Below are 144,179 nucleotides of genomic sequence, written 5' to 3' on the forward strand. Positions count from 1 at the left end.
ATGCAACAGTCAACAGTTAAGCAAACTGGATTAAAAAGTCTATTTATTTTAGTTACTCTAAGTTTTGCTTTTGAGGTAATACATTTTGAAGAATGTTATGTTACAGCCTTGTGGTGAGCACCTATATTTCTTAAGGAAAAAACTGGCAAATGCTTTTATACAGACTCCCCAGTTTATTTTCAGAGACTGAAATACGTTGCTAAGCCTTTTGTTGCTTATTGAGGTATACTGAACAGCTACATTTTTCTTTTTAGTGAATTTACTTCCATATCTTAAAGTTGGCCTTTCTATTTTAGGATTGTGTTTATAAAAAAAACCCCTCTTCTATTTGTAGTTTTGTGTTTAGTAATAGGTCAAAACCTCTGGGGTTTCACACTTGAATGAATTACATCCTGGGGAATCCTGTGTACGGAGGAAGCCAGATTAACTAATATAATCAAACATGTCTCAGTAAAACTGGGATCTAAAAGTACAGTGATGTCATATCCCATCACAACAGCCTCTTAAAATGCTGGACTGTTCAAACTGGTAATACAAGTGTGGTAAAGACCACGTACGTGAGATCTTTATTCCTTACCATTATGATATATGTGGTTTTCAACTCTGTCAGCTTGGAAGCCAATAAAAAGTTTGTAAGGTCAATTTATTGCTTTTCTAAGAAAGTAAGTAACTTTAACTTTGTAGCTGAATATATCATGACAAAACATAGTGGGTTTATAGATTCACATGCTTTAACACTGGAGCCATTGTTGATGTGAACTTCTGAATCTCAAGGCTCATCAAATTTTACCCAACGGCTTCTGGATCAAACCCAGAATATACAGCTGACCTAGATTTAGATAATTTAAATGGTGATCAGTTCTGCTCCCTCTTTAGTTGTTTCAATCTTTTAATTGCTTCAAAGTAGGATTTTTTTTTCTGTTCTGAATTCATCTTTTATCAGGTTCCAGTCTTGTTAATTTAATACCTCTACTTATTTAAATAATTACCTTCACTTCACAATTTTTTTTCCATCATGAAGGTGTCTAAAGACACCTCTAAACTTTTCTGTTTTTTACAAGCTAAACTGCTTTAATCTTGTGTTAGAAAAGTATTCCAAACTGAAATGTTCTTGTAGCTCTTTTAAGAAACCTTTCAAATTTGTCAGCAGCCTTCTTACAGAATGATTATTTAAACATATTGAACCATAACATGTTCCAGGATTGGGCATACTAAAATAATAATAACAATTTCTCACGACTACCACTAGGATTAGTTTGTCTTAATATTCCACAAGGACTCTGTCACATCAAAAAGTACATTCAGTAATCCTTCAATCCATATCTGCACATTGGCTTCTCTGTATGAATACTGTTGAGTAGCTGCATGATCTTGCATTCAGTTGTATAAATTGTGTGTTATTAAAGTGAGCTACCCTATAAAATTGACCTGTGCTTATCTCTTGCTGAGTGCAAATACACAAAGTTTTTCAAGTATTCCCATTTTTTGGGACAAAAAAAAAGTAATCTACTGTTATGTTAGGATCATCTCCTTCCAGTAACCTTAAAGTATTTTTGACTCCCAGGCTACTCCTGCTGAACATCTCTCAAGCTCATAAATACAAGTGGTTTACTTTCAAATATACTGAAATACTGGTTGGACCAGAGAAAGAGTAGCTATACAGCCTACTGGTTATTACAAGAATTAGAGATTGACATTGACATATTTTGGTGAAAACTTTTCATTTCAACATACTAGTGTTTTCCATTTGTAAAGAATATGCTTCAGTTAACCTCCAGTGCTACTGAAAGTAAGTTATAAAGCTCAGCTTTGTACACATATGGTATACACATACCAGCTATCATGTTTTGAATGATGAGCAGTATTTTATGATGTTGTTACCCAGGTAGATGAGGCATACCTAAATGAACAACATTAATATTTGAGACAGATTCATACCATGGTGACACTCTATGGATTTCATTTTTTAAATGAATGTTCAAACAAGTCTCACCTTTCAATTTACTGTATCTACCAGAAGTATCAAGAGATACCATAAAGATCTTCTAAAGATTGGACATAGCCATGTGTTCAGCTTTGTATAATAGCAGGTAAGTCTACCAGTAGTGGTATGGAAAGAATAAAAAGATGGTAATTAAAACAATAGTGAATTAAAACACTTAAAACAATTAGGGAATATTTTATCAAAGCTTGTGATTAAAAACTAAGTATGCCTCTATGCTTCTAATCTCATTGAAGTCAACAGTATGTGCTTGAGTGCTTTGTTGAACTGGAACGTTTCATAAATCAAGGCGAGTTGTTTGAATCCACTCAGAAGAGAGTATTTTAATATTCAACACTACCCATATGAAAATTTTCAAAAGCTTGAAAACAACATTCGTATTTAGCAGAACAAAATGATGCAACAGCAAAGTTGCTACTTAAAGCACAAGCAAGTGCATGTTTTTCCCACAGGGATTTTGAGAAGTTTGAACTCTGCATATCTAAAGTATAGCCTACATTTATAATTAATAGAACTGTTCCTATTGGAGAACTGGAGAGATCGTGCTGGTAGTTTTAACTAATAGCATCATAAGAAAAATGCACTTGCCTCGGTGCAAATAAATGAAATATTAGACCAATTCACTGTTGAATTACATAACGCACAAAGATAAACAGCTCCTGGAGAAGCAGCCTCACTAAATACTTACTTTAAGGGGAAAGACAAGAATCAACTCTTCTGAATATACAAAGGAAGTACTCTATACTGATTCTGTAGAGTACCTGCATTGACAGACTGTCCTTGATCAAATAGAGGGATTCTTTAGTTTGTTTGCTGTTATGTTTTCAGTTAAGGGTTTAAACAGTTTCTTTTCATGACCATTGTTGCCATCCAGGGTGACGGGGAGAACAAGAACAAAAGGATAAACTTTTTGCAATGTGGACCAAGAAACTTAGAGTACTGAATACAAAGCATCCCTGAATTTATGTAACCACTACTAATAAGAAAAAGTTCAGGGAACAGAGGAAGTTAGTGATATTCTAGTACATTATTTTGCCGTACACTTGATAGGTATCAACAAAGATATCCAAACTGGATCTTAAATGTGTGGTAGGCATTATTATTTAGTGATACCTGCTGGAACAACCTTGAAGAAAAGCTAAAAAAAAGGATAAGGATATGGTAAAAATGGAAAACAGAAGTTAAGAACTGAGGTGAAAGCTACATGTGGGATATCTCTGAAACAAAAAAGACAATATACCTGGAGGTGGAACATGTGATTGCCTCTAAAGATTTCTAATGAAATACCCTATTTCTAACACACACCCTATTCTTGGATATAAGGAATGCATAAAATCACTGTTTATTATTCCTTTCCTGCACGTCCTCTACTCAATGATCTTTTAATCTCTTTTTTTCTATTTTGTGTAAAAAATTGTTCTATATTTCACTCTCTGTCTTTCCGTCTTCCTTTTTCTGTAATGCGTTTATTATACTTCCCTCAAATTTCAGTTTCTTTTACTCTGCTTCACGTGCCTAATCTTGCTGAACATTTGCCTTTTCCACACCTGCTTCCTTCTTCAGCACTTGAGCTTTCTATAGCTTTTTAATAGTTTAATAAGACTCTAGCCCGAGTAATCATGTGGGCTGTGTAACTAGTGGAGCTGCACAAGTAGTGGGGCTGCTGTCTGATGCAAATTAGTGGCTATAGGAAAAAGCAAACTAGCAGATTATACCCAGGCAAAAACTGAGGCAAAAACCGAGAGGGGGATACGCCCAGCCAGATACATTTCACATATGCAGAGATCTGTCCCTGAACTGCTCCCAGATTTCTACTTCCATTGGCTCTCCCGGACATGAAGTACGTGTCCAAAGGCCATTGCCTTCTACGCTCACAGAGAGTATCCCTACACTACAATCTCATACTTTCCTCCTCTGTCCCTCTCCAGGTATAGCCCTTCCTCACATATCTCTCATTTTACTTCATTCACAAACCATACAGATTCCCACAAGAATTTCTCAAAAAATATTTCTCAATATCAACTCATAAATCCTTACCCTTTTCTAATGCAAGCAGCTCCTGGCTTGCATGAAATGTTGTTTGGTTTCTCTAGCAATAACTGTAATCATCTCACTGTCCTACTGTCACCTGTACTTGTAAACTGGTTCTCTGTTCCTCCCTCTTCTCATGAATAACTTTCCTGTTTCCCTCTTACAGTGTTCTCTCCTGTGTTCCTTCCCATAACGCTTTCGACTCTGCTCCCCAGCCAAACTTTCAAACTCTTTGGATTTCCCTATTAGTCCGCCTTATGGCACTAGAGATCCCTCTATTCTAAAAAGTGGAATAGAACAAGATACATATTTCCTGTGTCTACCAGCACTGTACTTTCAAAGAAGAAGAGGCTGAAATACAGAGGTGGGGGTTTTGCCCCCACTTCCTAAGAAAAAGCATACCACCAGCCCTACAGGCGAAGCAGAACAACTCCCACCCCTCTTTTACCAATCCTTTCCGAGACCCAAGGTTCAGTGAATTCACCCCAGCTCTTGAACGACAGCTGCTCTGTGCAGGCATCACCCCCTCCCGCAGGAGGGAAGGCACGCAGGCAGGGGCTATGCCGAGCACAAACGACAACCACCAGCCCCAGCTGAGCCCTCCCCCGCGCCCCGGCGGGGCCAGCTTCCCGTCCAGGGGCAGCCCCTCCAGGGCGCCCCCTCGCCGCCGCCGTCCCCGGTCCCGCCCCGCCGGCCTTCGCGGCGGCAGAGCGCTCCGGGGGGGCGCGGGCCGCCCCCCCCGCCTCCCCGCCCGCCCCGCCGCCGCCGGGGCCGCGGCGCCCCCCGCGCCCGGGGTGCGGCCGGCGGCGGGGCGCCGGCTGCTGGCAGGAGCCGGGGGCAGGCGGGCGGGGAGGTGGGCTCCCGCCGCCGCCGCGGCTCGGCGCCGCCGCCGCGGCTGGGATTAGGCTCCCGCTCGGCGGCGATGCGGAGCGGCGGGGCCGGCGCGGCGGGGCCCAGCGGGAGAGCGCGGGACGCCGCCGGGCGCTAGGCAGGCGGCCGGCGCGGAGCCGCCGGAGCTCTCCAGGGTGCTGGGGCGCCGCCCGCCCGCGGGGAGCCGCGCCACCGCCCTCGCCCGCCACGCCACGCCGCGCCGCGCCGAGCCGCGCCGAGCCGCGGAGCCGCGCCGATGCCGCGGACACGACCGCTCCAGGGCTCCGCGGCGCCTCCGAGCAGCATGGCCCGGGTCAGGTACCTCCGCGCGGCTGTCTCGGGATTTTATCTCTGGGAAGCCGCCGTGCTGCTCAGGTGAGTTGTTTTCTTTGGGGAAGCAAAGGTCCCCCCGCCGGTTCTCTCGGGAGGCTGAAATGCCTGGGACTCGCGCAAAGAGTGGCCGCGGTCACTGCCTTTCCTCACCACCAACGCCCGGCTACCTTCGGCAGCCAGACTGCGGGCACGGAAACTAAATGCGTGGGGTCCCCGCTTCGCGAACGACTTTGTAACATTGCATTGCCTCGAATCTGATTTTTCATTTTGCAAGCTTCACCTGTTCACAGTTAGGGTTTCCCTATCTGATCTGTGAATTTTGTCACTGTTTTTAGCAGGAAATTGTTTCAAGCATTAATGATCTTGAAAATTCCTCAGGTGCAAAGTGTCTATATGTAAAAGTTACAGAAGGTAATCTGAGTTGGGAATAGATAGACTTATTTATTACTATCAGGTGTCTCCAGTAAAAGGAAAATCAGGGATTGCATTAGGTCAGAGAATTCTTACACAGAAAGAGAAAAAATGATAGCTGAGTGAACAGAGGATATGGTCTACAGAATTTCCCTCAAGAGGGAAAGCGTTTGCTGTACCACTGGCAGTCTAGGATTTGTATTACGAAAGATAGCAACATATCTATAAATTATGACCTGAGTAGAAGACTGCAGTTCATACGGCTTTTTCTACTTTCTGCCCAGCACACTTTTTCTAGCTAAAGTCATGTTATGATATCAATGCAAGCATTCTTTTAATGCATAGCTCTAGAAGTGTGGTGATAGCAGGCTAAAATAAACTTGAATCCTCTGTTTAAAGGTGAGAGGGAAACTTAAAAAGAAAAATCAGACATGTAAAGAAGCAGACTTCAATGTCATCATGTATTCACTGCTGATGCAGAGTTAACCATGCTTGTTATCAACAAGCGTTCTAGCTCTGTATCACAATAAACAGACTATGGCATATAACATGACAATGCCAGACTATTTTAAGAATCACATTGTTACTTGACAAAGATAAAAAAGGAAACTTAAATTTGAAAAGTGGTTCTCCAGAGAGAGTTTGGGGATTATACATGTAAGGGATTTATAACCACAAGGTTAAAACAGTAGCGTGTAGTGCCCCACAATGATGGCACACTTCACAGGTGCTCACAGGTTCGTAACAAATCTTTCCTTCTTGAAGTTAGTTTAATGACCTGTTTTATATCAACATATGTAATGTAAATAATTTATAACGTGATTTTTATTGTAATTGTGCCAAAAGAAAGAGATTTTAAGAAAGTGGATCACATGGTATGGGATTAATTGACACTGGGAGGAAAGGGTAAATGCATGTATATTACAGTTTAAATTTTCCAGTTGCATTGAGTATTTAATGTTCAGAGTAGATGATCGAACCCCTGTGTAGTGTAGGCAACACAAGCAGTACTGTGCTATTATTATTCTATTCCAGTGTACTTACAGAACTTATTTTTCCTCTGCATATTATAAATGCCATCCTACTGTTGAATGATTCATCGTTTGTTTTAATGATATAAAAACACATATTATATTCCAAGGGAAAAAAAAAGTTAAAAAGTCAGTTTTGGAAAGCATACACGTATTTTGCACCACATAATTCTGGACTAACATTTAATTGTTTCAAAATGTATACAGGCATCTTATTTTGCATAAATTCAAATTAATCTGTTCAATGTCCAAATAACTGTTGTATTGCAATAGCCTTCTGCTGTTAAATTGTCATCTTATCACAATGAACATGGTTAATGTGCACAGGGACTATATATTCTGAGAAAGACATCAGAAAGCTGCTCATAATCTATACATATCTTTGATATATATCTCAATATAGAGACTGCTGGTGACTTTAGGTCTAGCAATAATACCTGAAAAACTTGAGTCTTTTCGAGACACACAGGAGTCCTCTCCATGCTTTAAAATGGAAAAAGTGTAAAAAAAAAAAAAAGGGGGTTAAAATATTAAAACCTGTAAAATTCCCAAGCTTCCTGGAGCCCTTAATTCTAGTTCTTTTCCAACTTAAGCCTTGTGAAATGATTTACATTAGAGCAAAGGGAACAGGGAAGAGTAGGACGCTGCTTCCACTCTCTGTAGGACACACAGACTCCAGCCTTAGCACCTGTGTAACAATCTCAGTGAGAAGATGGATGTGCTATGAATTTCTAGGAACAACCAAACCTTAAGTGTTTCACTTGCTCAAAAATTATGGAAAAAATAATGTACCTTCTCTTACATTGTGCAACATTAAAACTTTTCTGCTCTTCATTAACAAGCACTCAAGGCTGTATGAGAAGACTGAAGGAACCTAACAGGAAGAACCTTCAATTCTTGTCCAACAGCCCTAAGGCTGTTTAAAGTGATTTTTTAAATTATATGCCTGCGAAGATAGACATTTAGTTTTATTTTCAGTGCAGGTCAAATGAAAACAAAAAGGACATTTTTCAGTATAAAGTTACAGGCTTGCTACTTTAATAAGCAAAGTCTCTGGATCGGCATGCTTCACAAGAGGAAACTACATCTGATTATTTTTTTTTAAATAATATTTTTTCATCCCACATCTAAAGGCTCTTCAAATTGAAATGACTGAAACAAGATGTATATTGGTCGTAGTAGGATCTAATTATTAATTTGATTTCTGAAAGACATTGTAGAGAGAATAAAACTTTGTTGATAGTCTTTCATAATATTGTTCATGTTTGTACTACTGTCTTAGATTAATAACATACTTATTGGTAATATATTAATAGATTTTAGGCATGAAAAACAAGGGTTTAAGCACATAGCACTCTATTATGTTTTCAGTGATATACTTGAGGACTGAGAGAAAAGCTATAATCAGACCCAAAATAAAAAATTATTATTTATTAATGACTGTCAGGCCAAGCCCCAGTGTCATATTAAGAAGAGGGTAGAGATGTAAAAAATAAGGGTAAAAGCTTGGGAAAATAATTTAATGGAACCTAAAGATAACTGTAATTCACTACCCAAGAAGGAAAATAAACACTTCTAAGACATGGTTTGACGTTATAATAATCTCTAAGACTGAGTATTCCTCTGTTTTCATTAAAGTAATAGTGTTAACAATAATTCCTCTGGATTTGCCTGGATTCCAAGAGGTCACGCTGAAAGCAAGATCATATTTGTAGAGTCAAAGCGAAGATCATGTTTGTGAGTCAAACAGTTTTGTGACAGCTCTTGAACCTTCAAGGGCACCAGAACAGCTCTAATAGAACTACACTGTCAGGGACTTGCCAGGGACTTTGCTTTCTCCTTAAAGAGTGTCGTATAGGTATTTTATATGTAGACCTGTGTATGGGGAAAGCACAGGATGAAGAGGTAGGTGGCACTGTGGAAATGCAAAATAGATTGTCCTTATATGATATTTCTTTAGGTATCCATATTAGCATAGACCAAGAATCATGCTATAGTTAGGTTATTGCCACTTTCCTTGTTCGATTCACTGCCCCATTGGCCTTATATTGAAGGAAACTATCACAGACACAGCTAATTGCACTTAGAGACCAGATTCTTATGGAAAAAACCTCCATGCAACCTAACTCTGGGGCATGTCTGAGCTCACAGTTAACTGATTTTGAAATTATTCTTGCATTGCATTGCAAGTTGATTTCAGATTAATAGCTTTAAGAAGCAGAAGTCAATATCCTTTAAGCCAGCATTAGTTCCTCCAAATAATGAAGGAGAAAAAAACAACAGCTAAAAAATATTATATCTGACATATCATCATAAACATCTTTGAAAATAAAGATTTTCAGATGTTCTGATGAGACTTCAGTAGCTTATTAACATGTTAAGAATTATACCTACAATACAATTCAAGAAATAAAAGTGTCTGCTAAAATCAGGATGTGAATAAAATAGTGTGTGAAAGAAAATATAGTAATTCAAGATGATAGCACTGAGGCACAGTACCTTTCCTTGGCAGCCCAGACCCAATTTGAAAAGATAGTTTCTGTGGGATAAATCAGTCGACAGACTCCAGGTCTTAATGAAAAAGATTTCATATGTCTCAGGGAGCAGCAAGGGAAGGGAAGGTGAGCTGGGAGTTCAGACGCACAGTAAAGCAGGCAGGAACATGGTCCTACCAACAAAGTTTGCAGTCCCACAGAACCTTTGCAGGAGCAGAGCAGATCCAGTCCAAACAACAGTTCAGACTGCCAGGCAAAGTTGGTAGTGATGAGGCAGGTCCAAGGTCAAGCCAAAAAGTCAGGTCAGCAGATCAGGCTCAGGATCAGAATTAGGAAGGTACAAGGCTGGGTGAAGGTGTACTTGCACAGTAGCTCACACAGAGACCAGGAGCATCTCCCCAGCACTCCTGAGGAAGGAAAAAAAGAAAGAAAAAAAAAGGAAAAAAAAAAGAAGCAAACAAACTAAAAATAAAATAACAGCTCCTGAGAGAAGAGGGGTGAACTCCTACTGAGGCTTCTACAGCTTTTTATCAAACAGCTTTGCTGCATTATCAGAGCTGGCACTGAGCCTGGGTAGCCAAACCCCTGGGATAAAGGAAATGTGCTCACAGTCCTTATAAAATGTCAGGCGGAGAGCATTGGGGTTCCCTTGCAGGATGTACCCATAGGCAGGCATTGTACCTTCCAAAACTCAGACAAAAAGGAAGTGGGTTTTTTTGTGACCAAGAATATGCAATTCAAATTATCTTATATTTCAACTATACCAGTGAAAACACTGAAATTCCTTTGAATGAAATATGAGTTTTCTCATGAATATAAATTTGATTAGAACTTTTACTATCCATTCTTTATTCTATATAAAAACAATTGGTTTTGTGACTACCATGTTTATAATTTTGAGAAAGAATTATGTGTAGATTTTTGAGTTTATAATGTTATAAACTGTAAGAAAATTAAATAACAAAGAAATTTCAATTAAAAACATGAATCTTTCAATTCTTACTGTGCTAGTGACATTTTCTTACTTTTCAACCTCTCCTAATTCATTCCGAGCCAATTGATGCTAACAACAACTGAAAGCAAGTAATACTGTGAGATAAGTGCTGTGCTTCTGTATGATGAGAAATGTAATAGCTCCTCTATCAGATTAGTCTTGTCCAGATATCCTAGGAATCATGACAATTAGAGAAAATGAAAATTTTTATAAGATTAGAGCTTCTTATTTTAAAAGTTTTAGAATACAAGCTTCAAATGACCTTACTGAATATTATGTAATAATACCTATAGGGAATGATTCCTGCAAAGCAACTTTTCTCAAGTAATGAACAATGAAGAGCCCTTCTGTGTGGTGTTGCATCTTCTCCTTTTTATTCCTTTTTCTACTGATCTTCATGATGTTTATTGGAAGAATCAGTAAAAGGAGATAGGAACTAAAAAGGAGTAGTTTTTCTTTCACTGATAGGTAGACATTGTGAACAGATCGAGTAAAAGGCACCGTTTTGAGGATGAGTATCAACTACCAGCAGAAAGCAAACATCTCAGAAAGCAGGAAACGACACAGCTAGAAACTATGTGTAACAAGAATGCAGGACCAAAGCAGGAGAATGAGAAGAGCATCAGGAAGCAGAACATTCTGCACTGTAAAGTCAAGAGAAAAGAAGGCGAGAATCTTTGAGACTGTACTTTTTTCTAGCACAGACTATAATCCATTATTTTTTATGGCTTCTGAAGCAATATCATCCTTCCTGACTGATGTCTTTAGATGCTGTGTCAATACAAATGCTAAGTAGTGTGAGTAAAAAGAAAGAATGAAGGAAAAAAGCACAAAAATAGTCAACAAGTGGTTATAAAAGTACAAAAGAATGCATTTTCTTATTACTTTTCCAGTCAGCTGTCTAATGAATTACCCCAGCAAACGGGGTAATAATACTTGGTGTACATTGCAGTGGACTTTCTACATAATGAACGCTTCCTATATAATTTTCCTATACCACATACCATCCTGTTATTCCTCTAGCCCCACCACAGATGTACAAAATGAACAGGGACAGGAGGGAGAGTCAGGGCTATTTCCAGGTAGGAACTTGCCTAGGGAAGATCAGTCCTCTTCAATATTGTTGTTACCAAAGTTTCTATTTGGTGACAGGAAATATTTGAGAAATGCAGTTTCCAAGGGAAACACTTTGAGACCACAGAAAATGTAGAAAAGTTCAAGAAGACTCTGGCCTGAGATAATCATGTGGTCACCAATGGGGCAGTTGAAAGAGTGGAGCTGCACAAGTAGTGCGGCTGCTGTCTAATACAAATCAATGGCTATAGGAAAAAGCAAGCCAGCAGATTATCCTGAGACTGTTTCAGTGAAACAATAAAGTGAGTAGAAAGCAAACACAGGAGTACTAAATTATCTCAAACTGTGAGGTTGAGTTAATTGCTATTAACCTGTATGTGATGCTTACAGCTAAGACTAATTTAGGAAGGGTATCATAAGCAAAATCAGTACAGCTATGACATTTAAAAAAGCAGACTAGTTTTTTTCCTCTTCCTTATTAAAATTCAAGCTGCAGTTATAGCTACATAACCTGCTGTCTTAAGATTTTGCCCTTTGTTGCATTCCATCTTTGATATAAAATATATATAAAAATAGCTTTGATATATTAAAAAAATGGGAATATGCTACCCATCTCACTATGGCACAAGGCTTCAAATACTATGTACAGTTTGCATAAGACTCCACTATGTCTAGAACTTATCTCCAGTTTCTTATAAAATAAATTTTTCTCCCTTTCAGAATTTTGAAAGGTAAAATATGAGCCTAATGTAATCCTGAATAGCATCTCTGAGGATCCACAGGTACCAGCATTTATCATTTCCAAGATGGCTTTCCATAAAATTGGCTGTTTACAAATTTGTATAATTTTTACCAACAATTAACTTTAATTAACTTTAATTTCACAACTACACACTCAGCAGAAATGCCTAGTAAACACAGCATGGTTCTTCAGAAGGTTAGTTTTTTTTTAAAATTATTACTTTACATCTTAGTGGGTGACTGCATAGCTTAGGGACTTTTTTGTGAAAAGTTGGTTTATAATGTTCTGGGATACAGTGGGACTTGATTATTAAAAAGATCCTTAGATTTTGTCCCACTAAGGCTTTTAATTTTGTAAAGTTTTCAAAACGGTACTGTCATCTGTTAGATTCAGTACTGCACAAGAGCGTCCATGCTGTGGGCATATGTAAGCTTAGACATATTCATCTGCAGGGACCAACTAAACTTCCAATTTTGTGAGCAACGTATCTGCTGGCTAAGGGTGCCCTACTAGATAAATAAAATAAATGTCACAAAGTGGTCACTTGCTGACAAAAGTAGGATAAAACTTTCCATTTTTTGAAGGGAAAAATAAAAATTTTGAAATCAGTCATGACTAAAGCACTGACTTCACACAGCTAAATTATGACTAACTACAGTATTCTAAGGTAAATGTTAATTCTGTGCCTAAGCATCTATATAATGCCTCCATGAAGGGATGTGCATCTCGTCGATGTTTTCCCTGATGCTATTGGGTCAGATCCATTACCTCTGACTCAGCAGTATTAGAACTAAAATCAAAGTGGGAAGATTTCAGCTGGACTACGTCCCATAAAAGACTTTTTTTGAAATCCATAGAGGGTTTTTTCATTGCTTTATTCTATCAGAAAGAATGCTTTATGCAAACCTTTTTTTTTTTTTTTTGGAAAAAAAAAAAGGAAGCAGATCTATCAGAGTTTGCAAGATTTATCAGAGTTTAGTTTAACTCTTCATTTGCAAGAGTTAAAGTAAAATAAACTATCCTCTGTTTTGCTTCAGTTCTTGTACACTGAAGATTGGATACTCCATTGTTTTGAACATGATGTTGCAATCTTTTACTAGACAAAGTGAATATGAAATGCACCCACTTGAGACAGTAATCCATGATTACAAAAAGTACAATACAGTAGAGAACTGGAATTAAAAATGCTATTTGCAAGCAGTTTCTCCTTATATGCATTAAAATCTTACCTCCGAATCATCCCAAAATTCTAATACTGTGCAAATGAACTCTAAGAACATATCTATGTCTTTAACTATTTTTCTTGTTCCTATACAGAGATCTTTGGATGTAAGAGTACTCAAATTTTCATCTGTAATCAAAATGTGAGCACAAATGCACTTGTTCAAATTCCCTGAGTAATGGTTAACAGAATGTCCTTTTTCATCCTTTTTAACAGTGATGACTCCTTCAGGAGATGAAGTGCCTTGCACATAATAAAGACCAGAACGCATTTGGTCATGGTCTTTCCTTCACCCAGTATATTTCCATTTGTTTATACGAAGCTTATAAGACTCAGATGCTAATTAAGGGGGTGTTGGATACATGGCATAAGCAAGACTAGTATAGCAAAGACAAAGCATGTATCTGAGAGGAAGTTTAAATACCACTTTCTGAGTGTGAAAGAGAATGCGTGTATGTGTAGTGGACCAGGATAATTTTGGTGGAAACATGAAAGGCTAGCAGCACTGTTTTTTAACCTTCACATCATTTTCTCTTGACTTACTCAGGAAGAAATATACTTTAGTGCATGCATTAGGCATACTGGGTTCTGTCATTATGTGGCATGAAACCTGCCACTCTCATCATCACCTTGAAACTCAATTATTATAGTGTTGATTCTGGCTAAAATTAATAAAAAGGAAAAAAATTACTTAATCCATGTATCTCATGTAAACTAACACAGCTGGTTGAACATCACCATTCCTGTCTCACAGAAAATTCCAAAGCTCTGAAAAGATTTTGTTGCTTTTTCAATGCATAAAAAGAAGTTTAAGTTGCAGAAAGCAGGAAAAAAGCTTTGTAAGTTCTGTGGAGGAGATGTTCAGAGAAGTTTTTGAAAATTAGAACCCAAGACCCCACCTTCAGTTCCCATTGACATTAGAAAACTGATTGTGGCTGACAGAATAGAAAGGACACTGGACAATATTCCACCCAGGCCTGCCAGCATTTCATTAAAACAGCATTGAAACAGATATGTTTCTGTAAAACTCTATTTCAATAAATCAGTATTTTTCCAACTAGAAATATTTTGTGTTAATTGAAAATTCTTAATCAATAGTAATAACACAGTATCTACACTATAATTAGCTGACTAATCAAAATAAACAATTTCATGAGAAGTGTTTTGGGAAAGAACTTTATATAGCACTGAATTCTATTTACTGGTAAGTTTTGACTTGACTGGGCTGTAGTCCTGCTTGTTGAAATACTTTATTTTAAGGTGAGTGACTCTTCAGGCTATATTCAGCTTTTCTCTAACTGAACTTATATCTTATCAAATTTATTTTGGAGAAAAAGTCTCATCTTGTAAACAGCCATCTGACATGCTCACTGAAGATACAGGACAACACTGTTGTACTGATAAAAGCAGATCTTCCCTAAGGCAAATGGAATAGTGTTTAATTGAACTGTGCTTCAGTCTTCACAAACCCTCGGGTTTTAATTCAAAATCAAATTTTTATCTAGTTTTGATAAACCCAACCATTTCATTCTATTATAAGATTTTCTGTGAAGATTTTTATGAATAGTAAAAGAATGGTTTGAGAACAAACATATCAAAGAACCCCAGTTTTCAATTTTGGTTATGGTTTTCAACTCATAAAAGTGGATTTTTAAAGCAAAACAAGGTGAAGGAGGAACAGACGACTTATGACTTTCTAAATGGTCATTAATTATTATTATGGTAAATATATTTTTTCTACAGATGCACACTTCAGTGGACACTGTTCCTGTTTATATTGAGTGAGAGTACAGCAACCTAGTGGATGCAAAGTAAGCTGATGGGGCAATACCACAACAACAGTAAATTATCTAGGCGGTGAATTAGAACTAGAAAACACAGTAATATTCAGCTCTACAATTTAAAGGACATTTTGGGATGCATTCAAAATACAGGATCAACCAAGCAGCTATAATCTGTTGAATTCTGTTTTCAGTATTCACAGGTTGCTCCTAGATTTGGGAAGAGTTTGCCTTGGGAAACAATAGTTTGCAGTTTTTAGCCAGGCAAAAGTCTCATTTTAATTAATTCTCCTTTCAGTCTAGCATTGCGTCATTGACATCAGTTGAATTACTATTCATTATGGTGGTGAAAGACACCAGTCAGTTCCTGCACAAGTTCAATTGGTTAGAAGAATCATTCATTAATCACAAAAATAAATGTAATTGTTCAGCTCTAACATGCTTTTATGGAAGGATATCTGGTGTTATAAAAGATAATATTCTGAAATTATTTTACTTGGTCATTTTGCAATCTATCCATTATGCCAGTAACTTTTCTCCATTATTCAGTTAATATGCAAATTAGTCTTTATAGTGAGATAGAAATGCAAGTTCAGACTACTGTAAATTAGTGATTTACAGTTTCTATTTTCAAAGATAATCCATTCATTCTAACCAAGTATTATCTGTCTAAAAAAACCCTCAAAACCAGTTAATTGAATTTTGGGGAGATTTGACTATCTTTAATTCAAAGTTAAAGTTGTCAAAAACTTAACCTATGCAGTAGGCCTTTGGAATAGTGAGACATTTATCAGAATCTGAATATTTAAAACATTCTCTGCTCTTGTATAGCTGTTTGAGTCAGCTTTTCCCCCAAAAATATAGTTTGAATAAATTAAGAAACAGCAAGAAACTAAGACCTGAGTTTAGAGCATTTATAAAAATAAGGTATATAACAGGTACAAAAGACTACTAAAGAAGTAGGTCCTTCTGGAAAAACAATGAGCAAATACTCAGATTAGAGTCATAATTCATAAAATGTCTTAAGAAAATTCACATGCTGCATGGCTGAAATGGACAACAATAAACTTGTCTTAAACAAGAAAGAAAAATCAGAGGGGCAACCTGTAGTTTATTGAATCCATATCTTAATTAACATAGAAAGCCATGCTCATAGGATTATGAAGAATGCTGACAAATTAGTTTTCTTCCTTTACCCTAAGAGAGAATTATTTTTTTTTTTCCAAAGGGGGGGTAGTAAAGCATTGTGCTTATATGTATATGTACTGAGTCACAAACAAAAACAAGTATATACAAATTTAGCCTCATCTAGAATATAAAGCTCTTTGACCCATAGAATGATGATCAGGTCAGAGTGACTTAATCAGAAGACTTAAAACCCCATTATTATCTATTTTTTCTCTCTGTTAAGAAAGCTGCAAAACTGCACAGCAATCCAAAGCTTTTTTAAACTATAGTACATAAAGTAAATAAGCTATAAACATTATACCATTTTACTTCCATGACAAACAGGACTGGAGAAAGACTGTAGGGCTGGAGGAATTCTCAACTGTATTAATAAAAGGGAAAAAAATATGACACCATAAAGGTATCAGGAAGATTATAACAAAATGCTTGTAACCATTGCCTAACCTATAAAGAGAACTAAAATGCGATGTTACTGCAGTCACTGAAACAGAAAAATGAAATTTTTCCAAATCTGAAAGAAAATACATTTTTAATAGTTGCATTGAAATGCAATCTCATATATTTTTCACGTAGTTTTCATTTCTAACCACTAAAATAATAAAGAATGGATAATTAGTGATCTTAAAATGGAAATTTATTGTTTGTTGCCCATAAAAATTGTTGCTATGGCTGAAAATGTGTCCTGATGTAACTCTACTTATCTCTGCAGCATTATATCGAAAAATTAATCTGACCAGTTGAATTTATTCAAAATAAGAGGATAAAAGGGCAATTGAAAAATCTAAAACTGTGAAAAATCAGTAGAAAATCTAACTTGTCACAGAAATATTTAAAATTCTCCTGAGGATTTTTCTTAGAAAATACCTCTTTAAAATCTTGGTGATACAATGCTTCTGCTCCTGTTATTTTAAGTGACAGTCTTTTCTCTGGCAAATGTGATTTAAGAGTTCTGTGCTTCTCTCTGATCTGATAAAATTATTATTATCTAAAACATTTCAGGATATGAAAATCGCCATTTTTATTGCATTAGGAACTGACAACTTCATGACCTACAACAAATAAAAGAAATTTCATCTTTAATTAGTAAGCAACACATTATTGTCAGTTTTAACAGAAATAATAGGAAATGCATTTGGAATCTGAGTCTTTTTTGAGACATTGCAAACTTAATTCTTTCTCCTTTATTTGCTGTCTTTGGGTTTAGTACATGTCACCCTCTTCCACTACTCTTTCACAATTGGAGCCTCACTTTCCTTTTTTGGGTTTGTTTTTTTTTTTTTTTGTGCCTCAGAATGAAATTAATTTATTCACCAATAAAGCTCAAGTAGAATTATTTTCATGCTGGAATAGAAAGACATTGGAAGGAAATTATCTCCTTGCATTAACCTTGAATTGCAGTAGAAGGTAATGTTACCTAATTCAGGAATCTAAACTAGGAGTTCAGTTACCCTGGGTTCACAATGTAGATAATGGAAAGAGACTGAGTCTTCCAAAAGACAATTCAGAGAAAGAGCCAAATTTTGAGTCTTGTTTTGCTCCTCAGAAGAAACTCTTTCTGTCTGAGAGAATGGGACAGCAGTGACAGCTGATTCTGTATGTCACTTTCAGAACTGAATCCATGCAGCTGTGATCTTCTGACACAGCTGCTGGCTTTCCAGAATGGCCCTGGCTTTTCATGAATCAATATTGCTGATGAATGGCCTCCAATAAGAGAAGTCTATTTGTATTCTGTTTTCTGTGAAGGATTTTAATTTCCAGTAGAGTGAAGAGATTGCTTTAAAATTTTATTGCAATTTTCAAAAATATTTGCTTTAAACATATTTATCCCCCCTTTGGAGCTCCCATTCCACAATATTTGCCTCGTCTATCCTGGTCTCCTTCTATGACAAGGTGACCCGCTTAGTGGATGAGGGAAAGGCTGTGGATTTTGTCTACCTAGACTTTAGTAAAGCCTTTGACACCATTTCCCACGGCATTTTCCTGGAGAAACTGGCTGCTCGTGGCTTGAACAAGCGTACTCTTCACTTGGTAAAAAACTGGCTGGATGGCCGGGCCCAAAGAGTTGTGAATGGAGTTTACTCCAGTTGGTGATCAGTCACAAGTGGTGTTCCCCAGGGCTCAGTACTGGGGCCAGATGTGTTTAATATCTTTATCAACGATCTGGATGAGGGGATCGAGTGCACCCTCAGTAAGTTTGCAGATGACACCAAGATGTGCAAGAGTGTTGATCTGCTTGAGAGTAGGAAGGCTCTACAGAGGGACCTGGACAGGCTGGATATGGCCAAGGCCAACGATATGAGGTTCAACAAGGCTAAGTGCAAGGTCCTGCACTTGGGTCCCAACAAACCCATGCAACGCTACAGGCTTGGGGAAGAGTGGCTGGAAAGCTGCCTGGCAGAAAAGGACCTGAGAATGTTGGTTGACAGCTGGCTGAATATGAGCCAGCAGTGTGCCCAGGTGGCCAAGAAGGCCAATAGCATCCTGGATTGTATGAGAAATAGTGTGGCCAGCAGGAGTAGGAAGTGATTGTCCTCCTGTACTCGGCACTGGTGAGGCCGCACCTTGAATACTGTGTTCAGTTTTGGGCCCCTCACTACAAGAGAGACATTGAGGTGCTGGAGGGTGTCCAGAGAAGGGCAACGAAGCTGGTGAAGGGTCTAGAGCAGAAGTCTTATGAGGAGCGGCTGAGGGAACTGGGGTTGTTTAGCCTGGAGAAAAGGAGGCTGAGGGGAGACCTTATTGCTCTCTACAACTACCTGAAAGGAGGTTGTAGAGAGGTGGGGGTCGGTCTCTTCTCCCAGGTAACAAGTGATAGGACGAGAGGAAATGGCCTCAAGTTGCGCCAAGGGAGGTTTAGACTGGATATTAGGAAATTTTACTTCACTGAAAGGGTTATCAAGCATTGGAACAGGCTGCCCAGGGAAGTGGTTGAGTCACCATCGCTGGAGGTATTTAAAAAACATGTAGACATGGCACTTAGGGACATGGTTTAGTGGTAGACTTGGCAGTGTTAGGTTAACGGTTGGACTCGATGATCTTAAAGGTCTTTTCCAACCTAAGTAATTTATAATTCTATGATTCTATCTTCAAGGCTTTCAAAAGTTAAAATTGTTTATTGAAATAAAACACAGAGAATTGCATTTCTCTTCTGACACAGCTATCTCAGGTAGCCAGTTGAAACACATCACACCTCAAAAGAACATCTGTGTCATGCTACTTAACTGAACAAATGCATTTTAATGACAAACTGTGCAAAAATTTGGAAAAACCTTAGTTTTATCCACAAACATCAAACAAATTAGTATTGTTTATGCTTTACATTGACATACTATTTTGTCTAAAATGGAAAGCAGTTTTTTTTCTTTCTTGAAGAGCAAGATTTATTATTTTTGTACAAACAAGGAAAACACTTTAATTTGCATTAACATTTGTTACTTCTTATTTTAAGCTGTCACATTCTGGAACATTCTTCTGTCAAAAAAAGGTATTTTTGTCAGGTTTATGTTCACTCTTGGAATAATGTGTGCAAATTCTATATACTATAAACTCTGATCTTACTCCTTTACCTACTTTAATTAATAGATCAGATAATTAGAGACACTCCCTTTACAAAAAAAAAAAAATCCTATGCTTCTGACCTCTTCAAACATAATGTTTGTTTTTCCCATTAATCCTACCAAATATATTTTATGAAGAGATCTATATCTCACAGAAGAGAGTTTAAAGACTGTCTTCATACCACAAAATCTTACTGCCAGAATTTTCAAAATGCAATTATCAAGGCACTGTCAGATGATCAGACACCACCAATTTGAGGATCGTTTCATTTTAGTGGATCTTGTTAATTACATGGTTACACTGAATATTTTTTGTTTTAAATTTGATGAATTTTATCACCGTTACTTACAGTTACAGAATCAAGGGAAGTAGTCATGAGATTAATTCACTTAACCATTATTGATGAACCAGTGAATAAGTACCAGTTCAGATTAATTTACTGAAATGCTTTTGTGTATTGCTGTTTGTGAGATGCAACTGAGTGCATATTGTCTGGCTGCTGTTTTTACTTTCCTTATAAGTGTGTACTTAATTTCCTTGAGCTTCTCTGCAAAGCTTTTTAATGTAAAGTACATTAAAAGCATTCAAACATCAGCTGGAGAGATGTTGGCCACACTTGTCACTGAGAGAACAAGCTGAGTAATGAAATGAAAGAGCTATTGGACCATCATAATGTATGCAAAGCATCGTATAACAGCTCTGTATATGCATTGTAAGATGAAATACAAAACTTCTGCCTCTCTGAATGGCTAAGCTGGATTGTGTTTGAGACAAAAGAAATAATTTACGATCAGATGAGAAAAAACAGCAAACCAAATATGGCAGTAACTTGATGTTAATATAAGATTTTCAAGATAAAATACATAGATAGTTTATGGAAGGAAGAAAATGAACATACCATCTAATTCAAAGATAATTTGTATCAATTAGTGTGTTCACTAATTGATCAATTGTGTTCAAAAGTAAGTTAGTGAGACTTTGGAGACTGCTCTCAGAATAACTTGGATAAATTAGGGGACTGCTCTAACTTGGACTTGGAAACTTCTCTCTGGGAAGTTTCCAGTGGAAGGTATCATTACAGCACGTCATACTCTTTCTTTATCTGTGTCATCCACTTGTAGAAGCAATAAACCAGGAAAAGTCAGCAAATGGTGTAAGATGTAATTTCTTCCTTCACCTCTTCTCTATACTATTCTTATTAAGCCCTTCTGGAGGGCTACAACCTTTCTTACACAAAAGCCCATTACTTCTTTTCTTCAATATTTTCAAATAAATAGATATACTTTTAAGGCTGAAACAACACACTGAAGGTGATTTTTAAGAACCCACCCTGAAGATGAAAAGTTTAAAAGAGAGAAGAGAAATCAGTGAAAAACAATACTTTCTATAGCACACAAATGATACCAAAGTCTCAAAGGCAGTACAATTGAAATTACTTTTGAAAATATACCTTTTAAAATAAAGCATATATAAAGCACTTTCATTTGTAAGGTTCCTTTCCTTTATTTGTGCTTTGGTAAAAATGTGCAGAAGTTTGGGGCAGACAAAAAAGAGACAGGAGTAGGAATACATGGTTCTTCAAAAAACATGGGAAAGCAATCTGGGTTTTGTAGCTTTAAATGTTTTAGACAAGGAAACATTTGTGGAGATTGTAAAATTCCCTTTGAAGAGTTTTTCTCAATCATTTTATTTTGGAGGAAGGGAAGAGAGTGAGGTTTTCTCTCACATACATGCCTCCTTTAAATAGACATTTCAGGAGCACAGATTCATGACCCATGCTTTCTCTTGCTAGCTAAATTGCCAGCTGCAAGATGAGATCTCCCATTTAAATTCTGTAGATGTTGGTGCTCTGGCTGTATAGCTATGTTAACTATATATTTTTTTCAGAGTTCTGTAGTAGTAGTCATTTTAAACACATAAAAGAATCAATAATAATGCAAATATATCCTCAGCAGAGAGGTTAGAAAAGAACTGTGTTGCATCACCTGCAATCACAGTCATACATACCACAGCATCCTAATATCTAGCTCCATCTTGAAACACACGGGGCTTTTCTATCTCTACTCAAGTGCTAACCTATTCCTGAACTGAAGTGGTTCAGTGGTTGAAAGCCTTTTAATTTATGATCTAAATTTATCTCTGACCTCTTCATATCAATTTGCTTTCACGACAGTATTATCATTTAGCTTAAAATTCTTTCCTCTTTGCAGGTGCATGTCATAGACAGAACATTAGCTCATTTTTTCCTAGTAGTGGTCAATCTCTGATTTTTTAAGCTGTCTGCAGTTTATGGGCAGCTCAAGTGCAGTTTCCATTCTGGAGCTTAATTCCATACTGTGCTAAGACCTGATGCTCATACAGCTGCTAGGTAAGTCAAATACACAGCTGTGAAAGCAATTGAGTAAAATGGGCCAACATTACCACACGTAACCTGCAACCCAGATTACAGGTTACAGTACAGGCAACTGCAAGTCTGCAACCCATCCCCAGCGTAGAAGGACACTGAGAAGACACCATTTTCCACTTTGAACTACACCCAGTGCTTCCCTTCCTTAACCTCTTCAAGTCCATAAAGTGTCTTTTGGCAATCCGAAGATTTCTGCATGAGATTTGTAATGTCTATTCTGAATTTAGCCTGCTTTTCTATATATCATAGGTCATTCCTTTTCACCAAGCTAGCCATATATGAAACACAATACCTTATATTTTGCTAAATGGTTTCTTCCAGAAAGCTGTACTGTCTTGGCTAGTACAGTTTGATCTTCTGTTAAGTTACCTTTATTGTTAAAGTGTGTGCCTAGATTCCCATTTGAATTTGTCTGTCTCTCATTGATTTTTCTTCTGCCTTTCTTCTTTAGATAAATGTCCAGCATCTTCTGCCCCTTTGAGGTATTTATGCACCTCAATCATGTTATTTTTCAATCTTCTTTTTGATAAACTAAGCAGATTGAGCTCTTGAAGTTTCTTACTTTGAGAAAATTTCCGTAACTCTCAGATATGGTTTATTGGCTTTGTTCAGTACCTTTTCCAATGCTTTAATGTCCTTTTAAAACTTGGACATGGAATTTGATGCAATGTCCCAGAACTGGTCTCATTAATATCATATAAAATAAGTGACCTTCATGCTTCTAACTCACTCTTTCAATCTTTCCACACCACTGGATGACACAGTAGTGCAGTGAGAACTTTACCACAACAGTGCTGAGTTGTTCAACATGAATTCTGAATCCTGCTTCAGACTAACAACTGCTTCCTCCAACTCTGCCCACATTCCCAATTCATATATCTCTTAATATCCTTCCTCTGTTTCTTTTAAACTGTTCTACTTAAATGGACTCAACTTAAGAAATGGGTTATTTTCTTGCTCTCATCAATATTTATACCTCTGTCCATTTTTTTTTGCAATTCTTAATTTTAAACCATCAATGATTTTGTATTTTCTTTCCAGATCATAGGTGGCAGTGCTGAACACCATTCTTACTACAGCTCCCTACAGTAGCTTTTTGTCTACAATTTAGGATATGGGTGCTGATCTAGAGAAGCTACATCTTGGCTGTGCTGGGCTGCTTCTTACTCTCTAACATTTATATCCCACTGTAAATGTCTTCAGCTTGACCTAACAGTTTCTGACTCAAATATGACTTTTGGTAGGTCATGCATGGTCACAGACCTGTGATTCAGGATGTTTTCCTATCTCAGTCCACGAAATTCCAACTTGACAGTCTTCAAGGCATGATGCAAAGCTCATCTCTCCTCAGGTTTTAGGTGAACATTGATTTAACAGCCAGAATAGAACAAAGACAGGAGTAATTATAGTCCTGGTTATTCTAATTTTCTGTTCATGCCTGGTTTTGTATAAGAGGTTATTTGGAAAAAAAATTCTTACCCTAACTTCTGATGGTGTAAATTCAGCCAGTCACAAATGATGTTTTGAATTCATTGTTTGACAACATTTTCCATTCTTTTCTTGATTTTTGTCCACTACTTTAGTTAATATTTAATTGTTTAGCAGGGCTTAATTTATGTTGTAAAGATGTTCAGGACACATTCAGGAAAGTGAAATAAAGTACTGCTTTAAGTCTGAAATTGGAAAATATTTTAAATCCTTATAACTGTTAGTAATATTTACTGATAACCCACAGGAAAAACACAGAATCACTACCAGGGATAGCATTGTTGTTGGTAACTTTTCCTGGTAAAATATGAATAGACCAGAAGACTGGGAGGTTATAATCTCTCTCCAGTAAAAGACTTCAGCAATGGGAAGCCTTCGCTGCCTCTACCTGTGAACAAAAATGTACAACTTTCCTTCTCAGTAATTTAAAGTTGCATAATGACTTTATGCTAATCACAAGTCTATTGTAGCTTACTTTTGAATGCACCACAGGATAAAAGTTTTGCTGATATTAAATTCTTATAATTCTGCCTGTAAGAAAACGCATGCACAAATTCTTTAAAAAATGCAACAGGTCAGAGTAAATTCCCTCTAGAGTTGCTCAAAGCCATTCCTGGAATTATGAAAGAGTTGTGCATCGAGGAAGAAGCTATCTGCATTAACACTAAAAGGAGCTAAATTCATACTTCATGAAAGGAGTGTAACTTTCTCTAACCACTTAGCCAGAGGCTTATTTTTCAGAGGCAATGTACAATAAAACTGGAGACTTCTTACCATGCAGAATTTTTATTTTAATTTGTAAACAGAAAACCCATACTTTGCCAGGTAGGCCTTCCTAAAATCCACTGCCTTACTCAGGTTTACTATATTACCAAGTCTTGGTCCTTTTTAACTAGAAGAGTATTCCATAAGTCAGCTCGGGTAGATGAAAGTATTATTTGTCCAACAGTATTCTTGAAATATGTGTTTTCGATTAAAGGTAATTTGAAAAGGCAGAATTCTGCAGCGCTCAACCAGCTTTTACACAGTAATAAACCAAGGTGAGAAAAGGGGAAAACATTCCTTGAAGAAATATTTAGTTACAAATTACAGCTGATTTCTAAAATAAAACTTGCTTATACAAAATATATTACTTTTGCTGAATATATTGTTTTCAGAAGCAGGCAATAAAATTATTCAAGATATTTTGAGACTTCTAACTGACTAATGAAAGCAAATATTAATGATGGTATCATACAAAAAGGTAAATGTCACTTTGAGAAAATCCATTTTCACAGCAATTACTATGTTTCCTATTCACCATTAGTTACCTTAATTTCAAAGTACTCTACTCCATAGCAGCCTTTAAAAGCAACAACTACAAGTACAACAAAGAAAGATTTAGAAAAAGTTCAGAGAAGTGAAAAAAAGACAAACAAATTCCTATTCAGAGAAAGCGATCAATATTGAAGCTAACAATGAGCCTTTCTATATTTGTGTTCTGGAGAATTTATTTATATCCAGAATAAAAATATAGGATATATATATTGTGTAGTGTAGGAATTCTATATACCCTGTAGAACAGAAATGTAACTTCATTATACAAGAGTATAGGAAAGAAATCTAAGTGTTATATATATGTATATACACAGTATCTGGAGTCTCCTGCCTTACAAATAGATAAAATCCAGCAAAGTGTAATTGGACACTCATATTTTATTTGCTTTATAACCATGTATGATGTTTGCAGAAATATAAATGACTATGAGTTGCAATAATGTGATGAATCAGATACGTTCAGAATGATTGATAATGAAAATGATGTCAGAGACAAATAAGATAATTTCAAATTGAACTAGAAAAATAATATATTGAGTACTTACTTTCTCAGAAAGGGAAATACATTGTCCAGCTACAGGAAGAAATAAAGAACTAGGTTAGCTACTGAAGGAGATTAAAGAAACATTTTTACTGAAAGGTAATACTGAAAGAGATACCAAATTATTCGGAACAATTTAGAAATATCCAACAATTTAGAAATTTATGAACAATCTAGAAATATGCAAATCAAATTATGCATAGAATAGAATAAACACTAGATAAGGAAATAAGCAGAATGATTAATTTTTAACTCTCTGATTTCAGTTAATATTACAACTAAAAGACTTAATTGGTGGTTTAAATTAAAATATGAGTAAACCACAGCATTCTAGAGGTTTCTATGTTCATATTCTGTGTGTGTCCAAATTTGTAATGCTCAAGACTTAATATGAATTATTTTTTTATTTAAGATATTAAATCCAAATTTCAAATTTGAAAACAGAATTTTTAGTAGACCTTCTAAATGGAAATTGCCATAAAAGTGTAACTTTTGATGACCTGAATAACACGGTCTTGGGAGGAAAAAAAAAGACATTTGCAGTCTGCACTTAACATGGCATCTGCATGCACACACACCTGTATGGAATTTTTCCATTTCGGAACATCCATTGTTAACAGGCAAAGTTCAGCATAGGTTTTTTATGAGTTAGAAAATTCCTAAGAGTTTTACGTTATTCCCTGTGTTTACTTCTAAACAAAGGCATGTTTAAGCACTTCTAAGAGAGTGAATTGGCATTAATAGGAGGCAATGAAGTGAGTAAGTAAAAGAGATTCACATCCTTCTGCAATAGATTTTTTACTAGAAGTTGGCACAAACAAGAAAAGCTCTTTATCTTTTTTGAGAATCCATAAGCCACAAATGGTTTTAGTTGCACTGTGTGTCACAATGTTACTCACAATTTTATTTATATATATACCTTTACTTACTGTGTTGTTTTTTCAATGTGATGGCCAGCACTTGAGTAAGAGTTCCACAACAATAAAGATCTTTTCTTCGGCTCTACATGGCTGATCACAGTGCTCATACTTTTCTCTATTGGCATGTGCAGAGCACACTTTAGAATGTCAGTGAGAGTTCTGCGTACGTATAGAGAGGAGGCTATAGGAGATGACATTTGCCATGTGGCCCTGGGATGAAAATTTTGCCCTAAGATAGTTCCTTCAGTAAGTTGTGGGGTTTTTTCCACCGTAGCAGTCACTTTTGTTTTAACAGAAAACGAACATCTAAGACAACGTTAAAGAATACCATTTGCTAAGAGACTGTTTGATATGTTGTATTATGTTTAAATATCAACATAAAACATTGGGCAAACAAAAATTGGTGGTAGTAGTACTATTCTATGAAAGTTCCTTACTACTTTTTTTTTTCCTGATCTAGGCTTCTATTACACCACACCCAGTTAAACAGACCAATCCCAGAGTAGACTCCAAATTATGACATTCCAAATGCACAGCTATTCGTGTAGATTACATTATTTAACTGTGATAATGGATTGATTACTGTTGACTGGCAGTGTTATTAATCTCCAGAAGTCCTGAGAAAGAGGTAACAGCAACCTATAATGATGCAGCTTAGGAAAATAAAGTTTTCATATAAAATGACAGATATAAAAAGAACTTACTCTTTCCATTTCTTTACTACAACTATTTTTGAAGCATAAACTAGCTTGAAAAGCAATCTTAGCTTTGCTATTTTCCTGTTCATACAAGAATGAACTAAGTGATTGACTGTGTAAAATCAAAGTTTCCCTAACAAAATCTCTAACAAAATGTTTTGTTCTGTTTTTTTGTTTGTTTGTTTTTCCTTGCTGTTAGCTTGGTAGCCACAAAGGAAACAGACAGTGCAAGATCTCGTAGCATGCCAATGTCGCCATCTGATTTCCTGGATAAGCTAATGGGTAGGATGTCAGGCTACGATGCAAGGATCAGACCAAATTTCAAAGGTAATTTCAAAACTAAATGTTCAGGTTTTCAGTATTTCAGTATTTCGTCTCACACAGATGCAGTTTCTGGAACAAATATGAAAACGAAGTAGTACACTCACTGAAAAAAAAGTGCCTTCTTTTGCCTTTCTTTGCTATGACAGTTCATTTCAGTAGCAATATGTTCTATTCCTGTCACTTTCACAGCTGCCCAAATGCAGACCTTTTGAAAACTGAGCTTATCATTAGATTTGAATTGTCATAATGGGAATTGGGTTGTTTTGCTTTCTGAAATGCTTGTTAATGGATTCAAATTTCCACCTTGGACTACCGTAGCCTGAAGCACTCCAGAAAGCAAGTTCTGTGAAAGACAAGCCAAACCCTCATACCTGTCTGTTCCTAACTAAAAGGAAGAGTGTGTTAATGACATGACCATCAGAGTCAAACTCAAGAGAGCTTATCTCAGTTACCGAATCTATCACCAAATTCTCCTGTGACATTAGATTCCTCACTCCTGTGCCCCAGTTTTACTTTGAAATGGCAAAAGGGACCATCTTTCCTCTTGTTCCTTTCTCTGTTCTCAGTTCTCCACTGAAACTGCAGGTTCTCAATACCTGGAATTGTCTCTTGGTGTGTGCTTTTTATGCACTTATCACAAAGGAGATTCAAACAAGACAAAGGAGATTCAAAGAATATTGGAAGTCCAAAATTTGGAAATGCAATGATTACATCTTCCAAGGGTCTTAGCACAAACCATATTATCCAGACTCAGGCATGCTAAAGTAGAGTATTTAATGAAGGATTATACAAACTATATTATTATACAAATATACAAACTATTATACAGACAATTACCACCCCTTCTAACTTCTGCCATCTTGGAAGTTCAGGTAAATTTGACTCTTCTATTTTTAGAATGCAAAGAGTTCAAATAATATAGTGGAATTATATTTAGCTCTATTTCTGAATCTTTAAATCAAGTTATCAGTCTTTAAATTCTCCAGTATATAAATATTTTTTAAAATAATAAATCTATTGTGATTAAAAATGATATTATTCTTACTTTGCCTTAGCTGTCCCCTCCTATGCCTATCTTCTTGGGTCCAAGAGTTTGTCTTAGGTCTAACATTTCACTATAAGACAGGTTTTACTCCATGTTTACTACAAAACTTTTCCTTCAAGCAGACAGGCCTTCCTCCTCTAAGTCATCTGTCACTGCCTTTCCATCTTAATTCTTACTCAGCACTAAATTTTATAATTTTTTGACATCTCCAAGTCCCAGAAACTTAAATGGTTTTGACTCTGAAGCCATTGCTATTTGCTGTTTTTGCCAGAATTTGCCCAGACTGATTCAGAAGGACCAAGTAACTAGTTTGTCAAATTACTTCCTCACCAGTAAGCCATAAACAGTTGGTGCTGTATATATAAACTTATTACCCAGGATTTACTGCAGCTGGAAACTCTTTGCTTTTAATAAGTTGGCAGTGCTGATATTAGCCAGAAAATGATAAACCTGCACCATAAATTCAAACACATTGCTAAAAGATTTATCACCGTGATCAATATCCCTGATGACCATACAGAATAAGTCCTTTGGACTTTCCTTGCCAGAACTACTCTGAAGAAAGTTCCAGTGCCTGGCTTCCTGGAGGGTTAACGTATCAAACAATATTTGCAAAGAAGTAATGCAAAACCTTGTATTTCTAAAATTACTTTCTTATATGAATGATAGCTCTTAAATTATTTTTGCTCCTTATTAAAGTTATCTTGACTTGTTACCACAGTATACTCTTTAGCATGTAAACTACAGTTTCAACCTAAGGTAAAGCTGTGCTGGGCAAAAGAAGACCTCAGGCAAAGTCTAAGCACTGCAGTTTTTCTTCTTTCTTCTTTGAGTCTCCTGAAGTCCTACAAACAAGCATTTAAAAATTAGGAGCTTACATCTTAGCAGCTGATTCGAGGATTGGATTTTGGAGCTTGTCATGGACACCATGCAATCACAATCTTCTGATGGGGCTACAGTGAAGAATAGGCAGATGGTTTAGAGATTAGTGAATTCAATACAGTACTTCTTGAAAGTATAATTCAAAAGACTTAGAGCCTTGTTTTGTAACTATTGAAATTTAAAGAGACAAAACCTAATTTGACATTGTTCTTTTCCAAAAAGTGCACATTCTAAATCTTCTAGACAGCTATGCAGTTTGAACAAATCTGCCCAGAATGATTCAGATCTATCATTAAGAATAAGTATCTCCTTAAGTGACTTTGCCACTCTCTGGTTAGTTTTATTAGTCCTAGAACAAGCACTGGGGCTTAATGCCTTTTTGAGTTTTAATCTGGCAACAGTTTTAAAGGAACAGAATGAGTACTAATAAGAGAACTCAATCATTTTAAATAATTTGTTCTTCCAATAGAATTCCTACGTAGACAAGATTTTTAACTACTATCTTTTATTCATCATTAATCTTGGTCAATAACACATAATTATGTATTTTGTCTGAATGCTCTGCTTTTGGATAAGGAATTCTGCATATCTGTTGTTGTTCAACAGAAATAGTAGAGAAGACTGTTGATATTTATTTAGCCATGGAATAAAACAGAAAACTAAGAGCTCTTGTAGAGTCTTTGTTCCGGTTGCAAAATATTTTTATTTCCAGTACATCAAACTTATAGCAAGGTGCTTCTCTTACTCAGTTGTTCCACATCCCAGACTATATATCTTCCTGCAAATATGGGAAATACTTCACTGTCTTTCAAATTTGGACATAATTATGTTATCCATATGTAAAAATTGTCATGGCTTCAAGATGCTCAGAATTAACCTGATACAGAAGAGGTGTTATATTTTTAAATCTATATAGTCCAGATTGTACCCTTTGATAACAATCTATTAAGGCGGAAATTTGGGGATTTACATAGGAAAGCGTAAAGTGTTCCTTGCCCTGGTATTACCAAACAGTATTCGGCAATCATTAGTTTAGGAACTTCTTAAGCCAGGACTTAACTGAAAAATTAATTTAGATAAATATGTTCTTCTGATGACTTCTGGAAGCTGTTTATACTTTTGGCCTTTCCAGTATTTTATGGCAATAAAATCTTCATGTTTTGGAATAGTTAAAAGTATAATTTTTTGTTTGCTTTGAATTTGGTGACTATTTTGCTGATTTTATTGCCATATTATGTATTGAGATATGGAGGAAAAGGATTACCTCCTTTTGATCTTTACAGATTTGTATACATACATATTGCTCCCTACCGTATCCCTTTTCCAGTGTGTTCTACATAAGCTCCTGTTCTACATAAGCTTTTTTTGTGTGGCAGCCTTTCATAGAATTTGTGATCCTTGTTTGCCTTCTTGACATCGCTTTTCTCCCTAATATATCCTTTTGAGGCAGACAGAAGAGACATTTTGAGGCATTCAAGACAGAAGTTCATGATCTACTTGTATGGTAGTCCTTTTTTTTAATGTATTTCTTTGCATTCTCCTATGTTTATTGATTACATAGCATGCTTCCAGAGAACCATCCATAATTCATTTAGCCTCTCTTTCCTACATGGAAATCATTAATTTGGAGCCCGTCAGTAGGAATGCATGGTAAGGATTATTTGGCATTTGACTGACACTGAATTTCATCAAACATTTTATTGCTTGATAGCTCAGTATTTTTGTGATTTTTCTGCACCTCCTTGCAGTCAGCTTTATATAACCACCCTAAATAATCTTATACCAGAAGCAAAATTATATTGCTATATATTCTTTTCTATGTCATTAATATTGAACTACAAAGATTCGGTGCAGATCCATGGGGAAACTCACCAGCAATCACCTTGCACTTTTAAAAATGGCTATTTATTCCTAACATTAAATAACTTTAAAGCAAAAGACCTATAAGAGGACTGTCTCTAACTTCATCAAGACTAATACCCTTTAAAAGTCTTTGACAAAAGATCATGTTGAAAAGTTGTTGAAACTCCAAATAAACTATTTTAGTTAGTTTAATTATATATTACAGTTAAAATTAATATTTATTTAATTAGATTACCTTTGTCCACATGTTCATCAGCTCTTTCAGAGAGCTTCAGTAGATCTGAGAGATGTTATTTCAGCAAAAATAATATTAATGCATATCTCTTAATCGTAAGAGTTCTCATCATTTCTACCAGCGTGGCTGGTACAGAGGTAAGGCTTACAGGGATAAAGTTCATTGTCAACGTCATCCACCGTCATACCTGGAGTCTGTTTTTTAAGTCAAGTTATACTTGCTGGACATGGTACACACTTCCACTGATAAAAAAACTGGCACAGGTGATACCTGACTCCCAGTGACTCATATTTCCACAGTTTTGCAAAGATTTTTAGAGTGTCTGGCTTGATATCACCTCAGCCTGTCAGTTTGTTCCTGTTCACTTAGTCTGAAATGTCTACTACAGTCCCCATACAAATCTTCCACCAGAATGGCTCCAGTATTTGACACAGCTAGCAATATCGGAGACAAATGCTGCTACAAAGACTTAATTTAGTTTTTCTGCTCCGACCTTCTTCACTCTCATGGATACGTTTATATCTTAATCATCTTCTCTTTACTTCACCTTCCAGGTCTTGGCAGGATTCTATTTTTAACGCCTTGCAGATAGTTATCTTTGTTAGCTTTTCTGTCTCTAGTGAGTTTCAGCTCTATTTTTCTCCCCTGTCTTTATGTTCAACTTGTCTGAGTTCCTGTGTTTGAATATAACTTCCAGTTTTAAGAGCTTCATTTATGCTTCTTTTTGACCATATTTTGGGAAGTTCATTTTTACTTTCAGCACAGTATCTTTAAGTAATCTCTCAACCATTTGCAAGCTGCTTTTAGCTTCTCCTTTTATGCTCTTTTTAACTAGCTGTTAACTGTATTTTTGTAATGTTGCTTTTGAAATTAAGCATCAGCATTGTAGTGGCTTTTTCTTTATAAAAGCAACTATGTTTGTTGATACAGCAAAATTACACTTTAAAGCATAGTACTGTTTTAAACAAGATAGTATCATACCAAATTTGAAATGATGACAAGTACTACAACATGAAAGTGTTTGAAAGGAAAGCTGCCTTGCAAACAAATTATCCAACATAGCCAGGAAGTACAATTTTCTCCCTGACAGTTTTTAGTGACTCTGCCTTTGTTCATCTCCCCTGCTTTTTTTTTTCCCTTGTCAATGTCAAGGGAAGTTGTCAATGTCAAGCTTTTACTGGATTCTAGAAATATTGGATATTTCGACAGCTCTAAATAATTAACCAAGTAGCAACATGAAAACAGTGTCAAAGTGACTGCAGAGTGATACCTCCTTACCTGAGAATTCTGCTCCATAGGTGTAGTCTTGTGTATTACAATGACTGAAGTACACGTAGTGATGTTTTGTTGCAATTGCCATACAGTACTTCAAAACAATTATTGCCTTGAGGAAAGGAAGCTGGACGTTCCAAGTTGTGTCCTGTTTGCAGAATTTTAATGGATGTTCTGATTCTTCAAGTATTTAATATCAAGTTCATTGGTCACATTAGATTTTGCTAGTTGCAAACCACCAGCAGTGGCAGAGCAGCTTCCTACTTCAGCGACCCTAAAAAAGAAATATTACATAAGGGTTTGTAAGACTAGTCCTCAAATTCCAGATATAGATCTTTCATTATTAATGACTGCTTACACCTGCAAAAATAAATCACATCCTCCAGTGCTGAACTGGATTATTGATATAAGAATATCAAGGTGCAGGAGGGGGACAGAAAAACCTTGTGATGGAAAAGCCTTGTTTCTGCTGTACACAGACTGAAATTGATAAGAAATAATGGAGAAATTAGCATGCTCTACCACAATGCCATTTTTACAGACACTTTCAGAGAAATAATTTAAAACCTTTTCCATGAAGAGAGGATTCATTGTTCAGTTATCATAATGACTACTCTGCCACTACTGATGCTTTACAAATGCAAGATAAGACAGAACAACAGTTGACTGAAGACCCATGGTAACAGAAAATTCAGTTTAAATGGATTCTTAACCATTTTGTGGATTTAAGAGAAATGAGAATAGAATCTAAGTCATTCTTTCTTATCCACATTTGTTCCTGTAAGCAGTAGAGATAAGAGCAGCCATAATGTATTTCTGTTACCAGTGATGACAGATAACATTAAAGGTAGCAGCTACCTTCAGTGAAAAAGGTCATTTTTTTCCTCTAATTGTTGTAAGAAGTAGCATACATTGTTCACTGAAATGCACATAAAAATATTTTTTACTGTATATTTCAAATGGGATGTTGATTTTTTTGCATAGAATCATCTGCGCAAGTTTATAATGAAGTTTCTCTCTTTTTTTATTGGTAGAACTGGCCAGTCAAGTAGTGTACCTTTGAGAAAAATCAAAAGGAAAATTATTAGAAATCATTCAATTTAATTTTGCATTAAATGAGTTGTGAATGTAGTATTGTTTCCTCCTAAGTCGATAAACATTGTTTCATAATGGTTTATATTTTACAGTCACTCAATAAGCAATGATTCTGGAACAGGGACTGGTGGTTTTTTTCTTTTGCAGGCCCTCCAGTTAATGTCACATGCAACATATTTATAAACAGCTTTGGATCCATTGCAGAGACAACCATGGTAAGATATTTTACCTCAAACAATATTTAAAGTTCAAGTTAAGTATGTTCAATGAGCTCAAAAGCTAGCTAGGGCTTCTCTTCACCTGGAACTAAATGAAGAAGGAAATCCACTTCTGAGAACAGAAAGTGAGAACATTTAATTTGGCAATTGATTTTTTCTAACAGAAAATCCATCATTATACCATCAAACACACAAGTAAAAGTAAAGCCAAAGGTTGTTTATTTTATTTCTCCATAAGTTTTATTTGACAGTTGTAATGAACTCATTATTTTCAGTTAGGTAAATATTAGTTTCTAGAGTGTTCCACCTTTCTAACCTCAAAAATGTCAATTCATTAAGTTGTTTTGTTAATAATATTTTATAATTTCATTATATCGAGTGCATATGGGGATTTATACTTTATTTAAAAAGTCCTTCTTCCATAGAGATTCTGCATTATTGCACAGAGATAATAGAATAACTAAGATGGTGATCTGGTATATCAAAATTCATTATGAATTCGAAGAGTGGGGTAAATATAAGTGGATCGCACATTTTTTGTACATACACTTATAATTTGTCTATTAAAGAAAGGCAGAATGTAGAGTACAAAAAGACATGAGATTTTAAGGAAATAAGGGGAAAGAGAGGTCAAAGTCTAAAGATAGTAAAACTAGATCTTGAACTGTGAACTGACAAAAATAACTTGGATAATCTTATTTAACCGGTGAAACATATTGCTAATAACTTGGAGCACAAATTTACTCACTAAAATTTGATGAGAGAGGAGATATAGGCACTCTTTCGCCATACAAGTGCCTCACATATTTTGAAGAAAGGCAAATAAACACCTTCGAAAACAGTTACATAGTCATTTGGGGACAGAGAGGGTTAAAATATAGAGAGATGAAGGAAGAACTGTGGGAGTTTGTAAGATCCAAATATAGTAAATATGCTGAAATCCCAACAATTTCAGGGGTCAGGATATGTACTTGGAATGACAGAACACAGAGTAAAAATAATTGGTATAGCCAAAAAAAAAGGAAGATAGAGGAATAATACTAAGCAAAAGCCATCCTTCTGAATCACCGGTAAGGGCAAAAATGAGACCTTTGATGTAGCCGAGGACCTGTAGTTAGGAAATCAATAGCATAAATTCATAAAGTCAAATATTTATGCCCCCTATCTCCAAAGTGATATTCACAGCTGCCTGATCTTTACGCGCCTAGGAACATAGTGGTAGATGTTACTAAGAGAGGCAGATGATTTTTTTCAGGTAGAAAATTACTTTAATTTGTATTTGGATGCCTTGCCAGATTGCAAATCCCAAACAGATTGACATGGCATCCAAGGAGATTTATTCAGGTTTCATCAGAGGATTAAGCAATGCCTTAGAATTGCTTAGATTGCACATGAATAGAATAGTGCTCCACGGCTACTTTTTAACAGCTGTGTGGGTGAATCTGGTGCAAAGCAGGAGACAGACTACAGAGTCAGTAAAGTGCAAAGATCCAGCAATTAGATCACTATAAAAAAGAATATTTAGAAAGCTGAAGTTGCTACCATGTAAAAAAATTGTCCTGAATTTGGGAAGAGGATGCCTGAGTTCACATCTCAAGTGTACTTTCTCTCAAAAAAATGAGAATTATAAATATTTCCTTCCAGTACAACATAGTAAGTTCCTACAATACTTCTATCTTATAATGAAATTACATTCTGTTCTGTGTTGCCCTGAAAGCCAATTAAAACAGTCGAGATAGACTACAACCCGATCCGTAACAAACAGTTCCAGGTAGTATGTTATAGAAAATACCAAACCTGGTCAGAACCACGGGGTTTTTCATTCTATCGATTATATGCATTCAAAAACTGGACAATCAAGCACAACCTTGACCTTAGGACAAATGCTGCCTTCATGATGCCGGTATTCTGGTTATAATGTATTCACTGATACAGTTCAAAACAGACTTTTGCTTATGGTCAGCAGCTGTTGACCTCTCAGAGACTCAAATCTTCCTTTGCAGAAGAAGAAATGCTTTCATGTAGGTAGGACTTTTCTTTGTGTATTTTATTAGCTTTACTTCTCCCCAACACTGAAGATGAACATCTTCTGAAAAACATGAAAATCTTTCTATCTTAAAATTACAATTAAAAACATCTTGCATTATTTTACAAACTGATTTTCTGCATTGTTGAACAAAAGTAAATTCACTGCAATTCAGCATTTTCCCAATCATCCCTATTTTACCAATGTTATTTACTGTAGTCCTTAAAATTCAGGTACCTGTGTCTTAATATTTATTCTAAATCTTTACACATAGAAGGGCTCATTAGAACAATTTATTAGACTCAAAAAGGACTTTTATATTCTTGATAAATACTTTTTTCCAAACTGTAAACAAAAGAGCTTAAGTAAGCAGCAAGTGCAAAATAAAACCTGGCCACTAAGTGGTACCTTGAAGTCTCACTGGTACTGAAAACTACCAGCTGAATAATGGGATACGCATATAATCTATTAGCTTTAAAGAAGTCCGAGTACATCAACCCCCATCCTTCACTGTCGTTGTAATGGTTCTTGGCACTGTCGGGCTCTCTCTTCTCCCTGTCTCTCTGGTTCTCTAGTTCTCTCACTGATGACCAAAATCTTTGAGCTCCCTCTGCTGCCTCGGTTATGTATAACACAGTAAACAGTTGCAGAAAAACAATGGGTTTAAAAAAAAAACCAAGATCAACTGCAAAATAGCCCGGTGCCAACTTTATGTTACCAGACTTTATAGCTCTCTATAAGGCAGAGAAGTTTGTCAGTGTGCAATGGGAACTTACAGCAAGCAGCAGGAATCAGCGTTCGGGCAAGCGGATTCTCTTAAACTCATCCAGGCCTGTTTACTGTTGTACAGTGGGGTCTAACAGGTCGGGAGAGACAGCCAAACCAAAAAAGCAGCTTAATTTGACTTACAGCTTGTCAACTCTTTAAACTGGTTCGTTCTTTCTTTCTTTTTTTCTTGTTTTTTTACATGACATTCAACTTCTTTAGAGTATGGGTTACAGTTATGTCCTATTCCCTTTCTTTGTCTCAGAAGACAGGTCAGATGGTTCATAGTAGGGAAAAGGCATGCCACCTCTTGCTAGGAAGTTGTGATTCTAGTTAAACCTAGGTAACTTTAAGTGATCATATAAGGAACTTAATTTATGTCATGTATGCTCTGAGGAGGCAGAAAAAAAAGTAAACCACATAATTAAAAACTCCCTTAAACAAACTTTCATCATTGGCACCACTTAGGGTCCAGCCTTGCCAATCTTTCTATGTTACTGAGCCGAAAGGTAGTACCAGATCTGTATATGTCTCAATGATATTCACAAAGGGAGGATTTCACAGTCATCCTCTAGCCAAGTAAAACTCTTACTGCTTTGCACACATAAAGGAAAACCTAGGTCCAGTCTTTCATTTTTCACATGTTGCTACTATTCTTTTTTTCATATAAGGATTTAGAAATATTAAAGAATAGCAGGAGATTAAAAAAATAGGAAAGCCCAGAATAAAATGGTTATTTCATTATATGAAATTAACATAACATAATTAACATAAATTAACATCTGAAGTTTTTTATTTGAGATAAATAGCGATGTACCTAAGCACACTTAACCTTAAAAATCTGAGAAATCAATCAGATTGCTTGGTCATGTAAGGTTAAATGTATATTGGCAATATAGGAACCATATCCTACAGGAAACCAAATAATTTTCTTATTGGTGCACTGGAACTTAAATTTCAGGTTTTATCACAACATTCTCAAAAGTTTATTTTTGTAGCTCAAGCTGTGCTCAGCTTGTATTTGCACTGTGTGTCCTAATGCTAAGAGATTTCCTGATTGTTAAGAGCAGTGTCATATATATTGTTGTCAGTTACCAACAAAAGAGAAGAAGACATTATTCAGTCTTACAGGGTGAGAATAACATCAGTGCCAACATTTTCAGCTACAAATGTTCAGAGACAAAATACTGAATACATGAAGCAAAAGCTACAGAATACTTAGGTTATAGGGCAGATAGCAGGCCATACCAAAAAACCTCCTTTTATTCTAGTAAATTCGAGACCAACTTCCTTAAGTTTTTCTGAGTTTTAAAGGTCAGGAACAACACTTTGATCTTAATGCAAATTTACAGCAATATTTACTAAGTATGTATTAATATGCTTAGCATAATACATGTGCTAAAAGTGCATTGAAAGGGACACTCACTGAGAGACCTAATGGCAAATGACAATAGTGCACACAGTTAACACATTAAAAAGCATATGTCTGTTATTTGTTTCTGCCACATTTTTGCTGATGGGTATTTTTGGACTCAGTCTGAAAAGAACTTTTTATCCTGAATGTTCTTAGGAAGCAGGTGATAGATCTTGCTGTGCTCCCAGCACTAATGAGATTATCTTACATCTACAAATAAAATATGCTTTTAACATACATCAACCCATTTTTAAGCCATTGTAATTACCCTCCTTTCACAAGTCATAGCTCTTTAATTTTATTAGCTTCATCTTTCTTCAAGTGAGCATTTCTGTTTATGTTCTATTCTACCTATTCTAGGTAGTCTTTAAATAGAGTACTTGAAAGGAGTGTTCACTTGTATACATTGCAAAGCTTAATGCTAAAGAGTTTCACCAAATATTTTTCCTAAATGAATCATTTAGTTGATTGTCTCAAATACAAGGAAATATATGCCTGCCTTTGGTGAAAATATGCTGAAAAATTCTGTGTAATGAATATAGCAATGTGTTAATACTGAAGCGAGGGGCAGAAATATCTACATTGAACAATTTTTATCTCAGATGAGTGAACATGCAGTCAAGGCCACTTTACACTTCCAAAATTACAAAAAAAATATTTATTTTTCCCTATTTGACAATCAACTCCCTTCTATCAAGGCACAGAGAAGTCAACAGATTGTTCTTGTATGAGTTTGGAAGGCGGATTATTTAACAACCTTTATTTTATAATAAACTTGCCTCTGCCACCCTGAGCCTGGGTCACAGAGTCAGGAGTAGACAGAGGTTTTTCAAATTCTAGTGGGTCTGCAGCTGTCCAGTTTGTTACGTGACCAGATTAATCCATGCAAATCCCCCTGCTGAACCTGCATTCTAAGCAGACGGCATCATATCACCCTCCTCAGATACAGCAGCTCTTTTCCATATTGTGCAGAAATTCTACAGGATGCAACCAAAGTGTGCTTGAAAAAGCACATTGTGATGCATACAGCATATGAATTAGCAAACAAATAGCATCATTTGTTTTCAAATTAAAAAAAAAAAAAAAGACCTATATCAGTTTGGTTTATAAGCAGTAATGGAAAATATTGTTTTGTGCAGTTCTGCTCTGAAACTTTTAGTCTAGGATAACTTTTTAGAAGGGAATCTTGGAATTCAGATACTGCGTGGTGGAAGATATCAGGTAAGACGCTGGCTGGTATGGTAACAGCACAACGGCATGATGAAGCAGAGAGGGGCAAGGAAATGTTAGGTAAAGGTAACACAGCCAACTCCCGTCTGTCTCACTGAGTTACAAGGTGTGGCATGATACCAACTGCTTGCAACAGCTGTGTCGTGGTTTAGCTTCAGTCGGCAACTAAGCACCACAGAGCCGCTCGCTCACCCTCCCCCCCCCAGTGGGATGGGGGAGAGAATCTGAAGAGCAAAAGTAAGAAAACTCATGGGTCGAGATAAGAACAGTTTAATAATTGGAAAAAAAAATAAATTGTCATGAAAAGGAAAACAACAAGAGAGCGAGAGAGGAACAAAACCCAGGAAAAAGACAAGTGATGCAACATTCACCACCCGCCAACCAATGCCCAGCCCGTCCCCGAGCAGTGATCGCTGCCCCCGGCCAACTCCCCCCAGTTTCTATACTGAGCGTGATGGCATATGGTATGGAATAGCCCTTTGGCCAGTTGGGGTCAGCTGTCCTGGCTGTGCCCCCTCCCAGCTTCTTGTGCACCTGGCAGAGCATGGGAAGCTGAAAAGTCCTTGACTGGTGTAAGCACTACTTAGCAACAACTCAAACATCAGTGTGTTATCAGCATTATTTTCATCCTAAATCCAAAACACAGCACTATAGCAGCTACTAGGAAGAAAATTAGCTCTATCCCAGCTGAAACCAAGAGAAGCTGATCCAGGGTGCATATTGCGTATCACTAATGGGTGTTGAGGAGAAGAGGTGTTTTCAGGTGTCTATTAAGAATGAGACCAATTGGAGCTGTGCATAAAAACATGAGGGTCAAGTATCTGGTTTGCTGATAAACTGTAATAGATGGTGCAGCAGATGGATAGGTTGGGTGACGCTATGCATAGAAGAGGCTAGTACAGATGATACTGCACATAATGGTCATCAGGTACCAATAGCTGAATTTCCAAATCTGGGGAAATCTGGTTCTCTACTAACACTGAAAATCATCGTTACACAAGTCAGAAATGAGGAGAAATGATCTCACTGTGTTTATCTCCTGGCCTCTGGGGAGCTTATAAGGATGATTGTACTATTCTATACTTCTTCTTAACCTTCTCTTTCTGTGTTACAAAATGAGAATATTCCTGTATTCTTTCCTGGCATCTATACTGGAGTTTTTTCTCAGGAAATCACTCCAGCCTTTTGGACTTCTTTTATGACTCTGAAAAAGTAAAGGAAGTGTAATTTTTTCCTTTTTGATTCCTTTGATGATTTATAAATGATTTAGCAAAAAATAATAGACAGTGTTTGAATTGGATCATTCCAGAATTAAATTCCAGGAATTTGGGCAGCAAATGGACTTTGCACTGAAAAAAATAGTTTTGACTATTATGTTTGGTTTAGGTTTGGACTAGCAAAAATAGCTGATTAAATTGATTTTTAAAAAACACCAGAAGCTTTGCCTTTGCTGGATTTGATGGCCTTTGCGGAAGCTGGTGGCAGGCTGCTTTTCCTGGCCCCTCAAGCCAGTGTTTTTTAAACTTTTTTCAGAAGCAACTCTCCAGTGAGTTATTAGGGAGCAGTAGTGTTCATTCCTTGGTTAAGAGCATGTGATTATGTTATTTGAAAAAGAGGCTCAGTTACAGGGAAGGTTTCCACACATTTCATATGTTTGAAAGACAGTATATTCAACACGGATATACAGAAAAACAGAAATATAAACTATGAATAGAGACATGTTAGTAAAAAATGAACAAATAATTAAACTTTAGGTTAATCTTGTTTGTCAATGTAAAACAGCAACAAGCCAACTCAGGTTTAAGACCAACTCAAGACCAAGTCTCAGGTTTATTTTAGATAGCATCCTGAGGCCCAACTCTGCTGAAAGCTCTGGAGATATAGTGCCATCTTACCTAATAGAGTGCATTTGTCTGAGAAAATACTGTAAAAACAACAAGGTCTTGTTTTCATGTCTCAAAACCTGCCATTTCTAGATATCCTTTCAATGATTTATGAAGAATTGAAACTTCCTTTATGAAAGGAAATTATTTCATGCAGTCTACATCTCTAGATTGACCATGAAGTTACAGTCTAGAAAAAGTGATAATGTAATGATGAAAAGCGGCTTGAAAAAGTTTCGGACATTTTTGATAGCTTTAGATGAAAGTACTGTCATAGAGGATCCAACTCAGTTGTTAGTGTGCATTTGCAGTATTAATGGAAATTTAAAAGGGATGCAAGAGCCAAAAAGGACTATATTCTGTGCATGAACAAGTCATAGGTCTGAAAATATAACAAGTATCTACAGTAAACCAGAAGTTCAAACTGACAGTTTTCACTGACAGCAGCCATGTAATGGGCACAAACAGAATAAAGGTGTGGTCTCCTTACAAAAGGAGATGCCTTTAAAGCAGAATCTAGAAATATAATATACCAGAAGGCTTCCACAATGAAATACTAAGATTCCATTTCAGTTGTTCTGATTTGTAAACTGGATTCATTTTTATGGTTGTGGCCCATAATTTATTTCAAAATTTTTTGGAAGAAGGTAAATTGGAATAGGTTTTGTATTTATCCCAGTAAGGCTTGGTAGCTGAGTCACAGCCAAGTTCTGTAATGTATTCTGGAACTTGGAGCTGAAATTCAATGGGATCTTTATGCAATATGGAGAATAAATATCTAAGTCAGAAATAAAGACTGCTGGTTTCATTTAACTTTCCCTACAGATATAAACAGATCATCTGGATCTTAATACACATCTATAAGGGTCACTTATGACTAATTTCAGACCTGTGTGGTGCTGTCAAGGTTTCCAGACATAACTTTTATTACAGATTGCCAACAGACAAGAGGTAATCCCTCAAGCTTCCCAACATGCAAGAACATGGTTTCTAGACTATGGCACATGCAGAAGACAGGAACTCTGCACTCATGTAGAAAAGCTGCAGCGGAGGCTGACAACAGGTTTTCTCATTTCAAAGCAGACTGCTCTTTGCTGATCCTGTTTTTGTGGTGCCTGAAGATGCAATTCCATACCTACAAATTAAATTAAAGAGAACTGCATATGGATTTTTAAAAAGCAAACACTGACAGCCTTCACTTCCTAATTTTTAGCAGATTTTTGTAATTCAGTTTAACAAAAGACTAAGACATGATGCTTAAACACTTTAGTACTCTTTGTCAATACATAAATCCACAAACATTTTCATTAATGAACAACAGCAACAACAAAATGTTAAATGTTGAATAAGATCTCCAAGATTCTTCATGAAAAACAACTAGTAGTTTATAGTCCCAGCTGTCACACGAAACATGGAAAATACTCTACTACCTCAGGCCTAGTGCTGAAAGCTGAGTGGCTGTATCCACTTGTTTGAGCTGGGCATCCACAAAATCTCTCTGCAGCTACCACCAGATGTGTACAGTATCTTCTGCTTTGACTTCGTAGTCCTGGGAGAAATGTCAAGTCAGGTATACAACTATCTATACCAACTTCAGGTCCCAATTCTGTAAACATTGTAGAACACGTCAGTCAGAGATTGTTTCATAGGTCTAGGGAACAGGCAGCAGTGGTAGTCTTACACTTGTATGCTGGGCAATGTTTTCTTAAATTCTTACAATAAGGGAAACCTAGTTTCAAATATTTTTTACCTCATTTGAAGAAAAGACTGAATCCAGGCCTGCAGTGGCCTTAGTACTCTAAGCCTAGGAGTAACTGTTCTATCTAAAGTAGACAAATATGTACTAGGATAGGTGTTATAATTAGCTCTTCCAGACATCCTGTAGAAAATAGTTTTCTCATTCTCTCTGGTCTGTTTTAACAAACATTCTTAAAGATTTTACAAAACACTTTGTACAGTACAGAAAGCCGAACAGCTCAATTTAAAGACACCAAATTTTTCATTCCTTCATAGCCACATATTGCAGTTATTAGGAATAGAAGACTGGAAGGGACCTCTTACATCATCAGTGCAAGCCCTTGCTACTGCAGACAATTTTCCATTATAATCTTATTCATCAGCTGTTCTAATGCTGTCTAAAACCCAAATGGTTTCTTTACATGCCAGCCCTTACGAAAGGTTCTTCCAGAATCTTTATCTCCTCATTCCAAGGGAGACATAGCCTTTAGCCAAATTTTTGCATCCTGTGTTTACCTACATCCATCTGATCTTGCTCTAGAAAAGCTGAAGGAAAGTTCATGCTTCTTATTACCTCTTACCTATGCTTGCTTCCATTGAATCTTCTTTCTCTGACTGCTCTTTTTCACTTACAGGAAAAGCCATGACTTATAGAGCACAGCACTATGAAAGCCTATGGCATTACTCCCATATCCTCCAGCATTTTCTTACTTACTTTTACATTTTTATATTAGTCTTTTCAATCTGTCTGAATAGCAGCTACCAGGTTAGCTGTTGCTAAAAGTCTATCCTGCTACAGCAATTACAGCATTACCCAGAAAAAGCTGTGAAGATATCTAATTTGCAAGCTGAGATCTACTCAGTCACTATTATAGAAAATCTGAGGATCTGTGAAAATAAGATTGTGGCATCACTACACAGCTCTGTTCACATTGTATGAGGTATACTGTTTATAAAGTTTCATATTTTGTTGCAATCCTACAAGAAGATTAATTCCATTGAGGTTATGATTATGTAACACTCATGATATTTCTTTAATTTAAAAGGACACAGACACCAATGTAAAGACATTGTAAAAAAAAATTAAATTACTAGGCCAAAAGAAATAATTTTTCAAATATCTTTAGTGTAGCTGCCTCATGATGTGTATTTAAGCAAAGGAAATTAATCTCATCATTATATACGGGGATTTTGTTCTTAACTCCCATTAACACTAATAGGAGTTAAGTCCATAAAACCCCACCTATCACTGTAAGAATATAGCCTTTCTCCCTCATTTTTGCAGGAACCTGCAATTTACTAACACTTCATTTAAAGAAACAACAGCTACAGTCAACTTCAGAATAACTATTAAATGAACCTGAATTAAGAAAATATTTTCAGTTTAGCAACAAAGGTGACGAGCACTAACCTTTAAATTCTTTCCTTGCATAAGTTTGAGTTATTTTGGCATCATTTAAAAATTTAGTTCTGCTCTCATGTCTTCATTCTATTCTGAATACTTGGTACTTCATGCACTCTGGGTGTGCATTTTTAATTACAATAGCCAAAGTAATCACTCAGCATGAAAGAGCTGCGTGCTCAGATTTTTTATACATCATACCCACACTGCAAAGACATATCCTAAGTCATATCCAAAAAAGTTGAGGCCATTTTATAATGCATTAAAATTAAACAGTAAAATTATACAATTTATTGAAAGAGTTTGTAAGAATCTGTTTTCTACATAGCCTTTTTCCTTTTCCAAAGAGAATACGCAGCATGCTATCAAATATGGTCATTAACAGCTGGTAGAATAAGAGGTATTATGAGACTGTAATTCAGGCTTTAATGTTCTTTAAAAGCCAAAATGATGACAGCAAAGTGTGTGCTGATATGCATTTTTACTGACTTGCCCGTCCCTGTGTCATTGCTGGCATTACAATGATGGTGCCAGATCTCTTCAAACCCCCCCCCCCCCCCCCCGGCCAAATTATTCTAGATTCTCACACCAATTTACACAATAGTAAAACTCAGCATCTCTCAAATAGTTTGGTTTCTTCAATAGCACAAAATAACCCTTATGACTTCAGAATCTGTCTCACTTATCACATAGTCATCAGCAGGCCCAGTCATCTCCTACAGCACACGAATTGGGTTCTGTACCTTCTCTCAGTCCCAAAGCACTTTCCTTTGTCCCTTCAGCTAGTTAACCACCTTACCCAGGAAGCGCTACCCTGCCATCTATATTCACCAGACAGGTGTCTCTAGAAAGGGATCTATAGATTGTCACCTTCCTCCCTCTCTCCAAATTGCAGGTAATCCCAGCTCACAGGCTTCTCTGCTCCTCTGCTTCTAGTGCTCCAGCTTGCAGAGGCTTTTACTTTCTCAACAACTTCATCCAGGGAAGTCACAGGGAAGCCAACAAAAATCAGCTCCCTTTAGCTGCAGCCTTCTCCACAGTTCAGAAAGGTCCCAACTTGCAAGCCTCTATAAAACATTATCAAACCCTAGAGGCAAATTTAATCCCATATCTTTCTTTCCCAGAAAAAAACAGCCAGCTACCTCCTCAAGGCATTTCTTGTTGGAGACTGTGAGCCAGTGTGAACAGATATTGATCAAACAATTTATCACAATCATGAAGATATTGAAGGTGAATTAAAACCAAGTATATTGAATACACATAACAGAAAAAGTATGTATTTACTATTTCCTCTTTACCTGTTTTTAATGATAAAAAAATAATCTGAATTTATTCCCTTGCTTTAAAAAATAAGCAGTCTTTACATTGCCTGATCTTTCAGTCAGTAGATTTCTTTTTCATAACAGGATTAGTTAAAGAAGATTTCTAATCTGTTTTCCATCTACAAACATTGTGTGCTACAATATGTGGGATCTCTCATGATCTTCTTTTTAGCTGCTCTATCTTCTTTTACAGATTTAAATTGAATGAGGGTTTAGCTACTTGACTCCTAGTAGGATTGAAGGGATAGAATACTGAAAATTTGATGTTTCTAGTCAGTCTTTATTAGTCCCCTGTTTTGCAATATATTTTTCCCTATTTTTGTGAACATTATGAAACTGGCTACTCAACAGTTTCAGAAAACTGAATATATAAAATACATAATGTAAATGCCTTGATATAATGTATATTGTATAAAATATATAATACATATATATAACACAACACTTTTCAAAGTATATGTTTATACTTTACACTGGTTAAGTCTTTCATTCATTTTGGATAATTTTACTGCAATTTTTAAATATTTATACTAGACCTTACAGTGTAACAAGACTTGTTTCCCAGCTTAGCAAAATGTAGGGAAAATGTTTCAGATTTGTGCCTGTGACTACTGTTCTGATATGACTGTACTATTACAAACCCCAGTTTTTGAGATCTATCAAAATAAGGTTAGGATTGGCTTTTCAATGAGTATCCTCTACTTCCACCCCCTTCATCATGGACCTAGTGGAAGCCCATGAACTTGACATTTCTTCTTTCTCCCTTGCTACTTGTCTAGACCCACATGCACTGGTTCACAAAGTTAATTTCTTCATGAAAGGAGCAGGTTGGCAAATGGGTACTGAATGGAGTTTGTGCCTGTTCAAGTTTTATTTAGTTGCCTAAGTGTATTTAGGGTTTTTAGAGATGGCCTTAGTAATCCCTAAAAGTCCCTGGGTTATCTAGGCTGGTAGACATATCGTAGGATTGTGGGAGACGTGCATCTTTTTGAACCAGCAGCCAAAAGGCAGAATATCTTAGGGCTTTTCAAATGCCACTAGATATCTCTGTGTAGACAAGCAAATTGTTCTCTTTCTCCTCAGTACTGGTACAGTTAAATTCACATTAACTTTTATGTGTTTCCATAGCATCAGTGTAGAACCTCTAAAACAACATGATTTTCCTGACAGACTTCTTGGTATACTTCATGCCTATCAGTAGATTTAAAGACAACTCATATCTAATCAAGTTTGTTTAAAGTTAGAGATACATCCCTTCCCACAGCCCATTTTAGCAGGTGTTTAAGCTGCTGGGGTTAGCAGGCCCTGCTTCTGGACTTGAACTAGTTCAGCTTTACCTTTTATTTTACCCTATTTACCCTATTGTAGACAATGTCATATTTACCTACCAACAGAAGAAAGGCTGCAGGGAAAGTTAGTATGGAATTCCCAAATTCCTATTTGATCTAATTAGGTTCTATTTCCCTGAGAAGATGAAACAGAGGATTATTTCAAATACATGTTTTCAATAAAGATTTCTACTATTAGCCCATTCAGTCATTCATTGAAACTAGTCATATTCTAAGTAAGTGCTAACATATAAAATGTATTAATAACAACATGGAATATATAGCACCAAACATTCATCTGACCAGATGAATAATCTCAGAAAAACTCATCTATTCACTTAACAAGAAATACCTTCTGCTGTTAGAGCAAAAGCATCTTCAGGGACGCATAATTTATCTGCAGAAAAAAAACCAGAATCTTTTGTCAACTGAGAACATGGCAAAGATCAACGAAGACAGAGGCTTAGTGCATGATGTTTGTTCATGTAATTGTCATGTCCATTTTCATCTAATCCCTTATACTACTGCTTGAAAGTGAAAACATTTTAAAAGCCCCTGAGCTAAAGCTTAAAAAAGCAATTACATTGAAAAACTTGCAAAATGTGATTTTAGTGTGATGCATTAGGAGTTGGGAACACACAACTTCCATTAAGAATGGAAGTAGTATATTCAGTCTGCAATTAATAAATATTCTAGGACATGCAGTAAGAGCTGTGACAAAAGTTATTATACAGTGTGTCAGTACTGTGTTTAATTAATTTTTTTAGGAGTAAACATCCTAGATATTAACTAGCTTTGACTTGTGATATGACGATTATTTGTGAGCACAGAAACTAAAATCCAGCCATTGCTACTGATAATAAACCAGAAAAAAACCCAACACTCTAATTAGCTAAACCTGTCCATTTTGCAATATTTCCATCCTAAAACCTAAGGAAAATAAGTTGATTTTGCAGCACACTTGAATTCAAGAGATTTTGAATGTTTTGTAATGAAGACAAGGGAGTCAGAAGCTAAAAATCAAGGAGTCCTCATAGAAACTACTGACTATATTCTTCTTTTAGCTATGGGTTGAATGACAAAGACTGTCAGCTCTGTGCTAATAAACATCCTCTAAGTGACCCCATACTTTCAGTAAAGGAAAGACTGAACTGGAGTAGTGACAGAACAGTTCTCATCCTCCAAACCGTTAGCAGTGATGGTGAATGAGCTACTACTCAACCCAGAAGAAAAGAAAGCAAGCGACATTCATCCGTCCCAGGCAGAATGTTAGCAGAGGCCATACCACTTCAGAATCCAAGGTTATAAAAGCAGATGTCACACCTAGGAAGAGCATTTGGCGCACAACTAGTGTGTATACTTATTTGCTGAACTCTGAAGTTTGATTTTGTCAGGGAATCTCAGACATCTGATATTACCGGTAGCAATTTTGAAGTCCTGGTTTTAGGTAGTTCTTTGCCAAGTAAGTTCTAGTTCTATTGGCTTCAGTCTGAGTATTGCTGTGTGGTTATTTGAGTCAAACTCTGCAAAGGAATTACGCAAAATTTAAATAAAACTTTAACAAAACTATTGACAGGACACCCACCTGGATACTTAGTAGTTCAGAAGCGTAAGAAAAATAAACAAAAACAAACAAAAAACCAAACCAAACAAACAAACAAGAAACCCAGAAAGATTAAAAATATTAACGAACACCCTAAAATCTGCTTTTATACATCCATGGACAAAGAAAGAGAGAGCTCTTCATCCAAAATCCATCAACAGACTTCTCTGAATAGCTCAAATAATTTCCTAAAGCTTCCTGCTATCAGAGGTAAGTTAGCCCTCACCCAAATCCCCAAACCATCTGGCCTGTCCTACTTAATGGAGGGGGTAAGAACAGCCACCATTTTCAACTGGTCTAGGATTAGAGCTTTTATCCAGGAACTGAACAGGCCTTACTGCTCATCCTCAGCCTGCAAGGGCTCAAATCTAGAGATCCTAATCACCAATGAAGTGCTTAGCCAACCAAGTCAAGGCAGGACTAGACAGGAAAGTTTTCCGTGTCTTCGTGTATGGAACTTCATACTTGCCCTTATACAGCAAAACTGCAAGAGCCACAGGAGTAGAAAAAAAAATTGCAAGAGGAAGGCTTTCTCCTAAGGCCCATCGATGAAGACATTCCTTTCCGAGCGAGGAATCCTGTGGTTCCAGAAAATTCACAAAGTTGCTTCTTACTGTGGGAGTGGTGCAGTACTGCAGTCGCTCCCAGCGTCTCTATGGGTTCTGTAATTCCAGAGTGAGAACAATAAGGTCACCCTTAGTTTTACCCACTGCCAAAATCAGTTCTGGAAAGAGAGCTTCCACTTATGGAATTATCCAGGGGCAGATCATGAGGAAGGATTCTGTGAGTCAGACAAACTCTTTATCATAATCAACAGTGTATCTATGTTGCTTCTTGTAATGAACATCTTACAGCTATTCAGTACAGAAAAGCATGTTCTTAGGGATGTTTGGCATTAGTCAAATCTTGTTACTCTGACACAGCTTTGATGTGTCAATTAAAGTTAAGTACTCAACGATCAATTTAAATCACAGTTAATTTCTCTTTAGCTGCTATGGTACATCTCTGACAGATTAATGAGTTACAGTTAACGGTGGAGCATGGAGTCTGTTGCAATTTTTTTTCACTCCTTAATTGAACTGCCATACAGCATAGATATATGCACTATCCTTGCTGCTGTTTAGACCTGTAATAATGCAAAGATGTAATAAAAAATAAAAGTCCCCTTATTTGCAATAATAAATCATGCTAGTGAAAAGATCACCAATGTTTATTAGCATGATAAGCAAAAGGATGAGGCAATTCAGTCCAGCCTAATTTTATTGATAATTAAGGATGTTCTTGTCCTTAGATTTAAAATGTTTTCTCCCTCTAATATTTACCCTCAATATATTTATGGATGGCAATCAAGTCATCAATCAAGTCATAATTCAAGTCCTTTGTATCACTGGTTTAAAGAAATCAAACTTTTCCTGTCTGCTCTCACAGCACTGGCTATCCTGTCCAGACCTATATCATCCTTTTCTGCACCTTCTTCTATATATTCTTTTTCTGAACATGCACGACTACAGACGAGGCCTCACCATAAATAATCTCACTAATCATGGAATTCCAGCTATTAAGCATGAGGAAATACAGGGGAATCCTTCAGATTACACAAACTATATTTACATTTCTCATATGTCAGTGTAAATTTCAAGGGTCTTCTACTACTTTGATTTTGCAATGACATTGGTAATCTGCATGGAAAATGACTTACCAATTTGAGGGGCTTACTTAAATTTAAATGTTTGAGTTTCTATACTAGGGAAATTTAATCAGAGGCATATTGAAATAATTAGCTGAATAGCTTTTGATCCAGTCTGAATTTTTCAGATACGCAAAGGAAAACTTAGGAAACTCCATCAATTTACCCAAAGTAATTATGTTACCTAAAGTGCAGCCATAGTGCTTAGGGCCAGTGAACAAATTTAAAATGAAAAGATGTTATTACCACAAAGTACTAATATGCCACAGGGCATCCTGTCTAATTATACAAATCAAGGAGAGAATAAAAAGCATGTCAAGTTGCATGTTTTTCAGAGACTGTGATAGCAACTTTAGGAAATCTCACCAGTAAAAATCAAAGCTATTAATGTGCTCTGTACCATAGTAGCTTTTCATGTACAGCAATGAGAATGAGAAAGCAAACTTGAGAGGGAAGACAACTATGACAATCTGTATCCATCGAGTCCACACATTTTACTACTTTTGTATCGGTATAACAAAACCCAAAATCATCCTTCATTTTTTGTGACATTTTCTGAAGTAAAAAAAAGATAATAATAATTCTGGCTATGATAAACCAGGAAAGCATATGTTACAAGGGGAAAACTCATTGTAGAAACTGCAAAATCAAAATGTTAATATTATGTTTTTACTTCTGTCCCATGGCAGTAACAAGTTTAGTGCTATACTGCATTGTGCAGAACTCATCTGGTTCAGAAAATAACCATTTTCTGCTTAGTTTTCCATTTTATCTTCCAGTTGTGGAGTTAGCCTTAAGTCTAACTTTTATTTTCCACGGTATTACATAAAAATTAAAATAATAAAAGGTAAAATTGCTAAGGGCTTTTAATTAGCCTGTTGCAAGCAACCTATTTAACAAATTATATCAAGATTAAGAAGTCAAAGTATTTTGAATGCATAAAGCATTCAAATGCATAAGGCAAACATAATATTTTGTAGAATAAAGGCCAGGGATGTTTTTCATTTACCCAAGAAACAAAATGGAAAATGAAGTGACATATGCTCTATAGCATTCCTTTTTAGGTTGGTGTACCAAGGATGCTATGCTGAAATATGAAACTACTAATACTATTCCACTAGCACCTGAACACCTGATAACTCAGTGCCTGATAACTTTTTCTTTTTTTGCGGGGGGGGGGGGCGGGGGTGTGGATAGAAAGAGAGAGGAATGATAGATAACAGACACATAACTGTATGACCAAATACTCTCATTCCCTATGGGGTGATAAAAAAATTCAATAAAACAAATAGCCTACTATAGTTACAAAATTATACGTAATTTGAAGTAGCTCTTAAAGACATTGCTTAATTTTGTTAGGCCAGGATCACTTGGGTCTTATTCTTCCTGATACGTATTCCTCTCCCTTGTAACATCTACTGAAATAATCTAAATTATTCCCTGTTCCCTCATGCCTCTAGTAGTTCCCTCTAGTTCTGCCTTCCTTTTACTCCAGGTCACCCTGCTAATTTTCATTCCTCACTTCAGCCTTCACATAAGCAGGTCTGCCCAGTCCATCTGTGATAACTTCTTAGGTACAGAGGATCATATTCAGCTTTCATTACAACAAAGTAAATTCCAGTTCATGCCATTGTCTGCAAAAAAGCTTTTCCAGCATTATGTCCAATGGAGCTGTTAGCAACAGCCATAGAAACCTGGAAAGGGAGAAATATAACCATTGGGGGGCTATTAGTCTGTGCATGCATATAATCTACAAATATGGGGCCTTGATCTTAGCTGATTTTCAAGCACTTGCAATACATGTAGTTACTAAAATTAGTAAAAATATGTTCAAACAAGTCTTTACATTTTTCCTATAATTTGGTGGAAACTTAATGAACAAATCTTTATATTTTAGACTTTAGTAAGTGCATCTGCTTTCTATGCTATTTTTTACAACTTTACCAGAAACTCAAGTATTTTTCGATACAGATCTTTAATGGACATGAACAAAAAATTGCTATAGTTATCAATGTAAAATAAAATTCTTCACAAGAACAATATTTCTCATAGTGCTTTCAAATTTACTTTTGGCAATGTTCTCAGAAAGTCCATAAGATTTCCATGTTAAAATTCTACAGTGAGCTAGAACAAATAAAGCAAGAATCATTTGACTACATTATGCAAAAGACAAATCTAGATTTCACTTAGATGGATATATTAATCAAAATTATAATAGTATTTGGAACTGAAATAGGTAGAGCTCTGGAAGATTATTCATTTATGCATGAAAATTTGATAATTCGGTTCAAATGACAGCATTCAAAAATTATGGGAACAGGTGATAGGCAATGTTCAAATGAAGGGCATATTTTGGAAATTTGCTTTTATATATATCTCTTTCAGATCTAGAAGGATTCCACATACAGTGCCTATTAAAAAATGCATTAAAGAAACCAGTGAGAGTCAGGCAATTAATATCTTGAGGATTTGTGCAAAAGTTTCCATAAGGCATTCTAGCAATATTCTGTATGCTATGGGAATATAGCTCTATGTGTATCAGTCTAATGAAGAAGAAATCAACATATTCTGTAAGTATTTTGATTTCACTGTGTGCTCAAAATTGCTAATCAAAATGTTAGTCCATAATGGTCTCAGCCTCAGCATGGATAGCGAAAAGCAAAATTACCTGATCTCCCAATTTTGATTTTATTGAGCCCTACGAAGCAGATGAACAGTATCCTGACCCTCTAAGAAAGTTCATCCCATGGCTAAGGGTTTCAAAGGACAGTGGAGCAAGGGCAGACCCATAAATCAGTCTCATTCTGTAGAACCAGGGCAAAGCAGCTGTTCAGACGATGGCAGCTTTGAGGTTATAGAAGTGGCTGTAGAAGTCACCACAACTTAAATGATGATTTCTCTCTCCCCTCAAGGAACCTCCCCAGCACAGAGTTATCTGAGTTAGGAGTCACCCCTCCAGGCAAGTAGCACGTGAGAATAGTAATCCTCTTGTAGGAAAACAAATCAATTCTGGCAGTTTAATACTGGTCTCTGTGTTTGCATCAAACAACCCTACTTGTTTAAAGCAGTTAAGTGTTATGCTCACAATGTGTAATTATAAACTGAGATGATGAATACTTGTCCTTCATGCAATAGCAGTCAAATATATCTCTTTCCTTTTGATAGATTAGGAATTTTTTTTGTGAATAATGAGAGCCAATTTAAGTCAGACTTTTCAGGGAGAGAACAATAAGAAATAGCTTCAGTTGCTTCAATGAAATATTTAACTAAGATTTTTTCATCTTAAAAGCTGGAAACAATTTAAATCAACAAACTTGAGGCAAACTGACATACAGAATAATAGCTTAATGTAACCTAGAACAGATTCCTCCATTTGCCTTCCTCCATTTTCCATTTTCATTTCAACTTTCTGCTGTGCATTTTTCACCTGTTCTGTCCTATACATATGAGAAGTCGCTTACTCTATAAGTAATCCCATTCATAAACTCATCATATTCTACAGAGAAATGTAAAATAAATAGACTTACATCAGGTTAAACAAACTAAAAGATAAAGCTTGGGTTTGGCTGGAGTGCACATGAAGTCCTGAGAGCTGCAGTGCTCACATCCAGTGCCCCAGGTTCAGAGCTAATGTTTCCTTCAGTGCAACAAGTCCGCATGTTGGGACAGGCAGTAAGAGCCATCACTGCTCCCACATCCTGCTTCTTCCTGGCCTTTGATTTTATGCAGGAGTTTGGAAGGGGAACTGGTACTACATGTTATTTGGGATATCATGCAAAGAAATAAGGGGGTATTATGTCCTCTTGCTGCATGGAAGACACCAAAAGCTCAGTTCTATGAACACAGACACAAACTTGTCTAAGGGTTTTGGCTTACTTCAGAAAAAAAAAAAAAAGAGGCTTGTTTCTACATTTGTAAAGTACAAATCCCTGGCTCTGGTTTCATCATGCCATGGTGCTAATTATGAAAAATACCAACAGCTTCTCTTAAGAACATTTTATGGCTCTTGAGGCTGTCACTAGCCATAATAAAAAGAAGGGAAATTTATTTCAGTCTTTTTCTGAAAGGGGGGTTAACAAATTAATTAACAATTTTTTTTAAAAAAAGCAATTGATTAACAAATTCTATGCTTTTTCCACCTGGCATTTAATGTTATATGCTTCCATTTGGCCAGAGCATTTAATGTTATATGCTTCCATTTGGCCAGAGAGCCTTTTTCATGTCTGCTGAAAACAATAATCTGAATTAATTCCATTCTCCAGGTGTAGTTTTCCACTTACTGCTTTTGTCTTGAAAATTTATAAGGTTATAGGAATATAAAATCCTCTGCTGGGACTTTCTCTGTATGATATGCAGTTTTTTCTGATTATCAAGCAACAAATGCTTGGTAAGCATGTTTTTAGCATATTTGGCTACACTTATTCAAGCTGAGTAATGAAATTGACCAAAACAGCAGGATGCTGAAGATATAAAAACCTATTTCTCATGAGTAAATGTTGCATATTAAGGTTCCTGTTGTCCTTTATTGTCTGTTGGCATGATTCTCACAACTGTATGGCTACATGTTCCAAGTTTCATAAGACCAAATATTGATACGACATTGGAATTTCAACAGTACCCACAATTTCTACACCAGTGGGGTTTTAACTAGTTATTCTAACCACTAATAACTACTACCCATAGTTATTGGCCAAATTCTATTGTTCATCCTTGAACACTTCATTTCCCGTTCTGACTCAAAAAGTTTTCTTTTTAAAATTACTTTTCATTGTCTTTTTTAACAATAAACAAGTGATGTTATTTACTTGTATTACATTTAGAAGTGTCACATAAGCTCTGACAACCAGCTCCCATTTCTCCTCTGTGCCTAACGTGTCTTCGTTTCTATTTTATTTTTATCTTCTTTCATTAATGCAGTAGTGCAAATAATGAGGAAAATCATATTATGACCAATAAAAATATAGTCCCTGTGTTCTTATGCCCAGTGTCTCAATTCTCTCAGTTCTTGATATAATTTAATGAGATGCTAATATGCACTTTTATTTAAAAACAAATATTTTCATCTTTCAGCGTGGTAAAGTTTTAAGAAAGTGTGCAGCCATAAATACAACATTGTCTCTGACAGAGAGTATATACAACTCCAAAATGAATTCCAGAAGTTTGAAGCATTCCACTCATCTTTCCTATAAAAACACCTTTCTTTAAGACAGGACGATCTGTAGGAATTAAGGTGACTCCACTTGTACCTAAGATAATTTATCATAAGGAGTTATATGGTCTCCACCATATTTGAATAGAGAAGGATCATATGTGTCTTTCTCATACAGCTCTATGGCAAGGTACTGCTCACACAATTTTCAATAGGGAACTGAGGCACAGAAAGTCTAAGTGGTGTGTCTAAAATATGTAAGAATTAGAGAGAGAGAAAATAAATTAATTGAGGTTTCCTTCTAGTGGGACAGATTCTCACTGCCTAAGAGAAGGGAATGCCTCCGCCAGGAGTTGAGCAGAAAAAGGTAACTCCATAAAACTCTTTTTTATCCTTCTCTCATTTTGATTTCAAGACAAAGCTGCTGTAGGGGTAGAGTTATATGGAGTTATATGAACTGTACACAGAGGCTGGATTTCCTTAGCTTGGGATTTTTTCAGTTGCCCTGAAATGCATCTTTATTCTTATCTATTGTGTCCCCACTATTACAAATAGGTATCATGCTGGCATTCAGCTAAGTAATTATTTTGTCATCCACAGATGGACAGGGGATTACATGGCTAAGAAATGAAATAAAAGCTAAATCCCTATGCTTGATAAAGCTTTGCTTGTTTTCTCTTTCATTCAGGATTACCGAGTGAACATCTTTCTCCGTCAGAATTGGAATGATCCACGCCTCGCATACAGTGAATATCCAGATGACTCTTTAGATTTAGATCCATCCATGCTGGATTCAATTTGGAAACCTGATTTGTTCTTTGCTAATGAAAAAGGCGCCAACTTTCATGAAGTTACAACAGATAATAAGTTGTTGCGAATTTTCAAAAACGGAAATGTACTTTATTCCATCAGGTGAGTCTCTAATCAAACAGTTTTTTTCAGATAGAAGCTGAAAGTGTACCTAGAAATTGCTAATGGATATCTTCAGTTGCTAGTCATGCAGAACTATCACTAAAGTAAATGTGAGTTTTGAATACAGAACTTTATCATCATTACTGTGCATTGTTAGTACTAAAATAGAAAATGGTCCCTCATTAGGAATATGCATAGTAAAAATAATAAGAAAAGTATCTTTCCCATTTTAAAGTACAGATACTGAGCCTAGAGCAGCTAGGCCACTTGCACAGAGCAAATAATCCTGGAGTATTATAATCTGAGCTGGCCTATGCATGAGTTTCACATGCTGTAGCCTCCAATGTCATGACAATCCAATGTTATTTCTTTTTCACCTTTTTGGATATTGCAGTGGCACTTCAACATGGAAACATGACCTGTTTGAGGAAGCATGAGATTTAAAGAATAGTTCACTTACTGCTGGAGATGGAGAGAAAAGTGGAAAGTAAACTTTTGAAAAGGTTTAAGAAGCTGTAAGCAGCAATCACATATAAGTACTGACAAAATCTAGTTATTCTACTTCTTTTCTCTTCTCCCCACTTTTCTTTTATTAATACAGACATTAGTAGACATTTTACCATTATCTTCAAAAACCTGGTCTAATGAGAGACACTTTGGATATAAGTATACTAATGCCCCATTAGACATGATATAGATTTGGTATTAATACAGTGACCTACTTGTGCAAAATATTATACTTTTCAAAATAAATATACTGCTTGTCCACTTAGTGTTTTGCTTTGCATGCTTTTACAATACTGCATTAATGGGTAATTGGACTTTTTGAAGAGACATCAGGAATCTGTAAAACAGTTTGTATACTAAGAGAAAAAGAAAATGTTTGTGACTTGTGTGGATGTATCAGAGGCAAGGGAGTCTCCTTCCTCCCTCCTTCCAGTGCAAGTGGGCACCATCTTGTCAAGCTTACACTGGGAAAAAGGGTTGGGTTAAAATTCCCATGAGCATTTCATATCCAAAAGGAGGTCAGTCTGCCAGTCTGGGATCATAATCATTCTTCAGTGTCACAACATGTATTCTGTCACTAGAAACAGATGGAAAGCAAGTAAAAAGGATTCCTTCTCCAGACCCAAGTAGAAAGTAGAGCTAAATCAATTATCTCCAGACTGTCTGAGTCACCCTGAGATGCACTGGCAGTTGTTCCTCTCCAATCAAATAACTCCTCCTCCTTGTCCTACTCCCTCCAGATACATACAACACAGAGTATAGACACCACCACTCAACTGAAGCAAGTTTGGTTTGCAACTTCAATAGAATTCAAACCAAGTTCATGGTCACATGAAATGGGGGAAAAAAACCAAGCATGAGAAATATTATAATATTAAATTATAAAAGCAACCTTTGCCTGTGATGAAAGCAGGTGCCAAATAGCTCCCGTGTTTCTTATGGAGCCAGAAAGCTTGTGTTGCCATGATTTAATTAAGAACTATTACAAGTTCTGAAACAGATTTAAAATCATACAATTGGTATCTAGTTGAGTTATGTGAATTTGAGTCAGTTAAGCTTTTGATGAGGGGAGACATGCTAATTGCTAACGTGATGATATTAAAAGAAAAAAAATGAAGATTTCTAAATTTGCTTCTTCCTTTCATTCCCTAATGTCTCCTCCTTCCCTAATTGCATTGGAACAATTCAGACAATAAAATAATGAGAAGGTTCCAGTTCCTGATTCAATGAATACTTAATACAATATACTAAAATATTTACTGAAGCACAAAGTAAAGTCCAGGTGCCTCTTCTCTGAAATGACTTGCCACCTTACTAGCCTACTAGTCAGATTTTGCATTTGGAACCATTTTTAATAGCATGGGAATAGGGACGGGATCTGAGTTCCCTCCTCGGACTCTCCTTCTGCAGCTCTGTCACTGGCAGGCTAAACAGAAGTTATAGCAACAAAGAATCAAGAAGCTTTGGAGAGGGAAAAAGTAGGGTAAAAGAAATATACAGCCATGCTTGCTGCCTACTGCCCACTTCCCTGCAGCCCCAAAGCCAAAAACAGGGGAATGGGTTTAAGAGAGGGGGATTAGAGCACTGCCATTCTAGAAAAGCCTTATGTGTAAGGTATTGAACTCAAGCCCCTCAGGTTTTTGGACAAATTCTATCAATTGAACTGGTAAATGAATATGGGACAAAATTTTCACACAAGATATTTTCTAGCAAGAAGAAAGGTGCAGTCATGACCCTGAATGATGAATGGATACCTAAACATGGCCAGTGAGGGAAAACATGTGCCTTCACCTCTTATATTCTTTCTCATTCCTCTGAGAAGTATCACTCTAAAAATAAGTTATTGTATTGATATAAAATGTAAAAATACCTCTTTTGCCTATAGGTTGCAAAGTATTTCACAGGAAGTATCAGGACTAATGTGAAACACAGCTGCAGTTCAAAATTACAGGCATATTTCAGTCTACCATCAATATCATAAAATGTTATCTTAAATTGTTGTGTTGACAATTTAAGCACCTTATTTTAGGACAATAACACATAAATTACTTTGCCACCATGATTTGCAGCTGACATCTGTTATGAAATTCTTGCAAATCTGGGTAAATTTTAAGTCAAGGATTTGAAATACTGTAACAGTACAATAATTCTGCTGTAGCACAAAAAAGTATGCTGTTGTTGCATTCCTTTAGACTTCCCGTAAAGTTAGGCAACCCTACTGAAAAATGTGTTTTCTGAAAGTCTGTAATAATTTTTTTCCACATTGTCATACTAGGCTGAGTGAAATGGGTTCAGCTAATATACATCCCTTTTGAGAGCTTTCTAATGAAAAAATATATTTTCTTCTATTTCTAATAACTTCCAGTATTTTCATGCATTCTTCCAGTGCAGTTCTATGGCATTTTTGTGGTATATTTTTAATATTTTTTTGTGTTCTTTCAGATTGACTTTAATACTGTCCTGTCCGATGGATCTCAAAAATTTTCCAATGGATGTGCAAACATGTATAATGCAGCTGGAAAGCTGTAAGTTTGAGTAATGTATTATCCTATAAATACTTCTGTAAGGAGTACAACACCTATGTAGGATGTAGAAAGACCCCTTGTAGTGGTACAAGAACAACTTTTCAAAAAAGAATCCTCTTTTTTATCAAAAGAATCTGTGAAACATAGATGATTTTCAAAGGAAGAGATTCTTTCATCCTTACTTGTACTGAAAATCAACAGTTTTGTGTAAATCTAATGTTACTACTAAGCTTAAGCACTCGGTGCCAGTTTACCTTTATGCAAAATTTATGCATATGGGGATTCACCATTAAGTCTTCCCTGTGTTCACACATACAGAGGGACAGTAATATGGGAGAGCATAAAGGAAACATGAGAATAACTTAAGGGAGTAATTTATGTGAATATCCTGAAATCGATAATAACTCAGTGTCCTTAAAAGCTGGAAACAAGATTATATATACTGAGTACCTGCTCTTCAGATTCCTGCCCTAGCTCTTCAGCATGCCTACATGGTATAGCTACATATCTGTAGTTTTTACCTAATCATCCTAGAAGAGATTAGGGAAAGAGTTTACTACAAGGGAGAACTGTAGAAGATTGCATAGCATATATGTGTATATATGTATATGCCCATGTACCTAGATAGGGTATGTCACTTACACAGCCCTCACCCTCTCAACTAGGGCAGTGTCCTGGATCAGTGGAACACCCCAAAAAAAATCTTGGGAAGGGCTGTGGAGCTCTTGCATTATGAGGAGGAAGAAGTCCATACAAGGTATCATCTAGCTAGGGATAAAATGCAAGCATGATCTGACCATCAGCCATAACACCAGAAAAATTTCTAGCATCTTCTGAAGACTCTGAGCCTAAACGAATTTGTAGTAGCACAGATAGCTTGACATTGAAAACACCCAGCAAAACACAGAAAGAAAAAAAGACCTGATAGCTTTCTAGCACAGAGAAGGTCTGACTGAGGAAACCTGGTGTTACACTAGAATTTCAATGGAAAAGCGAAATTCCAATTCCATGTGTTTTAAATAATCTCTTCATAAAGCCTTACTTGCATTATACACAAATATCCTGAGGAAAGCAGAGGAGAAGGTAAAACCAGCTTACACAAGACAGGCTTTGCAGAATTATCTTTCAGTTAACAGCAATACATTTTACGTGAAATAAAATTAGCATTGGTTAACCCAACCCATCATATAAACCATCTCCCTTGATATCTCTCTTAGAACATAAAAGAGGATGGAATGCGTACAGCAGCTATGCCATTTCAAGGCACACACACAGACAGACAAAAAGACAAAACCAAAGGTTCTGTCTGATGCTATGATCTGAGCTAATACAGGATGTGTGAGGAGGAAAGCACAGATATTCTTTAAATTCTCATTTTCCTTGTTATATGTAGTATTTAGGAATTGCTTTTTCCCCTCAAAATGAGAGGACTTTGGAAAAGATTGCCAGCAGAAATATCCTCCTAATGATGTGAAGAACAAAAATAAAATAAAGTAAAGCATTCTTTGAAAGATTCCAGCAATCTGAAGTTTGTGAAAATTAATGACAGGAAAAAACAGATAAATAATAACTACCCATCTTAATGTCAGATCTAGATTTACAGTTATAGGATCAATAAGTAAAATATTTCAGAAAACAATTTTCTGCATGTAGAATGAACATTCTGGACTATTCGAAATATATTATAGATCAGAAACACAACATACATAATTTGATTAAAGTATTTCTTTACTTTTACTGGAACAAAGTAGCATCTAAGAGAAGGGGGAGGTAATTATCTATCAGTCAGTAGGTCAGAACTGTTTGTTGTATGGATAATGGTATGCTTTTACAAAAAATTGTGGGGTGAATATGAAAGCCAGATCTATCTTTCATTACAATGCACAGATGGTAATAGTATAAAGCAGGCTTTCAATATGAGGGCAATGGTTGAATCTGACAGCAGAAATTTTCTTGACTAAAGTTGAGAGATAGTTATTTGCTGCAAACGTCAAGGAATTTCAGGCAATATTATATATTCAGCATCTAAGCAAAACTCCACAGTCAACCCAAGTGGATAATCCTACTAATAACCTATGTCACCTTTATAATTAATGTGACTAAATAGAAGGTTAATATGAGGCGGTTGTATCAGAGTACATACAGATGGCAGGTATATTCACCATATACAATTATGCTTCAAACAGAAAGTATCACAGTGTTTGACTGAACAAGCAAAAGGTATAATTTTTTAAAAAATTGTGTTTAAAAAGTTATGAAATTCTTGCTTTAACAGCTTCCTAAAACTCAGCTGTATTTTTCCTCTCATTCAGCCCTTGTGAGGACAGGTCATACAACTGAGCATTCTTGAACATACAGGCATCTGTTTTGCTTCACAGAAACATTGCAGAAGCTCACAATTCCCACAAACTGCACCATAGGGACCTAATACTTATTAGTTGAACAGCACTGTAGATGTTCTACTGTATTTCCTAGCAGAGCATTTTTCACTGAAGTCTTGTTTTTAAGCATTCTGTTCAGTGGGAGTAAATTCCCTGCTGCACATTCACATAGTAGAGAGAGGCAATGTTCACAAAAGAAGAGCTGAACAAAATACAAATGAGTGCTTCAAAATCCTCTAGTTACAGGGAAAGATCAAATTTGATTTCATAAGGAAGTTACAAGTAACAAAGTTTTCCCCATATTGCCTTGTCTAATTCTATTTTACCTGTAACGCCAGACATTGAAAAATAGAGACTATGGGCAAAGTAGCTGGCCTGAGGCAGAAAATTTTGCAGCCTTTGGGAGCTCTGGCTACACCTACATGTCTGATAACAGAATAAACAGTTAGGTTTGCAAGAACAAGACAGCAGTTCACTGAAACCAAGAGAAATTACTTTGGGACAGATCGAAAGAGGATAGGCACAGTGACATAACTTCCAAGCTCCTAGACCTTCAAGAGCAGGAATTCACCTGCCCAAAACCAGTTTCTCTATACAGGAAGCGCAGGAAGGGAAACAGATGCCTTGGAGGAGTTACAAAAAATCATAGAATCATAGAACCATAGAATGCTTTGGCTTGGAAGGGACCTTTACAGGTCATCTAGTCCAACCCCCCTGCAAGAGCAGGGACATCTTTAACTAGATCAGGTTGCTCAGAGCCCCATCCAACCTGACCTGGAATGTTGCCAGGGATGGGGCCTCCACTACCTCTCTGGGCAGCCTGTTCCAGTGCCTCACCACCCTCATTGTAAAAAAATTCTTTCTTAAATCCAGTCTAAATATGCCCTCCCGTAGTTTAAAACCATTGCTCCTTGTCCTGTCACAACAGGCCTTGCTAAAAAGTCTGTCCCTGTCTTTCCTATAGGCCCCCTTTAAGTACTGGAAGGCTGCTATAAGGTCTCCCTGCAGCCTTCTCTTCTCCAGGCTGAACAACCCCAACTCTCTCAGCCTGCCCTCATAGGAGAGGTGCTCCAGCCCTCGGATCATTTTCGTGGCCCTCCTCTGGACTTGCTCCAACAGCTCCATGTCCTTCTTGTGCTGAGGGCTCCAGAGCTGGACGCAGTACTCCAGGTGAGGTCTCACCAGAGCAGAGTGGCAGAATCACCTCCCTCAACCTGCTGGCCACGCTTCTTTTGATGCAGCCCAGGATATGGTTGGCCTTCTGGGCTGCGAGTGCACATTGTTGGCTCATGTCCAGCTTTTCATCCATCAGTACCCCCAAGTCCTTTTCTGCAGGGCTGCTCTCGATCACATCATCCCCCAGCCTGTATTGAAACCGAGGATTGCCCTGATCCAGGTGTAGGACCCTGCACTTGGCCTTGTTGAACCTCATGAGGTTCACACAGGCCCACTTCTCCAGCTTGTCCAGGTCCCTCTGGATGACATCCCATCCTTCGAGTGTGTCAACTGCACCACTCAGCTTGGTGTCATCTGCAAACTTGCTGAGGGTGCACTCGATCTCTCTGTCAATGTCATTGATGAAAATATTGAACAGCACTGGTCCCAGTACGAACCCCTGAGGGACACCACTTGTCACTGACCTCCATCTGGACATTGAGCCATTGACCACTACCCTCTGGATGCGACCATCCAACCAGTTCCTTATCCACTGACCAGTCCACCCATCAAATCCATATCTCTCCAATTTAGAGAGAAGGATGTTGTGGGGGACCATGTCAAAGGCTTTACAGAAGTCCAGATAGATGACATCTATTGCTTTTCCCTTGTCTGCTGATGTGGTAACTCCATCGTAGAAAGCCACTAGGTTGGTCAGGCAGGTCTTGCCTTTGGTGAAGCCATGTTGGCTGTCTCAGATCACCTCCCTGTCCTCCATGTGCTCTAGCATAGCTTCTAGGAGGATCTGTTCCATGATCTTCCAAGGCACTGAGGTGAGGCTGACAGGTCGGTAGTTCCCAGGGTCATCCTTTCTACCCTTTTTAAAAATGGGCACAATGTTTCCCTTCTTCCAGTCACCAGGCTCTTCACCTGACTGCCATGACTTTTCAAATATCATGGAGAGTGGCTTGGCAGCTACATCAGCCAATTCCCTCAGGACCCTGGGATGCATCTCATCAGGTCCCATAGACATATATGTTCAGGTTCCTCAGGTTGTCACAAACATGATCTTCCCTTACATTGGGAGGGGCTTTAACCCCCTTGTCCCCAACATGGTGTCCATTGACTGGGGAGGGGTGAGGAGAGCAGTTGCCAGAGAAGACTGAAGCAAAAAGATTGTTGAGTACCTCAGCCTTCTCCTTGTCTGTTGATATTAGGTCACCATTCTTGTTCATCAGTGGAGGTATGCTTTCTTTAACTTTCCTTTTCTGGTTGATATACCTGTACAAGAAGACCTTCTTGTTATTCTTTGCATCCCTTGCCAAGTTCAGCTCCATCTGTGCCTTGGCCTTCCTGACCCCATCCCATCCTGACCCCATACACAAGTGGGCAGCGTCCCTATACTCCTCCCAGGTTAATATCTACATGCTGGACAGGAGAGTAACTAGGTAAAAAAAAAGGTTTTTATGAGTCTGAACTCTGACCAATTTCCAAAACTTAGAAAAAGGTGAGCAGAAACATTCAAATTCCAGAGTCTTTGGCTAAGAACAGGCATCCATTTCTCTTTAAAATTATAGAAGAATAAAGGAGGATGGGTGCATTTAGCATTTTCCCAGACTTCATATCACATCTCCTGAGTGAGAACTGACATGACCCTGAGAGCCTGAATCCATCCAAGAATCTCTAATTTCTAGGCCACAGTGTCATACTCTCCTGTGGCTGGCTGGCTTACATTTTTTGGTGCACAGTGAGACAACTTAAACAGGGGGATCAAAGCACTAACCCTGGTGGTTAGAGCACTGTCCCGGGAAGTGGAAGACATGGGGTTTCAAAACTGAGAACACAGTCCTCTCATGCCCTGAATAAATGATCTGACCATCAGACTGCGTTATAAAAACCAAAGTGGTTGCAGGAGCAAAACAGTAGCAGCCATGCTTCCAGATGTTTCTTTTTAAAGTGATCATCATTGCTGTTTTTTCCACTGAGTGCCAAGCTGGGTAGGACATTGTACAATTATGAATTTACAAGGCCCATTTATCTCACAGTTTCTTTAAATTTTATCTGATCTTGCAAGCCTTGCTCCTGCATGTGTCACTAAACAAATTAGACTGTTTCTAACAAATTACTCAACTTTTTCTTACTCATCTTACCACCAGGTTGCAAAGAAAGGCTCACAGTTACTTATAAAGGACAGATTGTAGGTTTTACCTCTGCTATAAAATTGTAATTTTGTTTAGATACTTTGTTTAGATACTTTTGTTTAGATACTAGATACTTTCCTTCAATATTGATACTGTTGCTCCAGCATAGAAATCTCTAAGAGGAAAATTCATGTATATCTTTTCTTCCCAAATGATATTTTTATTTTTAGCCATCTCATGTAATGTTTTTTCCAATGTCAATCTAAGCAGCTGGATTTGCCCCTGGTTAAAGTACTTCACTTATATCATGAAGTGTCTGAAAAATATTTAAGTGGAAATGTCTTCTATTTTTAAAGGATTTATTTTACCAAATGATTTCTCAGCAACTAGAATGAGCTGCTTTTGTATCTCAGAAAGGAAGCAAATGAAAATGCACATATGAAATAATCCCTTCTACATTTCTGTGCTTTGCACCAGGGCAGCCTATAGGCATGTGAGATAATTTTAGGTTTATTCTGCTTGAATAAGATACAAAGAAATGTCAGCTAGATACATAATTATTTCTGTGGCCTGTCTCTCAGGAAAGAAATGTTTTTCCTTCATCTGCTAGAGCTTGTTGTCTCTCTCTTTTTTAAGTTTCACTTTTATCTCACAGCATTTCTTTATTCATATATTACAATTATAACTTTATGTGACATTCAATATTCCTGAATTTTCAAAGAATAGTGAAAAGACTAACTCAGTTACAAAAGAAGAAATATACTATGAAAAGCAACATATGTAAGAGGGAAAGCACCTGCTCATGTCATAATTTTATTCTGATGCTTATTGTCTCTCTTAATAAATTAAACAATGGTCTTTTTTTCTCTTTTGATTTATGGAGACTTTTTAGTCTTTCTAAGCAATCAGCCTCCTGTCTTTTGGATTTTTAGAGAAAATTCACTCCGTACTACATGATGCTGTTACCTGAATAGTACAATTTCTTGCTTCCCAGTCTCTAAATAGGAGACTCTGCAAATGGAAAGATCTGTAAGCAGGCTACAGCAGTACAGGCTACTGCATTACAGAAAATGATGTGCGCATTGTTCCATTTCCACAGCAGCACAAAGACACCATAAGAAAGATAATAGAACTGGAGTGTATTTCTTATCTGCCAGGGAACCTCAGCTGTCTACCTGAGTGACAGTAATTATGGACATACTAGGTCAATGCGTGCCTGTGCCTGAACGTGTGGAAACCATACCTCTTCTCTCCTTTCCTTTTCAGTAGCACAAAAGTTGTCAACAACTCATCCTATGGTTTCTACTCTGCAAATGGGTGACTCAGCCCACTGTGCATATCTGGAGTGAGACCTGACACACAGCTACAAAGAGCTAGATATTTGTAGTCTTCAGCTCCTGACCAATGCAAGATGAAAGGGCAGTAGTAACTGTACAACTGCTTCTGAACCCACAGAAACTAATATAAAAGTGACAGCTGAAAAGCTGTAGGCTTCAGCAAGGAATATTAGGTTTGAGAGATGTGGTAGAGGGCTGGGCTTGAAATGTTATTCTTCTCTGAAATTCAGGCTAACAAGGATAAACCTGTAACTCCCAAGGGAGAGATTCCATCAGAACAACTTAGAGGGCAGTGCAAGGGGCAGAACCTTTGCAAAGCGGCGCAGAAGTACATAGAATAAAATCCTGCTTTCTTGAAGCTCCAGCATAAACTTAGCCTTGAAATGTATCACAGCTGATTTCTGAAGCTAGTATTTTTAGTGCGTAACGTATATTAGAGGAATTTATTCTAACCTCAAGCCAAAACCAGATTTGTTAGCTCTGTCAGATCTTCCCCCTGCTATGTTGCTTGGAATTTAGGGCACAATTCAAACCTCTGCCATGTTCTTAGGAACAGTAATGTGCAAGCAGCCTATCCTGGAGGCACTCTGTTGGGATGCCTAACAGAAGAGTAGTGAAATAACTCTAGTCAACATGATGTAGTCCTTGCCTCAGCTGGATACCTAAAGAACTGCTCAGTTTGCTGAATAAATCCAATGTTACTCTTGGACCTGAACCTTACTAAACATTAAAGAAATGAGAATGGAATTTAGATAAACCACTGGGATTAAAAGAACTATAAAATAAATTCTGTAGTTGAACCAAACTGCCTAGTACAAAAATGCTAGATATTCAGCTCAGTTGCTTCTTGCCATTCATGTGTTTGTTCATGTGTTTGTGAACAAGAGCAAAAGAGTGAGGTTTTAATATGCCTGTGGGTATTGTAAAATGACACAAGGGAAGCATGGCCTTCCTGGAATAAAACAGAATGAGTAGAAAATTTACAAGATATATTGGTATTCAGCTGGATCACAAGTGTGTTCAAAAATTTTATTCTTTATGGCTTGGAATAGTACTCTAAGGGTAGTTAAAGGGAAAGAATGAAGCAAATAAGACTGCAGAAGTAAAAAAAGGGTTATCTTGGAATTTCCAAGACAATTGTGATTCAAAGGTATGGAGTCTCTGAAGGGACAGGGGAGTTGCTTGCCCTGAATAACAAACCTTGTTTTTCTGTAATGGTGTAGTCCTTGGACAGCCTGGAGAAGAGATGTTAATACTTTCAAGACACTTCAATAATTCTTCAAGACAAACTTGTTGGATATCCACTGTATTGCCTATGAGATTATGGGCTTTTAACGCCTAGAGCTGATATTGAATTAGCTAAAACAAAATCTTCATACTCGTAGCATCTATGTATACAACTGATATAAATATCTTGGTTCAATAAGTTCTAGAGAGTTATGTGGACTGATGTGGGTTGAATGGAACCCTATTTGTTTAAGGTGGGCCTTGTTCCTATACTTTCAAAATTGGATGAATAAAAAAGTTATATTTATTATTAAGATTAATAATAGTGTAAAAAAACCCCACAGATGCGATTTACTTTTTTCTTTCGGGGACCCTTTATATGGGTGTTGATAACAACTTGTCAACACCGTTTTTTAAAATATAAGATTTTGTGGGAAAGATGACCGAGACCAAGGGAAAAGTTTGGTTTTCTCTTTTCCAGATAATATAGTTGGCCTTGCTACTTAGAAATATTTCAGCAGGATCACATTCTTTTTCCCTGCAATCTTTCCTGAAACCTGTAATTGAACATGCTGAAAAATTTCACTCTAGCTAGACAATTTTTAGTGCTGTCTAAAGGCTAGAGTTAGCATGTCTGTCATGTCCACCTTCTGCCAAAGAGTTTTTTATAGATTAGGTGGATTAAATAATCACTATAGTTTCATTTTATTTGATGTCCAAATATTCAAAACCCTGCATCAACTATTCCAGGCACAAGTCCTGACAACCACTCCTCATCCAATGCCTTATCTTTTCCACCTCCTCCCTCCATAAGTGTGACCACACAGAGTTTTACTTTCATTCTTTCACACTTATCGCCAGCTCTGTGACAGACCATTTTCTAAAGAAAAACTTCTGCAGGCCAAATCCAACTTTCCCAATTGTTTCAGGTCCTCTACACTGCCAGTTAATTCTAAATTCTACTTAGTTTGCCAGTTCTTCATATTAATCTCAGGCAGAGGTCTCAGTCTGCTAGTACATGCTTCACTAGCTAATTACCTGGAATGACTTCAGGCTCCTAAAAATGAGTTGTCTCTTTAAAGAGAGCTGTTTGCTGAGAGGCTACAGTGCCATGCATACACACAGTTCTTGAGTTTTCCCAAGAAATACTCCCTCTGGCTACCTTCTCCTCCTGGGATGATAGCCTTGTCATATAATTACCAACAATTTATCATCTGCTTTTGCATTACAGATGTGCAAGACCTCAGACTTTGGGTTTATATAGACAGTATTAATTTAACCTAACCAGTCCTGTAATTTCTGAACACTGCTGTTCAACGTAACAATGTGTTTTTTCTGTCCTTTTGTTCCAGTTCTATGATGACACTAGTTAGATTTTGTGTGATTAGTAGTATCTTTATAGAATTAAGAGCAAACACCTGGACAGTAGCCAGACAATAAGAATACATTGCAAACTGCACTCTACTTCGGCCACAGTAGCTGGTTTGCATCCCATAATGCACAAAATTTGGTATCCCTACTTCCTTTCTCAATCTTCATGCATTTACACCCTGCAAACCCAAAGCCTAGCACACTGTGTTTCAGTGACAGAAGTCCTTACTAATCCACCTGATTTAGTTTAGGTTGGCCTGGTCCTGCAGACCACTATACTAGATGATAGCCTCCATTGCTTTCAGCTATTTCTGTAGTATAAAAGGGTCACTTTTTCTACCATCAATGAAAAAGTGAGCTGCACCCTCATATACTAACCAGGCCAGTGACTGACTGTCCTTTTTTCAACACTACATGTAGCCACTAGGACTTTCCTCCATAACACTGTATTTCCCAATCACTGGTAATGAAAATATCTGGTAGCAAGTTATAACAGTCACCAAAATCACCTCACAGTCAAAAAGGAAAAATTCCTTTTTAGTGAAAGGCTGAATATCATGCTGGGCTGTAGCAAATGCAAATAAGTAAGAGATATTTATGTTCTGCTCACAAAGCACCAGCAAGAGAGATAATATAGTAAGACTGAACAGCAAGAGCTTACAAAGAATAGGAATAACCATTATGTAGTGAAAGTTTACCCTGTGGTGTGCGTTCTCAGAAAGAGATTCACAGTTTTTTCTTCCAGACACATAGATTGGGCCTCCCTTCAGGCACGCCACCACATTTCCTATGGAAAGCAGAAAACAATGAAAGCAAGGGACAGAGAGCAAACATCTTACACTCAAGTCTTATCCCAAGGAGAAGTCAGGATTCAAGAGCTAAGCACTTATGTCTACTACAGAATAAGCTCCATACATCTATAAGCAGAGTTAATAAGCGTTTAAATTTCTGTGTAGTTGATAAAAGCACTCTTCTGATTTGGGTCATCTCTTTCTATACTCTTAGAGTTGAGTAGAAGGCCACTGAAATTATTTCACTAGACAAAATATGGTGCCCTCCTGATAGAAACATTAGAGGCATAGGAAATGTGATTTGCTATTTTTGCAAATCCAAAAAAAAATAAATAAACTGCAAAACTCATCACCTCATTAACATTTGGCATGGGCTTCTGTGGCATAGCAAATGTAAGGAGGAGAATCTAGAAACAGGTATCGTTGGGAAGATAGGGCTTCTACAGGTGTGACTCTGAACTTGAAAAACTGCAAGGGACACGATTCCTCATTAAGTGACATTGCTGTTAGTTGGTTCCTCTGTTTCCTCAAATTCAGGTTCCTAGATTGTGCCAACTCTCCTGCCAGCTAGTTTCTGTGGATTCAGTATTTATGGACCTAACAGCACAATAAAGATACCATTATCTTCCTTATCCCCTAGAATCTGTAAAGAGAAACATCTTGTTCTTTATAACTACTACATATTTCAGTGCAGTTCTTACAAGATGCAGAACATATTTAATAATATAACACATATAGTGCCAGTTTGTACTGGTAACTGCACATCTGTTCAGAATAAAGTCTTCACATTTCAGGCCCACAGTTTGCTAAGAAGGTGATCTGATCATATAACCATTCTTTACTACTCCATTTGCACAGTGATAACCATGTAATGGAATACAGCTTCTCAGATATTTTATCACATAGGCCATTTGGAAAATATACACAGTGTATCTCTATTCTTTGACAGCAGGCCAATATCAGCAACAGGCATTTAGACTTTTACTTAAAGTTATGTTACTGAATGATTTTCTTTAAATTGCTTCGAAGATAATGCACATTTATTAATCAAGTAACACAAGCAGAAGAGTGGGAACCAAAAGCTCAGGCGGTCTTCAGGTTTAGTATTTCTTGAATTTAGTTTAAGATGTTTTGCCTTATTTTAATTATCATGCCTTCTGATTATTTAATGAAAAATGAATGCACTGGATTGAACCTGTAATACATTTATCAGTCATTGGTAGAATAATCCATTCCAGAAAGATATTCTGTTTGAAATATTTCTGCATATATTTACCCAACAAATTAGCCCTTTCTGCTAGTGGTACCATTATTCAAGAATATCAAAGCAAAATTTGAGAGACCACACAAAGATATCTCTCTCACTGAATTTTACTATTTGGGTATGACTGCATTCAGATCAATTATATTTAATTGCAGTTGTGTCTCAGGAGAATTCAGCTTTAATTACGAGCTTGATCAGTTAGATTGACTGGTGCTGCATAAACCTGGTACAAAAAGAGCACCATTACTCACTTCTCTCATCTGCCTTTTCTCAGCTAATCAGTTGCTAACCTTATACAGACAATGAACTAATTTACTTGTTTTCATTTTTATTCCTGTAAAACTCATGTCAGCAGTGGATGGCCGAGTGTACTTTTTTCATCTAGATGAGTAAGGTAAATGCATTTGAGTAGAGACCTGCTTTGTTGCAGCATCTAATCAGATTCCCATTTTGCAAATGTAGGCCTCAGTACTGCAAATACATATGCATGAATGATGTATATAGTCCCACTGAACTCAGGCAGTGGCATCAGAATTTGAAAGTTAACCACATAGTTCTAATACTATAACCTTTTATGACTGGCAATTCTAGGATCCTAAATCTAAAAAATAACACTCTGCCCTTGAGGCTTCAAAATTTTCATTACCTACACTTCTGCTATTTGCTGTGCACTTAGCCCCCCCGCCCCCATTGATGGCACTAAGCAATTTGGTGCCTTATCCATATCGGGATCATAAGTCTCTACTTTGTTGCTGAGACTGAACCTTAAGGTAGTTTCAAAATCTGCCATGATGTCTTCTTGTGCTGCTGGGAGCCCAGCCGCTTCAATAAGGGACACTGATTACATTAACCAGCAGAGCTCCCAAAATTAGGGTGCTGGAGGATGAATTTTTAGGCTCATTGCATATATAATATCATACACCTAAACTCTAGTAGTAAATATACTACAGTATGGTAACCACTGACTGTTTTAAAGGGCCATTTCTATAGAAATGCCTTTTTCCCCTTATGCACAGTGCACACAATACCACGAGCATTGTGAGTGTTAAGCATGGTGCTATTCAGCAGGTCTTCATAAAATTAATTAGAAAACAAAAATATTTTCCTTTTTTTGAGATATTAAGGAAGCTCAGTTAGCTCTATTAGTATTGCTGTTCCTCCTGAAAAATTTCTAACACAGGACAATGTGGGTTTTAGCCCTTTTGTGCATAGAATATCCTGGGATGGGCCTAGGACGTGAGCTGCAGTTTGTTCTTGCAAATTCTCTGATTCTCCTTTACTTCTGCAAGTGACTAGATACTTTCCACTGTAGTCTTTCTTCCTTTTCTCCATGCCAAGAATAAAGAATGATGCAGTAGTTGGAAAAAAGAAAGAGATCGTCAGTTTATGTGGAACAGTACCAAATAACAAAATATTTCCAGTTGGAATATCAAGAATACCCGTCCTTGTTAACAGTGCTCACTAAAGAAAATTGAGAGACAAGTTTGTGTTATCAAATAGTTCAATCTGCTTAAATAATTTATGCTTTCTCACTTCCCCAATTACAGGATTATTACAAGATTTTAGATTTCCCTAATTCAGTGAGCACATTTGATTGGGCCATGTATTTCACATTTAATAAAGGGCCATAAATGTAATAGAAACTAAGCTGATTTAATTTAACATACCTAGTGGAAATATGATATATATTATACTATTTTAAATTTCTTTGGTATATCATAAACTCACATCTCCATTGCTCCTCTATATTTTAAGACATATTTACGTTACAAATATGCTCTTGACTTACAAAACTGAAGTTACAGTATTGGATGCTAAAGCATTATTTGGTATTTAAAATGTAAACATGATAAAAATGAATTACTACATCAGCATTTTGCATACACTGCTATTACTTTTAATAGATTGCACTATAGAAGAATTAGTGGGCAGGGTAGATAATAAAAATTAAAAGCATGCATTAGAGATGAATAAATCTGATTTAGTGAAATACATTTTGACACAGCAGTTGTTTCTTGTCAGTTCAGTGAGTTTTACTCAGGGGATATCACTTCTGGCCATAATCTACATGCTTCAAATGATAATCTGCTTTACACACAACTGCTTTTTGTCTGAATTCATGCAAAGTTTGGTAAGAGCTATACTTCTGATTTTTCATAGTTTATGGCATTTAATAGTGAATTTTAAGACTGTGTTTATAGAATGTCATGCATTCAAGAAGACAGAAAAATAAGTGTTTCCTTGCACAGTTAATATATGCTTGTAATGACTTGAGTAATAACTGATCTTAATTAAATACTTATTTAAAAGGGTATGGTCCCATTTTTAGCATATTTATCCAGCCCCAACAAAATGTCAAAGTAGGCCAACAGTCCGCCTGAATGCCTGTGAATACCTTGTATAAAGGTAGTCCCCAAAAGAAACATGAAGAATCTAGAAGCAAGGAGAGGTGTTGAAAACAGTTTTAAATTTATAAACACCAATTCTTAGCTTATAGGTGCATTCAACACTGACAGATCAGAATGGATGAAGTGTGTCTCAGCTTTGAGGTGAGCATATCAGGGCATTATGACTGAATAGCATTTATAGATGTGTTCAAAGAGTAATTAAGTCACTCAATATGACGGGGAAACATTTATGCCCACACACCGAAGCAGTTATTTCCTTCACTGGAACTCAAAATTTCAGTATTTGTGGGCAGATAATTACTCTTAGAAAGTTCTGAACAATATACTTTGAACAATAATTTGTTACTGAAAGGTTAAAAGATATTTCCAGTTATCAGTATGTTATTCTATATTTGTATCAAAAATAGCTATATTTTGTATATTTTGTATCATAGCTGTAAATAAATAGCTATATTAGCTATATAAATATTAGCTATATTATATAGCTAATATATAATAGCTAATATATATTTATATAGCTATATAAAATATATATAATATATAAATATATAAAAATTATAAATATATAGTTATAAAACTATAAATATATTATGATTATAAATATATGATTATAATTATAAAAATTATAAATATATAAAGATATACACAAATATATAATATATATTCATATAGCTTATATTTATATAGCTGTATTAGCTATATAAATAAATAGCTATACAGCAATAAATAGCTATATTTTGTATCAAGAATAGCTAATATTTGATGAAAATATTTCTATATTTGTATCAAAAATAGTGTGGCCAGCAGGAGTAGGGAAGTGATCGTGCCCCTGTACTTGGCACTAGTGAGGCCACACCTCGAATACTGTGTTCAGTTTTGGGCCCCTCACTACAAGAGAGACATTGAGGTGCTGGAGCGTGTCCAGAGAAGCGCAACGAAGCTGGTGAAGGGTCTGGAGCACAAGTCTTATGAGGAGCGGCTGAGGGAACTGGGGTTGTTTAGCTTGGAGAAGAGGCTGAGGGGAGACCTTATTGCTCTCTACAACTACCTGAAAGGAGGTTGTAGCAAGGTGGGTGTTGGTCTCTTCTCCCAGGTAACAAGTAATAGGATGAGAGGAAATGGCCTCAAGTTGCTCCAGGGGAGGTTTAGACTGGATATTAGGAAATTTTACTTCACTGAAAGGGTTATCAAGCATTGGAACAGGCTGCCCAGGGAAGTGGTGGAGTCACCATCCCTGGAGGTATTTAAAAGACGTTTGGATGAGGTACTTAGGGACATGGTTTAGTGGTGGTCTTGGTAGTGTTAGGTTTACGGTTGGACTCGATGGTCTTAAAGGTCTTTTCCAGCCTATACGATTCTGTGATTCTGTGATTCTCAACAACTCATTAGCACTGGACTAAAGCAGAAAGGAAATATTGCAAAGAAGCAAAATAGATGAATGAAAGCTATATAATTTAGATGTAAAAATTACTCCCTTTCCCTTCCAGTTCAAGCTATTACATGTGGCTCAAGTGTACCCTTGTCATTCAAGCTATTACAACAGTAGAAGCCATCTAGTTTTAGATTTCAATCTTAAAGTCTCACTTTGTCCAAATCTATTAGATTCTGAGAAAGTCTTAATGAAACCTGAATGAGAATAGGAAGCCTTTTGTTTTTCAGTTGTCATAACCAGATAAAATCTATTCAGAAAAAAATTTGGAATATATATCCGGGGATATATATGGAAAGTTAATATATCACATATTCAGAGGAAGTAGAAGTATTTTCCCCAGTGATATCCCATGCAAATATTCAGCTGAGAGAAGGAAATAGAAGGAAAAAATACTTGCCCTTTACAAAGTCTGGCCCTTGATTAGTACTTCTGCTATGGCTTTTGCTGTTTTATTTAATCTTATACACACATGCATGAGGTACAGATAAGTGCAGGAATCTGAATATTAAAACAGAATGCCTTTTAATATCATAATACATCACAGTCAGCTAATAGGAGAAGATTACAGTCAATTGCTTTCCCTTGTTTTGTACCAGTTTCAGAGAAAAGTATTTTTTCAATTCAATTACCTCACTCCTGCAGCAATTTTAATTCATTGTTCTCTTTGAATAATTTGTACCTAACAATTCAAATTGACATAAATCCATAAACATAGCTTTGAGAATCCACCATTTTACCTCAAGTAAAAGGAGAAAGGTCTAAGAGTGAAGTGCCTATTTTATCCTTCATGGGCTGGGGAGGGTAAGATGTTCCCAAGCACCCAAGAGAATTGGATGTTTAGCTGATTTTGATGCTTTTATTAATTCTCTTAATAGACTACCTGACTATCAAGATTTCACAAAGGATGCATAAGACACTTTTTTTTTTCTAGTTCAGTATGGTTTAGAATTGCAGATAACACTTTTTGGTTAACAGGTACAAGAAGACCCCCTGTATTTTCTCCTTTTCATGACATTTACTTAGGTCATTACTGTTTGGTTTGTCCCTGTTTTTCAAATTTTGCAGCTGACACAGAGTTTATTTGTGCCTTTTTTTTTTTTAGTTGGATACACAATGAATGATCTCATTTTTGAATGGCAAGAAAAGGGAGCAGTTCAAGTAGCAGAAGGTCTCACTCTGCCACAGTTTCTGTTGAAAGAAGAAAAGGATTTATGTTACTGCACCAAGCATTACAATACAGGTAGGAAAGCATATTAGTGATTAAAACTGGAAAGACATTTAACATTTATTGTTATTTTGCAGAAGTGGTTTTTTTTTTAAATATTGTCACTGAACTCACAAGCAGATTAAAACGTACAGATGCATTGTGCAGGATAACGCAGTCTAAATAACTGCCACAGTGAAACAAAACTGTATGAAGGCTGATCAAACTTCTATTTCAGTAGGACTAAGAAAATACATAATTGAAATAATTCAGAAGCAATTCAATCAGGACTTTTATTATTACAGCGGGTGCCATGACCACATCTACACTGTGGGATATGAGGCACTGCTGAAATCCAAAGGTCTGCATGCTGTGCACTAAGCATGGCCTGGCTCAGTCAGGAAAAAGGGACACAGGGTTGCCAAGCCAGCTATCCTGCCCTAGTTCATGCAGCAAGGGGGCAATGCAAAGAAGCTGAAAGCATCCTTAGCGTACAATGGCCAGGTGTCCAAACTAGATGTGGCCTTTCTGAGTTGAAGCCTTCGTAGAACTGCGATGTTTAGCTCATCATCTCTGGGATTATTTGAAAAAGGGGGCGTTTAACATTAATAAAATAGTTATTTTTAATTGTAAAAAATTATCTCAATAACTGGACAATCGCAAGCGTAATAATCCTCAAAAAACATGTGGCAAAGGCTAAGAATACATAGCTTCCATCTTCTTATGGAGAAAAAAAAGCTAGAACTCTTTAATTCTAATCCATATCTCTCTTAATTTCTGCTCTCCAATATGATTCCAGATTAAACATATCTTGAAATTTGTTTAGAATGATTTATGTGGATTCTTCTGAAATGGCAGAGGGGAGAAAATTAAATAGGTGGCGTTCATAAGAAATGTCCTGTTGCAATCAATACTAAGGAAGAGTGCTTTTCAACACTGAGTTTTATCACAGCTGCCATGGTGCCCTAAGGGAGGGAAAGGTTCTCTAATAATTTCCATTTAGAGTGGGGAGATATTGATAGAAACATTTTGAAGTGTTCCCTAAAATAATTTGGAAATACATGACATGCATTTCTACTGTACAAATACTAATATCTGGCTAATCCTTAAAAACCTTCCAAAAATGGAGATACATATCCTATAGCAGGGTAATTTTTTCACTCAAACATCCCTTTTTTAATGATAATAATGAAATTCATATTATTCCTTTTTGCTTTTTACCATAATCCTTATGACAAAGAAGAAAATTTTATTTTCATTATTTTTCTCTCTCTCCTTTGAGATATATAGGCAACCTCTTCTTCCTTTTTAGGACTTCCCAGCTTTTGTGCCATTTTATCATGTGCCTGCAACTGTACTTCTATAACCTGTATAGTGATATTAACAAATGAGAATTTGTGGTAGAAAGTATTCTCCTCATTTTTCCAAAGTTCATTTGAACACTGTGATGCACTAAAAATCTCTAACTGAGGAATTAAAACATTACTGTGGTACTTAATCTGATATTGGACTGAAACCTGTTTTAAAATGTCAGAATTTCCGGTGATTTCCAAACATCTCTCCGAACATCTCATCCAAAGCTGAATTGTACTCTTACTCCTTTGTCTGAGAACTTTCATTACAATCATCATAGTTTAAACCTTTTAATTTTGACTGAAACTTCATTTTTTCAATATTTTTGAGCTGCTACCTTTTTCTTCATAACCTGTGTTTCAAGCCCATTTAAGCTGGTATTAATTTTCTTCCAAGCAGAAACAGGAAAACATGCTAGACCTAGGCATAATGCACTAGGTTGCATGGGGTCAACTTAATTCTACCGTCGTTTTCACTGTGGCCCTAAACTGAGCTGAGAAGCAGGAGCAAGATGTTATTAACTGCATGTGAGGTCTCATGACTCTCAAAATGTGCCTGCAAGACAAGTGTGCTTATCCCTGTGAACTGCTATCACATTTAGGTGAGAGAAGGGGTTTACTGTCAGCTCTAGAGGACAGTGTGGCCAATCATCAGCCTGTTATATTTCTGCATTGCTTTGGCCAAACTGCATTTCTGTGGCCAAACAGGTGCTCTAAAAAGTCAGTGCAGCCCACAACGCTGAAAAGATGGCTGAAGTTTGTGCCTCTACTTAAAAAAATAATTGGGCTATTTAATTTGTCCATTAAAAGTCAAGCCATTTACTAATACAGAAAACTTGGAAGCCTGGATGCAGGCACCCACCGTACATTTCAGGATGGAGACTTTAAAAGACCTCAGCAAACAAGAAGACAATTGCACAGCTGTGGGATGTGCCTATGACTGGCAGGGGAAAAAAAATGCAATGCTGAGTGGCACTGGCTGCCGGCAGAAGGGTATGTCCTCACCAGAGCAAGCAACAGAGTGGCCTGCTCTGAGTTACATCACCAAAATTACAGGTACAAAATTGGAAGAAATTTGGCAGGGCAAACCAGAAAGAAAAGATAGTCTTACTCATGCAGGACTACATTTATCATGACATTCTCCTCTTCAAGATAACAGTATTTTCTCCAGAGTATTTATTTTTTTTATTCAAGTCTTCAGTATGAAGTTAATTTAATCAAATTAGAGGGTTTGGGTTGGTTTCTAGGAGGGTGGGAGTGCCTTTCATTTCTTAGTTACAACCAGTATTGTTAACTACTGTGTGTATGATAAAAAACCCTAAACAGCATCTTGAAAGACAACAACAACTAAGAGTTTATTTTCCTCCATTATGTCATATAATAGAACCATAGATTCATAGAATGGTTTGGGTTGGAAGGAACCTTAAAGATCATCTAGTTTCAACCCCCCTGCCATGGGCAGGGACACCTTGCACTAGACCAGGTTGCTCAAAGCCTCATCCAGCCTGGCCTTGAACACTTCCAGGGCGGAGGCATACACAACTTCTCTGGACAACCTGTTCCAGTGTCTCACCACCCTCACAGTAAAGAATTTCTTCCTAATACCTAATCTAAATATACCTTCTTTCAGCTTAAAGCCATTACCCCTCGTCCTATCACCACACTCCCTGATAGAGTCCCTCCCCATCTTTCCTGTAGGCCCTCTTTAAATACTGGCCTCTTTAAGTACTGGCCTCTTTAAGAAGGCCGCTATAAGGTCTCCTCGGAGCCTTCTCTTCTCTAGGCTAAACAACCCCAGCTCTCTCAGCCTGTTCTCATACAGGAGGTGCTCCAGCACTCAGATCATCTTCATGGCCCTCCTCTGGACCCGCTCGAGCAGGTCCCTGTCTTTCATACACCGGGGGCCCCAGAGCTGGACACAGTACTCCAGGTGAGGTCTCACAAGAGCAAGGTGGAGGGGCAGAATCACGTCCCTCGACCTGCTGGCCACGCTTCTTTTGATGCAGCCCAGGATGCAATTGGCTTTCTGGGCTGCTAGCGCACATTGCCGGGTCATATTCAGTTTTTCATCTACCAATACCCCCAAGTCCTTCTCTGCAGGGCTGCTCTCAATCCACTCATTGCCCAGCCTGTATTCATGTTTGGGATTTCCCTGACCCAGGTGCAAGATCTTACACTTGGCCTTGTTGAACTTCATGAGGTTCACACGAGCCCACCTCTCTAGCCTGTCAAGGTCCCTCTGAAATGGCATCCCTTCCCTCTAGAGTATCAACCACACCACTCATCTTGGTGTCAACCACAAACTTGCTGAGAGTGCACTCAATCCCACTGTCCATGTCCCTGACAAAGATTTTAAATAATACTGGTCCCAATATGGACCCCTGAGAGACCCCACTTGTCATTGGAATATGCGACCAGTAATGTGCTTTCTTAAGGCTCCTGCAATGAGATACTGTAGACAGATACCCCTTTAGGATACTCCAAAAGAAACAAAAAAAATCATTTTTCAAAACTAGAAATAAGTGTATTTCTCTGGCCTACAACAGATTAGATTAAAAGGATTCATAAAAGAATGCTAAGCAACTGCAGCTGGTATGCAATAAGTAGCCAAAGAAGAGTTTTCAATTTAAGTTTAGTTGATGGAAAGCTTTTCTGAGACATCCCATAAAACAGGAAAAAAAACCACAAAAGTCTCCCTGTCAAACAAATAACATGAAGCTTCAGGACAGTATGTGGAAACTCATCAGTGCATGTCTCATCAGTGTTTCATGCCCAGTTGAAAATGGACCACTGTAACCACAGCTTGAAAAACAAACTGCTTCTAAATATAGGACATAACAGTTTCAGTAACAGTACAGCATAATGGCTCATCAACTCTTGTGTTCTGAAGTGATGCAACAACATTTCTGATCATTTTCATGGTTTTGTGTCCACTGGCATATCTGCAGTGACAAATTTGGGAAGTGAAGTAGAATCATAACAACCAGAAAAATCACAACATGTGAACCATTCACATTACAAGGATGGTCTTGCTTTACCTCGTCCTCATTCACTTCCTATGTCACGTGCATTGCTCCCCTGGGCTTTTATGCAACACCCAATTTTAATTTCAATCACAGGTAATTTCAGTCACCGCTGCAAAAAAGCCCAATATACGGTAGCATGAGTTTATACGTGTCCTGGTTTCAGCTGAGGTTGAGTTAATTTTCTTTAGAGTGGCTGGTATGGGGCTGTGTTTTGGATTTGTGCTGAGAACAGCGTTGATAATACAGAGATGTTTTAGTTGTTGCTGCACTAGCCAAGGGCTTTTCAGCTTCCCATGCTCTGCCAGGTGCGGGAGAGGCTGGGAGGGGACACAGCCAGGATAGTTGATCCAAACTGACCAAAGGGCTATTCCATACCATGTGACATCATGCTCAGTATATAAAGCTGGGGAAGAAGAAGGAAGGGGGGACATTTGGAGTGATGGCGTTTGTCTTCCCAAGTAACCATTACGCGTGATGGAGCCCTGCTTTCCTGGAGATGGCTGAACACCTGCCTGCCCATGGGAAGTAGTGAAGGAATTCCTTGCTTTGCTTTGCTTGCGTGCGCGGCTTTTGCTTTCCCTATTAAACTGTCTTTGTCTCGACCCTCGAGTTTTCTTACTTTTGCTCTTCCGATTCTCTCCCCCATCCCACCAGGGGGGAGTGAGCGAGCGGCTGCGTGGTGCTTGGTTGCTGGCTGGGGCTAAACCACGACAATACGTAATAGCATTGGCTAACAGGCACAAACAGAAATACTCTGAATCTTGGCTTTCCTCCTGCATAATGGATAATGCACTACACCTGCACTTGATTGATGCTGCTCAGGACTGTCTTATGTCTATTGATGGGTTTTGGCTCAAAGTATTGGATGTAGTGGTCCTGGAAACAGTGGAGCTATGGTTGCTACACTCACCACCAGAACTGATGGGTTCTGCATGTGGCCATTTCTGATAACTCTGTATCCTTAGATCTGCAATCTCGATGAACAGCCCACTTCCTTAACTCCACATTCCCCATTCGACCACGTAACACATACATCCCAAACACAATCTTTTCTCATGATCCTTTAGTTCCCCCTTAAGGTCAAACAAGTTGCTTAACAACCTGTAGATTGTGCCCCTTCTAGGTCCTACCTTCGACTGACTTAATGCCTTATATTAGGCCATTTTGCTGCCAACATGCTAGTGATTAAAGGAGACATAGCTTTGATGCCTTACTCTGCCGACAAGAACTCAAACCTCTACTCATTTTTACAAACACCTAAACCACTCTTTTTGAGACTATAGCAGTGATTTTTAAACCACAGCTTTTTAACCCCTCAGGCTTTTTTCATAGACCACTTCTCAGAAACGAAAGTTTGTACGTTCTATCCAGGAGGTATTCTGTGTGCATGAAATCTTTGAAGCTGCTCATTCTTTCACTGAAAAAGGAGAAATTATAAACACTTTGAAAAACAAACAGAGTCTATGACAGGCTGAGGACGTGACCATCCCTAGATAGAGAAAACAGCACTGCCTGGACTCCAACAGGGCATTTTTCTCTGCAGGAGAAGAGACCTCAATTGTCACCTCCTGCACTTATCAAAATTTAAACATTCTACCTCAAAGATTAATTGAATAAAAATTAATCAGCTCTCCTGGAAGTAGAGACACTACATCTAGATGTCCTTGCTATTTATGTTGCTATCAGATTCTCCTTAATTTCTACTTCTCCCCTCTCTGCCCCGGCTAACGCAGTGCAGCACGTGACTAGTCTTTCACATCACAAGGCTACTGTTCAACTTGATAGGCCTTTCCTGCAGAACTGCTACCTACCCAGTCCATCCCCAGCCTGTACCAGTGCATGGGGTTACCCCATCCTCATTGCAGAACTGTGCATTTGCCTCTGCCAACTGTCATGATATTGCAGTGGGTCTGTTCCTCCAGCCTATGGTGGTCCCTCTGAATGGCAGCGTGGTCCTCCATTCTGAGAGAGATGGGAATTGCAAGTGCAAATTCATCAAGCTGAAAAAAAATTAGATGCTCTATTCCACATTTATTTTCAACTTTCTTCTACTGCAGTCATTATCAGTCTTACACAAATATTAAGTTTACCACCTGCCCCAGTATTTGTTTCCAAAGTCACTTTCTTCCTCACCAAGAACTTGTGTAGTCAATGGCAGGTGACAGCACCAGCAGTGATATCCCACAATATGCCACTGATAACTGCAGACTGTGACTTGAAAGAAAAACTGAATGGTAATGCATTCCTACAGTCATTTTGTGAATCTTGGCTTTAGATACATAGACACCAGCCATATATATGACAACTCGTCTAGTTCTACATGCCAGACACTCAAAAATCATAATTTCTATTCAGGCTGCATGATCATAGATACAACTTGAATGTTTTATAATGAGGAAAAGGCAAGTACTTTTATAAGCAGTTTTTATCTGCAAAATATAGTCAAATTGCAATTTATATTTCAGTGAAAATTGCAAGAAGTGTCTGGAGACTGCACTTACCAAGTGATTTTTTATTACCCTGTCTCCTTCTTAGAGAGGTATGAAAATAATTTCAGCTAACTTTACTTATATGTAATCAATTTTATAGACACAGTCTCTTGAAATAACCAGCTTTGCACACACACGTAATTTATGGAGTGTCTTGTTTAAGAAATTTTATAATGGGAAGGCAAAAGGACAGAAAGTATTTAACAGTATTTCAGTAATAAGTAAAACAGAATGCCTCTCAAATGACAGTGTAGCATTCTGGGAGGAATAAAAAGGAAATCTTTTTACTGAACAAGGTAAACTCAGCTAGACTGCTTGCCTGGTGGTGATTCTGATAATGACTCAAACAGGAGAGAAAGTAAAAGGAGCAGTACTGCCTCATGGAAAAGTCAGTTTATACATTTCATTCTCCTTCTTCATGCTTTCTGTGAAAATCATCTGCCATTATGCTGGTGGTCTATGTCATCCCTCTTACAGCAATAGTTTTATTTCGTTCTGAGACTATGTCTTGTTTTCAGCCAAACAGTTATTTCAGTTAGAACATAAAGTTGTCCTCATAAAATGTCTTTCAACGTTAATAACTTTTAAAATAAAAAGCTTCTATTTGGGGTTTGGGTTTGTTTTTGGTTTTTTTTTTCCTTAATCCAGTTTGTCTGAGGACACTTGGAGCCAATACCCTCACTCTCACTAAAGACAATAGCAACCTTTGCCAGAGTGATTCCATCCTATGTACTAGATAGCCTAAAACATTAAGGCTTACATATGCAGGGTGCTAACAAAAGCATTGATCAATTACATGATGAATGATTTGTTTTCAGGGAAATACTGATCAACACTTTATCTGTCTGGGGCTCTAACACACACATACATAAAGGACTAGCTTTCTACTACCTAGAGCACTGCAGTGTCCCAACTCAGGATGAGATGAGTGCCAGAACCAGCCTTAAGAAAGGGCTGGAAAAATACAGCAAAGGGAAAGACTATGATGGCCTGCAGTTACATCATATTAGGTTGCAGCTGAACAGCAATCTAAAAGCCTCTCACAAATTATTGTCAGTGTGTGTTGTCCTGAGATAGACATTTGTTTTGAGTAAATATTGGTCTTTTTTTCCTCCATACAAAGGTACAGAGAGTAGACAAGAATATTCAAAGCATTGCAATGACAACTATTTAGTGAGAACCAGGGAATCCAAGGTATTAACCATTAGAAAACAGTGAAAGTCATAAAGTACAGTAGCCACATTGCATCAATCTATACAAACTCTGATTATTCAATCAAACAGTATCTTGAGAATTGCAGTTACTCAGCTACCATTTGTTCTGATTCTCCCTCTAGGACTACCATCACAGTACATTAGAAATATAATTTAATTAGTACTGTTTCTCCTTTGAAGCTAGAAGTAGAGCCCCAGCTAGATCTTGAGGGTGTGGGGTTTTTTTTCCCCAAGATTTTTTTTTTAAAATAAACATTATCTAGACATTCTACTTTATCCATATAAAGTGCTTTCAGGTTCCCTGTCTATAAAAGCACTCTGCAGAGCAACTTATATGCAAAGACTATAGTACCAAAACCGTATATCCAGAATCTCACACTAGCATCTGGTAACTATGATTTTACCTAGCTAATCTAGATAAAACCCAATTTTATCTAGATATCTCAATAAAACTAGCTTTTTATCTATCTGCTTTAATTAATCTCTTCAGTGACACTTAAGAGATAGCAAACATTAATTAGGCAATTGGTGTGACTATATTCACCACAGTAATCTGTACTGCATTTTCTGTTCCATTCTCCTGTCTCCGTTTCCTGAGTCCACCTGTTGTTTTGTCTTAGAAGAAGAGTCTTTAACTTTTGCTTTTAGAAGAAAGGACTGTCTTTACTTTTCTCTCTATAGAGAAAAGTGTGTCAGCTGGCTTTTGCAATATGTTATCTTTTCCACATAAAATGAGGAACTGTGATTTTTACAAGTCTAAAAATGGTAAACACTGCAGAGGTTCAGAATAGCACCTAGAAATAAATACTCTGTCTAACACAATTTTCAAGCTCAGATTGATCTTGAATGCTTAGGATCTTTATAGGGAGTATAGAGGAACTGAGCTGCTTAAGAAAGGGATTTCCAGAAGACAGACAAATGGGAGAAGCTCTATATTGTATTAAGGGATCTAAATCTAAGTCAGCTATTTAGGCTGATCATATCCTAGCCACTGAAGAAGTCTCACTCTTCCTTTCTCCTTTCCTGCTGTCTCTCACTACTTAATCTCCTGTTAAACCTGTGTCTCTAGCTGTTTTTCAAGGGGGAAAATGCAGTGCTAGGGGAGAGGACCGTCATCACAGTTCAATTGCCCCAGGACTCTGTTAGCAAATCTCCACAGCTAGCAATATTCTGGCCCTTGGGCTGGCTGTTTGTTGGTCATCAGTCACTGGTAAAAACAGAATTGTGTAGTCTACATCCATATTGACAGATGTGTTGGAATCAGAATATAAAATATCAGCTTTCTAGATCTAAGACTCATACTCTGCAGGGCTCCATAGAGATTTATTCAGATTTGCTTAACTTAGTTTAGTTCAATTTTGCTAAGCTTTGAACCATTCCCTATTCAGCAAGTATAAAATTCTTATTTTAAGTAAATAGTTAAATGTAATCTCATTAAGCTATATAGTCTTTAGGCCAAAGTCCTCTCTACATCCATAAAATATTTTGTAGTAGATCCGATATTAGCATTATCAATGGCTTTTCTTATAAGGAAAGCCAGCCTATGACTTACTGGTATCTAAAGTAGTATCAAGAACTAGCACCTTCAGCAGATCTCTCTCCATTCTGCATGGATTAACAGTTGAATCTCTGCATGTTTAGTTCCTTTCTTTTGTTTATATTTCTTCATTTTATATTTTATTATGTTATTAATTTTTAATTTCATAGTGATTTAATAATTATTATTACTCTTATCTTTACTAATTATTTCTCAGACACACTATTTCCTTGGCTCAGTTTCCTAAGGTGATTCTCCATTATGAAAACTTTCTATGTAGCTTCAGAAACAGCTACTCAGACTTCCTGGGAATTGCAAACATGACCATGACATTGTAAGGGTACAGTAAGAAGAGCTTCCCCCAAGGGATATCTTAAGGGTTGCTAAAAAGGGGACAAATATATTTAAGTTCTACAACCTACTGCCTCTGGAGCAGTTTGAGGCAGAAGTAACTGAAAAGGACCCGTTATGGCCTGAAAGCTACTACTTATGATTGATTTCCCTTGTACATCCCACAGTTTTGGCAGTGCCTTTTAATCACATAGGCATACTGCTGCCTGCATAGTCCACTGCTTAAACAGCAGCTGCCATGGTCCAAGGAGGCTATGCAGTTTGAAGGTGTGCTAAGGTAGAAAATTGTTCTTCTCAGGTTACTCACAGTTGGCCACAGCAGCAACAACCAAAAAAAGAATATGTGACCTAGACACTGACTCCCAAGAAAAGCCACTTATACTTTTACCCTGTAAACCACAGGGGAAAGAAAAATCATATAGACTGACAGAAATATATATATTTCCTCTATAATATTGGTTTCAGTGTGGACATTGCATCGAAATCATGCCAGCCCAGCAGATCTGACTTTGTTACCAAAGAACATGTGTAAGAGAGAAAAATGCACCATCACCTGCATATATACCAGTACATTCACTTCATATGCATAGGTACAGCACTCTGCAAGGCAGCACTTTTGGTGCCTTTATCACACTTGAATTCCTGGTTAGGCTAGACTTACAAACAAAAAGAACATTACCTCTGTTTCAGGAAGAAATGCTTATCCTTTAGGAAGCCCTCAATAGCTGTTCTTTCTTTTGCATTACAAAAATCTGTCCATTGTATGGATTGTGTGCATGTCTATGTTCAGCTCTGGTCTGAAACTATCATCATGCCTTAATTTGTTACTCAGCCTCAGCAAAACCACAAAGGTTTCATATACTCCTCTTAGCCACTCTCCGTGACATTTACAGTGCATATCAGAATGAACGAGAGCTTGCCTTTTATGTACTGCGAATTAATTACTAGAGCAATGCTCTTAGCTGCTTGTCTACCTCCTTCCCCAGCTGAGATGACTTCATGGGTATGTCTCTTCTGATCCATTCAAGCATCCAGTCAAACAGAGAAAACCACAGCTAACCTGGCTTTGAATTCGAAATGGAATACAGGAAGAGAAAGGAGGCCGACAGCTGGATGCTGGCTTCAGCTGGGAAACAACAGCAAAACCTCTGCTGGCTGCCTCCTAGCTGAAGCTCACATCTGCTAGTGCAAATATTTTTTTTCCATTCTGCTTCATTAGCCAAGTGTATGCAGGTGGCTCTGATCTCAGCCAGGAAGGGCAAAAACTAACATCAACCCTTCTACAGTTAGACCAGCAAGTGCTGCAACTGCAGTGCCGAGACTGACTTCCAACTGCTGCCTTTCTCCTCTGCTGTCTTCCACTGGTGAGAAAGCCAATAGTCAGCGGTGGAGTGGCAGAGAGTCCACCTGAGTAGCCACCAGTCTCCCTGGGGAGTTGCCACATATTAGGTTAATTTTTCTGTGCTACGCTGGAACAGAGCAGATGAGGAACATAGGTCTTGACTGGGAAGCAGAGTGGACATATGACTGGCATGTCCATAAACTCCCTGGGCCTAAGACGAAGGCAGGAGTCTGTGTCACACATTCTGTGGAGTTAAGCAAAGATATTTTTCCACTTTGAGACACACTTCACTTTCTTTTTTTCACTTTTTTTGTCTTGTTTTTTGTTTTACCTTGGCCAATGATGTTTACAAAAATACAAAACCAAGCAAAAAAATCATTCAGTATAATTTCTCTGACACATCACTCAGTCTAGTTCTGGCCTCTTCATAATCCCAGCTCTTTTCTCTCCTTTTCTGTGGTTACAATATATTCCATTTGCACTCCTTTCATTCAGAATCTCTTTTATTTTGTTAGGATTCTGTTGTCCACAGCTATTCCTCTCTTTCTCCTTAGTTCAGACAAACCTGGCAAACTTGCAACTACAAAGAAATAATCCACATCAGAGCTAATATATTATTTATTGGTCCTTGTTTAGGACCACCGTATTTTTGTGCTGAGATCTCTGTAATAATTTGAGCCCACATGAGTACTCAGGAAAGAAACTCAGATCTCTTATCCCACCTTTTTCTGTGGAAAAAAACAATGTACAAACAATAGCCAATGTTTATTGACACTCCAATTATGCATATATTACCCATTCTGATGCTCCTTAGTTTTTCTTCCTGATTTGTTTTGAAAGAAGAATATAGGACCATATAAGAAGAAAATGTTACATGTTGAACTGTAATTCTTGCTGATGTGATGCCAAATAAAATGGCTTTGCAAGAGACCTAGATTTGGTTGATGCACTTCTGTCACTCCTTACCAGCATGATTTACTGTGATGTATGAGAGAGAGACAGCTGCTGTCCAAGGCTGCTGAATTAACAGAACAAATGTCACAAAAAAGAAATCTTCAGGGTAAGGACCAGCTTGAAGTAAGAATATGATTCTGACAAAGGCCAGTGTCCTGGTTTCAGCTGGGATAGAGTTAATTTTCTTCCTAGTAGCTGGTATAGTGGCTGTGTTTTGGATTTAGGATGAGAATAATATTGATAACACACTGATGTTTTAGTTGTTGCTAAGCAGTGCTTACAATAGTCAAGGACTCTTCAGCTTCCCATGCTCTGCCAGGTGCACAAGAAGCTGGGAGGGGGCACAGCCAGGACAGCTGACCCCAACTGGCCAGAGGGCTATTCCATACCATATGCCGTCATGCTCAGTATAGAAACTGGGGGGAGTTGGCCAGGGGGCAGCAATTGCTGCTTGGGGAGTGGCTGGGCATCGGTCAGCGGGTGGTGAGCAGTTGCATCACTTGGTTTCTTTTGTTTTTTCCTAGGTTTTGTTCCTTTCTCCCTCTCTTGTTATTTTTCCTTTTCATTACATTTTATTATTATTGTTGTTGTTGTTATTATTTTTGTTGTTGTTATTATTGTTATTATTTTTATTTTTATTTCAACTATTAAACTGTTCTTATCTCAGCCCATGAGTTTTCTTACTTGTGTTCTTCAGATTCTCTCCCCCATCCCATGGGGTGGGGGGGAAGGGTGAGCAAGTGGCTGCGTGGTGCTTAGTTGCAGACTGAAGCTAAACCATGACAGCCAGTCAGAGCAAAACTTCTAGTTATGTGGCATGTGCTGAACTGCTAAGTAAAAGAATGTGTCATGTAGATATGCTTTGGAAGATGCTGGAAGAGAAATGTGGGGGAAACTCCTGGCCTTTTCTGAAGTAAACACCAAAATTCCTATTCACGTTGTTAAACCAGGACTTAATTCCTTGATTGAAGCAGAAATCAGTTTTGAAGCTGGGGCAGCAGATGATTGAGCCAGGATTTGGGACACAGATTTCAGGAGTGTAGACAGAATTCAGAAAACACTGGCAATTAGGAATGGAACTAATAACTGAGCCAGCAGATATAAAACTCCTGAGATATATCACGCCATTTTAAAATTGAACATCATAACTACCGTCTTTCTAAATATTATTTTTTTTAGTTCCTCAGTAGAATCAAAATTTCATACAATCACATTTACTATGACATCATAGAAAGAACTAATGGCCTGTTAAGAGAACTATTATGAAAACAATGAAGTTCAGAAGATATTTCCAAGCACTTAATATGCCTAGAATAAAAACATTACAGTTTCACTTTATCTGAAACTCATTTCTGTGTGCCTAACAGTACTGTCACAGCATAATACACAATATATTAAATTAGTATAGGATAAGCTCATAAATAAGGCCACTACATACATTTTGTTAATATGATAAATATTAAAGCACTACTAATGTGCAACAATTTGCTATAAAATGGCATTTTGGCAAATAAAAATGGATTAGCAAAATATCTATCAAAAACTACTGGAAAACATAACCAAAAAACTTCATACCACTTATGAAATAAATAACTACATAGCTTTCCATGTTAAATTTAGAATTAGGAAATGCCTTCATTCACATAAGGAAGAAATCTGTATATTTCTTGCTGTGAGAAACTGTTTCACATATACACTATTCATAGTAAGAGCATTGCCTTCAGCACTATTCATATGAGAGTAATATGAGCACTGAGCAGAATTATAAAACCTAATGAGACCAGGTCAAGATCTGTGAAATAATCTACAGTTTACAGGGTAAAAAAACCAATCTGGATAAGAGAAAAAAATGGTTTTATGGCATTTCTATGAGCAAACAATAGATTTTTTTGTTCTGGTTTTGTTAAATTAGTGGAAGTTGCTTGAAGTTCAGTATCTTGAAAAATTAGGCCATTTAATCAGCTTCCTAAAGTTGCCTAATCTCAAGTCCTCACTTTCTGTTTGAACCTCAGTCATTGTACTTTTGAGTTGGAACAGTTTGAATGGGGATAAAGGGAGAGATTTAGCAGAATCTCCTATTGATTACCCACACTGATCTTACTATATTTTTCCCAAATTCATTGGATTAAAAAAAATAAATTTAAGCTTAAAATTGAACCAAGAGATAAAGGAAATTTTATACAATGGGAGAGCAAGCCTTTTCTTTGCATACAGCAGTATTTCCAAACACTAAGTGGGATAACAAGTGTGATTGCACAGAGGAACTTTCCTATGTCATAATGATTTGTGGTTCAGTCATCTCTTTGTTTTTATAAGGAAAGAAGAGTTCCAGAGCTTATCGAATTCTTAAATTTTCAGGTTTTCTGTCTGCTGTCTTTCCAGTAGATACTCCTGTTATAATTGGGACTTTACATATTAAAAATCACTGAAGAGAAATCAAAACATTCATCTTCCATTAGATAACAAATGTATTTGATTGAGTGTAAATTCTTTAGAGAGTGCACTAGATGTTGACAGTAGAGAACATTCTATTTCTATTGAATATTTCTTCTTTGTTATAAAAAGGAAAGTTTACATGTATTGAAGTCCGATTTCACCTTGAGAGGCAGATGGGTTACTATCTCATCCAGATGTACATACCAAGTCTCTTGATCGTCATTCTCTCCTGGGTGTCATTTTGGATCAATATGGATGCAGCTCCAGCCAGAGTGGCTTTAGGCATAACAACTGTACTGACCATGACAACACAAAGCTCAGGTTCACGAGCATCTCTTCCAAAGGTAGGCAGAATTTCCTTTGTTTGTACCACATTAGTCATAATGCTATGAGGCAAATAAACACCTTCAGTCAACTTTATCATATGTGTTTTAGTTATTAGCATTTAAGCATCTTCTAAAGGAGATAAACAACTTTGAAATATTTAGGGGTTTTTTGAGCCACCAATCAAATATATTCTATTTCTCTCCTGTCTCAACTATTTAGCCAACCACATATCTACTAAATTCCATAAACCCCAGCAAGTAATGAAAGCAATGTTATTCAGTACTACATAAAGGCTGCTTGTTAGCAGTTGACTAGCTCATCCTTTTCCAGGTCCCAGTATTTGCTGACATCCTAGGAAATATGACTGAATTTCTAAAGGTCATAGATTCCAACCTGTTCTCAATGATATTCCTTTCCCAAAACCTGCCTACATTATGAATTAACTCACTAGTTACAAACACATTTGCATTAAAATGTAGAAAAATGTGAAGCTAAATAGCTCCAAACTATTGTATAAAGAATGTTTCACTACATAATGTAAATATCTTAAAGTATATTTCTATGATTAACTATTTAAGTTTTCTGACTTGTCATTGCTTTAAAGATTTTCTTTTTCATTTTAAGGGTTATTCCTTGACCATCTTCATGTGTCATTGCAGTTAGAAGACATAAAATGTATACAATAAAAATACATAAAGTCCACTTCTGTATTAGTTTTAACATGGTATTTTTAGGTTGTCTAATTACATTTTTTTCTAAGTAAAATAGATACCCTTAACAGAGGTGAGTGTGCTTTGCACTTCAAGTACATAGATCCAAATGCATCCGAATGTAGCATCAACAGAGAAGAAAACGGAACGCTATAAAAACTCAGAAAAGCAAGAATGTAAGAAGTTACCAAAGAGAGCTACAGATGTTTTTGTCACATTTCTGAGGCCTGAAGCTAGCTGTGCTGATTTATATGACAAAGCTCTTGTAAATGTGCACACAGAGAGGCAACAGGCCCTACATTTCTAGTTCAGATTCTGTCCTGCAGCTGAGCTTGGCAATAAATGACTGCAATGAGTTCATCTACTCTGTAATTGATTTTCATTACTTCCACTGTGTCAAAATTACAGGACTAATTTGAACCTATATCTTTGATTTACCATGCCTATATTAGCAGAGAATGAACATATCAGAGTTCTCCATCTATCTCCCTTCTTCTACCTAATTTCTATTCCAGGAACTTTGAATCAGATCCATTATAATACAGGAATTCCCACTGGTCCCACTATAAGATACCCTCTTGTTCCTTAGTATCATTCACAGATCTCAGTGGGACAAATGGAGGAAGAGCATGTGCTTCTTGTGGATTATTTGGTTTGTGATAAAATACACAGTACACTATAAGGAACTGTTAATGATGTAAACAGTAAACATTTTGTGAAAGGCTACATTTTAAAAAATTATATTTAACCCTTATAGATTGAATTGTTGGCCTTCTTATTACCTAGCTTTCATGTTAAGTTTTGTTTGATAAAAGTAGTGTTGGGATGTGGAGATATTAATGCACTTCCTTCTGACATGAAATATTAAACTTCACATCAGTGGTTTTAACATATTCAATCTTTCGCTCTGTTCTCTCCATAGGTGTCATATGTCAAAGCTATTGACATCTGGATGGCTGTGTGTCTGCTTTTTGTATTTTCTGCACTTTTGGAGTACGCAGCCGTAAACTTTGTGTCAAGGCAGCATAAAGAACTTCTGCGATTCCGCCGCAAGAGGAAGAAGAACAAGGTAAAAGTAACAGTATTCACGACTTCGAAAGAGTCTGAGATTGATTTATGCCAGGATATAGGGTTAATTTGGTAAACACACTGCAGCTTAAAGTGGCAATATAAATAAAATGGCAGAACAGAATGAAATTCACTATAGGCGGAGGGTCACTACAAGGACTATGCACTGCATAAATCCAACTTGAATTCTCAAAAGAGGCATTAAGAGGGATTTAAATGAGGCATAGGCCATGTGGGAGCCATCTGCACAAGCATGAATTTCACTCTGCTAGAAAAGTCGGATTATACTTCAGTGGATGAATGTTACTGGTGCATGCAGCAGTTGGTACTACATTGAGATTCAACAAATAATGTGTTTTAATTTCATTCTAGTATTCAGTTCAAAGCTTTAACAACTGTGTTTCATGGAAATATTTTTAATACAAAAAATATTTATTCAATATTATTGGTGGAAGAACAAACATTTTACTTTAAAAGGATGAGAATTTTTTTTTCCTTCTGTTAGTTTTTTTAGTTAGTTCTGTTAGTTTTTTTTCCTTTTCTGTTAGTTTTTTTCCTTCTGTATGTCCTTCATACAACTAGTAAGAAAACTTAATACAGCAATGGTTATTAATATTTATTTTATAGCTGAAGCTATCTAGTCTACCAGTAAAACAAGTCACTACCAATGTGCAAAGTCAAACAGCTAAGGCTACAGGTTGGAGTTCTGAAGTCTGCAGTTAAATCAAGCAATAAGCAAAATTTCTTACAATGATATGTAATTCCTACTTCTGATTTTTCAAAGAGTAAATATTTCTCCAACCTACACATTAAATGAGTACCCACCACTGATGTCATGCAGAGCCTTTCCACTGGCTTTCAGTCGCTATCTAGAATATTACTATGGATGAAATTCTGACCGTAGCAACGTGACTCAGTTCAGCCGTCTTTTGTTCTTAAAGAGTTACGTCAATTTACTGCTTACATCACAAGGAGAAGACAGTTTACAGGTTGTTTGCCTTTTACTTAGAAGATATTGCAAATCTGTAATGCCTGCCTAAGCAGTCTCTGCTAGCAAAACTCCATGTTGAAAGGCAGGCTGGACGGTCAAATGAAAATGACATTTTCATACATTTCCCTGTTCCAGTGTGTCGAGTCCTAGACTTTTTCAGGTGGAGAGAGAAACTCATGTACTGTAGCCTAGAGGATGATTCAGACTGCCTGTACCTGCTTTCAACATTTGTCCCTGTGAAAAATGTGCCTTTTTCTTTTTGCTGGCAGTAGCAGAAAAAACGCTTTCTTAAACACACAGGAGGAAAGCAGCATTTTTGTGACAGAGTGTTTGGGTTTGAAATATGGCAGCTCTCTGAAAGCTGCTTAAAGGTTTGGAATGGGAGGAATGGGATGGGCAGGGAAGGATTACCGGACAGGGGGCAGGTGAGCCACAAATGCGTCACGTATCAAATACAAATAGCTGTGGTGAGTGATATATTATGTGACTATACTTTCAGTCCTTTCTTTTTTTCACCATGTATTACAGTGTCTTCTGCGTCTCAGGCAAATTCAGCATATTCAGCTTAAGTGATGTCTTCTCATTTCCTTAAATACAGGTCCATTATTATAACCACAGGGTTAGAAACCAGCAGGTAATATTACCTTCCTTCCTCAGAATCAAATCAAATCTCTTTCCAGCCCCCTTTTAGCAAGACTTCAAGCTCACCAAAGACACTTCTTCAGCAAACACAATCAATCAAATTTCAGTTTAGAGGTATGTGAGGAAGGATCCACAATATACAAAGCACTTATAAGAGAAGACCACTTAACAAAAAAGTATGCACATGAATAGTCTCATTGACTTAAGTGTTTTGCTGGATCAGTGCTTGACACTATGGCATTTTTGAATTCACACTTAAAGTCTTTATTCTAATTTTGCACTTCATTAGACAGTCTTCTAGCTTCAGGTAGGTTGTCTGCTAGGTTCTCATAAAATTAGAGGATTAGACTTAGAGACTGCAGGGTCTACAGTAAAGTATCAAGTACTCCCCTTAGATTCTGAAGGGTGAAGACATGCATTTCAATGCTTTTCTTCATAACATACCCAGGTGAGGGTATTAACTATATTCAGGGGTATACGGCTTTCCTTTCCTCCCTGTATCTGTATGTTTCATCATGAGACAGGTTTCTCAGCCTAAATTTACCAAAATATACTTTTTTTCCCATACAAGGTTATGATTTTGACAAACAGACATTTTTCTGAAAAGATTAATTTAACTGAACGCTTCTTGACTGACTCCCATTCCATGTAGAGCTAGAGTTCCTGGTCAGAGTTAACCTTTGAGAATACACTTTCTCAGACTCTAGAGACAGCTCAGCTAATTGCTTCTCTTTTTCTCAATGTTTTATTAAACCATTCCTTGCCCAACACGTATATTAGAACTTGAAACATTACAGCATGGAGATTTTATCTCTTAAAAAAATTTGGATCACATCCTAAACCCTCTGGTATACAAATAATAAATGATGTCTTATGGCATAAGGAAAGCAGTTAATAACTAGCCTTCCTTACCACAAATGTTATTATTTATTCACCACAATTTCTAACATGAAATGCAGGCCCTAGGATCATAAGTCAAATTAACTTGTGTTTCCTTCCTCTTTTGTCTTTTTCAAAGTCAGTTACTATAGCTCATGATTATAAAGTTTTGTATGTGTTGTTATCCCTTTGGACTAGGTCAAACAGCCACTGGCTCTCAGGAATTAGATTGTATTGACTTTTAAAACTACCATGTATAAAGAAATGTTCATTTGACCACACAGTCAAAAGACATTAAAAGAAGTTAGGTTAAAAGGCTGCATTTAAAATAAATATCAGGGACTTCCTTGAACTTTAAATCCTCTTTCTTTTCAAAGTGAAAACTGCTATTCTATTCAGTATTTATGTCCAAATGGATTAGAGAAATAGAGCAGTTAGGATAACTTGTTAGACTTTTTCATCCTATATGCTTACCGTCTTGGGACATTTTACTAGGATTAGGTGTTTCTACTAGGTGAATTCCAACCAATGAATGCAGAAATTTTTGGCACTGGCATTTTACCTGCAAACTTCCCAGTGATTTCAAAATTCCTAGTGATTCCTAGTACAGCAAAAATCCTAGTGATTCAACTGTTCTGCTAAAGTCCAAAAATAGATGGGTTTGGAAACGTTTCATTTCAGGTATATGTTGACAGAAGAGAACATGTATGAATAATGTCTAATTGCAAGAGGGCAGCTGGAGAGTTTCCAGTCTATTTTCTTTGTAATTAAAAAGATATGCTTGTTGCAAGAAATATTTACTTTTACCAAGTAACCTTAGCAACAGTCAGACGATTGAATTTCAGTACTGGAATGCCCTTGGGAGGTCAGTGAATCAATTTTCCTGACCTAAGTCAGGATCAGTTATACCCAATTCATCCGAGTCATAAAAAATCCACAAGCTCCCCTGAAATCTATTCCAATGGTTTAGAAAGTTTTTTACGCATGCCTTTTTTGGCCTTTCATGGCTTGTTTAGAAGGGGCACAGAGAACAGACTACTTCGTTCCTTTATGTAGCCATTTGCACGTTTCCATTCAGTCTTCTTTTCTTTCCCAGTTGGCACAGTCTTTTTTTTGCTCATTCTCATTCCCTGAACATTCTCCTAATAAGTCCATATAATTCCTCAAAACTGTGATAGCAACATGAAGCCTAGCCAGTAACAGTTGAGAGCAGCCAAAAGATTGCATCATGCAAGTTATACACTTGTTTATTCAAACCAGTTTGCCATTTGCCTTTTTAACAACAGCATGGTATTGACCCATATCAGGATTGTGATCTTCCATAACTCCCAGATCTTTTTCCAGAACAACTGCAGAGCCATTCACTTTCTATCTGATGTTTGTGAAGTTGATTATTCCTGGCTAAATGTAGTACCTTGTATTTGTACCTACCGGCTCTCCTCCAGTATTTTTCAGACTCTTTGTCCAAATCATTGAATTCACTTTTAACTCTAAACATATTCTCAAACAAATTTGCAGGTTTTCCCACTTTGGAGTCTTTTGTAAATTTAATCAAAACTATGGGTTTTTCCTTCTCAATGCTGATTAAAAACACAGGAGAACTGAAATCTCTCTCTTAAAAAGCATATGATCGAGCTCAGATAAAAACCCTGCAGTAAACAAGTGTAGCAAACAAAATAAGAGCTACTGAGATTTATGGAAAATTATACAGTTATACAAAATGTACCTATGTACAGAGATGTATCAAGACATTTTGGCATCCAAAGCTCATCTATCCTTGCCATTTTCCTTACACTTTTTCCACCTACAGTCACTGCCTCTTTTTACACCATCTAGTATATTTGCAGCCTCCCTTCCCAGACAACAGTAACAGCAGCATCAAAGGTGACTCTTAAGTATAACTGCACCCTCTGGCTACCATTTTTATGGTTGTAAGTATGGACCTCACTCAATGATTTCAAATAACTGAAAAGCAAGTTTCTTTTCAGAGGCCCAATCCAATTTGTACAGAATTAACAAAAATTTTGAAGTGTCTGGGACTGCAACTGTTATTGCAACATAATATGCAACCTACTCATTGCTGTTTTCCAATAGGCATCACAACAGGTATAGGAGATTTTTCAGAAAGGATCTCATTTCTTTATGATTACACAAATGGCATAATGAATCCTGAGAACAGGGGAATTTTGGTTCCCCATATCAGACTTCATTTGGTAGTCAGTGTATGATCCATAGTGCTTTGTCTCTGTCAGAGAAAGAAATCTGGCCAATGAACACAACTATTTCACAAATATTATATTACTAATGTGATGGAAACATTCCTTCAGAACTAATTAATATTAATTATTCATTTACAGTTACACTCCTTTTGGTCTTGAAAGACAAAAGGAAAAAAATTGCAAAATTAGAAGTCATAGAGGGATACTGAAACATACCTATGATCAGTGCTTTTTCTTAGTTGCCTTTACACTGTACGGGGAAAAACTGTGCATATACTGAATAACACTTTGATTTTAGATTAGCTTTTAATATATTTAGTTGTCAGGAATAGTCAATCTTTTAATTCTATTTTCAAAAATCTAAAGATCACTGTATCTTTAGTGAGGAAAATAGACATGCAAACTAGTTTGTCTTTAATGGTAATCACACCTCTTTTCTTTTGTTTTCTTTTTGGTCAACCCATCCGTTTTGGTGAAAGTATTTTGAGGGAGTTCTTGATGGAAATGAAATCAGTGAATCATTGCAGCATAGCAATGGCTTGAGATGTACAGGACCTATAGACGGGACTTTGCCTCAAATCTACAGTACAAATTTAAGGGTAAACTATGAAGAAGATGTCCCATTTGTCATAATGTGATATCCAATCATTAACAGAGGCCCTGTCCTTTTGTCTGAAATAATGTCTTCCCATGTGAACTCCATATACCTTCATTGCTACCTGTATGTGATGACGTGAAATGTTGATAAAGGTACCTGTCTTGTTAATTTCGTAATCCATTTTGATCTGTTTAAATCTGGATTAAAACATAGCATTAAAACTTTCCTTTCTGCAACTTCAAAGGAACAGTGACATCAGTTCAAGAAGAAATCAGTTGCTACCAGATCAGCATTTAAAACCAAGCTGTTTGTAGTGCAAAACAATTCAATAACACTTTTCTTCTCAAAAATGAACAGTAAAAAATATAGCGTTCAAATAACCAAAGCCAAGGCTTCAAATAAGTCTTCAAGCTGTTACTACAACTTACAGTCAAAAGGCTATAGAGATATTTGCAGCCCTTATGCATATTACTCCTCAAGAGAAATGTATTATTAAATGTATGGACAGAAACAGTGTAGTCACAGGGCCACAGAAACTGACTGCTTTCTAATACTTTATAGCTAAGTATTTTGTAGAACAATGCTGATATGAAAATAAACTAATTGAAATTATTTCCTTCAGGCCTCCAAAGAATTCTAAATTTCTAAATAAAATTTTTTATCTAGATTTATTTCCATTCTTTAATTACAGTAATTTTAATAGTGATGATAAAAAATTTATATGTAGCTGTATGCAAAATATTAATTCCAAAGCCGTATGTGTGAAAAGCGCATTCATATCGAATGTTTATTAAAGTTCATTCATAATAAGATTTTAAAAGCATTATCAAAAATCAATTAAAGAACATTCATTTTCTTTTCTTTAATGATGATGCACTAAACAAATACACAAAAGACCCCCCCAAAAAAGCTTCCTTATTACTTTTAAAAAATAATTCAAGCAAAATGCAGGACTTTTTCAGAAAGATTCACTGTCCAATTCTCAACTGGGACATACAGGGTACTTCCATTAGATGATTTTAACAGTGGTAGACTCAGACATGTGCATTATGAGAAATATTTCTAGTCAAAAAGAGGGACTGTAGCCAAGTCGATAAAACAAATGGGGTGTCACTGACATTTTATAAAAATGCCTTCGAAAAAGTACTCAAAAGTTAATAACAATAATAACAGTAACTGCACCTTTCCTGCTGTGCACGAGAACCCTCAGATATGAACCTGAGACCACATTAGTAATTTTTCTGCATTATGAACCTGCTGGAAAACTTGCAGAACCACATTTTGGATATTCCAGCTGGTACCCCAGAAAAAAAAGTATGGTGGTACCTGGCATGTTACAATGCTCCGAAAGGTGCCCTTTCCTGCATATCCATTAGCCCTGGCACTTTGGTCTGACTTGGCAGGCTCCAACCATTCTTCCTGCCCTCATGGAGACACCAGCCAAAATGGTGTCTCCAAATGGAGACACTGGGCAAAAATGCTCAACAACAGAGAGCATTTCCAAGCAGCCTGCTCACAGGCTAAATTCAGGATGTCTGCAAGCAAAAAAATAAGCAGAGACCTGGCCTTTAAAACTATTCTAGGGGATCGCTCAATTCAGGTAAGCATAGAACAGAGACAGTTAAGTCTTAGTATATAGTACCTCATCCTGAAAACATACCCAACTGAAAGCTGCTGCTCAGAAGAATTATTTTATTATCTTTTTGAGCCTGTGAAATTGTAAGCATTATTTTCTGGAGAAGCATGAAAAGATTTAAACCCTGAATTGTACGTATGAAAGTGTTTAAATGGCAAGTTTAGTGTAAATTCTCACAGTCCATGTATTTGTAACTTCTGTTAACGGGAATACACTACTACAACTCTTCTGGAATACAACTACTGTAAAGATGTTATTTCCCATTCTTTTCTGACAGGAGAGGAACACTACTGTAGTAATTAGATCTTTGTTTTATCACGTCATCAAATAATGATGCTATCATTTTGTATTTCTGTTATTCATTTCCATATTGAAGTCAGTCAGTGATTTTTCCTCCTCCTTTTCTTTCCTGTTAATTTTTCTTTATTTTTTGTTTTTGTAGGAGAATGCTAATACAAATTTGAAGCATAGTAGTTTCAGTGAACTATATTAGTCTATAAGTTTATTTAATTTACATATATGAAAAAGTATTGCAGATGGGTAATAACTACAGCTGTTGGGTGGTAACTACAGCTCTGCTGGATGCTCGTGCTGAATGCCAACTAGTTCACTTCAAACTTAGTAATTGATCTGCATTCTTTTGTAGATAACTTATTCAACTAATACTGATAGTAAACATCATTGGAATTTTTTTAAACAAAGTAATTAACAATGGTTCTTTTTAGCAAGTACTACTTAATTGAAACTTTAAATATGTTTAGAATTAATTCTCCATTCTAAAACATTTTCAGAGTATCCAAATGTCCCAGGCATTTTCAAAATGAAAAATTTGGAAGTTTGGATTTAAACTGTGTTCATTGAGAAATTACATTTGTATAAAGTAAGAGGTTTAAATAAAATAAAAATGCTTCAGAATTACTGAACTGAAACACTAATTATTTGACTTGCTTTGGTAAATTTTTTTTTTACCCTTTTATTTTAATTTAAGCTAGGAAGAGATTCAAATATCAAAAATTCTCTTACAAAAGGAAAATGGACTGCTGCTCAGTTCTTTTTTTAATACTTATGGAAATTATTTTCCAAAATACTTATTTAAGAAATAACATATAGATAATACTTTGTCAGACTTCATAAAAGTCTAGCATCCTAAAGCAACTAGGCTAAATTAGACATGAAAAATAGGAAATCCTGAATTTAAAATCAGTATTAAAAAAATTGTGAATGCCATCAAAATCACATGACTATCCTTGAGTAGCATACATAGTGAAGGAATACACTGGAATATATTTCAGAACCAAATTTGGCCCTGGCTTCACAGTCTATGTATCATTTATTTGCCTGCATTTGTACCTCCCTTATTACTTGAGAATACCTATAACCAGGTAAAGAGAAGTACAAAATGTGTCCCCAGATAGAAGCCACATTCTCGAAATGCATGCTATGAAAATATGTATATCTTCAGACCATCTACCATTGTTTCTTTGCCACGTGATTAAAAACTACTTTCTCTTATAGCTCCCTGAATTCAGAATGTCTTTGCCAGTTTTCCCCTGAATTGACAGAAGGAGTCAGAAGAAAAATCTGGCCTTTAGCTTTCATTCACTTTATTTTAAACTAAGACACTTTACATACTATTCTCTTTGTATTCACAGGGAACATACTATTCTCTGATGTATTCACAGTGAACAGCAGAAATTAGGCATAAGATAAGATTAACTAAATATACAATGACAAAATAGGCAGAATTCTCACTAATATAATTAACATGAACATCACTAGTGCTTGTATGATGAGTATCTCCAGAGGCCAGGATCCCATTTTGTTAAGCCACATACAGAGTTAATGGCTGTTGTCTAAAAGACCAGTGTGAAGTTTGCCCAGTTGAAGACTGCGGATATTTACTGTGAATGGGGAAAATCAAACCAAATCAGAAGCTGTGTGCCTGATTACCACTAATTTACTAAGCTTTCTCTTTTCTCTAAATAGATTACAGAATCTATAAACAAATAGGAAAATTCTGTGCTTGTTAAAGCTGCTGCAATATTTTTGACAGACACTGATAGGGCTGAAATTTCAACCAGTTAAGATAAATTGTGGATTCAAGAAGTCACTGAGGTAATGGTGCAATACTTGTTATTTAGCAGCTGGTAAGATTTCTGTAAATAAAAAAAAACGTCTTGCTTTTTTCCTTTCTTTTTTTTTCTTTTTTTTTTTTTCCAATAGGATGATGACGTAAGGGAAAGTCAGTTCAGTTTTACAGCATATGGAATGGGCCCATGTCTGCAAGCAAAAGATGGAGTGACACAAAAGGGGCCAAATAATCCTGTTCAAGCTGCACCAAAAAGCCCTGATGAGATGAGAAAGGTATTCATTGATCGGGCCAAGAAGATAGACACAATATCCAGAGCTTGTTTCCCATTAGCCTTTCTGATTTTCAATATTTTTTATTGGGTAATTTACAAAATCATCAGGCATGAGGACGTTCACCAATAACAAGATTAAGGCTTGCAATACATACAGATGTGGCTGCCATGTTCAACAGGAGTCTTTCTGTTAGAAATGCACATCAGAGGAGTGATTGGGAGAGTTAAAATCATTGGGGGGGGGGCAAGATCCTGCATGGTGTGCAATGCCCAGTCACAATGGAATGGAAGAATGACACCCAGAGAAGATACATCTGCTCTTGCAAACTTTCCATGTCAAACTAAATATTAACTTTTTCGTTGTAAATCACTCTCTACTGAAGTTTTACTGCCAAGTATTTATACATACTGTTACATAGTGGTATAATTGTACAGTACTCTTTGATGTTCCTTAATTTTTTTTAATTCTGGTGTATTTTTAATTAAAAAAATGGATCCAGAATACGCTATGTAAATCCCACAGTATTACAGAATAGATTAGTATTTGTAACCTTTATTTCAATTTTACAAGATAATGACATATTACTGATTTGAGATTACAGTTTTAATAACTTTTCCTTGTCTTAAAGACAGTACCTGTGGTTTTGCAATGAGCACATTTGATGCATTTAAGTTATATAATTTATTCAATGTACTTCATATTACCATTCCCCTGGAAGGTGTATGTTGAAATAATCTCAGACAGCACAAGGTATTTACAGCCTAATAGTCTGCATATCACATGGGAAATATATTAAAATTTGTAAAGTATTGATTCCTGCAAAGGATTTTTTGTTCTTTCAATTACCCACACTTTGATAATTGAAACGTATATTTTTAAATCTTTTTTATATTTTTGAAGGGTTTTTTTCTCAATTGATAAAACTCATACAGCTTTTGAGATAGGCAAACTACATCAAAATTTTGCAATGCTTCATTTTGATTCAATGCAAAGAGATCTTGGACCAAAACTAAAAGCAAATGGTCATCTGCTTCACTGAAACATTTGGAGGACAAGTACAGCTTTGTTTATGCACATTTATCTCCTACATGTTGCATAAATACAGGAAGTTTAATTTATGAATATATCAAGTGTTCTGTCTCATTCTTTGGAGTATATTGACATGACATGTACTGGTTAAGAAGCACTTCACAACTTTGGAAAAACATGCAGCTCTTCTAAAACATGAAAAAGGATCTGGATGGTCTTTTACATTTGTTATTCTTCACATTAATAAATAGGAGAACAACTATTAAAATTCTTACAGAGATTTTCCCTGTTTAGGATTATTAAGTCATATTAGTTGCTTCTTTGAATTATAACACAATAGATCACATTTATGGCATAGCTTGTAAGCAAGAGTGTTTACTTTTGCCAGTCTTGTCTATTGAAAAACAAAAACATGCTAAGATATGGAAATCTGACCTTTAGAATTACTAGATACTTTATGTCCAGTAGCAGAGGCTGTTTCTCATTGCAAAATATTTTTATTTTGAACATGTTTAAAATTTTTGGTTTGTTGTTGCTCAGAATGTGTATAGAAAAGCAAAATGCAGCTGCAGGCAAACATCTGGTGCACTGCCAAAGGCATGGTGCATATGAAGTAACAGAAGCAATGTAACTCTGCACTGGGGATTATAACATAGCAACCTTGGGTTTGGTTGGATTTGTTGTTGTTTTCCTCCAAGAATTAGTTAGGGAGATTCTAAAATAGTAGCTCTCAGGTTTTGTTCAGCTGTGTCAGAAAGAAGCTGTATGATCCTCCTTTATTTCAAAACAGTATTATTTTTTTATAGTTTTGCTTCATTTATGATCTGAAAAGAATTCCATTTGCTTTAAACAGTTATTGTTTGCTGAGGTTGTGTCTTGTTTTTGTTGATTTCTTTATGTGCATGTTCCAAAAAATCCTGTTCACTTATTAAGGTGCTCATCTGTGTGCGGGGTTATCATGAACTAATGGCTGGCATTTCAGTTGGGTTATATTCATCTCTCTCAAAGTTATCATAAACTGTATTGTATGAAAAGGGATGTTAACTTGCTTTTGCTATGAGCGAAGTCAACAGTATTTTGTTTAAGGACTGTTTGAAGTACTAGATCCATAATCAAGATGCAATCATGAAAACTTACATTATCTTTCAGGCTCATCTCTCTTCTTTCCTTCTAAAATAGCTGACTTGCATTCAACAAAGAGTTCTTAATTGAAGGCATAAGTGCATTAAAAAAATGCTGGCCAGATCAGAATAACTCCTAGTTATTCTAGTTTATAACACTTGAGTACCTGGTTCACATTGCCTCTTTCCCGATCATTCAATAGTCTGTTGCTCTCACACATGTAGTACTAACTTGTTTTGAAAACAGTAACAAATTTGACTGATGCAGAGCTAAACAAACTTAGCCTTAATTTCTTTTTTCACTCTTTTAAGCCAGAAAAGATCTATGCCCTTAAATAGAGAAATCAGACAGGAAATCTTGAAAGTGATAAAAAAGAGATTGGATTACAGCACTGGCAAAATGTAATAGGGAGTCAGAAGGAATGTAAATTGTTAAGCAAGAAAGACAAGATCCTTCATTCATACATGAACCTGTTACCCCAGTGAGGGAGAATAACCATTGTGCCACATTTCTCTTTCACTAGAGTATGCTAATCTAAGGAAAAATTACAGCATATAGCATATATAAAATAAAAAGCATAAATCTACATTATAATTATTTTCTGACCTTCCTAATGGATTGTTACCTATATGTTCTATTTAAAATAAATGAGATCTGTAGATTTAATGACTGGACCTAGTGCCTAGTGTTGCCTCTCAGAATGCATCTCTTCAGCCATGCACTATGTTGAGAGAGAAGAAGAGGGTCTCAAACCCGGACAGTGGAAAGTATATCCCTTCCTCTATGTAGTTATATTTCTCTTTCATAGGCCATTACATTGGGAAGTTGAGCGTACCCTAATTCTGTACTGAAAATTTACATATAATGCTCAGTCTTCTAATAGGGCACATTGAAAATAAAGAGAATTAAATATGTTTAAAACATCATTATGAAAACTCTACAGTGTTGCTGGAACATTTTTTTATCTAGCAATCCATTAATAACAAAAGTATTTCAAACAGAGGGGAAAAGCAAAAAATGGTTCCATAATGATGTTTTCAAATGCACATAACATTTGGCATGTCATTCTGCTGCCTTCAGGTAAGTAAAGACTTTCTATTTTGATGTAATGGAACTAAGATCTCTCCTGAGCTGATGGTTTTGTGTTTTTTTACTGGAGCCGTAACATTTGCCAAGGTAACAGAAGCTTATGCGGTCCACTAAATAATGTGTTTTTCAAAAGGAAGCAGAAGTTAAAATTTACATTTCATTTAGATTATTCCTAAATGACTTAGTGTAAAGTCGCATGGTAAAGAAAGAAATGTCATTTGAGATGATAAGAAACTTCAAGGCACAAATACCTGCTATTCACCACTGACTAGGGGAAAAGTCAAAAAATGCCAGCAGGCATGCCAGCCCTCTGTACAAAGCTAGAATCAACAGCTACTGTCACCAGCTAAGATTAGTGTGGGAGATGATTCTTTTGTAACTGTATAATGAAGTAGCAGGGAATAACATTACGAAGATGCAAGAATTGAAAGGTACTCTGCAGTATTTATCAGACTGCAGTATTTATGCTACAGTCCTGTGAAAGAGGCAGTGGAGAGGCAGAAAAAGAATTATCAAGGGAAAAATAATGCTTGAGGCAGATGCTGCCTAGCAGAGCTTCTCCCACATCTAAAAAAGATCCCCTTCATTAGGCTGAAGGAGATAGCTACCTCACCTCACTATCACTGAACCTGAGCTCTGCAGAGTACAGGTCCTCAGCAAAGCAACACAAGAAAGCTTCTTGTAAGCACAACCCTTATGTGACAGGCTAACAGAGCTTTGCCCCAAGTCATTATTCACCATAGGTGCAGACTCTGTGCTGCTCAGTTCATGTTTTTGTGGTCTCTGTAGACCAGCCCTATACTTCAAAAATAAAATCCTGGCACTACAAGATCATTGCAATACAATGAAAACAGAGGGAGAAACTGTAGGGTCTGGAGGAATACTCCAGTAACACAGCTACCAAAGAGCTGACACAGTCACCGTAAAGGGGAAAGAAGGAAGCATGAGGCATCCTTACTACTTTTCCCCATCCCCCACTATCCTCTCCATAGGTACACTTGTTCAGGTGGAAGTAGTAGCTGCAGGGAGAAATGATTTATGTCAACTGCTGCAAAGTGTACACTCTTGGGACAGTAGTTTCTACCTGTGTGGATAGAGAATTGACTTCCACACCATCCGCTTTCTTAATGGAAAGAGAAGTGGAGCAGGAAGGTGTAGGATGAAAAGCATGGGCTGTACATAGCATAAGAGGGACCACAGGGAGAGAGAAAGCCCAAAGCAGTGCCTGGAACCTCTCATATGACTGGCTTTTCTTCCTGCACTAAAGAGAGCGCTGTGGCCATATCCATGTCACCCCTCGTAAGGCCAAAAACTTCAGGACCTTGAGAGAGGGTAAGAAAAGTCCCTTAGAGATGCAGTAGCCATACTCAACTACCACAGTACCAAACTTCTGCTTAAATTCTGCATAGCAAAATGCATTTTATTTTTAAAACTATATTCAAATATCAACAAAATAGGCTTGCATGGTTAGAGGGCTGGCTTTTTTCTCTGTAATGCTGATAAACTAGAAGAGGCTTGGAGAAAGAGAAGAAGGGATAGTGTTTTACTATTTAGAATTTAGCTATTTTAACACCAAAATAAAGCACATTCTACTTTCAAGGAGTTTTGACAGCAAGCACTATTATTTAAGCACATTAGTGTAATTCAGGGAGAACATGGGATTTAACTATTTTTTCAGCTCAATCATATATTGGTTTTCTTTGAGATTCTCTTTATTAGAGTTTGTTCCAAAATCTTTTTATAGGCTACTTTATAAAGAATCCTTTGTGATGTGCGAGAGATGATTCTGTTTACTCACTAGAAGGACTTATATTTAGATGATTTAGATGTGCACTTTACATTTAAGGAGTAAGGTATTGCTTCCACTTTGTACTATAACCCCTTACAGAGCTATAGGTTGATAATGTAGATAAAAATAGAATATAATAAACTGTACAAAACCTTATATTTTTAACAGTAGGGAAAGATAAAAAGTCTTCCTTAACCTTAAAAAAAAAGTATTATTTTTAGCAATAATTTTATATTAGATGGAAATGAATTTATTTATACAGTTCCCAGCCCAAGCTGAGATGGTTGATTGCAAAAGATAGATATATTTATGTGCAACTTCTGCTCTCATTTGAGCTATCATAGGAATTAATCTAATCCAACAGAGCAGAATTTGGCCTTAAACTGTGAAATTGCTGAATGAGCTATTAATTCTTACAGTGCCCCTGTGCAGTAGTAAAATAACTTTATCCACATCTTACTGTACAATCATATGGTTATTTAGATGAGAACAATATAAGATCATCACAGCTTTTTTCCTTTTTGAGACAACTAAGAATAAAAATATAAATCACAAACTAAGCTACTTGTTAATAATAAAAAGGGTATTCCATTTTGGAGTGGTTACGGAAAAGGTGCCTTCAGGCAACACACACCACCTACCGTAGTTACTGAAATGCTATCAGTTTGGAAGGCTTGTGGAAGCAGGTTAGATTGCTAGAAGCAGTGGGTTAAATGCCAGAAAAATGTTAGCTCATCCTGTATTCTTGACATTCTTGAATATTACTGCACTTCTTCACTTTCATCTTTGTGAAATATGCAAGAAACATTTCTTACGTTTGTATTTTAATGTATGACCGAGTGATGTTAACAGATGAAATGGACTAAAGTAGCTACCGATGTTCCATGAATGTGTAATTATGAGCTGTATAAAAAGAAATTGTGCCATAAGCTTTTGACCTAAAGGTTTAACATAATATACAGTATTTTGTGTGTTAGTAATCCCAGCTTTTAAAGGCTACAGCAAGAAAAAAAGAAAAAAATTAATATGCTAGTGTATTAATAAATAGTCTGTGAGTTTTCAAAATATTCTCCTGTGAATTCTGTCTGATGGTAATTTCATCTCAAAGTACTTCCTTTTTGGTAAAACTCTATAAAAGTGTTGTGCATGGATTTGATTACATTCCTTTTTATTGTATTACAGTATCATATTGCACTTAAACTGACATTCTCTGCAGACAGAAGTGTTAAAATATGTGAAATTTATGGTGTCACCCATGTCATTGTAGATATTTTGTTCAAAAATAATAAACTTAACTTTTTTCAGAAACCATGCAATTATTTTTATGATAATTTAGGCAATGGGTTTAAAGCCACAGGAGGGACTATCAACACCATTGGAAAAAAGGATGAAACCCTCAGCAGTAGTTAAGGTGCATTACCATTAAATATTTCAGGAGTGAAAACTTGAGAGAGAAGGAATAGAGTGCCTTCAATTGTTTTATTTTTCAGATTAAGCTTCAAAATGCTTTAACTGCATTAGTGAAATATACAAAGAGGTGTTTTCAGGGAGCATGATGGAGGATGGCAGGCACTGAATTAGGAGTCTGATCTTCCAAGGCTTCCTTTACAGTGAGTGGACAGAAAGGGGTCCCTCCAGAGGACAGGCAGAGGATGGGCTCCAGTTCTGGAAAAAGCCCATTCTGAAAACTCAGGGAAAGTTATCTTGATAAATGCCTATTGAAATAAGTACAGCCACTCCAAACGAGTCCTGCTGATCTTATTATCAAAAAGGCAAAGAATTTCACTTGCAGCAAAATAGCCTTATGGAAACTTTATAGATCTGTGGGCCCTCCTAAGTTCTCCTTGACAGAAAAATGATTTTAAGAAAACTGAAGTGAAGTTATCAAATAAGAAGTCCTTTGAGAACAGTCTGAGTTCTGCTAATCTGATTACAGCAGTGTTAATATTCTTATGAAGAGCTTACAGAATGGTCATCTCAGTAGCAGCCACATGTCAATGTGATACCATTTAGGCTAGAAATCTTTAGCAGCCTCAGCGCAGGTGCTTTGCACTCCCTGCCCTCATATGACAAAAAGAAACATCAGTTCACTCAACTTGCTTTTCAAGTCGATGGGATACAAACACAACCACTTTGTCATATTCGCAAATGACGTATTTCCATTATCTGCTGCTAATAATTCAGCTCAGCAACGTATGGCTTGGAGCTTTACGAAATGCAAATTTCTCAAAAGAACAGCCAAATGTAACAAGAGCACCAGTGGAGTCTGAGGAGAAATCCTGAGTTTGCCCTCCTAGAGCCCGCAGAACTGCATGATCAGACCCCTGCTATTTATGACAGCTGTTGCTCCAGCAGGTCTATATGACCTTGTCTTCCCAAGACCAAAGCATAACTGGTACCTCTGGCCTTGTTCAGATCTGTTCACAAGCAACAACGTTATGAAACTACTGCAATAGCAAATGTTTTCATGCTGAGGTGCACAGTTCCCAGAGCATGAAAACTGCGAGTATGCTGTACCAGGTGTGCAGCATGCAATTAAACAAGTAGCAGCCAGGTAATGTGACACGAGAGTCATAGAAAAAAGAAGTAACAGATCTTAAAGAGATCAATAAGTGATTGTATTGCATAAATTGTGCAGCCCTTTCAACACAGAATTCTGGAAAAACAGTTATCAAATATCCTCTTTTTCATGTTTGCATATATAGCTACCTAATTTTATTAAAAAGGAAATAAAGATTTACTTCTATGTGGTCCATGCAACTGATTTTATTTCTAGTATCCTACCCTCTATACACTAGCAGGATCTGAGAACATTTTTTTCTGAATAAGACACAAGCATGTGAATTTAAAAACCTGGATGACAATCCACCAAAGTCACAAAACTAGAATTACAGGTAAAATGTCATTTTGAAAATAAATGAAACTTTTTCAAAACTTGAATAAGATACTTCCAAACCTTTAATAAGCAAATATATATTTTATATATAATATTTTGTCATTGACAAAAATTAGATATTTCAACATTTACTTCACAGACTCACAAAATCGCAGAATGGTTGAGGTTGGAAGGGACCTCTGGAGGTCATCTTGTCCAAACCTCCTGCTCAAGTAGAGCCACCTACAGCTGGTTGCCCAGGACCGTGCTTTTTTTAATATCTCCAAGGATGAATACCTCCAAGGCTGGAGACTCCACAGCCTCTGTGGGCAACCTGTGCCAGTGCTCAGTCACCCTCAGAGTAAAAAAGTGTTTCCTGATATTCAGAGGGAACCTCCTGTGTTTTGGTTTGTGCCCATTGCCTCTTGTCCTGTCACTGGTCACCACTGAAAAGAGCCTGGCTCCACCTTCTTTACACCCTCCATCCAATTTTTTTACACAAATTGGTGAGATGCCCCCAGAACTGGACACAGTACTCCAGGTGGGGGCCCTACCAGTGCTGAGCAGAGGGGCAGGATCGCTTCACTCGACCTGCTGGCAACGCTCTTAATGCAGCCAAGGATACCATTAGTCTTCTTTGCCGCAAGGGCACGTTGCTGGCTCATGTTCATCCTGGTGCCCACAGGACCCTCAGGTCCTCTTCTGCACACCTGCTTTCCAGGCGGTCGGCCCCCAGCATATACTGCTGCATGGGGTTATTGCTCCTCAGGTGCAACACTTTGCACTTTCTCTCACAATACTGAAAAAACTTTTCTTGTGATGTTAGCCTCCATTTAAGTAATCTGCATTTAAAACCTCTACTGAGGTAATGAGCTCAGCCTGAAACCCACTTATGTCTCTCTTAACAAGCCAAATAACACACCTGACCTGCCTTGAAAACCAGCCTGTTACTTTGGATATGCATAGTTATTCTCATTAGGCATGTTCAGTAGGCGCAGAAGACATTCAAACAGTTGTTTTTAAAAGCGCGTCATAGTGCAGCTCGTTTGCCATTGCATGAAGTAGGAGTAAACCTCATGTAGGTATATTAGATCAGAATAAGCCCACACATTATTAGAATTTGGCTGAACTTATTTAAAGCAAGAGGATATTGGAAATTCTTACAACTTTTAGTTAGACTTGATTATATTATATGCGAAACAGGTTTCCCTCCCCATCCATTTCTTGTTTCATTGTAGCAATAGCATCGTCATTTCTCAGGAAAGTATAAATTACGCCACAAGATGGCTCCCTCTCCCACGAATTGAGGGATGTCATGGCCGGCTGCTTTTCGTTCCACGAGCTAAACCGGCAAAATGCATTCTTCACGTAGAAACTCCACGCACTGACCCTCAGTATTAAGAAGGAAATGTATAAAGCATAAGCACTATTCAAGCTACAAATCACACTGCATTTTGAAAGTGATGCAAACGCTTTGGGGTGATGCTGTCTTAGAAACAAAAATAGCTGAGATGTTAATTTACTAAGAACAAAAGCCAAGGGTTTATGTCTAAACACACATATGAAAATGTGAAAGTTTGTGTACCCGAATATTTTATTAAATAAAAATGGCATTTTAAAACAGAAACCAATAATTTAATTTTTTTAAGTGTCTGTTGATTGTCAAATACTTATTGCTACAGATATGATTTTGTCCAACAGAAGATGAATGCCTAACCAATTTTTAAAGCAGTCTTTAAAAAATTAAAGAGGAAATCAATAATTTACACTCCGCTCCCAAATCTGCTAAAGTTAGAAGGTCTTTGGAGTAGATTCCTCATGTTAAGGATGCCTTCAGAGCACCATTACAGGTACAGGTACAAATACATCCGTTATTAGCTATGCACAACAGCTATTCCATGTATTAACAACAGGTATGCTGTTATGCTGTAATAAATGCAAAGGACGAAGCATATATAGCTTTCACTGAGGAATAAATAACTTCATATTATCTCGTATCTAAGATGAGGTGAGCACATACACTGCAGCAATATAAACAACGTAAATCGGTAACTCAGTGTGCCTTGTGATCGCTTGTTGTGTCACCACCCTCTCACTTTCCTAGCAGACTTCACCCCTTTACACACTCACTAAACAAATATGGAAACAGCAGTAAGAGCACCCTGAACTTTGATCTGAAATGACACTAAGGATATTATTATAGATAGATACTACAGAATAGTTGCAGACTAGAATAGATACTACAGTGTACCACTAACATCCATTTACTGTTTGTCCTTAATTTCTCAAGGCAGTACAACATACATTCTCTTTCATGATTTAGATGCTAGTTAAATGGGACCATGATGTCTTCAGTATTAATTTTGAATCTAATACTAGTTGGTAAATTGTCTGCCAAAAGTTAAAGAATGACATATTTGAGGTTCATAGCAGTATTTACAACCTAAAAATCAATGAGTGTTCGCTGTACTCCTTTTTCCCCATGCTTTGCAGGCTCTCCTGAATGATGACTCAGCTGAATTATTTTGATGTAACAACCAACTGCTTTATATTTAACTGTATTGCTAATAAAAGAAGCTCAGTAAAAATAAAACAAGAAGAGCATATCTCAGTTCAACAGGAAATCTTTCAATTTTATACAAATGTGGTCAGAGGTAATACAGAACCAATTTTATACAACACACAGTTTTGAGAAAATAAATTTAAAAGCATTTTCAAAAGTGTCCTATCCCCTTTTCAGTAGCCTCAGATTTACTTAAGGTTTCTAAGTACCAAAAAACCCCTTGAATTTATTAATTGCAAATATATGAGACCAAGTAACTTTGTGAAGAGTTTTGAAGCAGTACCAAAGCAGCTTCTAGGTGAGGGAACAGGAAAAAGGTAATAGGTCTTTCCTCTCTCTCCCTTTCTCTGTCTTTTCTTTCCAATAGCTTTGTATCTCACAGCAAATCTGATCCATCTGGGAGACTTGGACATTCTTGGAGGACTTTGCTCAATAGTTGCAGTGCAAGATAGCATTGGTTCAAGTCCCACCTGGGCTACTGGTTGTGGCAGATGGAGTTCAGTGTTCAGGTAAACTTCTGATGGTATAAGAAGCCCTCTTTCTGAAAGCTCCTTGCATACTGACCTGAGTTGATTTCATCCCTGCATTAATTCTTTTATCCCTTAATGACACCTTCAGAATGCTGCTTTCATTTGAGAGGTGGTACATTCCAACACCGCCATCTGACATAGAGCTAAGTGTATTGAACTGGTTTGTTATCCCTGCTCCCTTTCTAATTATTTCTCCCCTCTGATAAGCATCAATTTTTCACACAGCTCCTCCACTTGTAGAAGTTACATTGTCTTTCAGACTATCAAACTTCTAATACTTCATTTTTACCAACAATACTCATGCTTGTGTTCCCACTCCGCCTCCCCCTGTAAGGGAAAGTATGGACCCAGCTTAACATGAAAATCTGTCCTCTTCCGTAAGACACTTAGGATAAAAGTTATGAGAAAATTCAGGTACTTAGATCCCTTCCTCACCTCTTTCCTTCCTTTATTACCTAATCCTGGAAAAAGTTCAAGCTCAGTTTTCAGTATTAGCATGTCCAAGTTGCCTAAAGTCTTCTGTAAGCACCTTCTTCACATTTTCAAAGTATCAAACCTATGTCTAAAACCTATAGGAATTTACAAAATTTATTTCACCTGAGGGTTACAGTTCCTTTGGGATGCCCAAAGGGACTGCTGGACAATCTCTGTAAACACACAGAAAATCCTATACACCGTCTTTTCCTGTCCAAGCTCATAATCCCTCCTGAACCTGTACTAGCTCTCATCCACCCATATCACATTCTCTAATATTTATGAGATGGCTACAGGGTAATTCCAAGGCACAGCCAGTGTTTGCTGATCTGTGAATTTTACAAGGTTACTCAACCTTTTTAAAATTAAAGCAGAATATTTTACTTGTAGCAACCAGAGCAACATATCCTGCATGCTGCTTCTGGCACGTGCAAAACCATCCAAAACAAAAACTTTTTTTTGCAGTGTGATAGAAACCGTTAGTGTTTTCCATGATTTGTTCCATGTCTAAGAGTTTCCTAATTCACGGTCAAATTTAAGCCCAGGTAAGGATGCAAGTCCAACTTGCTGTGTCTTTGTTTGTCCCTGCCAGGCTCTACATACATCAATAACAATTTACATATGCATCACAATTTTGCAGCTATCTATCCAGATAGAACAGATCTATTTATGGTCACAAAAATTGAGTCTACACATTCACAAGCTATGTTTACATATTCATCTTGAACAAAAGAAGATAAAAAATTATTCTGGCATTGATTTTTAGGCAAGGCTGTCTTACTACAGCATGATCTAAGTTTCATGAAAACAAGTGGTAAAATACCTACTCATCCAATGGAAAATGATTCTCAGAAGTTGTCCTCCAAAGCTTTATTACCTCTATTATTACCTTTATTACCAGCATTCTTACCTCTGTTGATGCCTTGCATGTGCCTACCCAGATGTTCCAGAGCAAACAGAGCTTTTAGCAGGAATAAAGACAAACTGTGGGAAGTGTACTGTAAGACACCAGCCTTACTGAAGTGCTGAAAATCATTTTTTTATCTTTATATTCCCAACAGAGCATTCATGTGGTACTCTGGGTGCCTGTGAGTGCACTAGAGTACAGAAGGATAAATTTCCAACAGAAATTGTCGACCCACATAATCTTTTTACAGAAGTATAAGTAAAATATGTCAAAAATCCATGTTTTTGCCATTTCACTTCGCAAAAAAATGCCAAACAGAATTTATTTTTTTTTTTTTTAAATAAGCACTGCCAGGGGAAGATGTTGCTAGGCTTGCTTCTAGCCCCTGTTAAGAAGTACAGAAAAGTAGCATAACAAAGTAAACTGACCTTTTACCCGATATATATCCCACCAGAGGAAGAAAGGCTAACATGTAACTACTGTGTGAAGCCTGTCACAGGTTTCTGAGATGAAGATCTTTAACAAGATAACAGGCATTTTATTTGTCTTATTCTTACTCTCAGAATATCAGTAATGTCTTTGAACCCTGCCAGTTCTACAGTATCTAACACGGCTGCCTGATCACTCTGAGCTGCCTTCCTGGGAGAAAAACCTCCTAATGTCACCTCTGAGTGGGAAAATCATGGAGGATATTAAAACCTTACGAATGCTACGAACTATGCATCCCCATCCATCTTAACCTATATAAGTCTCCCATGAAAAAGATATAATCAGTTTTCCAAATTGTCTAGTCAATAGGTTAAGATCAGTGAGTGAGAGAGTTCATTCTGGTGTTGCGATTTTCTGAACTTAATATGCTTGATACAGTTTTAGTGGCTGGAGTTTCTGTGAAACTGGTTTGAACAAGAATTTGCTGTCAACCCTGCTTGGGTAGTTCCCAATAGCCCTGTTCTATGGGTCTGAAGTCAATGGAAAAATGTCTACAGAAATTGGATCAGACTGGTCTACCGGCTTATAAAAGGCAGTGGTTATACATCTTATTGCAGCTGGAACTTTAATTATTACTTTTCCAAAGGAAATTGAATCACCATCTTTGACATAATCATTCTGAAAAATTTCAGTTTGCTTCAGACAAATGTTCTGAATTCAGGGAGTTAAGCAAATTATGAGTCCTTTCCAGTGTTTAATTCTTGTGTGCCTGCAAGTTAAGCAGCTATTTTAAAAATATTCTGTTTATAAAATAAAGTGCAGCAAAATCTAAATGGAACTTGAACACCTGAACCAAACTTGAACATCTGTAAAATATGCTTGCCATCTTGCCTCTCTTAATTCTGCTGCAATCCTTACTCTGCCTGAAGTGGAAATATTTCTACTGACCTCAGCAGTGGCTGGGAGAGGCTTTTTAAGACTTATTCAACTCATACATGTGTAATTTCAATAGTTTCAGTTACACTATAATATTTTAAATAGTAAAATAAACATGGAAAATACTCTCAGAGATGGTAAGATAGTAATCATGCAACATCCAGAAACACTAAATAAGAAAAAAATTCCTTTCATTGTACAGGTCTTTGACTGCTTTTATCTTCCAATTTCTTACTTTAAAAAAAATAGGGATAAAAGCCTAGGGAAACAGGCTATATATTTTTGTTTGTGCTGTTTATATCCGGACAGTAAATAGTTAGCATGGAAGTCAGAACAAGGAAAGAAACAGTTAAATCGCCTAGCTTTAGACAACTTATTTGAGTTGAGATCTAGAAAAAGATCACTTCATTTATTTTTATTTATCCTGTTTTAGAGAGGCTCCATAACTCTTCCAAATGGTTCATGCTTTTTTTCCATTCCCACTTGAAAGTCTGAATTTAAATATTCTCTATAAATACTTTAAATCCAGCAGAGGACAACAGCTCTTGCCTTTTCATGGATCCCTGGAGAGTAATTTTCATTAAAATAAATCTTTATTAAATACCTTGTGAAAGGAAGTGGACTCCTTCAGAATCTGGATGTGTCCTCCAAACAGATATGCCAAGGAACAGAGCTGTCTTTAGCACTGCTCTAAGTCCGAACACACAAGCTGCCTCCCTGGAGTTTCTGTGCTGATAGGAACTTATCTTTGATCAGATCTCTCCTGAGCTCATGGAAAAAGAGAGGAGAATCTTGCAGAAGTGATTAAACAGATTCTATCTGTATTTTACTTGCTGAAGAATCACTCTTGGATGTTGTTGCACTTTTCTGGGAAAAAAAAAAAGTAAAACCTTGGAGACCTCCTTTTTGATCAGCTCTTCTATAGCTTGTTTTTCCTTTATATCTATGAGAAGTCTAGCCATTTAACTGCATTACTACACTATCCCTAAGATTATCTAGACCAGAAAAAAGAGGAATTTGGCAGATTTATCACATCATTTTCAGATGGATGTGAAAATAAGGCAGACTCTTGCTATGCTTCTCTTGGGAGATCAGTTGCTTCAGAAGGGGAAACAGTTAGAAGAACAATGTGTAGATGCATTTCCAGTCCTTTTGTCCATACAAATAAATCCATAGAAGGTAATTATTCTTGAGCAGTTAATTTGAAACCTAGCCCAACTAGCCAGACTCCATGGCTGCATCTACATAGTTCTAAAGGCAGCAGAATCAAAACAAACACTTGTGCTTACTCAACAGGAACATGTAATTAACTCCATTCTGAAATCATGTAATTAAAGTCACTTGTAAAGAAGAACAATCTAAGATGCAAAGATTACTATTATTTACAGACTGATCAAAAAGCTATGAACTGAATCTCTTCATATGGCCCCAGTGACAAGAGCTCTATGAATCTTCAGCGTGTTTTACAGAAGAAAGTCAGTTAGCCACAAAAGAGGAAGAACCAAATTATCTTTCCTGTTTCTCCAGGATGACTCCCATGAAATAACTGGAATTATAGAAGAGAGGATAACTTGGGCCCACTCCAATCTCAAAAATAACCTTATTGCTACTAGCTAGACTTAGGGCCACATCCATAGTTTAGATACTAAACAAACTTATTCAGTGTCTTCAAGTCTTGGTCCCTGTTGCTTACTTTCCCTCCACGGCCTCATGACTCTTGCATATTAACTTCATATTAGTGATGGTAGGTACAGACTCAATCTTCACAGGACTCATATTGCCCAAAGTATCACAATATCAATAGTTACAATCTCATTTCAAAGGACAAAAGGACAGAGCTATTTGGGGAAGCTGAAAGTAGGAATCTTTCTTTCTCACAGTAACTCTCCATTCCCTGACCTCCTCAGTCAGGCCCGGACCTGTATCTTGCAGAACGTTTACAATCCGAGTAGCCTTCAGTACAAGTCAGAACTGAGACCTTCTTCATTTTTTCCACCGCTTGGGGTATTGCTTTTTCTACCGCAGCTCAGTTCACTCTATCAAATGTTCCTTCCCAGAAACCCGAGTCCCCTGCATGCTTTGCTGGCAAGAGGGAATAACTTTATCAAGCTGATGTAGGGTTCTTCACACAACTGCTGGATTGGACTGGCCGTGCACAAAATACTACCTGACATCCTGGGAAACGAACCAGCAGGAGGAAGCATGAATACAATTGGATGAACAATAAATAGTAGGGCTACAATGAGCCAGGCTGGACTGCACAGGCAATACTGTGATAACCCAAATCCTCTGACCACTCTCTCACAATAACATTTTGTAAAGCTCATCCTGCTCTTAACCCACATACAGAGGCACTGGCTGTTTTAGTTGCCTGGTGAACTAAAGAACGTGTGGAGAGGTAGTAGTCCATGTGAAATAGGTCTGTCTGAATAATTGATTTTCCTATAGCTGTGCAAAACACAATTTGAACAAAAATTCACCCTGATAGTTGTTTATTTTTAATCAAATTAAAATTCAGTTTCATGTGAAATGAACAGTTTTATTGGAAACAAAAGTAAGTAATAAATTTGCAATTACATTGAGTAAAACTCTAAATTATAATATTATTATTTTTAGATTATACATCTAAAATATTCCTTAACTAAATGTTTCAGTTAAGGAAAAAAAGGTCTAATACTGTTTATATGATGCATATTCATATATTCATTCACCGTGCCTAAAATTTGTATTGCAAGTGAGAACATACAATCACACGAGTAATAGGGACTTCTGCCTTAAGATAGAATCAGATATGTATGTCTGGACAGACACTTGTTAAACCTGTTTTTAAAGAACTTAAATGATTTCAACTTCACAGTTCCCCAAGGCTTTATTCCAGGACTTCATTATTGTTACTCTTAGAAGTTTTTTCTAAATATCTAATATAACTCCTCCTTTTTGCAATTTGAGGCTATTATTTCTTAGTCTACCTACAACAAACAAGGAAAACATATTATTCCCTTCCTCTTTGCTAACGGTTTATTTACTACATTCCTTCTCCACACCATATTCCTTTATTCTTTATTCCTTTATTCCTTCCATATTCCTTTATTCTCTTCTTTAAGACAAAAAATTCCAATTCACTTATTCTTTCCTCACAGATCATGGTTTCCAGACTTGAAATCACTGTTGCTGCTCTCTTCTACATGCTTTTCAGCCAGTCCTCCACCTATCTTGGAGAGCAAAACACAGAACTGAACAAAGTATTCTAACTGAAGCTTACTATTGGTGTGCAGAGCGGAGGGATTACTTCACATGTTTTGGATATAGAGTTCTCTTTATATGTTCCCCTTTTCATAGCAGCATGCCTCTGTTGATTCGTGTTCAGCACGAGCCACACTAATCCATGATTCTCTTTCCTGCCCAAATACTAGTTAGCCTCTTGTTTTGCTTACTTGAGCAAAACATTTTGCTCACTTCTAGTGTGAAGTGACATGAAAACAAAGGAATTTGAATCTTTTCCAAGGAACAAGAGGCCCCTTTTAAAATTCCTTCCCCAGCTTCACAAGACCTTTCAAAATGTTTTAAGACTATCTGTGTTGGTAGAGCTGTCCCCATCAGTCAATAATAATAAAGTATCCCTCTCACAGCCAAGCTACATGTTATTCATATGCTGTAATAACAGTGCTTTTAAGGAAGAAAGCATGAAGATTTCGAGTAAATATTCATTTGATGCCATTTCTTGCTTTCAGAAAATAAAAAACAGATTTTCTGTCCTTCCCTTTTCACACATGTACACTCACAGGCACAAATTAATTTATCATGAAGGATGAAGGATTCTGTCACTGTTAGAGAACCATTAGAATACTTTCAGCATATAGCTGGTGCCTAGAGAAGAGTACTTTCTTTTGTTGAATAGAAAATTTTTGTGGTAAAAGCTGGAGGAACATTTTAGGTGTAAGTCCCCAAAGTATTTCAGCTGCATGATAGGAGTATTTTAGAGAAAAAAAAAGATCTGCAATTGCTGATTAAAGCACTCACCCATTTAGGTCCTAGTCTTAAAGTAAGGGACTCATGCAAAAAACTTGATTTTAAGTGAGAAACAGAGGGTCACACAGGGTCACCAAAATGCAGGGGCAGAGTCCAATGAAACAAATAAATAATTACTCTATTATTTTGAAAATAAATGGATTTTTCAAGAATTTCAAATCATACAAGTTACAGGTTTGTTTTAAATGGACTATCTTGGTTTATTTTTTATAACCAATAACTTTTGGGGATTATATGAGAAATACTGAGTAAGCACATAAATTAAGAAGTTATTAAGGAAAATAATGAATTCTGTGAAATAATTGTGGAGTCTCTATGTTCTGTTACTGCCAAACCAATTACGTAATTTCTCAGGAATGACAGCACAAAGTCAAGGTAAAACCAGGCTAATAGACTCATGGAAACAATACAATTGCAACTGACATTATACCAAAACTGAGAGTAACATTGTGTTGCTCAAAGCATATTCACCTTTCCCTGAGCATGTCCTTTGACTTTTTGCTGGCTCAACAGCCAGGCGTACAGGTTTTCGTCTCTGGTTTTTAATGTTACAACTAATAAGGAATTAAAAACAGTTCCTGAAGAATGCCTTCCAAACATAAAATGATAGACGTTATTTATACTTTAGATTTTCCTCTATTACCATAAATATTTTGAAACCTTTTAATATCAAATTGATTTACACTAACAATTCTCAATTTAAGATTTTTCACCTATTCATAACTTAGGATAACTTCTGTTGGAGGCAGTTCCCTGGTAAAACCTAAGCTATCATTATATAAGGGATTTCTCCTAAGAATATGGAGCTTCTTAAGGTTATTTTATGCATTTCTGAGGCCACAGTTAGCAAACTCAGTGAAATTTGCTCTCTTACAGAGGCTAGTTGGTTAGCATCCATTTAGCAGATTAAGAGCTACCCTACAAGCACGTAACAAGAAGAGAGAATTTACTGCCACAATGAAAGACTTCAGTAACAATCTGTAAAAATGATAACATAAAGGTATTATTTGTGACTAGTAATGATGAGAGAGATTCATATAAAGAAATGAAATGTTAGGCTTTCAGAATGTTAGGAAACTTGCCATCATTGGATAAAGGTAACATTGGCACCACCACATCTCATAAGGGAAAGAACAGAAAACACCCATTTCCAACAAGCAACTGCCCATTTTCATGTGAGTATCTAGACACAGCCTCCAGGAGAACCCACTGTAAATGAACCTAATTAACTCAAGTGGCATGACCTACCGCAAACTGGCAATAAAGCTATTATGGATTTTTGGGATAGCTTTCATTCCTTTGGGGGTGGTGATGATCAGAATATAAACCAGTCTTGCAGCCTACGTTGCCCAGCATCTATCTCTCTATCCTTTTGTTGATCAAAGTGGTTTCTATCCCCCTGAAGCTTTACCTGGGGAGGGTGGAGAATAAGCCAAGCACGGCTTTTTTAAATGTCATATTCTCATCTGCATAGCAGATTCCAATGTTCCAAAGACATTTTGGGTTCCCCTATTGCAGAACCTTTAAATTTCCTCTAAATGAATTTCTGCCATTAGCTAGTAAAGGAAGAAAATATAATAACTTTCTAGCGTTCTTTGATCATAGTCCCAAAAGTTATATTGATGTTATCCCCAAAAGGCAGTGTCATTTATGGAAAGACAGCTGGATCTGGTGAGAAGAAAAGCCTTTGCAGAAGGTGAATTCAGGAAATCTGTACTACTGCTATGGACAGCTGTGTTTAAAGTTATTTTTCACTGCTCTTAAAGATGATGTAGTTGAATTTTTTGAGGTTTTGTATAAATGCAGTAATCTAAAATGCAGTAAAGTATAGCACAACAATTTAATACCCTTACAGCTGGGTTTACAATACTTCTAAGAGCACACCCACACCGCTTTTCCCTCCTTCCTGTTGCTAAGAACAATATGGTCAGAGTCAATACTTATTTTTAAAGGACATTTTTCTCTGAACTTGCCAAACTTTTCAGCATGTCAGGAATTATTAAATGGGATTGCCAGTTATTTCAGAGAGCATATGAGGAAAAAAAGACCTAGATAGTCTTCCAAAATCCTGAAATGTCAGCAAATCCAAACACTTCCTTTGATGTAATTTCAAACATCTGAAAAACATTATTAACACAATGCTAAGGATTCCTCTTAAATCATTAAAGACACAAAGAAGATAATAGACCTGATTCTCACTTTCTTTTATCTCATATAGTTATTAGCTGTGTAAAATGTGTATGCAAGAAGATGCTAATTTTAAAATTCAGAGGGGGGGCAGTGAAGTATTTCATCTATCAAAAGCAAGGTCTTTGGTGTAAGTTGGAGGCTGATTTGATATTAGCTGGCTCAGGTTCACTGCGGAATATTTCTTCTGTTAAGCATGTTTTAAAAAAAAAAACATTAACTATTAATTGGTGAAGGTGATTTGTCCTTTTGCTTCCCTCTTCTGTATCAGTTGCATCTCTGATTGCTAAGTGAGAGAGGGAATATGAGGTTGTGTAGGGAAAGTACAGTAATTAGCAGTGAATAATATATTGAGAATTTCAAGATTTCAAGAAAAGTCATTTGTTCTCTTTGCCTGAATTTATGTTTCTAATAAAGATCTTGTTTTGTATCGTGGTTCATACTTAATGGCTCTCATGGTTTACTAGGTATATTGAATTATGTGACAGAATACTATTTCAGTAATGCTATATCTGTGGTGCAGAAAGAGATGTGTTCTGTTGAAAAAGGAATGCAGATAGAATATGTTATAAAGCATGGTAGAAAGCATTCCCCTGCCTTTTTTTCTTTTTTTTTTTTTTTCCCCCCAAGGTGTCTGGCATTATTGTACTTACTCGTACCTCATCCAAGAGGTTGCTGTTATTTTGACTTTACTCTTTTACCTGCTTGCAATGGTGTCAATGATACAAAAATACAAGGTAATAGAGAAGGGCTGGCTGTGATCAGGGACAAGTCTGGCAGAAATTCTTTAGCCAAACAATTGTGAGGGTGTTGCTCTGAGGAAACATCTCTGAGGACAGGAAACAAATTAACTACTTGGAAATTAATTGTAACTTTACAGCTATGTAACTTTTTTTTTTTTTTAAGCCATAAATAAAAGGAGACAGTGAAAAGAGAAAAAGGCATAACTGGCTGAATTTTCCATATATAAGGGTGAAGCCTCAATAAAACGCATTACACTGAACATGGAAATTCCCTGGATGGTTCTGGGTTCCTGTTATGCCAGAGCCGTTATCAAATCATAGGCATATATATTCCTGGTAGCAAAAACTCTTTCTAAGAAGTAGATGCAGTTGATTAAGTTACATTTAACAGTTACTGCCCAGTCAAATGTTTGACTACTTTAAATCCACAAGGTACAATGCTAGATCAGCATTAACGGTACACATGGCCTATCACAGCAACTTCTGTAACTTTCCGTTAGTGTGTGGCTTAAAATTCTGTTTCACAACTTCTAAACACAGCTATCTGGAAATATGTAAAACAGTTTCCATAAACTTCTCAATGATCTTGTATACTGGAGAAGAAGGGAGTAACTGATTTTCATTCAATAGCATAACACAGAAAGTCTTAAAATTCTGCTGTAAACTGGAAGCTGGTCAGCTGGAAATGCCCAAGAAGGACCTAAAGATGACTATAGAATGATAGTGAACTGTCACGTGTTACAGGTGAGAAAAAGGCAAAAGGAATCCTAGGAAACATCAGAAAATACACTTTTATTAGGAATAGATCCCATTCAACAGTCCTGGAACTGTTCTGAATGTGTATGTTCAAAAACCTAATCCAGAGGAGGACTACTTGGATTACAAGAAGAATATGAAATTTGTCTTTCACATGAGAAGGCTCAAAGAGCTTAATTTTTTTATTCTGGTAATAGAAACAGCAAGGATATATGACCAATCTCTGGAAACTGAGCATATCCTTATAATCCTGATGAGGCATAAACACCAAGAACAAAAAAGAACTCTTTAAGCTAAGAAAGAATGTCAGAAAAAAGATAATAAAATCAGTCATTAGTATTTCAGGCTTTCTTCTTATAGAAGAAAGAGTTCTAACCTGTAGAGCATTCAAGATTTGGAACAGACGTCCAGTGAAAGCAACAGGGGTAAAAGCCTTCAAAAAGATAACTCCTTTTATGGAACATAACATCATTGCCTACAGCAGAATGGGATTTCTCTCAATGACTAAGTAACTTCCTTCTAGGTCATTGTTTCCATCACTGTGTGAATATGCACGGGTACACATACATATATGCATATGCAGATAAAATTTCCAGTACATAGAAACTACATGTTATTGTATAATGCATTTTACCCATGACAGTGTGTGGTATTTGATCTGACTATATACATGTGAACAGTAAATAGAGATATGTGAAATGTTGGCTAGGAATTAAATGTCATAACCTCTTGTCACTGCAAAGCAAAATGTGTACTCTGGGTGTATAGCCCTGAGTCAGTATTTTTATTTACTTTAAGTTGTTATACAATATTTTTATTTTAGATAAACACAATGGCAAAGCAAGAACAAATATATTTTTCCAGGAACTAGTTAGGATATAGTGTACCTTAGTATACCCTGAAAAACACTGTGTAATTTAGGAGTGACTCACTAGGGCACCAGCTTTGGAGAATATGTTCAATTCCTGTTCTGTCATGGACTTACAATCAGTCAGAAGAAAGCCAAGTGGGGCCTATTTTTACTATTGTTAGTTCAGTCACGGCGTTGATGGAATTACTGAAATCAGTGCTAACTCGCTTACTACACTGTGCTCAGCACAGTCTTCAAGACGGTGTGATAAAAATTAAGTCAGTCCAGCAACCTACTGACAGTGAAAGAGGTGCACTCATTCCTTCCATTCCCTGATGCCCAGATACACAGCCCTGCCCTCTCCCTCGTACCAGCTTTGTGGCCACCCCTCAGAAATCTAATTCAGCTCACTAAGCTCACTGTTTCTGGTTTACCAATAAAAACAGGGAAGGAACAGTCAATTCCAGCTGCTCAAAGTCAGGACCATGGGAGACAAGGCTATGTCTTTTAGTATAAAATGTTCTTCAGTTGGTTTGGCCATCCGAAACTGCATTCACAATCTTCAAAAGGGATGAAAAACTCTATTTCTCAAGAGAAATAACACCATTTTCTCAAATCTCTTTTAGGCAATCATTCTGCCAAAATGCTGAGAAGCAGAAAGGAGAGGTAATTTGTCCAGGATTATACCCAAAAATGCACTCATTTACATTTAGTCTATTTCTAGTAAACTATTAATCTTTAGATCTAAATTTCTTCTAAATAGGTAAAAATGTGCATGTATTTGTGAGTGTATTGTATGCATATAAATAAAAAAGAACTGAGTTACTCATATCATATTTCAAACCCCATGATTAATACTTATAGCCAAAACTACCTGTGGCATTGGTGAATTTCTATTCTGGATAAGGAGGGGAAGGAGAAAGAGTATACACAAACTGTTTTGTTTAATTGCTTGGGATTAGATTTGTCTTGTACTTACAGGAAATTCTCATGAGAGAAGTTGGTATGTTGAGTAGGGCTTATAAATCTCAGGTTGGTAGGAATCTCAATATTAGTGACAATTAGCCAATCAACATGATAAATAACCAACCCTAATACATTGTTTAGCTACACTGAAATAGTCATTTATCTAGTTATGTCTATCTACACACAGGAACACAGCAAAATATTAATTCCACAGTCATCGTTGACCAATATGAGCCATTACAAATCTCTAAATGAAGCTAAATGTTCTCATCATTTTCCTACATAAAAGTTGTTCTGAGCTTTGAGATGATTATTAGTGATGTGTTCATTCAGTTTATTCAAACTTTTAAGTAATAGACAGAAAAGAGAACAGAAAGTGTCTCTGCTTATTGACTTAACATTTTTATATGGATGGCTAAAGTGAGATTCCCACATCACTAACAAAATGTCAAAATAGAAATAACCTAATGGCTGCTGAACACTTTTAATTCCTGTTAGTGACAAGAGTCATTTACCTTATTGTGACTGGCATCAAGTCTATAATCCTAATTTATTTCCATTTATTATTTAATTTCATGGTACATCCTCTTTAGCAGGAACAACAGTTTTTATTGTCTGTATTATGTAGCAAGGTATATTAAAAATAGACATGGTTACTCCAGAATAATCAAATAAATAGCAGGCATTTCTTACGGGCCCTGTTATAGATGATGCCTGTGCAATAACTGTTCTTTCAGGCTTAATGTTAGGAGCAATAAAAACAGAAGACAATCAAACTGGCTAGAGCTACTGGCTCAGAACTACAAACAAGGAAACTAATTCCAAAATTTTGTTTAATGGACTCCATAAACAAAGAGATCTAAACCAATGCATATCATAGTCATCCCAAGAATTGCCCCTCTGAATGCAAAATAGCAACCAAGCTAACTACCAAAAGAAGGAACTGTATTTGCTCCATAATATTGCAGGGTTTCTTGGATATTTCTAAGGGAACAAAAGAAATGATGGTATTTCTTGAACCAGCTGACAAAGTCCCTACTCAAGGCCTTTCTCAGGCTACCAATCTGCTAGCTCAGTTTCTCAAGTCCCTTAGCAGCTCTCTTCAAAATGAGCTGGGTTAGTTTAAACAACTGGACTTTAAATGGTTCATTTGGACTGAAATGATCCCAGGAACGGATATACAAATAGTTCAGCTAGCAGACCTGATGGGGCAGTAGTCTCTGGTAGGACTTCATAATACACATCTAGGATTAGGGTATTCTCTTCTATTCACAGAGCTGCTACTGAAAGAAATTGAGCCCTAAATGGCCAATGTTTACTGGCCTGTATTAATTAAGGCCTTTCCTCCAAGACAATTCTAGCCAGCTTACTGCTTTTGTGATGAGAAGCCACTGCCTCAAGCCCCACATGAGAGGCAGGAATAAGACTGGTGGCTTGCTATATCCAGCGCACCCAGGTAGTTAAACCTCAGCTGTTCAATCACTGCTTCTGCAAAATAGAATCTGGACATCATCACTAAAAAAGCTGAGGTTTTTCTACATGATATTCTGCATTTTTTGATTGTACCTAACTGGTTTACAGATACAGTGTTTTTTCTACAATACTGATCACCACATTATCTACGAGCTCCATTTGTATTTTTACAGTACCTCTGTGAAAAAAGAGGCTATTTTTTTCTATTTATGAAAACAGAAATGATGAATAAGTACCAAGATAAATTATTTTAAAAATTCAAAATGGGAAAAACCCTAAAGGAGATCAACAGAAGACCTTACACTGAGTCAATAGAAGCATCAGGCTCCATCCTTAAGTTTTTAAGTGATGCAATGATAACACAAGAAACACTGGATTCATTTAATGTTTTACTTTACTGCCTTCATTTATCTTTTTTATGCTCAGTGGTATTAGCAAGAGCAGAGTACTCTCAGCCACTCCCAACAGAAAACCCATTAAGATGTAGGCAGTTGGAACAACCTTCCCTTGTCTTCCTAATGACTGAACAGCCGATTACCATGCATTTGAATAACACTGTTTTTCAATGCAACAAGGTAAGCTTGTGTTGATTTTTTTGTGTTTTTTCCTATCTAACTGATAGAACAAATCCTGCCTCAACAGACTATGCATATACAGGTCTGCATGACTTTATTCAAAAGCAGTTTCACTGGTTTTCTTCTCTAGTTCTCCTTTTTAGTAATGTTATGTTGCTTGTACTTATGAGAGTTCTTTGCCAAATAATTCAATGCTCTCTTTTTCTGGAATGTTAAAATGACTAGTTATCATCAGACCCATGGATCTACAAATTAAGCTGTGTTTTTGTGCCTCAGCAAACAGATTGCAATCAAATTTTTATGAGTACCATACATTTCCATTTCCCCTAACTCTCTAGTTTCCAATTCCATAGTTGAGAGGGTTCCCTTTTTGTTGAGAGGGTTCCCATTGTGAAGGGCATTACATGAAAAGCACAAGTGTTGGAGGTGTACTGAGGAAATATTGTTGTGCTTTGTTATGAGTCAGACTGGATGGAGTCAAAACACATGACTTGTTCTTAAGAAACACTGGCTGAAAATAATGGAAATCCCAGATATACATCTGCTTTTATAGATTTTATAACACCTGGGCTGAAATTATTTTATCATCCAATTGCACGTGATAAATATTCTCTTTCCCTTCCTTCATTGGATATACTCTAAACTACAAATTCATGATTTTTTAATCTTAGAAAATATATAGAAAAATCTGGAAACTAATTTCTATGTAAAATTTATGATGCCTACAGTCAGAATAGCTTCTTCTTTTGGTTCCTCTTTCACACAGAGCCAGTGGTAAGCTTTTGTGTCTTCATGTGACTTCAGAAAGCTTTATCTCACACTACAGTAAACACAAAGTCCAAAAACCAAGTTATAAATACCAGTTTCCCTATCAGTGTAATCAAAGCCAGTGACCTTTGCTCTTCTTTCTCTTCTCGTATCTTTAGCTGTATTCTGAGCTTACTTCCGCTTCCTCAAACTATGACACTCAAATGTGAATTTGTCTCATAAATACCACCCCTTTTTCACATCTGCATGAGAGGAGACGTTTTGGAGTGTTTTATGACAAAAAAAAAGAACCATAAAATTCACTTTTCTCAAAAGGGCTGAATGCAAGTACTTGTGCAATTTTAGAAAGCCATTTTTTGGTATGGCACAGAGCTTTAAACCTTGCTTTCTCACAGTCATGGCAATTGCTCTTCACAATATGCAGTGTCAGACAGGACATTGCTGTGAGAGGAGAGAAAAATTGGAGACCAAACTTATGGCTGAAATGCCCTGTGGAAGTAGAGGTTTTTGAAACTTGAAAATAATTATTCTCTTTGGGCAATTCAGAATTTTTCCTTGATAATGCAGAAAGATTTCACTTATTTGTTGATTCCCTTTTCTGTTTTGTTTGGTTTTGTTTGTTTCTGACTTTTACCCCGGAAAAGTCTGAATGAGCTGCCTTCCCCATTGACTGCAAAAGTGGTATTTGCTATATTCCTTGAAGAGTGTCTTTTAAGAAAGAACATTGTCCAGGAAGTTAGTGTACAAGAATTTGACTTCATGTCTTCGGGGGGGTGGGGGACAGTGGTGGTGTGCTTCAGAGAAATAAAATATAACTCTAGTACAAATCAGAGAGACAGATCACTGCTCCTGGAACTTTTTCTTCTGTTTTATCATTACCTCACCAGCTTAATCTGCTCATTTGAATGACTTGTCAGCTTTGTGTCAGAGGGCTGATAGACTACTGTCTCTCGCTTGATCCTGTTACCTCTAAACCACATAAGAGGCAGGTTTTGGTGCCATTGAAGAGCCTTCCTACCTGTGATAAATAGCTCATTTCACATGGTCTAGGAGAAGAGAATAGAGAACTCTTTCGCCCTGAGAATTCATGTGACAGAGGAGGAAAACGGTATACAAAAGATTCTGCAAAACAGACTTGTTTCTTGTGGTCTTCTGCTCAGTTAAAACAAACATCTCTCAAGCCTAAAGCAATCTCCTAAATTTGGAATTCTCTTTGCCCTCAGTCGTGTACGTATTCTTGTAGACAGTATGAAAACCAGAAGTATAAGAAGTTCATTGTTACATGTTAAATCTATACTCGGTAAACTTGCCAAGAGTATTTCCAGTTGACTTAGAAATATGTCAAGCTATTGCCTTGGAAAACAGGATATTAAAATGCTTGCTGATAATTCTGTTTCCCCTGAAAAAAAAAATTAAGAAGCCTTCCCTGAACTGTCATATGATGATAGTGACTATGTGTTTCAAATCATAGTTAGTTCTTGTTAAAATATACATGACATTGATGAATTACTGTTAAGCCTAACTAATTGTGTCTGCTGAGTTCCAAAAATAAAAGATATACTTCTTAGTTCAAAACATCATTAGCTCCAAGATTTGTTATGCTATGCTCTTGCCATTTTGTGCCTATCATTACTATTATGAATAACTATTTGATGCTATTAGACAAAGAAAGTAATCAGTCTAGTTGAAATTGTTTAAGAATATGAAAGCTTAATAGGATTTTCTTTTGTTTTACAAGACTGGCATTTATGAGAAGATCCTGTTCATACTAAAGGCATCTTTGCTTGGGGACTGCATAACGCAAGATTACTTCAGGTTTTACAATCCCAATGATAATTATAATGAATAATCTCATTATTGCTACCCTTCAAATTCTGCTTTTTATAAATTCAGCAGTTTCATATGGACATGATATATGTCTTAATTGACTAGAATTTAGTTCCCCTACCAAAAAACTTAAGAAATATTCATGGAAAGAAGACTTTATACCACAGATAGGTATTTTCACTCTGAAGAAAACAATAAAACTTTTTCTAAATAAGACTCAGAGGCTGAAGTTAGTCTTTGACAGTACCTTGTTGCACTTTGCCTTTCTGGCTAGACCTAGCCATATGGAGACTTTTAAAATTATTTTTCAAAAGGATAATAATAAATATATTTCTAACAACAATGAGCATGAGAGGACTGCTATTCAGGGCAGTGTGCAACTACTCTATTGTTAATTCTTTCCATAATCATATTTTTTTACACAAGGAGTCAATCTTCTGTGTAAAGTTAATCTGTATAACAATATGGATGGTAGGAAGAATCTACCTGCAAGGTAGAACTTGCACTTTGAGATTTTGTCACTGTGTCTTATAGAAAATGATATGAAATCAGGTATACTCCTCTTCTACTTGACAGGTTGTAAAAACTACTCTGGAAAGGAGCTGAAATTATATTGGGGTTTGCTTCACATAATAAGAATAAACAAATATAAACCTAGAGTTTTCTAAAAACTGAGAGGAAGTATTTAAACATAACTGAGTTATGCTACCTTAGACCAAAGGTCCATGTAGTCCAACAGTCTGTCTGTGACAAAAGCCAATAGTACATGCTTAGAAAAAGTGTAAGAACAAGAAAAGCACATAACATACTTTCTGTGAGTATTCCTGATTACCAATTGTGTGCAGGTGTCTCCAAGCTGTAGGTGATTTCTGCATATTTAGAAATCCCTAATGGATTTTTATCCTGTGAACTTGTTCAAGTTTCCCTTGGAGCAGATAAAAATTTTGGTATCTACAGCATCTGTAGGATGGAGTTTCATGGATTAACGCTGCATTGCATGAAAAATGCTTTTGATTAGAATTCAGCAGCTATGACTGATTATGAGACCAGGAATTTCTTAGGTATGGATTGTTTTCATGGTACAACATGGGGTTTTGTTTTATTTTGTTGCTCAGCATTCATACATGCAAAAAACCTAAATTACAATAACATACATTCTTTAAATATGTCAGGTCACTTGTTACATAAACATCTGTAAGTCAAGAGTACCAAATTGCCTGAAAATCAGACTCTTAGCACAATTGTCACATTTCTGTATACCTGTAACAATTCTAGATGGCTTGGGCAAAACTGCATCAAAGACATATAGCACATTCTTCAGATAGTGCTAATAATTATGATATAAATTCTCCAGAGATCCTGTCTATGTGCTCCAGTAGCAAGCACATGGAAAGCTCATATTGCTACTTATCATTGCTAATATCTACAGTGCACACCACTAGTGACATATTATCTAAATAAAAATAACATCAGTGTGTAACAACAATACCACATGCTGAAATTCCAACTTGATTTTGTGTGCAAGCTTTTCTCCATTTAAAAAAGACAGCCCTTTTTCACCTCCAAATATATTACAGAATGTCTTTTTTGTCTACCGTGACTTTGTATTCCTAAAAATTGCCTGGCCGTGAGGACAGCTCTTGTTTTATAAGGCAGAACTAAGTAAAATATTGCAACAGAAAAAAAATGTTTTTCTCATAACACTTCTTCCTCTCTTTTGTGGTTGGTTCCTTAATCCAGAGTTAGCCTCTCAAACACATGGTTTATCTCTACATATTGAGAAACAGCATATAAGAACATAACCCAAGAAAAAAATGACCATTCACTGTGACACTAAGGTCACTGTTTGAATTTACTGGACACACTCCAGTTTCTAATCTTATCATCTGTAAAACTTCCAAAACATACACAGCTTCCCCCACTGCCCTGGTTTTGATTCAGCAGTGTTACTGTTATTGAAAAAGCTGTGGAAGTCACATCAGGTCTTAGATATAGGCTCTAAAACATAATTAATATCTCAGTATCACATACATTTTTTTTTCGGCTCATTTATATAATAACAAACCAGCCAAAAAAGCATCATAAGCCCTTTCTGAAATTCCAAATATATCATTAAAAGCAGAAAATTCCTCTATATCTCAAATTAAAAAACAAACTGAGGCATATACAGAACTAGCAAACAAACAAGCTGACTCACAACTGCATCAGGTCCCACGCACATTCAACTATATAAATTGCTGGGCAAACTGCAAGGATGAGGCTTCACTCTAAATGCAAGTTGGTATTTAATTCAGTTCTCTCTTCCAGAGATTCCATGGTGATTCAGTCTCACCAGTTAGTATTTAGCCATTACACAAACTAAATGAAATTACTAGGTATCATATGATCTAGATTTTTGAAGTCTCTGTGTACAGAACTTTAATTTAGAACATTGGCTGCACCCCTGACATGATATATGACCCTTAGCAGATAATTACTCTGCATTTTACAACCTGGAATGGCTATGCGAACATAAACATAGCCTTCTACATAGAAAAGCCCTGTTTATTGGAGAATTTGACCAAGGTAAACAATGGCTTTGGAAGATTTTACAAAAAAAAGTATAACCAAAAATTGTAGGAAAACTCAATATTTTAAATAAACCCTTTCATTTTCAATTCATAAAATAACATATAGTCTTGTAATTTCAAGGAAATCCAAGAGAAATTCAGAGTAAAATTAAACTAAAACCTTGTTTTACACACAAAGGAAAATGCAAACCAAAAGGTTAAATATCCTTATTTTTCTACAAGAAGTGGTCTACACCATATCAGCATGATAACACAGCATCCAAAGTAAGATTAATAACAAAATGTTCTGGTTCTAAATGAGGACACATAAACAATTTAAAAGAGTTATCTCCTTTATGTTTTACGCCAGTTTAATTTTCTTTCAAATAACATCTCTACTGAACTGTTCATATGGACACCTTTACGTGAGACAGCATTGTTGATTGTTGCTGACCTTACATTTAGGTAGATGTATCTTACATTCTGCAGTCATAAAATACTGCCTAAAGTAAGGTGTGTAGCACAATAAAAATATTTGGGTGGGATACAGTATCAGATAAACTTATGTAACTCTAATCTTGGATGTACTCATCACTTTCCTGCAAAAGACCTGTGTCACCATGTGTACAGTTATCACAGAAAAACTGTATCTCTTTGACAATTACCATTGGAGCTTTCACTCACAAGTTTCTCATTTGCTTTTCACTATGCCCAGTAGGTAGATCACTTAGGTAAGAAAACATAAGAGCATGATTTATTCCACACTGATATTAACTGCTATTTCGATGCAAACAAAAGTACACGGCAGCTATCAAATGAAATGCACAATGACAAGAATGTTATCTGCCACATTTTATGGCGGGATTCTGCTCTGTGTAAAGCCAGAGTATATTCTGAGCAATCATCTCACTTATTCATCTGACTGGAACACCAGTGCAAGCACAGGATTCTGTACACCCCACCTTGTTGTACAAGCATCTTCCAAGAGCTGATGTGAAACAAGGTGGTTGTTGTTACGCAGATTTTACTGACAGAGAAACTGAGATAAGCTAGACATCTTACTAACAACTTGTTGCAGCCTACACAACAAGTCAGAGCAGGTCAAGCAGCTTGTCTTAGACCAAGAGGTCTTACTATCACCAGAACTAAATGACCTTGACTTCATAGTCCTGTCTTAGCACACTTTTCTTTCTGCTCAAGTAAAGAACTTTCATAAATTGAGTACACATATAAACATCCATTTCAGTTTGTATAGTACCTTCATGGGTGTCAAAAAAATCTGTCTATGGCTTCTATACAAAAGTATAGAAGCCTATATGTGACAACTGGTTTTTGATTAAAAAAAAATAATAATCTCTTTAAGGGCTCCATTTATTCTACACTTGTTATCTTTCTTCTTGGATCAGACTTAAGAGCCTTCTCTATCCTCCCAGAGTGATAGGGAGTCATAATATTGCTCCAAGATGTTCTAGTAGTGAAGTAAATTAAATTAACTTCAGCGCATGTAGAATTTAACCTTGAAGAAGCAATGTAAACTATGTCTTGTTTTCACTACAATTATTGATCTGAAAATGTGAGACTCTTCAGAACACCTACATCAAAACCAGGAAGGATCCCTCTATTTGGGAAATATAGTCTGTCGTGCTAAAGGTTATAGTAATAATTAAAATGAAATGTTAAGCATAATTAGATAACTGACAACAGACTGACCTGCTTCTATGCTGCTATGGAACCACTGATTCAAAACACACGGTCTGCAAGAAAAGAGGAGAAAAAAAGAATTCAGTTTATATAATCTTAAGGCTATAAGATGTTGTTTTGTAATAAATATTAATTAAATTAATAGTTGCTCTTAATTTCATTTAATAGATTACTTCTTGAGCTATTATTTTGATCAGTTTATGTTTAGTATTAATTTGTTGAGTTATTGATACTCATAAGACAAGGTGAGAAAACAAATGGCTAAATATCTCCTAATTATTTTGAATTGTATTGTTTATATAAATCTATGTACGTGTATGTTTATATGTATGTGTGTTTTATACATGTACGTAAACAGTACCACATATATTAGCTACTTGAAATCTTTGTTATTCCTATAAGCCTGCAGAAGACAGCAAGTATTTAGCAAGAAGTCAAGAACTTCATTCTGTGTTATTAGGAGACTGGAAACATATGTGGTGCTATGGGTGAGTTACCACTACATGGTTGACATAGAAAAGGTGCAATTGGATGGACAATTTCTGTCAAGACTATCTGCCCTAATGTTATCCCACGAGTGTGAGGTCGTTTACCCGGTGTGCGAGATGCCAATATACGCACAGGGCAGAGGTATTTTTGTTTGATGTCTGCGCAGAGATGGGTGCTAGGTGGTAGCTCCACAAAGCTAGCACAAAGTTCGGTCATACAGGTACAGTATTTATACAGTCCAGTTATGCATATGCATAAGTAATTACACAAAGCAGTTTTCTATCAGTCCATATTTCTCTTATTTCAATTTAAAGCTACAGCGCTACTTTACTATTCTGTGCACGCTCAAAGGTGAGGGGTCTCTGCTTGGGCTGGGGTCTCCAGCTCAAGGGCTGTGACTTCTAGTATTATAATGAGGATAGTTCGCATGAGGGTGCTTCTTATCGCACTTCTGCTAGTTGTTTCAGATGGTCCCCAAAACATTTTAATTAGCTTACATATTTCTTCAGGATGTGCCTCTCTCCCAAGGACAGTAATTCTTGTTTAGACGTTCCACTTTCCAGCCTGAATCCTCCTTATCAGCTTTACGTAAGCCTTGGCCTTCCACCAGCTCCTGTTAGACTACACTGTTAGACTCCACTAACTGCAAGAGAAGTGCCTTTCTACATCCTCAATCCATTCCTGTATCCCCTGCCTTCTCACAGTCGTAACTGGCATAGTGAGACAACGCTTCCCTATGTTGTTTGTTTTTGTTTTCAGTCTTCCATAACAAAAAAGAGAGAACTCATGCATGATATTAAACAGTTATTGCAAAATTAATCATTATCTGTCATACATAAGAAAAAAAAATAAGATTAATTATGGCATGTTCTAGCTACAGCATTTGGGATCTTGCCATTTGCTAAATTTGTTTTCAGTTAATTTTCTTAAAAACAAGTAAAAACCCACTAGTTTTGTTTAGATACTGGTTCCTATCAGTTTTCATAACAATCTTAGCTGTGGTGTTTATCTACCCTGTAGCATCATTAATATTTGTTCTTTAGGTTCCACAAACTTTCTACCACAACATGAACATACTCTCAAGCAAACAAACAAACAAAAAAACCCACTAAAGCAAACAAAAATAAGCAACCTCTTGCTGAAAAAAAGAAATATTAGCTATATAAATTAAACAAAACCCTAGCGTATACAGCTCTGTAAGCAAAAACTTTAAGGGTCTGCATAAAACACCTTCATAAAGGTCTTGACAGCAGGCTCTCTCAAACGGATGGGGAAAGGGGAAGGGCCTCAAATTCCAAACGGTAGGCTGTGAGCCACAAAGCATTTAGCAGCTGCTTAATTTGAAGCAGGCAAGTAGTCCAAATGACTGTAAGCTCTGTGTGCCTGAGTCTGCCTGCTTACTTACTTGCCTGCCTGCAGCTAGAGAAACCTTTTCCAAGCATGGAAGCCATTTTCATGGAGGATGTGTCTTCACTAGGAAACTAGGTGTGTCTTCACCTATGGTAACGAATGTCTAATAAATTCCTCATGAAGAAGGTAATTTGCAGCTTTCACACATTAGTAATTCCCCAATAGCAGATTGTGCTGCAGCAAAGGTCCAGCTTGATCTCCAAATTCATGTTGAAATTATGAACTGACATCTTCATTAGGACTTTACCTCATACTGGTAATCTTACTTATCGTATGCTAGCTAAACTGAGTAATGAACACCTTGATTTTTTGGAGAAAACAGGATGTATGAGATAGCTCATCTGTTTACCTGAGATCTAAATTAGGACTCATCTGAAAACAAATAAGTCTACTAATGATTACATTGAGAATAGTCTGGTGATCTTTATCATCTTAGTGTTACAAAAGAAGGAAGTTTCTCAAACTGTTAGGATGCAAATAACTCATAATGACCCCTGGGGGGGGTGGACTGTGTGTGGGGATAGATATTGGTCCTTTGTCAAGGACCGTTCTTGGCAAAATTTGCTAATTAGACTGAATCATCGTATAGGGTTTTTCAAATAAAATAATTTTTTTCCTGGCAAGCAACCTGCAGGTTTACATTCTTTTAAAAACCTAAGTCAGGGTTCTGGTGATTTGCCTTATTTTCCAAATGAAACATATGCATGTAATGTTCCTAGAATCCTTCTTGTTTTGGTTTGTTTTGCTTTTCAGTGAAGAAAATTTCCTGCTTTATTACTTTAGAAAATGGTAATTTGAGAGGGATTGTTTTTTATCGTTGTTTTTGCTTTGCTTTCTTTTTACATCCAGAGTTACAGACCTATGCTGAAGTAAAAGCTTAGTAGAAGCTACAGTTTTGCCTTTGGGTAAAACAGATTAGGTCAGCAGTATGCCTTCAGGTCTCTTTTTTTTTATTATTTATTTACCTGGTAGAAAAACTGAAGTTCCTTGTCACTACATGCATTTTGCTTGTAGTAATTACCCTGAGGTAAAAGCTTACTTAATAATAAAAGCCAGTCTAAGGTTTTTATAATTATGTGTTTTGGAGTGGTGGTTGCATGGACTTGGTAAGAGTATGAAGTCTGATGCCTGCTCTGGTAGTAGTCTGAAATTATTACTGTTTAGTAAATGCTAACAAGTTCCCTTTTCCTTTCCAAGAGAATCTGACATGGAACCAAGTTAATCTGACATGGAACACCTTCTGTGTTGCTTTCAGATAAAATTTTTCTCAGATCATGTCTCCAGGTACATTCTGACTGAAAGTTTAAAGCAACTCTGTACTTTATCCTACAGTACCACACCTTTAGCATGGCTCCTGAACAGAGCAAGCAAAGTCAGTATAAACCTAGAAGAAACAACTACACATAAAACCTCGTACGCTATAATTATTAAATGGACTTTTTGCATATAAGTTTAATTAACATAGTTTAATGGCAAGTCCATCCAGTAATTTCCAGTATTTAAGTACATGGTTTTTATTCATACTCCTCATTACTCACATGAATAACTTTCTTTGACACTTTTCTTCTTTGAAACATGTTAATCAGAGAGGTTGGCAGACTGCTTGTATGTAACAGAGAACCAAATTTGGACAAATTTGTTAAGAATGCTAGTGTAACTGAATCAGTTTCAATAAAGTGACTGCTGAAATGTACTAATGCAGAAACTAATTTTATTTACAAGAATAAATATAAGTAAGTAAGTAATAAGTAGACAATATAAATAAATAATGAACCAGAACTGAAATACAGAAAATTATGAGACCATGGGTTCAGAGTAATGTTAGTATCCCAGTATCCTGATTCTAAAAGACAAAGTAGCTAGGGAAAAGCAAGTACAGGGCAAGCACAGATTGTATTTTCTCTGATACTTTCCTGGCCTCAACTATTTTCAGTTTATGGAATTTCTTTAATCTGATGTAGTTTATCTATTTAATGACTTCTCCCAAGTACTTGCATCACATTTCTAAGTATCTTTACAGTTGTCTGCTTGAGACCTTGTTAATATTTTGAATATAAAACGTCCTTTGGCAAAAAGTTCAAAAGATATGCAACCCCACTGCATGATCAACCACCTCCTCCTGTTTTAAACTGGATTCATACCAGCTTTATTCATTAGTCCCTAGTTCTTGTCCTGTAAGACAGTGAAGAGGTCTCTCCAGTCTCTCCACAACTATATCCAGATAGTTATGATTCTGTAGAGCTTTACCATATGCCTATCCAGTCATCTCTCTTTCAGTCAAAAATCATTCAGTTTAATCATTACTCGTGCTGAAGCTATTCTATATCTTTGATCATCCTTGTTGTTCTTTGAATCTTTATGATTTCTGCTGTGGGCCTGTATTCTGCTGTAGTGAGATGAGAAAAAAAAATCACAGTATTCTAGGAGAAGATGAAGTATATATTTACAAAGTGGCATAAATATTTATTTAGCATTTGTTCTTTCTTCCTTTTGTAATAATTCTTAACGTTCCATTTTGTCCACTGCTGAGTGTTAAGACGATGTTTTGACAGAACTATTTATCATAGCTCCAGTTCACTTGTGAGTGGTAATGGCAAAGTTGCAGACTGCCAGTTCACATGTTAAGTTAGGTTTGGTTTTCTTCATGTGCATCATGTTGTATATATTTACAACGAATGCCAACCGCCCTTCATTACATAGTCACTTATAGACTTGTAAGGTCCTTTAGCTGTCTTCAAATGCTCTAGTAAATAATATCATTTGAAAACTCACCCACTGATAATACCGTTTTCTAAATCATTATATAAATATGTGGATGAGCACAGCTGCAGGGCAACTACAGTGGTAACCTCTCTCTCTTGTAAGAAAAATACATATCTTCTTTTTTCATTATCTTTTAACCAGCGATTTATCAGGGGGACCTTCCCTCTTATTCCATGACTGCTTAGTTACCTTAAAAGCCTTTGGACAAATACAGGTAATCTATCAGCGAGATCACCTTTATCTACATGTTTGCTGATTCCTTTGAAGATATTCAAGAAGTTTGCAATGCACGACTTCCCTTTAGTGAAGCTATACTGAATCTTCCCAAAGGATTGTATTTATCCATGTTTCTAACCTCAATTAATTTAATACACACTAAGATTCTGATCCCATAGATACTTAAATGTTTAAGTATTTTGCTTACCTGAGTCACCTATTCAACAACATGAGGCTATTTAAATGAGTGAAGTAACATGTATGCTACATCTTTTTCAAGAATGTCCTGTGCTCTAATATGAGCAGGGATCTGATTCTTTCTCCTCTATGCTAAATATAGAGGTATAAATGCACCCCAAAAAACCTAAGTTAACAGAAGTGTATTATACTGTAACGATGCTGCATTACAATGAGTAATTTCTAATAACTAAGCTTCTGTTAGAGGAAGAAGTTGGAAGCAGCTCTCATGAAAAAAACACAGTCTGGAGGACTGGAGGTAGAGTATGGTAGTTGGCAAGAGAAGTTTTCAACATCCTTTGGTCTCACTCTGAATTCATGTAGTATAGAAAGCCAACAGCTGGGAAACATTCTGTCAGAAGTGACACCAGGTGGGTTAAAGCAAGAAGAGGTTATTTTGTCTGAGACTATAGATATATGGCAAAATAAATTGAAAAAATAGCACAAATAAACTTAAAAGCAATATTTAAAAAAATACACTAGAAGAACTGTAAGCCATTCCCAGCCTAATTTCTTCTTGGCAATTTTGCAGAGAAGTGGAGGTGATTGGACCAACATTCCTCATACAGCTCAAGGCGCCAGGAAACAATAAAGTAGTACAGGATTTAAAAGCTCTGTTTTAATTGCCATAGAAGCAAAGATTCTCAAAGCTCATAACAGCCTTTCATTATGTGTAATGGTTAAGAATATGTTTTGATTCTGATAAAGTCTTCAGAGTAATTACAGACTATCAATTTTTACATACAGGAAAAAAGCAGTAACTTTTTTCTGTTTCTGTATACAGCAGAGGTAAGAGTCAAGAAATTATATATTTGGAAAAGCCAAAAAAGATGTAGTCAGGATGAAGCAGGAGACAGGAATAGGAGACTTTAGAAAAAACTATTACAGATATTGATTTGGAATGGAAAAAATTAGTAGTCATTAGCAGGATCTTACAAGACACAGGCACAGAAATAGAAATCTTGTCCCATCCTTACAATTCTTGCCAGCTCAAAGCATCCTAGAGAGTATCACAACATTTGAGAGTCAGAGGTTACCTCTAAAGTAGCATTCTATTCCAGACCAAAAGTGCCCTCATGAAACAAGTACCCCAGTTGTCTCCAATTACTACACGCTGGTTTGCATTACAGGGCAGTCTCAGAGTGCATTAATTGATTTTCTTTTGGATGAGACGGAGATACAGTGCAGGACTTCACCTAATGCACTTCTACCTAATACACTTCAGCTGGTAACAGGCATTCTGTTCATGCAAGCCTAGAGCTAACCTCAAGTAACCTCTCCCCACTGCAAACACGTATTGTGTGTGTGTCCTCAGCAACTTGCTACTAGCTAAGGTAGACATAGCCAGAATAAGAGAAACATCAATAGCTCACACAGGGGAACAATGCATGGGTGCTATAGCATATAAGTACTATGTTTTGCTCAGCCTTCAGAGTAACATGTTGTAAAATTATAAAATTAAATAATTACACTTCTATATGCACAGTTAAACTAAGTTTACCTGTATGGTAATACTCAAAATGCATGGATTAAATTAAATCTGATTAGACCTGCACCCAGAACAGAATAATGCTGAGCAGGAAAAGTAGTTCAGTGTGCACAGCAAATCTCAGTTTTCCACATTTTAATAATCAAGACTGATACTGGGCCTGAAGTTAAGTTTTTTTCAGTTCAACTTTTAAGTCAGATGCCAGGGTCCCACCTACTTTGGTCTTACGCTTATAACAGATGGCAGTTCCAAGCTAAGTCCCTTGAACACCATTTAAGGTCAAGTCTTCATATCTCTGTCTCTCATGTTAGACTGAGAAACCACAATACCTTAATACAAGTGTTAAGTATTAAGGCAGGCAGCACACACAAAAAAATCTGATTGTATGATTCAAGAAGCCCTTGCAGGCCTGTAAATATGCCAGCAGAGTACATATATCTGTCAGTCACTATTATCAAGCTTGGCCAGTAAAACAGCCTTTTTGCAGGAAACAGACTCAAAACTGTACCCAAGCATCTCATAAATGAAGGTCAAGGCCAACATGAACATATCCACAAAGGTTTATAATTTAGTCACAGCTAAAAACCCCTGTAATTTATCTTAATCCCAGACATTTTAACAGGTCTATTCTAAGCTTTATTCTGTTTGTTCACAAACAGATGTTCAGCATCTGATGAACATCATACTTTGTGAAAACATATTTACTTTTCTAGACAAAAAAAAAGGACTGATATTGGCAAGTCTGTTTAAATGAGGAATCATCTAGACTATGGAACTCCTGAGGCAGCTACGAGATAGATAACATCTAGCTTTTGGAATAAAGGCAATGAGGAAATTGTTTCAACAAAGCAACAGTGAAACATAGGGAGTTATTACAGACATCCACATAATAGCTGGGGACATGATAATTACAGTGTCAATCAAGGTGGAACATGATCAGAAACAGAAGAAAGGGAAGGCAAAGATCCAAGTAGAAAGTATTAATTTAATTCAAGTGAAGGCTGAAAGATGGTAAATAAAAAAGGAATCTAGACAGATGACAGCAAAGATGAAGACTTCAGCAGTAGCAAAAATGAAAATTTTATAGTACAAGAAGCTCTACAAAAGATCCTGCAGATAATTAGAGTAACCACAGAGGGCACCCAAGGAAAGACAGCTCTGCTGAGACAACAGAAAACATGATGGAGCTCTGCAGCAACTAGATACAGTGCTCTGTTATGTGTGACTGCAGTGCTTGCTGTCCAATAAATGGACATAAATTCATAGCTTTAACTCTCCTATTGTCTGACTTTCCAATAATCACATTGCTTTTCATGCAGTCTATACTTTTCTAGACTAAACTCCCTGGCCCCGGTCATCATGCAGTTGGACATATTAAGATAGCTTAGGAACTTCTTTACTGCAAGTAAAGTGAGCTCTCACTGAAACAGAATGAAATTTTATAGAAACTGAGAAGGAAAACCTGGCTGCCATGTTTGCCAGGAGGAATTATAACACACAAAACTTCAGTAGCAGAAAATAGGACAGATGTAATAGAGAGGTGCTTTGCTGTTACATCACTGTGAACAGCATCTAATGGACTACTGTACAGGATACTAAAAACATTGATCTACGTTATAAACTTCAACTCTTACACTGAGTACAAATTAGGTGAATATGTACAAGCATGCACACATAAAAATCCTGCAATGCAAACCTTACAGAAAACCGAGGCCAGGTTGTACAGCAGATTACCAGAGGAGCCCAAATTGCCTGGGCCTGTGGAAAATACTATTTCATTACAACACAGATTGTAGGTAGCAGATGACTATGTGCTTCACCATTTCCATAGTTATAGTAAGGCTTCCAAAGCACAAGATCTTGTCCTGGGCAGATGATATATTGATTAGGTAGGTATAACTCAACAAGCAAATCAATTTATTGCTATATCAGAAGTAGAGGACAATTAAACAAAAATGTTTTGTTATGATGAAATCTCTAATTAACAACTATATAAAACAGTATGTTTTTCCAACATAAGCAACTCTTGTGATTAGCTTTTGTGGAGAAGCTTGGAAAGCTGTTCCACATTTCAGTAAGTCCATCTTTTGTTGAACAAGTGAATACATTCCATCATTGTTGAAAAGCATATTTAAAAGACAAGGGATTCCTATGAGTTACAAAATACCTGTAACTCAGTTTTGAATAGATACATTTCTGAAGTCATAGGAAATGAAATATATTCATTCCAGGTCTGGGTAATGATAATTCCCAAAAAACTGGTCAGATGCCAAAGCCAATGCTTCTTGAGATGAGTACACAACATAAACATTTTCGAAGCAGAGGACTGCATCACTGGCAAGTATTTATTGGTTTCCTGCAAATCTGTTCACAAGTAGGACATGGAGAATTGCTTTTTCTATGTGACACACACTGCTATGATTCACAAGGTCTCAGTAAATTTACATGAGAGTAGAATATTCAAAGGTATAAAGAGGGTACTATGCCAAAAGAAGGAGCCAAATGGTTTATACTATACAATATAAAGACCTGCATGACAATCTGAGGAGATATTCACAACCAGACTGAGCTGGTGATAAAGACTGGGCTCAGATGAGTTAAGTGTTAACGATCTCTAACCTACACAGGTATAATCAGCAGGTTGTCAGAAGTCTGCCTCAGGCCTAATGATGAGGACATTATTTGTCTGAGATATTTTTAATGGGAAATGGCAGAGGTAGTGTATTGTGATACTATCTTTTAAAATTAGTCATGTATAATCATCAGAAAACTTCAGTTTGGGAGAGGTCTCATACATAAGGCAGAAAGTGGCTCAGAGTCAGCAAGACTAGCATATCTGTACAAGCCATTGTCAATCAAAATCTCGTTAGAAGAGCTCTGCCTGGAATGCTACATTCTTGGTCTCACTGCATCTGGTGGTGCAACAGTTAGGAAGCGCAATTAGAAAGTATGGAAACCAATGGATCACATCCTATTGCCCATGAAGCTGAATCCACGGGTCCTGATGGAACTGGCGGATGAAGTTGTAAGCTACT

General features: G+C 36.7%; 1 protein-coding gene across 5 annotated transcripts; it reads left to right on the forward strand.

Moving 5' to 3' along the window:
• Positions 1 to 5,159: 5,159 nt before the first annotated feature.
• On the forward strand, positions 5,160 to 102,502 carry GLRA3 (glycine receptor alpha 3). 5 transcript variants are annotated; one of them, XM_072862032.1, is made up of 11 exons: positions 5,160 to 5,278; positions 27,303 to 27,430; positions 33,967 to 34,034; positions 56,272 to 56,495; positions 59,445 to 59,527; positions 76,137 to 76,274; positions 91,069 to 91,283; positions 92,899 to 93,045; positions 98,255 to 98,374; positions 100,735 to 100,737; positions 102,233 to 102,502. In XM_072862032.1, exons 1-11 carry the CDS (start codon positions 5,160 to 5,162, stop codon positions 102,500 to 102,502), a joined length of 1,515 nt encoding a protein of 504 aa, XP_072718133.1. The 5 variants fall into 5 exon arrangements, with proteins under 5 accessions (XP_072718133.1, XP_072718134.1, XP_072718135.1 ...); XM_072862033.1 differs by lacking the exon at positions 100,735 to 100,737; XM_072862034.1 differs by lacking the exons at positions 5,160 to 5,278; positions 100,735 to 100,737 and having other exon boundaries at positions 27,346 to 27,430; positions 92,899 to 93,051; positions 98,264 to 98,374.
• The last annotated feature ends 41,677 nt before the right edge of the window (positions 102,503 to 144,179 follow it).

This window comes from Ciconia boyciana, chromosome 5 (assembly GCF_034638445.1).
Source record: "Ciconia boyciana chromosome 5, ASM3463844v1, whole genome shotgun sequence".
NCBI lineage: Eukaryota > Metazoa > Chordata > Aves > Ciconiiformes > Ciconiidae > Ciconia > Ciconia boyciana.

Bases quoted from the DNA above. Each gene is read 5' to 3' on its own strand.
- GLRA3 (XM_072862032.1), top strand. From the start codon at position 5,160: ATGCCGCGGACACGACCGCTCCAGGGCTCCGCGGCGCCTCCGAGCAGC. The intron at 5,279-27,302 runs GTGAGTTGTTTT...CCTTGCTGTTAG, and splicing joins GAAGCCGCCGTGCTGCTCAG to CTTGGTAGCCACAAAGGAAA. The intron at 27,431-33,966 runs GTAATTTCAAAA...TTTCTTTTGCAG, and splicing joins GATCAGACCAAATTTCAAAG to GCCCTCCAGTTAATGTCACA.